The 115,126-nt window shown below is 50.1% G+C and overlaps 11 protein-coding genes and 2 long non-coding RNA genes across 39 annotated transcripts; 7 read left to right on the forward strand and 6 right to left on the reverse strand.

Annotated features, from left to right (window-relative positions):
• The first annotated feature begins 998 nt into the window (after nt 1-998).
• Nucleotides 999-9,574, forward strand: FOXR1 (forkhead box R1). The gene is made up of 6 exons (XM_032358659.1): nt 999-1,139; nt 6,612-6,686; nt 6,770-7,038; nt 7,296-7,519; nt 8,811-9,049; nt 9,501-9,574. Exons 1-6 carry the CDS (start codon nt 1,079-1,081, stop codon nt 9,527-9,529), a joined length of 897 nt encoding a protein of 298 aa, XP_032214550.1. The 5' UTR covers nt 999-1,078; the 3' UTR covers nt 9,530-9,574.
• Nucleotides 9,575-17,631: 8,057 nt separating this feature from the next.
• On the forward strand, nt 17,632-24,415 carry CCDC84 (coiled-coil domain containing 84). Of its 2 annotated transcripts, XM_032357136.1 has the most exons (11): nt 17,632-17,822; nt 17,964-18,127; nt 18,734-18,832; nt 20,813-20,879; nt 20,951-21,013; nt 21,339-21,403; nt 21,546-21,651; nt 22,667-22,697; nt 23,801-23,890; nt 23,970-24,102; nt 24,187-24,415. In XM_032357136.1, the coding sequence occupies exons 1-11, from the start codon at nt 17,703-17,705 to the stop codon at nt 24,284-24,286; spliced, it is 1,038 nt and encodes a 345-aa protein (XP_032213027.1). In that variant the 5' UTR covers nt 17,632-17,702; the 3' UTR covers nt 24,287-24,415. The 2 variants fall into 2 exon arrangements, with proteins under 2 accessions (XP_032213027.1, XP_032213026.1); XM_032357135.1 differs by having other exon boundaries at nt 23,970-24,415.
• On the reverse strand, nt 24,198-26,354 carry RPS25 (ribosomal protein S25). Its single transcript, XM_032357141.1, has 5 exons — nt 26,239-26,354; nt 25,930-26,025; nt 25,209-25,392; nt 24,463-24,562; nt 24,198-24,365 (listed from the first exon to the last, which is right to left on the reverse strand). The coding sequence occupies exons 1-4, from the start codon at nt 26,239-26,241 to the stop codon at nt 24,468-24,470; spliced, it is 378 nt and encodes a 125-aa protein (XP_032213032.1). The 5' UTR covers nt 26,242-26,354; the 3' UTR covers nt 24,198-24,365; nt 24,463-24,467.
• A 41-nt stretch (nt 26,355-26,395) lies between these two features.
• TRAPPC4 (trafficking protein particle complex 4) lies at nt 26,396-29,329 on the forward strand. 4 transcript variants are annotated; one of them, XM_032357138.1, is made up of 5 exons: nt 26,396-26,910; nt 27,077-27,251; nt 27,857-27,960; nt 28,575-28,701; nt 28,854-28,971. In XM_032357138.1, exons 1-5 carry the CDS (start codon nt 26,736-26,738, stop codon nt 28,930-28,932), a joined length of 660 nt encoding a protein of 219 aa, XP_032213029.1. In that variant the 5' UTR covers nt 26,396-26,735; the 3' UTR covers nt 28,933-28,971. The 4 variants fall into 4 exon arrangements, with proteins under 4 accessions (XP_032213029.1, XP_032213030.1, XP_032213028.1 ...); XM_032357139.1 differs by having other exon boundaries at nt 28,863-28,971; XM_032357137.1 differs by lacking the exon at nt 28,854-28,971 and adding an exon at nt 28,978-29,329 and having other exon boundaries at nt 26,402-26,910.
• Nucleotides 29,330-30,214: 885 nt separating this feature from the next.
• Nucleotides 30,215-36,672, reverse strand: SLC37A4 (solute carrier family 37 member 4). Of its 7 annotated transcripts, none has more exons than XM_032357127.1 (10): nt 36,575-36,672; nt 35,025-35,367; nt 33,977-34,209; nt 33,424-33,667; nt 32,754-32,912; nt 32,438-32,523; nt 31,814-31,990; nt 31,535-31,600; nt 31,060-31,198; nt 30,215-30,927 (listed from the first exon to the last, which is right to left on the reverse strand). In XM_032357127.1, exons 2-10 carry the CDS (start codon nt 35,170-35,172, stop codon nt 30,761-30,763), a joined length of 1,419 nt encoding a protein of 472 aa, XP_032213018.1. In that variant the 5' UTR covers nt 35,173-35,367; nt 36,575-36,672; the 3' UTR covers nt 30,215-30,760. The 7 variants fall into 7 exon arrangements, with proteins under 7 accessions (XP_032213018.1, XP_032213021.1, XP_032213020.1 ...); XM_032357130.1 differs by having other exon boundaries at nt 31,814-31,927; nt 36,575-36,671; XM_032357129.1 differs by lacking the exon at nt 36,575-36,672 and adding an exon at nt 35,839-36,567.
• Nucleotides 36,673-51,340: 14,668 nt separating this feature from the next.
• Nucleotides 51,341-62,985, reverse strand: HYOU1 (hypoxia up-regulated 1). Of its 9 annotated transcripts, none has more exons than XM_032358021.1 (26): nt 62,813-62,985; nt 61,848-61,945; nt 61,526-61,619; nt 61,270-61,348; nt 60,972-61,126; nt 60,777-60,853; nt 60,303-60,484; nt 59,966-60,081; nt 58,502-58,694; nt 58,189-58,323; nt 57,949-58,031; nt 57,694-57,826; nt 57,335-57,522; nt 56,997-57,135; nt 56,404-56,464; nt 56,167-56,246; nt 55,611-55,826; nt 55,292-55,464; nt 55,041-55,128; nt 54,804-54,926; nt 54,512-54,645; nt 54,295-54,379; nt 53,427-53,661; nt 53,289-53,336; nt 52,961-53,014; nt 51,341-52,832 (listed from the first exon to the last, which is right to left on the reverse strand). In XM_032358021.1, the coding sequence occupies exons 2-26, from the start codon at nt 61,936-61,938 to the stop codon at nt 52,768-52,770; spliced, it is 3,027 nt and encodes a 1,008-aa protein (XP_032213912.1). In that variant the 5' UTR covers nt 61,939-61,945; nt 62,813-62,985; the 3' UTR covers nt 51,341-52,767. The 9 variants fall into 9 exon arrangements, with proteins under 9 accessions (XP_032213912.1, XP_032213917.1, XP_032213916.1 ...); XM_032358026.1 differs by having other exon boundaries at nt 55,611-55,796; nt 62,764-62,985; XM_032358025.1 differs by having other exon boundaries at nt 51,341-52,829; nt 52,961-53,011; nt 62,764-62,985.
• Nucleotides 62,986-68,046: 5,061 nt separating this feature from the next.
• LOC116600138 lies at nt 68,047-71,577 on the reverse strand. 2 transcript variants are annotated; one of them, XR_004289515.1, is made up of 4 exons: nt 71,505-71,577; nt 69,948-70,259; nt 69,326-69,486; nt 68,047-68,276 (listed from the first exon to the last, which is right to left on the reverse strand). It is a non-coding gene; the product is annotated as an uncharacterized LOC116600138 (long non-coding RNA). The 2 variants fall into 2 exon arrangements; XR_004289514.1 differs by having other exon boundaries at nt 70,202-70,259; nt 71,505-71,574.
• Nucleotides 71,578-71,629: 52 nt separating this feature from the next.
• On the forward strand, nt 71,630-83,241 carry VPS11 (VPS11 core subunit of CORVET and HOPS complexes). Its single transcript, XM_032360241.1, has 16 exons — nt 71,630-71,841; nt 72,610-72,758; nt 72,850-72,985; nt 73,315-73,478; nt 74,426-74,673; nt 75,385-75,586; nt 75,983-76,134; nt 76,876-77,062; nt 77,701-77,847; nt 77,960-78,148; nt 78,259-78,420; nt 78,623-78,762; nt 78,847-79,049; nt 79,179-79,350; nt 81,338-81,560; nt 81,679-83,241. Exons 1-16 carry the CDS (start codon nt 71,655-71,657, stop codon nt 81,841-81,843), a joined length of 2,826 nt encoding a protein of 941 aa, XP_032216132.1. The 5' UTR covers nt 71,630-71,654; the 3' UTR covers nt 81,844-83,241.
• Nucleotides 83,242-83,807: 566 nt separating this feature from the next.
• On the forward strand, nt 83,808-91,600 carry HMBS (hydroxymethylbilane synthase). 4 transcript variants are annotated; one of them, XM_032360253.1, is made up of 14 exons: nt 83,808-84,003; nt 86,182-86,235; nt 86,585-86,657; nt 87,226-87,275; nt 87,803-87,858; nt 88,227-88,304; nt 88,517-88,594; nt 88,704-88,779; nt 89,872-89,985; nt 90,237-90,275; nt 90,520-90,639; nt 90,882-90,935; nt 91,073-91,159; nt 91,258-91,600. In XM_032360253.1, the coding sequence occupies exons 1-14, from the start codon at nt 83,971-83,973 to the stop codon at nt 91,429-91,431; spliced, it is 1,086 nt and encodes a 361-aa protein (XP_032216144.1). In that variant the 5' UTR covers nt 83,808-83,970; the 3' UTR covers nt 91,432-91,600. The 4 variants fall into 4 exon arrangements, with proteins under 4 accessions (XP_032216144.1, XP_032216145.1, XP_032216146.1 ...); XM_032360254.1 differs by having other exon boundaries at nt 91,261-91,600; XM_032360255.1 differs by lacking the exon at nt 83,808-84,003 and adding an exon at nt 85,886-86,015.
• A 411-nt stretch (nt 91,601-92,011) lies between these two features.
• LOC116600137 (histone H2AX) lies at nt 92,012-93,373 on the reverse strand. The gene has a single exon (XM_032360257.1). It carries the CDS (start codon nt 93,268-93,270, stop codon nt 92,839-92,841), a length of 432 nt encoding a protein of 143 aa, XP_032216148.1. The 5' UTR covers nt 93,271-93,373; the 3' UTR covers nt 92,012-92,838.
• Nucleotides 93,374-94,091: 718 nt separating this feature from the next.
• On the reverse strand, nt 94,092-99,004 carry DPAGT1 (dolichyl-phosphate N-acetylglucosaminephosphotransferase 1). 4 transcript variants are annotated; one of them, XM_032360249.1, is made up of 9 exons: nt 98,563-98,993; nt 98,108-98,228; nt 97,722-97,935; nt 97,326-97,472; nt 95,976-96,060; nt 95,435-95,623; nt 95,035-95,122; nt 94,720-94,875; nt 94,092-94,641 (listed from the first exon to the last, which is right to left on the reverse strand). In XM_032360249.1, the coding sequence occupies exons 1-9, from the start codon at nt 98,721-98,723 to the stop codon at nt 94,576-94,578; spliced, it is 1,227 nt and encodes a 408-aa protein (XP_032216140.1). In that variant the 5' UTR covers nt 98,724-98,993; the 3' UTR covers nt 94,092-94,575. The 4 variants fall into 4 exon arrangements, with proteins under 4 accessions (XP_032216140.1, XP_032216139.1, XP_032216142.1 ...); XM_032360248.1 differs by having other exon boundaries at nt 94,092-94,875; nt 98,563-99,004; XM_032360251.1 differs by lacking the exon at nt 98,108-98,228 and having other exon boundaries at nt 94,092-94,875; nt 97,722-97,919; nt 98,563-98,637.
• A 231-nt stretch (nt 99,005-99,235) lies between these two features.
• Nucleotides 99,236-101,405, forward strand: LOC116600139. Its single transcript, XR_004289516.1, has 3 exons — nt 99,236-99,427; nt 100,410-100,540; nt 101,269-101,405. It is a non-coding gene; the product is annotated as an uncharacterized LOC116600139 (long non-coding RNA).
• A 3,356-nt stretch (nt 101,406-104,761) lies between these two features.
• C2CD2L (C2CD2 like) lies at nt 104,762-114,859 on the forward strand. 2 transcript variants are annotated; one of them, XM_032360242.1, is made up of 14 exons: nt 104,762-105,540; nt 107,544-107,639; nt 108,011-108,130; nt 108,299-108,409; nt 108,497-108,613; nt 108,708-108,819; nt 108,962-109,070; nt 110,060-110,124; nt 110,214-110,341; nt 110,440-110,614; nt 111,306-111,407; nt 111,533-111,669; nt 111,757-112,042; nt 113,283-114,859. In XM_032360242.1, exons 1-14 carry the CDS (start codon nt 105,187-105,189, stop codon nt 113,492-113,494), a joined length of 2,124 nt encoding a protein of 707 aa, XP_032216133.1. In that variant the 5' UTR covers nt 104,762-105,186; the 3' UTR covers nt 113,495-114,859. The 2 variants fall into 2 exon arrangements, with proteins under 2 accessions (XP_032216133.1, XP_032216134.1); XM_032360243.1 differs by having other exon boundaries at nt 111,536-111,669.
• Nucleotides 114,860-115,126: the final 267 nt, after the last annotated feature.

The following is a 115,126-nucleotide window of genomic DNA, read 5'->3' on the forward strand; positions in this document are numbered from 1 at the left end:
TGGAGTCCTGCCTTGGGGGTCCCTGCTCTGCAGGGAGTCTGCTTCTCCCTCTGTCTCGGTCCCCACACCCTGTGCGCTGGCGCTCTCGCTCGCTCTCTCTTCTTCTCTCTCTCTCTCTCAAATAAATAAAATCTTTTAAAACCAACAAAACAAAACACCCACCTGGGACTCCTGGGTGGCTCAGGTCATGATCCCAGGCTCCTGGGATGGTGTCCGACATGGGGCTCCTTGCTCAGTGGGGAGCTTGCTTCTTCCTCTGCCTGCAGCTCCTCCTGCTTGTGCTCTCTTTCTCTCTGACAAATAAATAAAATCTTTATTTTTAAATTTATTTTTTAAAAGATCTTATTAATTTGAGAGAGAGAGAAAGAGAGAGCACGCGAGCACAGGGATGGAGTGGGGGAGGGAGGGGAGAAGTAGGGGGAGAAATAGACTCCCGGCTGGTCAGGGAGCCCGTGGTCCCAGGACCCTGGGATCATGACCCAAGCCAAAGGCACATCCTTAACCTCTAAGCCACCCAGGCGCCCCTAAATAAAATCTCAACCCCCTTCCCCCCCCCCAAAAAAACCCAAGAAAACCCCACCTTCCAATCCTATCTCCACCAAGTACTATGGGTGAGATCTTGGATAAGCCGCAGAATCTATCAGAACCTCTAAAAGTAACTATTGATGCGATGCCGGGATGGTTCATCAGGGGTGGTGGTAGGGAAACTTACCAAACACAGGAAGAGCTCCGTGCAAATGCAGAGCGGGAAGACGGCCCGGGATCCCTCCCTTCAGGACCCCCAAGCCCCCAAACGAAAGTGTAGGAGTTGAAGAGCGAGGTCGCAGAGAGCAGCCGGTGCAGGCCAGAGGCGATTAAAGGCGTCAAATTGAGGACTCTCCACACCTGAGCCGGCGCCAACTAACCGGATCCGAGCCCGGGCTTTGAGGAAGTGGGACGAGGCCTCAGCCTCAGTGTCTCCAGTATCCCACCCCCTGCCGGGCGACCTCTCCTCTCTCTGAAGGTGGACCTGAAACTCCAACACCACGACCTCTGGGCCAGCCTCCATGGCCAGGTCCCGGGCTTGCTGGACTGGGACATGGGCAATGAGTCCTTTCTGGCCTTCACCACCGCGCACCTGCCCCCGGCGGAGCAGAACCGTGAGTGCGCCGGGCCGTGGGGGAGGGGCGCGGCGGGCGGCCCGGGTGTCCTCGCGGGGCGCAGGGGCACTCGCCCCCGCCCCCCCCCCCGCCCCCAGACCCCCCCGCCCCCACCTCTTGTCCCGCGGGCCAACCTGGAGCCCGGTGCGGTTTTGCGGGCCCTCGCCCCTCCGCTGAGCCCGCGCCTCCTCCCCGCCCCTTCCCCGCCCCACCCCACCCCACCCCACCTCACCCCACCTCGGGCAAGGAGGCCTCCACGGAGAACCCCCTCTTCGGGCAGTGGGTCCCACCCGGGCATCCATTCGCCAGCCTGCCGCCTGCCACCTCCACCCAGTCCCAGAACCTTCTAGGCCTCACGGCGGCCCTTTTCCCATGGCGCCTACCGCCATTTGGCACACCACACATTTCCCTCGTTGTTCTGTTTTTTAAAAAGTTAACAGTTTTGTTCCAGGCTGTAGCCCCCCTTTTAGTACATTGGCTGACACCTAGAGGCGCTCAGTATTTGCTGAACGAATGGTTGACCTCAGGGTCTTTAAAAAGAGGACTTTTCTTGGGACCTCAGGGGCAGAGAGTGGAGGTATCACCTCCTAGTTTGTGGTACATTATTGCCATCTGTTCGGGCAAGGTGCTTGGATTAGTCCACTGTCCCCCTTCAGTGCACCCCCCACGCCCTCACCCCACCTTCCGTCACCTCCCACACTCCCCTGTATCTACCCTAATTGTTTTAATATCTTTAGATAGGTGTATCTTTGAGAACTATTTAACGTTATTTTCTGTGTAGAGATGACCTTAATTTACTAAATGCTTATTCTCTCTTTTTTTTTTTTCTTGGCCTACTCGCACTATTGTTATTATTTTTTTAAGATTTTATTTATTTGAGCGAGAGAGAGCACTAGAGGGAGGAGGGTCAGAGGGAGAAGCAGACTCTGTGCTGAGCAGGGTGCCTGAGGTGGGACTTGATACTGGGACTCCAGGATCATGACCTGAGCTGAAGGCAGTCGCTTAACCAACTGAGCCATCCAGGCGCCCCTGTTTACTCAAATGTTTTTGAGAGCTATTCTGGTTGCTGAATGAAGATGTGGTTCCTTATTTCTGATGGCTGGGTGGTATTCTACCATCTGTGTATGCTACCTTTTGCATTTTAGTTCTCCTTGCTAATGAAGACTTATATTGTCTCCAGCTCTCTGCCTCCTTAAGTAATGCTAATGAATTCCAAAGTTTTTGTTGAGTAAGAAATATTTAAAGATTTTTATTTATTTATTAGAGATCACAAGCAGGCAGAGAGGCAGGTGGGGGGGGGGGGGAAGCAGACTCCTTGCTGAGCAGAGAGCCCAATGTGGGGCACGATCCCAGGACCCTGGGATCATGACCTGAGCTGAAGGCAGAGGCTTTAACCCAGGGAGCCACCCAGGCGCCCCTGAGTAAGAAATATTTATTGAGCACCTCCAATTTGCCAGGCGATGTTCTAGACACTGGTAATACATAATGAGTGAAACAGACAAGTCTAAATGAAGCTTACATTCTACTGGGGGCAGACAGACAATCCACATAAAAAATATATAGTATGGTATAAAGTGACAACTAAGATGGGGAAAAAGGACACAGTAAGAGGGCTCGGAAATGGTGGTGGCTGTGGGTTGAGGTGGTGGCAGCCACAGTTTTAAGTAGGGTCATCAGGTTGGGCTTTCTTGAGAACATAATATTGGAGCAGAGGGTTGAAGAAGGTAAGACAGTGAGCCAAAAGGATATTTAGAAGAAAAGTTTCTCAGGCAGAAGAAATAGTCAGGACAAAAGTCCTAAGGAGGCAATATTCCTGGGGTGTTTGAGGCACAGGAAAGAGACCAGTGAAGCTGTATCAGAGTCATATACAGAGGGCAGTTCACAGGATGTGGAACAAAGATCTGGAAGAGCCCATGTGCCACTTTAAGGACTGTAGGGTTGACTTTGAATAAGTTGTAGCATGGTTGAAAGGTTCTGAGCAAAGGAGTGACAGTGATTCCCGAGGGTGTGACCCGTGTAGTTGCGTAGGTGGCTGGTACTTGGTTTGATGCTCTGCTTTCAGTGTCTTAAGATTTTTAATTTTTTTATTCTATTTTTTTTTAAAGATTTTATTTATTTATTTGACAGAGATCACAAGTAGGCAAGAAAGGCAGCAGAGAGAGAGAGAGGGAAGCAGGCTCCCCGCCGAGCAGAGAGCCCGATGTGGGGCTCGACCCCAGGACCACGACCTCAGCCGAAGGCAGAGGCCTTAACCCACTGAGCCACCCAGGCACCCCAGATTTTTAATTTTTGAACAAAGAACACTTCATTTTGCACTGGGCCCTGCAAATTATGTAACTGATCCTGCATGATCTATATCACTGTGGCTGATGTGTTGAATGTGGAGATAAGAAGCCAGTAGACTAGGCTACTACTGTAGTCCAGACAAGAGCTGGTAGTAGGCTGGAGGGTCAGGGTGGTGGCAGAGAAGGCATAGTATAAGAAAGAGAGATTAGAACATGATTCCTCCAAAGTTTTGGCTGGTTAAGTAAAAGGATGGAGTGGCCTCATACTGAGACAGAGGAAACTTCTGGTAGGACAGATTTTTTTTTTTTAAGATTTTATTTATTTGGGACGCCTGGGTGGCTCAGTTGGTTAGACGACTGCCTTCAGCTCAGGTCATGATCCCGGAGTCCCGGGATCGAGTCCCGCATCAGGCTCCCAGCTCCATGGGGAGTCTGCTTCTCCCTCTGACCTTCTCCTCGCTCATGCTCTCTCTCACTGTCTCTCTCTCTCTCAAATAAATAAATAAAATCTTTAAAAAAAAAAAAAAGAAGAAGAAGATTTTATTTATTTATTTGACAGACAGAGATCACAAGTAGGCAGAGAGGCAGGCAGAAAGGAGGAAGCAGGCTTTCCACCGAGCAGAGAGCCCAGGACCCTGGGATCATGACCCGAGCCGAAGGCAGAGGCTTTAACCCACTGAGCCATCCAGGTGCCCCCAAACTGAAGTTCCTTGAGATAGTCTGCAAGGCCCTAGCTCCTCATCAGTGTCGTCATTCCTCCCAGGCTCTCTCCTCATCTCCAACACACCACACTCGAGATCCCAGGCCTTCCCACAAGCCGTTATCTTTGCCAGAAACACTCTTTCCTCTTCCTCCTGCCCTAGTTAATGGCAGTTACCCATCATGTTTCTGGTTTTTTAAAAGATTTACTTATTTGAGAGAGGGGGAGTGTGAGTGAGTGGGGGAAGGGGCAGAGGGGGAAGGAAGAGAACCTCAAGCAGACCCCCCGCTGAGCACCGAGCCTGATGTGCGCCTCCTTCCCTTGACCCATGAGATCATGATCTGAGCCAAAATCACGAGGTTGGATGCTCCCCCGACTGAACCATCCAGGTGCCCCCATCCTGTTTCTGTTTAAACATCTTTGTAAAATAGGCCTTCTCTGACTGCCTGTCCAAACACTCATAACACACATTTTATCATAATTACTTTGCTTAAGGCCTATCTCCAGGTCTGTCTTGTTCACTGCCGGGCAAATGGGAGGAGCTCAGCTTAACTGGATGGATGAATACGTGGCAGGCTAGAAGCACATCAAGTGTGTATTAGAGCTATGGGCTCAGCACTATGCTGGCTCCTCGGGATTAGGGGGAACTATTTCCATCTCTCCCTGCCCCGCCCCAGGTCCAATGAGTGTCGTCATATGGCAGTTGAATCTAGGTTTTTATCTGGAAAATGAGGTTATACTTATTGGAGAACTCAATAATTAGAAAGGATTCCCATTACATTACTAATAATGTTCAACATAGTATTTGGAAAGAGGAAAAAGTACAGGTGTTTCTTTCTTTCTTTTTTTTTTTTTTAAGATTTTTATTCATTTGTGAGAGTGAGAAAGAGAGTGAGTGGGGCACCTTGGTGGCTCAGTGGGTTGAAACCTCTGCCTTCAGCTCGGGTCATGATTCCAGGGTCCTGGGATTGAGCCCCACGTTGGGCTCTCTGCTCAGCAGGGAGCCTGCTTCTCCCTTTCTATATGCCTGCCTCTGCACCTACTTGTAATCTCTCTCTCTGTCAAACAGATAAAATCTTTTAAAAAAAAAAATAGAGAGAGAGAAAGAGAGTGAGTTCAAGCAAGGGGAGCAACAGGCAGAGGGAGGAGCAGGTTCCCTACTGAGGAAGGAGCCCAATGCAGAACTCGATTCCAGGACCCTGGGTTCATGACCTGAGCCAAAGGCAGATGCTTAACCAACTGAGCCACCCAGGCATCCTGAAAAGAGGAAAAAGTAGAAAAAGAAAGAAAGAAAAAGATGAAACTACTATTATTTATAGAAAAAAAGAATGTTAAGATAGAAATATGCAAATTATTAGAACCAATAAGGGCCCAGCAAGTTTGCTGGTAATAAGAACAACATACTAATAAACACTGTTCCTCCATAGCAGCCTGAAGAAACTGGAAAATATAATAATAATAAATAATAAAAATTATATTATAATTAAAATTATATTATATCATAATATAACATATTATATTATATTGCAGTAACAATCAAAATTATAAAGTATCTAAGAGTTAACCCATCAAAGAATGAACTAGACCTTCATGGGAAAGATGCAATCACTATTTAAGGACATAAGAGTTCTGAATAAATGAAGACATGAGGGGCGCCTGGGTGGCTCAGTGGCTTAGGCCTCTGTCTTCGGCTCAGGTCATGATCCCAGGGTCCTGGGATCGAGCCCTGCATCAGGCTCTCTGCTCGGCAGGGAGCCTGTTCCCCCCACCCCCTGCCTCTCTGCCTACTTGTGATCTCTCTCTCTGTCAAATAAGAAAATAAAATCTTTAAAAAAAAAAAAAGGAACTTCAATTTGGCCCTCATGGAAAGCCATCAGAAACTTTTTAAGTAGAAGGGTGACAAGATTGGATTGATATTTTAGGAAGATGCTCCAGCTGCCGTGGGATTAAAGATAGAGCAGCAGAGAAACATAAACGCCATTCAGGTGCTCCTGGACTTGGGGATTGCCTGGGTGTGGCTAGACTGGAAAGAAGAGATCAGAAGTCAAGAACACTTGCACGTTTCTGGCCTGAAGGACTGGGTAGGTGGCAGTGCCACTTGCTGAGACAAGGTACACAGGAAGAAGAGCAGGAAGATGGAGTTTGGTTTTAGAAATGTTGAGTTCAAAGTGCCTATAGCTTGTTCCGATAAAGACCTCCCATAGGCAGTTCTGTTGATGGGCAAGCAGAGCCGTCTATTGGCTAGAGGTCAAGATTTGGAAGCCCTGAATTGAGAGATGGTGGCTGAAGTCATAGGCATCCATGAGCTCTCTCGGGGCACAGGGTGTGTGGAGTGAGGAGAATGAGAAGGTCAGAGAGGTCAAATTTGGTGTCCTCATGCCCTGGGGAGAGCCCACAGCTATCTCCCAGAGAAACTTCCAGGCCCAGGATCCTGGGGCCGCAGTGGAAATCCTAGGACGTTTCGACCCTCTTCTATCTTTCTGTCAGTTGCCAGATATAGACTCCGAATAGTTGAGCCACCAAAAGAACCCGTGAACAAAACAGCCAGCCCTGATGACGATGGTGAGTAGGGGGCAGTGAGTTCTGCTTGGGCCAGCTCCCAGAGCCAGCGAGCTGTGGCGCACAACCTCCTTCTCTCCACACAGGCCCAGCCCTTGAGCCCAACCTGTGGATGTGGGTAAACCCCAACATCGTGTTTCCCCCTGGAAAGCTGGAGGTCCCAGAACCTCGCCAGAGGGAGCATCTGCCAAGCACACTCCCCTCCCCTCAGCTGCCCCCCAAAGAGCAAGACTTCGCCAACGCCAGCTGCTCCTCGGAGGCCGCAGCCTTGGAGTCAGAGTCGCTGCCTTCTTCCAGCGAGCAGTCTCCCCCTCGGAAGCGGAAGCGGTTTGCCTCTTCCCCCAGCACCTGGGAGGTAGGAATTTCTGGGCCCGTGGGCAGGACTTGGGGCTATAGGCAGGGCGGCTTCGGGATGATACAGTGGAGAGGTGTTTGCTTAGGGATAACCAAGGGTTAATGGGTTCAGAAATCAGCCGTCCCCCCCTTGGGTTGGGGAGAAGCCCAGACAGGTGGCCCTAGACCACCCTGCTCCCTGCCACTGCACCCCACCCCCACTCCCCCCGGAGCAGAGGCCGTGGAGTTAGGACCAGTTCCTACTCTGTGCTCCTCTAGCTCACAGAAGAGGAGGCTGAGGACCAGGATGACCGCTCCTCTGTGGCTCTCCCGCCCCCTCACAAAAGGGCCCCCCTCCAGAGTCGGAGGCTCCGGCAAGCCAACAGCCAGGAGGGGAGGCTCTGGTCCCGGCCCCCCCTCAATTACTTCCACCTAATTGCACTGGCATTAAGAAACAGTTCCCCCTGTGGCCTCAACGTGCAACAGATCTACAGTTTCACTCGGTATGTGCCCCCGGGGGGGACCTATGAGGGGGGAGGGCAGGGACCCTGGCCTGATACTTTGCGATTTGCCCATGGTCCTGGGCTGCTGCCTTGGCTTCCCATGTGGGTCTGAAAGGATAAGTGTGTTCCCAGGCCACCTTTCCCAGGCATTGCTTCGGGTTGTCCCCAGATGTGTGTCCACGTAACCTGTGTGCGGGAAGATATCCACATCCACTCTCTTTCACATCTAAAAAATCCACCTGGTTTTTTTTTATTGTTTTTTTTGTTTTGTTTTTAAAGATTTTATTTATTTATTTGAGACAGGGATTACAAGGGGGGGGGGGGCGCGGGGGCGGGGAGAGCAGGTTCCCTGCCAAGCAGAGAACTTGATGTGCAGCTCCATCCCAGGACCATGGGATCATGACCCGAGCCAAAGGCAGAGGCTTTAATCCACTGAGCCACCCAGGCACCCCCAACTTTTTGTGTTTTTTTTTGTTTGTTTTTTGTTTTTTGTTTTGTTTTGTTTTAAGATTTTATTTATCTCTTTATTTGAGAGGGAGAGGGAGCACAAGCAGGGGAACAGCAGAGGGAAAGGGAGAAGCAGGGAGCCTGACATGGGGCTTGATCCCAGGACCCTGGGATCATGACCCGAGCCAGAGGCAGATGCTTACCTACTGAGCCACCCAGGTACCCCTATACCTTAGTTCTTTAAAAAATAATTTCACCTGGGTCAGAAGTTCTCCTATCCTTCCTGTCAGGAATTTTCCAGTAGAAAGTCTGTTTTCCCCAACAGCGTCTCGCAAGCTTTCCCTTTGGGCTGGCCTGCCGGCCATTGCCCCACACACCCCCAGGGGAGCCCAGTTGAATCACATTTAGCTTTGAGAGTCGTGTACACAGGAGTGTGAGGAGCTTCCCCGACCTTTTCCCTCTAGCGGGCGAGTCTTGGAATATTAATCCACCAGTGGTGTCCTTCCTTGACCTGGATTCCTCTCACAGGAGCTGATGGGCCTGATTCTCTTCTGTTCGCGTTGCAAGTCTCAGTCCTGAGCCCTCAGAGGGAAGGAGGAAAATGAGCCTGGGAATGCGAGCAATAAACTGGGTTTAAAAGATGAGGGTTTGGACAAGCAGCACACCAGGTCGGGTTTTGCCATGTGTTCCGTCAGCAAAGAGCTGGTCTTCGAGGCCGGCTTGCCATTCTCCCCCCGTGAGAGAGGGGCTGGGGCTCCTGGCCCCTGGGGGAGAACAGGAGTCTCAAGACAGGGCCTCTCCCCCAGGAACTGGGCCCTTCCTGACCATTCCTCCCTGTCCACAGACAACATTTCCCCTTTTTCCGGACGGCTCCGGAAGGCTGGAAGAATACCGTCCGTCACAACCTCTGTTTCCGAGACAGCTTTGAGAAAGTGCCGGTCAGCATGCAGGTCGGAGCCAGCACGCGGCCCCGCTCCTGCCTCTGGAAGCTGACCGAGGAGGGTCACCGCCGCTTTGCTGAGGAGGCCCGCGCCCTGGTCTCCACGCGCCTGGAGAGTATCCAGCAGTGCATGAGCCAGCCAGGTGAGAGGCCCTGTCACGCCAGGGACCCAGGGCAGGGGACCCGACCGTCCGGACGCAAAGCTGAGTGTGCAGGGAGGGAGCCTGGTTCACACTATTGGGGGGGGGCACCTCCTGTGGGAAGGGAAGAAGATGCCAGTGGCCTGAGACCCTGGGGTAGTGCCTGCCCGAGATGGGACCCCACCCCACACAGGCATGTCCTGGCAGTCCAGAGGGAGGACAGAGAAACAACTGAGGTGCAGTTGACCTCATAGCCCGTGGAAATGGTGACCACACAGTGAGAGAAGCGGGCTCTGAGCAGTTATGTGCAAAAGAGGCTTTTTCTTTTTCTGGAGACCTAGTGGCCTTTGGGCCTTGAGGAAGAAGTAGATTATCTGCCGTGACATGATCTGTGCTGAGGGAACAGCAGTTGCAAAGGGCGGATAGATTCTGTTGACTCTTTTTTTTCTTACAGATGTGATGCCCTTCCTCTTTGACCTTTAACTCCAAGAAGCAGGAGTCAGCCCATCCCGTATTAAAGTTACCTGCAACAGCCTGGTGTGTGTGTGTGTGTGTGTGTGTGTGTGTGTGTGTGTGTGTGTGTGTGTGTGTTGTCTCTGGGGCTGGGGACAGGGTGGAGGTGGAGGTCGGCTCTGAGGCTGGAAGTGGATACCATTGGCCTGGTGTCCCGCAGAGGGAGCCCACGTCCTGCTTTACCCAAAGGAAGAAAACACTCAACCCCCTTCAGGATCCTGGAGCTGTTCCCATTTTTCTGGATTATGAGGACAGTCTTGGGAGATGCCAGCTCAGAGCAGCCTACCACTCACAGGAGGGGTTGTAATCAACTGGGAACAGTGGAAAGAAGCCTAAGGAAAGACATCACTGTGGGGCAGTTGAAGGAAAGACAGACCCTCCTAGCAGGCCAAGAAGGAGCAGTGAGAAGGGCAAACCTTTCAAGATTTTACTTACTTATTTGACAGAGAGAGCACACAAGCAGGAGGTAGTGGCAGGCAGAGGGAGAAGCAGGCTCCCCGGACCCTGTGGAGCAGAGAGCCTGACATGAGGCTCCATCCCAGGCCTCTGGGATCACGCCTGGAACTGAAGGCAGATGCTTAGCCCACTGAGCCACCCAAGGGTCCATTTAACTGTTTTGAGCAAGGGGTGGGAACTTGGAGCCAAGATTCGGGCCCATCCCCCTTGCTGTTCCTCTCCACCACGCCCTGCAGAAGCCAGAGCACCCGTGGATTGAGTTCTCAGCGGCTTCAGATCCCAGCCAGGCTGCTGTGCTTTCCTGGTGGCAGGAGCTGGCGTCCAGGGTAGGGCCAGGTGCCAGCCTCAGGTCGGAGGGGAATACAGAGAAGCCTCGTGGGCTGAGTGAGAAAGGAAAAAGGGTATTTTGTCGTTGTTGTTTGTTTTGGTTTTGGGTTTTTTTAAAGATGTTATTTATTAGAGAGAGGAGAGTGAGAGAGAGCACACAAGCCAGGAGGAGGGAGGAGGAGAGAGAGAGAGAGGGAGAGGCGGACTCCCCACTGCGGAGGGAGCCTGACAAGGTGCTTGATCCCAGGACCTTGGGATCATGCCCTGAGCCAAGGCAGATTCTCCATGACTGAGCCACCCGGGCACCCCAGGAACAAAGTTTAAAGCTGTATCCCAAGCCCCAGACATTCAGACAGTGCTTGAAGACAATACTGAATTTGGATGACCTCGCTCATTCCTTCTCCTGCTCTCCCCTTGCCCCCCAGGGGTAGCCTTTGACCTTGAAGAACAGACCCTTATACCTGGGGCTATAGACAAGGAGTTCAGCCAGGAAACCAACTTGGTATTACAGCTAAGCAGAAAGTATTTGTTGCATCATTTTAAGATATACTGAACTTTTCAAGAATGCAACTATTCTGTAAAGTGAAGGATAATTGTGGGTTTTTTTTGTTCTTTGGAAGTTTACCAAGAGTTGTTTGCCATTTCAGAAAATCACTTCACTGACAGCAAAGCTGCTCTGATATTTAAGTTACCGATACCACACGCTTGTATGAGTCTGTGTTTATGTCTGCTGTTCTCACGGGGAGTCTACATGTATAAACAAATATTTAGTTATTATATAAAGGCAGCCAATACAAAGAAAAATTATTTTCAATACACATTTGAATATCCTTTCTTAAATCTAAACTCTTCTCACCATAGTTATGTGCAAATTTCCAACTATCTCATATTTTCAAATCTCGTTTATCTATTGAAATGTACTTTTTTTCATAAATTTCTCTACCTTTATTTTTGTTATATTACACCTTTTAAAAATTACATGTGTTAGTAAATTATTTTATCAGTAAGATTCAAGAGGTAAAAACAGGTTTTTTTTAAAGATTATTTATTTATTTGACAGACAGAGAGAGGGAACACAAGCAGGGGGAGAGGGAGAGGGAGAAGCAGACTTCCCACTGAGCAGGAAGCCTGATGTGGGGCTCGATCCCAGGACCCTGGGATTACGACCTGAGCTGAAGGTAGCTGCTTAACAACTGAGCCACCCAGGTGCCCAAAGCAGTCTTTTTTTTTTTTTTTTTTAAGATTTATGTATGTATTTGAGAGAGAGGGGTGTGGAGGGGAGGGGGAGAAGGAGAGGGAGAGAGAATCTCAAGCAGACTCCCTGCTGAGCACAGAGCCTGTCACGGGCTGAATCCCACACCCTGAGACCACGACCTGAGCCGAAACCAAGTCAGACGCTCAACCGACTACGTCACCCAAACACTCCAAGATGGTAAAAACAGTCTTACAAATCGTTTGCTCTATTCCTAGGGTGTTAAGGCTGGTGGGGTAGAGAACCACTGAACCAAGCAACAGGTAAAATATAGTTCCTGCCCAGATGTGCTCACACACAGTGACATCGGCAACCAGTGAGGACAACGCGTGTTTATGTCCAGCCCCCCAGAGCCTAGCGTAGGGTTTGTCAGGTAGTAGGATCACGCTGTTTGTTATGACTGGTCACTAGTAACTTCTCTAAGAGGCACATTCCATATTCTCTGGAAGCATGGAGAAGACAACAACCAGCTCTGTCTGGAGGAGTTAGGGAGGGCTTCTCGCAGGAAGAGTTAGCACTGGGTCTTCTTCCCAGGTCTAGAAAACAACAGCCCCTACTTGTCCAGAAGTGCCCAAAGCCAGCCGGGCTCTGTGGGGCACTGCTGATGCTCCTAGGAGGCAGGGGGCAGGCTGAGGAGGTGCAGAAGAGCAGCAACAGGATGGAAAGAAAAAATCACTGGTTCCAAGGAAAAGACAGGACAGACCCGGGCAGGTGCCTGGTTGGAGCAGTGGCCTTTCCCTAATGCACTTGGAAGTGCTTTGTGATTCTCTCCTCCGAGACCACCTGCGTGCTAGTCTCTGTGTGATAGCCACTGGGGAGTGGGTGGAAGGACCATGTCATTCATGTCCTTCACTCTGGACCCACCCAGCGCTGTGCAGCCAGAGCACCGCCCCCACAACACCAGGTGCTAAAGATACAGTGAAACCCAAAATGGTCCTTCTCTCAGAATTTTCAGCCTAGATAGAAAGATATTAAACAGGGTGTCTGGGTGGCTCAGTGGGTTAAAGCCTCTGCATTCAGCTCAGGTCATGGTCTTAGGGTCCTGGGATCGAGTCCCACATTGGGCTTTCTGCTCGTCAGGGAGCTTGCTCCCCGCCCCCCTGCCTGCCTCTCTGCCTACTTGTGATCTCTCTCTCTGTCCAATAAATAAATAAAACCTTAAAAAAAGAAAGATAGGGGCACCTGGGTGGCTCAGTGGGTTGAGCCTCTGCCTTTGGCTCAGGTCATGATCTCAGGGTCCTGGGATCGAGCCCTACATCGGGCTCTCTGCTCAGCGGGGAGCCTGCTTCCCCTCTCTCTCTGCCTGTCTCTCTGCCTACTTGTGTTCTCTGTCTGTCAAATAAATAAATAAAATCTTTGGAAAAAAAAAGATATTAAACAGTCCTATTAATGTGCAATGATAAGAAATAGTAATAAATATTAGGTGATTGTGAGAGGAAACGATACAGATACTTAGACTGAAGAGGAGGTAGAAAAGTCCATTTTTTTTAAAGATTTATTTATTTATTTTAGAGGGGGGAGAGTAGAAGGGGAGAGAGAATCTTGAGCAGACTCTTCACTGGGCAGGGAGCCTGACTGAGCCAGCCAGGTGCACCTTATTTTTAAAATTCTGCTTAGCCACTCATTGGCAGTGGCTGCTAGGGGGGCACACGTGGAAGCAACAGGACTTGTTAGGAGGCGATGCATTAGCCCAGGTGGACTGGGGCAGCGGCCCAAGAAATGGAGAGAAGCAGGATGATCCGAGACGCAGCTTGCAGGCGGCATCAGTGAGTCAACAGGACTGGCTGGATGTAGGAGGAAGTGAGGCTGAGATTTTTGGTTTGAGCAACTGGGGAGAACAGTGTGGTGGGGAAGCCTGTAGGCAGAGCAGGTTTGAGCCGTTCTTTTTTTTTTTTTTTAATATTTTATTTATTTGACAGATGGAGATCACAAGTAGGCAGAGAGGCAGGCAGAGAGAGAGGAGGAAGCAGGCTCCCTGCTGAGCAGAGAGCCTGATGCGGGGCTCCATCCCAGGACCCTGGGATCATGACCTGAGTGGAAGGCAGACACTTAACCCACTGAGCCACCCAGGCGCCCCAAGCAGTTCTGATTAGAATCTGAGAGATGCCTGAGTGGCTCAGTGGGTTAAGCGCCTGCGTTTGGCTCAGGTCCTGAGATTGAGTCCCACATCAGGTTCCTCGCTCAGTGGGGAGCCTGCTTCTCCCTCTGCCTGCCGCTCGCTCTGCTCGTGCTCTCTCATTCTCTCTCTGACAAATAAATAAATAAAATCTTTAGACTCTGTGAGACATCAGGGCAGTTTCATCATGTAGATGACTGCTGTTAAGTGTGGGGTTCGGAGGACAAGTCTGAGCTGAAGATGTAAATACATCTGAGAGTCATCAGGATATAGACGGTATTTAATATTATGTCTGTGTGCTAACACAGGTATCCACAACACATTCTGGGGAGAAAAAAACCCCAGCAAAATAATATGTTGGATATGACTACAAATGTGACAGAAATCATGTTCATATATATAAATGTGATGCCTAACAATAGAAAAACTTTTAGTTTAACGCTTTTTTTTTTTTTTAAGATTTTATTATTTTAGGGCTCCTGGGTGGCTCAGTAGGTTAAACATCTGCCTTCGGCTCAGGTCATGATACCAGAATCCTGGGATCAAGTCCCTCATTGGGATCCTTGCTTTTCAGGAGACTGCTTCTCCCTCTGCCTGCCATTCCCCCTGCTTGTGCATTCTCTCTCTCTGACAAATAAATAGATAAAGAAATAAGATCTTTATTTTTTAGAAGATTTTATGTATTTTGTCAAGGAGAGAGAACCTGAGTGAATGAGAGAGAGCATGAGCAGCAGAAAGGGTCAGTGGGAGAAGCAGACTCCCCACCTAGCAGGGAGGCTGATGTGGGGCTCGATCCCAGGGCCCCCGGACCATGATCTGAGCGAAAGGCAGATGCCTAGCCCACTGAGCCACCCAGGTGCTCTAAATAAGATCTCTTAAAAAAAAAAAAATCTTGCAGACAACTCTAGAAGGCTTCACAAAAGGGGTGACATTTCATTTATTCAATAATAACATTGATACAGGAGCCTGTGAATGATTGAGAGCTTACCATGTGCCAGACAAAGCCACCAGCCACATGGAAATTCCATTCTCGTTCATATTTCAGATCCTTTATCATAGAATTTATTAGGCAGGGCTGGAAAGAAGTAAATTTTAGGTAGAGGGAACCAAGGGCTGGAAGATGCTAAGTGCATAGTACTCCAGCATATTGCCTGGAGGAGGTGGTGGAGGAGGTCAGGGAAGTGATGGGAGATAAGACAAAAAGAATTTGGGAAACATGCTGTAAAAGGCTTTGAAAGTCATCCTGGGAAATTTAAAATTTTTCCTCATGCTAATTTAGAGGCATTAAATTAATCCAGAAAGTCACTTGGAGACTTTCCTAAATCCAGAGTCTGAAGGATCAATGGAGCTGACTTAGACCACACATTTGGAAACCCTTTAGAAAAATTGTACAGGGCGCCTGGGTGGCTCAGTGGGTTAAGCTGCTGCCTTCGGCTCAGGTCATGATCTCAGGATCCTGGGATCGAGTCCCGCATTGGGCTCTCTGCTCAGCAGGGAGCCTGCTTCCCTCTCTCTCTCTCTCTCTGCCTGCCTCTCCATCTACTTGTGATTTCTCTCTGTCAAATGAATAAATAAAATCTTTAAAAAAAAAAAGAAAAAGAAAAATTGTACAAATTGAAACAAGGTTTGCTCTAGGAGTATATCCAGTAATATATAATCCAGTAAGGCAAGTTGAACATGGTGGATATGGGGAGTGAGTGAAAGCCGGTATCAAAGATAACTCTCCCCAAAACTCCAGGATTTAGCTTGGTGGTGTTCCCTGGGAGGATGAAAATAGGGGATGTTCTCAGGTGGAAGATGTTGAATAGATGTTGAATTCCATTTCACACAGTCAAGTTCAGTTGCAACTGAATGAGCACTCCATGGTGCAGAACTTTAGGGAAACAGTTTCAAAAGCAAAACTGCAGAGGGGTAATAAGTTAGTGGAAGTCGAAGTAGTGTAGTCTACACTAGGCACCTAGGAACAAATGAGGAAAACAGATGTCTGGGTTGATCTGCTTTTGGGGTTTGACGAAATGAGAGGTCTGGGACGGTCAAGGAAAGTAATAGATTGCCATGAGAGTGTGGTGGGAACAGTCGTGGGATCCAGTGAGTAAAGTGAAGCCAAGAGGACCTAAAACCTAGACCACTAATTATCAAATTTGATTAAGCATTAGAATCCCCTGAAGGACTCATTAAACTATAGATGGCTGGTCCCCACTCTAGAGTTTCTGATTCAGTAGGTCTGTGGTGGGGCCCAAGAATTTGCACTTCTAACAAGCTTCCAGATGCTGATGCTGCTGACCTGGAGGCCACACTTTGAGAATTCAGAGCAAAGCAGCTGGTAGATGCTGAAAGTTTTCTGAGTGAATGAATAAGAGTACTCATCTTCAGGAATGGAGATCTTCCTGCAGTTAAAGGCAAGATGGAAACTAAGGCCACATGGGAGGATGGAAGATGGTGGTCAGAATACAACTTCAGAGTTTGAATTCAGAGGAGCATTTTTAAGGTCCAGGACTGAACTTTCCGAGGAAATGATGGGAGGTCAAGGCATTGTGGGGTCTTTAAAATGAGTCACATCTGACAGAGGCCTGAGTCTACTGGGAGGCTCCAAGAGGAGGTCAAGATCTGAAGGGGGGTCTGGCTACTTTCTGGGCCTGAATTAGGTAGGGTTGACTGTATATACACCCACAGACATTGTAGTCCATCCAGGTTAATGCACCAGTACTGGTAACAAATCCAAGTGAAGTTCGGACTCTGTTAGTTCTGTCTGGCACCTCCTATAAGTAAGGTATGGGCTGGGCCCCAGGCTTTTTTGGGGGTACTCTAGGGTAGAGATCACAGCCTGGAGATTTCAGCCCTGTAGGGAGCAATTTACTTTTTTTTTTTTTTTAAAGGTTTTTTTTTTTTTTTTTTTTTTTTTTTTAATTTGAAAGTTAGGAATCACAAGTAGATGGAGAGGCAGGTAGAGAGAGAGAGAGGGAAGCAGGCTCCCTGCTGAGCAGAGAGCCCGATGCGGGACTTGATCCCAGGACCCTGAGATCATGACCTGAGCCGAAGGCAGCGGCTTAACCCACTGAGCCACCCAGGCGCCCCAGGAGCAATTTACTTTAAGCCCTAAGGCTTAGGGGAGCAGGACAGATGGAAGGCTCTTCATTCTAGGAAAAGTAGCGTGTAAAGAATGAAAATTCCACTGAGTGAGCATGCTTACAGAATAAAAATGTCTGTTAACCCTCAGCAATGACTCTGCACCCTTTTCATAGCTTCCTTTTATAGTTTTATAGTAATAGCTGCTCAGAACACACACACACACACACACACACACACACACACACACCTTTTATAGTTTTATAGTAATAGCTGCTCAGAACACACACACACACACACACACCCTGGGGTATATGGCTGTGATTAGGTCTTAGATGAAGGCCACTTCCAGCATGCTTCCTTACCACCATCTGGTACAGCAGAGCATGAAAGGTGCTGCCTCTGATGCTTCGCACTTGTGCAACCTTCCACAGTTACTTTCTCGCCGTGCCTCAGTTTTCCCATCTGTAAAATGTCGGTAATAATAGTAAGCCACGTAGGGCTATGGTGAGGATTAAGTGCCTCGTGAATGTAAAGCTCTGGCCACACAGTGAGCACCCTGTAAAACTAGTTACAATGTGTTCCACTGTCTAATGCGGGTCCTTGTCAATGCCCCGACATGCATGCGGTCTGCGGTCCTGCAGTGGCACCTAACTGTCGCGCGCGCTCTTTCCCGGGCATCTGCACAGCGGTGCCGCCACTTTTTCTGGGCGGATAGCATCTGGGAATATTGATGTCGGCTGGGTGCACCCGACGGCAGAGAGCCAGGGGCGGGACTCGCGCAGCCGCAAATGGGTCTGCAGTGGCGCCAGCCTGCCGCTGGGGGTCGCGGGGGAAGCGCTGGGTTCGCCCCGCCCCCGAGGGGGTCAGGGGTTACCGGAGAGCGAAAGAGCTGCTGCGCGTCGCAGATACCGGCTCTTGGGCCCATGGCGCCAGCGCAGCGTTGCCCCCTGTGCCGCCAGACCTTCTTCTGTGGTCGCGGACATGTCTACAGTCGCAAGCACCAGCGGACGCTGAAGGCAGCTTTGGAGCGGCTCCTGCCCCAGGTGCGGACGGGAGGCGGGAAGTGGCCGCGGACGGCCTGGGTGGGGGATGCGGGCAGTACAGGGAGGGCGCGAGGGGTGGGACGTGGGGGTTCCACTGGGGTCCTGCTTGACCTCTCCCGTCCTCTCCCCTCTCCGCCGCAGGTAGAGGCCGCCCGCAAAGCCGTCCGCGCCGCCCAGGTGGAGCGCTACGTGCCCGAGCACGAGCGGCGCTGCTGGTGCCTTTGCTGCGGCTGTGAGGTGCGGAAGCACCTGAGCCACGGAAACCTGACCGTGCTGCACGGGGGGCTGCTAGAGCATCTGGCCAGGTGAGATCCGGCCTGGGAGCCGCCTCCAGCACATTCGCATCCTGGTGGGTTGGGGGGCGGGTGGTGGTGGTTTGGGATGCGTGAGAGGAGGAACGCTTTTGTGGTTGGATCCAGTCAGCTTATAGCCTCGCATCTTTGACGCGTGGAGGGCTTATGACTGCCTTGGTCTTAGTGGTAGAAGATTACCTCCCATCATCTCCTCCCAGATTCTCCTTCTTTCTTTCTTTCTTTCTTTTTTTTTTTTTTTTTTAAGATTATATTTATTTGAAAGAGAGAGACAGTGAGAAAGGGAACACAAGAAGGGGGAGTGGGAGAGGGAGAAGCAGGCTCCGTGCTGAGCAGGGAGCCGGATGTGGGGCTGGATCCCAGGACCCCAGGATCATGACCTGAGCGGAAGGCCGTCACCCAACCGGCTGAGTCACCCAGGTGCCCCTCTCCCATTTTTATTGGAAGAGGGGAGACTGGACATCTGGAAGATGTAACAGTATTCTGTCATCCTTGCCCAGAGGCAGAAACCCAGATATCAGTGTGCATTACTTAATATAATGCCTAGATGTCTGAGTAATATTCTATAATCTATCATTGAGATTATCCATTCATTCTTAGCCCAGAGCACAAGAAAGCAACCAACAGATTCTGGTGGGAGAACAAGGCTGAGTTCCAAATGAAAGAGAAGTTTCTGATCTCCCCCCAGGACTATGCTAGGTAAGTCACTGATCATAAAAGTTGAAATAACAGAATGGGACTTCTCTGGGTCTGTGTCAGGTACTGGAGCTTTCTCTGTTAATTGGAAAGTTCTACAGGGTCTTTTTAAGTATCTATTGTCTTCATAGCACTCATTATTCTAGTCACTATACTGGACACAAAAGAAGTATGATAGAGTCCTTGAAAAGTTTATATTCTAGTTGGGGGATGGGGTTTACAGTCCATTGAGCAAATAGAGAATAGTATATAATAAAAGTTCACTATAATCGATTATTTAAATGTGTGGTACAGAGAATATTAAGGTCCCTTAGGAGTAGAAGAGGCTTTTTAATAGTGTGTGCAAGCACTTGGTACTCATTCAGTGCCCACTTTGAATAGTTTTAGACTCTATTTTAACTGGCCCCTAAAGGACCCTGAGAAACTGGAGTGTAGTCAGCTGGCCCAGCGTAGAGCAGGTGTGAGTGCTGCTTCGGGAAAAGGACACAGACAGCCTCGCACTACTTTTATTAGGACAATATTGAGATTATAGGGAATGGAACCCAAGGGGATCCCAGAACCAAAGTTACAGAAAAACTCATGACCTCTATTATTGTTTCCTATTTAGTGTGAAGAATAATGAGGGAATGGTGAGAAATGCCTAAATCCTTCAAATCTGTGGTTCAAACTGGGCAGGAGATGGAGAACTGAGGCCAAAAAGCCTAACTCCTTACACCCTGGCCCAGCTCCAAACGGTGTTTGGTGGGAATAAAGAATAGTTGAGCAGAAAAAGTTATAATTGAGAGTTATGAGAATAGACTCCTTGATTTTTTTTTCAAGATTTTATTTATTTATTTGACAGAGAGATCACAAGTAGGCAAAGAGGCAGGCAGAGAAAGGGGGAAGCAGACTCCCCACTAAGCAGAGAGCCCGATGCGGGGCTCGATCCCAGAACCCTGAGATCATGACCTGAGCTGAATGCAGAGGCTTTAACCCACTGAGCCACCCAGGTGCCCCTAGACTCTTTGAATTTTTTATTAGTTTTCTTTTTTTCTTTTTTTTTTTTTTTTAAGATTCTGTTTATTTAGAGAAAGTATAAGAGCTAGCATGAGCAGGGGGAGTGGGAGAGGGAGAAGCAGACTCTCTGCTGAGCAAGGAGCCTGATACTGGGCTCACTGGGCTCATGACCTGAGCTGAAGGCAGATGCTTAGCCAGCTGAGCTACCCAGGCACCCCAGTTTTGACTTTTGAACCTTATACATTTAACGTGCACATGCACAAGGCAAAGCCAAGTCTGACTGCTTTGACTGGTAAAGATACCACAAGCCACTTTTAGATTTAGACAGGTTATCACTTAAATATCGAAGAAAATAAACCCGGAGTGCCAGCTTTCCAGATCCTTGCCCACCCACCAAGAAGTGCCACTCTGAAACAAAAAGGGCTAGGTAACTATAGTGTGAGCTGTGGGACACTATTTATAAAAATAAATTACAAAATAAAATCAGACCAGAAAGCAAATCCTAAAATTCATTGCAAATAATGACAGATTATCATAGCTATATATCAAATTGATAAGTTATAAAAGAGTAAGAATTCAAGTAACTTCAACTCAAAATTCTAACTGTATAGCCTTAGGATATTTACTAAGGACTGAAGAACAGGAGAAATCCTGAGCTTTGGTTAGTAGTTCTATTGTTGATAGTGATATTGGTAGTATTGGTACACCTTTCTGTGTGTATTGTAGGATAATAACAACTCTAAGTCTCATGATGTTCTAAAGCCCATTTTTGATTTTGCAAAAAGGAAATATGTGCTAGAAGAGAAGTGGAGCCAGTATGGCAAAATGTTTAAGTGAATCTGGGTGAAAGGTCCATGGGTGTTAAATGTTCTATTTTGTTTTTGTGATTCTGAAATTATCCAAAATTTGAAGAAAAAATGATCTACTGAGGATTTTTTATAACATGCATAGACAGGTTCTTGGCTGACTTGCCCTTTTTCTTTTCAGATTCAAGAAATCCATGGTGAAAGGTCTAGATAACTATGAGGAAAAGGAGGATGAGGTGATCAAAGAAGTGAGTTAAAAGGCCACTGAAGGACACAGCCCCATGGCCTTGTACCAAGCTAAGCAGCCTCTCCCCCACAGATGGCAGCTCAGATTCGTGAGGTGGAGCACAGCCGGCAGGAGCTGGTTCGGTCTGTCTTAGAGGTTGGTGTCCCTCGGAGGAGCCAGAGCAGTATCCAAATCCATCTGATCCCTGGTTCTCCCAGGTCCAGCATTTCACCTACCAGCTCTTCTAGAACTCATGGACTCCGTGCTTCATCTATTCGGCTTGAATTCCCTTACCTGTCTGCCAGGGGGCAGGCCTTGTCAGTGGCGATGTGGGCTGAGCTGGGAGGGGAAAAAAGGAAGTTTGCAAAATGGGTAGTACCATATGTCAGTATACTAATTTGTTTCCTACTGGAGGGTGGGAGCATGGCCTAGATAAACTCTTAAGCATCCAAGACATTTATTTTTCCTGAATCAAACTCAGCCTCAGCCAGTGCCAGACCCAGAAGGCGGCTCTTCAGCACTTGGAAGCTGGAAAGGGACCAACAGGTAAAATTGCTAAGGAATCTCGTTGAGTTTGGATTGTTAGAGCATTCTGTAACTTTCTGGTTGGAAAATGGCAAGAGTTCACCTCTATCCTCATGGCTCAAGGACCTCCTCTGCCAGCCTGGCTCCTGCTTATCTTTTTCAGTCTAGTGGCCTCCACCTCACAGCAGCCCTCCTACTTGGACCTGCCACCTGCCCCAGAGCTTGACTGGATGGAGACAGGACAACCTTTGACATTCATCGGCCATCAGGTACCATGGATAAGCGAGTCAGGAAGGGCCAGTGCTCCCTCAATTCCCAGGACATCCATCTCTCACATGTTTTGTACCTATTCTGGCCATCCAGATCTTGTCTCTTGGCTGCACCACTCCATAGTGTGTTGGGTTTTTTTAAAAAGATTTTATTTGACAGAGACATAATGTGTTCTTAGACCTCTTTCCCCAACGTCCAGTGATCTCATCCACACCTCTTGCCTCCACTGCCACTGAGGAGTGCCAACTCCTACAGTCATCCTCTGTAGAACCCCCCGTTTCTGCTCAATTTAGGACACTTGTAAACATTCCAGTCACCTGAAGCTAACCCCTACTGTCTCTAGATTACCAGAACTGTAGCCGAGTTATTTCCTCTTCTTTCATCTCCTACATCCTGTTGAGGAGTAGGCCTGTTTTACCTCCTGGCTAGATGTCCTGTGTTACACTTTTCTGCAAGTTTCTATGCCCCCTGTCATCCTTTTCTGAACACAGAAAGCCACTGCCTCACCTGATGTCTTGTACACTCCAACCATACTGTGCATCTTGTGGTTTTTGCACGTGTCACTGCCATTGCCTTAAAATGATAGGCCTAGCTTTCTTCAGCCTAGCTCAAAGGTCACCTTTTCATGGAAGGCTTCTGTGAACAGGTTGCCTGTTACAAATGTACATGGGACCATGTAAAAAGCTGTAAATGTCACCTGTATAATTTATGCTTAAATCTCTCCCCCCACAATATATACTGTCCTGTGAGGAAAGAGTTTTGCTAATGTAACACCTAGTAGGCACTCTATTTTTGGACATCTTCATTACTGAGACCATAAGTCTTTTGAGGAACAGGACTCTTTCAGTTATCTGTGCTTTTTAAAATTTAACACCAACCAGGGGACAGAAGTAGCACTGTGGTGCTTCCACCCCCAACCCCCAACCCGTGGCTTTGTCCTTTTTCTAGTTGGGAATATACTGTCATCAGTTTCTTATCTGGGATTCTCCCCCCCCCCCCCCCTTCCAACTACAGGAGACACCAGGAGTTGGTAACATCCACTCAGGTAAGGCCCAGAGCAGTGTTTCTCAGATGGTAAGAGGCAATTATTTTATTACTTTTTTAAAGTTAATTATCTTGGGGGCACCTGGGTGATGCAGTCAGTTCAGCATCCAACTCTTGGTTTCAGCTCAGGTCTGATCTTGGGGTCATGAGATTGAGCTACACCTCAGGCTTCAGGCTCAGCACCAAGTCTGCTTAAGATCCTCTCCCTCTTCTCCCCCCGACCCCCGTGCTTGCTCACTTATTGAAATCTTTTTTAAAGGTGGACACTGAACTGACTGTGCCCCCCAATCACCTTTTTAAAGAATAAGGTTGATTATGAAGTGCTATCTGATGAAGGACTTGAATCTCAAATATATGAAGAATTCTCAAAACTCAGTAAAATCATGTAGAAAGATGGTTGATCAGAGTGGCTAAAATTAAAGACTGTGTATGTGAAGAAACATTCATAAACTGCTGGTGGGAATGTAAAATGGCACAACCAATTGGAGAAACAGTTCAGGGATTTAAGAAGTTAAACATACACCCACCATTATGATCCAGACATTGCAGGAGAAAAGCAAACATGTCTGCACAAAGGCTTGCACACCAGATGGTCACAGCTTTAGTTGCAATACCCCAAAACTGAAGCTGAAAAGAATCCAAATGTGCCTCCATGAAGGAACAGAGCAGTGCTCAACAAAGAAGGTACTGTTAAGTGCAGCATAGATGAATCTCAATTATTAGAAGCCAGATTGAAAAAAGGTATATAACTAGTAACTGCAAATTAGATTAACAGAAGCATATTCATAGTTTCCTGGGGTTGGGAAAAGGTACAGAGAGGAGTGGGAAGTCCTTTAAAGGGGCAGAACAATATATAGTGGTGATATTTAATATCTTGACTGTGATGGTTTCACTCAAAGTTTTTCAAATTGTGTATTTTCCATTGGGCAGTTGTAGGTCTGTTATGCCTCAACAAAGCTGTTAAATACCAGCCCATGGTCAAAAATTCCCCAGCCCGTGGGGTTTTGCTTTTGAGCATTAGGTAAGAGTTTATAGCAAGGGCATGTTTCACACTACTCTGAAACTTAGGACTGCCTTCATTCCTGCTTAATGGGCCTTTTCCAGGTGCTACACCTCCTTGGATGGTCCAGGATGAAGAATACAGCTCTGTAAACCAACAAATAGGACCATCCTATGAAGAATTCCTTAAAGAAAGTAAGTTAACAAATTCAAGAACAGGCTATCTAAATTTTCCTACTCAAAGCAAAACCGTTTAAAAACTCTTTCTTTGTAGAGGAAAAACAGAAATTGAAGAAACTACCCCCAGACAGAGTTGGGGCCAACTTTGATCATAGCTCCAGCACCAGTATAGGCTGGCTGCCCTCTTTCGGCCGGGTCTGGAATAACGGACGCCGCTGGCAATCCAGGTGTGGATCCAGTGCCAGGACCCCAACCCACTATCCCTTTGGAGATTTCAGCCTTTATCCCGCTAACCTTTCATTTCCTTTCAGACATCAGTTCAAATCAGAAGCTGCAGCAAGGAACAAACAGTCACATAAAAAAAGCCAGTCGTTTCCGGATACTTTTTCAAGCCAACAAACCCATACCTAAATCCTTTTCTTAGGAAAGAGACATACCCACTTATTTGATTTAATAAAATTTTATTTTCCAAAATGTACAGTTGGAGGATCTGTAAAAAAGAAAAATAAAAGAATCAGAACTCTAGAGCCTAATACAAAAGTGGGATGTATATACTTTCTACACCACAAGCCCGCATCCGTTCTTACCTTGTTCATGCATCTTCACCAGCAGCTGGGGCATCTCCACCCTTGGTGTTTCTGGTGTAAATTACTTGAGCTCTGTGCTTTGAAACCAGTTTAATAAGTCCTACAGAGAAAAAAATAAGGGTAGGGTTTTTATGCAGTACTATGAAATATTTAACAGACACTAAAAATACTGAATTTGAGCATTCGAGTTTAATAACAAAGGCAAACATCCCTCATGTCTTGGTGATGATCTAATTTTATTTTTTCTTCCTAAATGAAGGGCCCATTACCTGCTATGGGGATGCTTACCCTCATAGCGCTTTAACGTAAAAATTACGGTTTCCACATTAAACACTACAGATGCTTAAAACATTTTCATTCATTTACATTAATATGAAATCATGGTAATTAAATCACCACTAAAATTTAAGAATACTTAAGTAAAAAATGCTTTCCTACCAAAGCCTTTACTGTTTTCACAACCATATTTCAATGTTGGGTTTCTTTTGTAACTCTTTAAATAAAATGAATTTATTTGAAAACAAGGGATCCTGAAGCTCCACTAATAGGACATAGGGGTCCACAGGACAAAAGTGGCCATGAACCCTGCTCTGGGGTCTACACAAGGGGGTAACATGTTAGAATATTATGGCTAGTGGTCAGCCTGTGCCTACTTTACGAAACTCCAGTATAAACATTTAAGATGGTTAATACAGGCAAGCCAATTTAACGTATAAAAGCACACCAGTACAACACACCCCTCTCACCTTTACTAAGGAGCTCCTGAAGGGCTGCCCTGGCCAGGGAACCTCGAATCTTCAGTCTCTCAGAGACAACAGCTGGAGTTATAAGCTTATAGTTGGGAACTTCTTTACAGAGTTTGTCATATGTCGCTTTGTCAAACAAGACCAAATTATTCAGCTTGTCCCGAACTTTGCCTTTGGACCACTTCTGCTCACAAAGAGACAAAATCAGTGCTTCTGAAGAAAACACCACCACCCCCCCAACAACCGGTGTCAGAGAACTCTTCCACTGCCGTCCTGCTATACTGCAAGGGTGGCTGTTTCTTGGCCTATACAAACCTACGAAATTCAGATTTTACTAAGTTCTACAAACAAAGACTCAAATAATCGAAGCCAGGATACAAAACAAAAGGAACTCTAGCTGCCACTAACAGCATCAAAGATACGTTAGGCTGGGGGAAAAAAATAAAAATGCGACTTTCGGATACAGGCTGAACCCCACCATACCAACTAAAAATATAATGGACTAAGCCTCAGAATACTTTACATATTGTTAACTTCTAAGTAGCGTGTACCACCCTATTCAAAACAACAGAACGGTGATGCAGAGTACAAGCTCTAATAATCGGACTCTAGACCGCACAACCTTAAAAGCCATTTGCCCTACACGCCACTTATTACCAAGACACATGGGTCCGACGTCCCCGGACCCTCACTCCTAGGTAGGGGGGGAGCTCACGCCTACCTTCTTTTTGGCCTTGCCCCCAGATTTGTTCACTGGGTCTTTGTCTTTTTTGGCCGATTTTCCGGCATCCTTCTTCTTCTTGTCATCCTTGGGCGGCTGTAGAGAAGAAAGGGGGAATGCAGGCAGGTCCCAAGGCAGCCCCGCACCGTCCTAACCCCACTACCGGAGCACATGGGTGAAGCAATCCCCCCGCCCACCTTGAAGAAGCGGCCCGGCGGGTCTGAGGCCCTCCGTCCGGTGTCGCCCCAACTGCGCCCCAGCACCGCCCGGCTCTCAGAACAGCCCGGCCCCCCATTCCCGAGAGCTCACCATAGCGAAGCTGGGAAAGGAGCGTCCACCCCTGCAGCCTCACTAAGATGTCGGACAAAAAGGAAGCGCCTCTCCCAAACCGGCCCAGAAACCTCCACCCGCAACGAGCGCTTCCGGGGCAAGGGGCGGAGCCCGCGGAGAAAGGCCGGAAATCCGGCCCCCTCGTGGAGCGGGGAGCGGGCCGCAGCGAGGGCACGGTCGTTGCTGAGGGTCGCATCCTGAGAGCTGCCCGCGGCTTACTGGGTTTTGCCGTTAGTTGTGAGGCAGCCACACTTTGCTTCCCCTGGCTCTGGAAACGAATAAAGAGAGACGGAAAACAATCTGCCGGGATCCGAAGGGACCCCCAGCGACCCCGCTAAGCGTGGTGCTTCAAGTGCGCAGGCGCCGGCGCGCGCCGGGCAAGGAGCAGGGGGCGGTGGCGGGTCCCGAGGCTGCGGTTCCGGGGCGGGGCCGTCAGGAACAAGCCGAATAGGCTTCTCGGAGCCGCTGCGGCCGTAATGGCGATTTTTAGCGTGTATGTGGTGAACAAAGCTGGCGGCCTGATCTACCAGTTGGACAGCTACGCGCCACGGGCCGAGGCTGAGAAAACTTTCAGTTACCCCCTTGATCTGCTGCTGAAGCTGCACGACGAGCGTGTGCTGGTTGCCTTTGGCCAGCGCGACGGCATCCGGGGTGGGCTAGGCTTGCGTCCGATGGGCGGGCCGGGTGCTGCGGAGTGGGCTGGTGTCTCTGCAGGGCGGGGGGAGGGCGAGGGGACAGTGGGTGAGGCTGGGTCGCCAGTCCCTTTGGCGGAATCCCCGCGCTGGGGCTTCGTTGACCCTTAGCCTCACCTCTGCAGTGGGCCACGCAGTGCTGGCCATCAATGGCGTGGACGTGAATGGCAAGTACACGGCCGATGGGAAAGAGGTGCTGGAGTACTTGGGCAACCCTGCCAATTACCCGGTGTCCATTCGATTCGGCCGACCGCGCCTCACCTCCAATGAGAAGCTCATGCTGGCCTCCATGTTCCACTCGTAAGTCCCCCAGCCCTTCCTAGGGCCTGTGGTCCTGCACTTGGCGTTTAGGCCGGCTGGATTAGTGTGGTTCTGCGGGAAGTCTCCTTAGCGGCCGTGCTTACCTTTCTAAGTCTCCTTTTAAATCGTCAGTTCTTGTGTTGTGAACGAAAAAGAACTAATGCAGGATGACTAGGTTTTAGGTAATACCGGCAGTGGTGTGACCTTGCACAAGTCCACTTCTCTTCCCTCAGATTTAGTTTCTGAAGTCAGGTAACTTAATTAAATGATCGTTAAGATCTTTTTCTCATTCTCAACGATAGTAGATGTGCCGGGTAATCATAGCCATGGGGTAAGTAACCATGACACATATGCCCAGTGGTAATTTTACCCTCAGTTTCCATTGTATAATGTTTTACACCAAAGTATGAGTGTAAAAAACGTGCAGAGCTCAAATGAATTTTAAAGAAAGTTTGGTGCTGCTGCTAGGCAGTTGACAGGGCCTCTTCTGACTTCTCCGTGTAATGTGAACTCAGCAGATAGGGTCACTTGGGGGGACAAGTTTGAGAAGCATCCCTCCCTTATACAGCCGGCTGCATTCCCAACCTTACCTCCTTTGCAAATAGGCTGTTTGCAATCGGTTCCCAGCTGTCTCCAGAACAGGGCAGCTCAGGCATTGAGATGTTGGAGACCGACACCTTCAAACTGCACTGCTTCCAGACACTGACAGGTAGGCGTCTCCAGGTAGGCCAGAGGGATGGGGGAAGGGACTGACCAAAGAAACTTTGGTAAGCAAGGGGGTGGTGGTTAACTTTTCCTGGGACAGTTGCACAGACACATACGTCTATTTGTTTTGTGAATCCAAAGCCAATATATAATCTGATGCCAATTTTGTCAACTCCGCCCAGAATGCTCAGCCGAGGTTATCCTGTGTGCAGATAAAACTCACCATAATGGTATCTCATGTTGCACACGTTTCGGAAGGTGTATTTCAAAATGAAACTTGAATGCCAAATGGAAATGACCTTTGGATCGTGTCATTGCCTCACACCCTTAATGGGGATAATTGAAAACTGCCTGAGTCTGTCCCCTGCCTGGCACTTGCTGCTGAGGGACCACAAGGAATTAAGTGACAGAGCTAGAGGTCAAAACGTGATCTCAGTCAATTGGGTGATGTGATAAAGTCACTTCCCTGTTCTGGTCTTACAGATTCACAGTCTTGCCTTTCCTGCTTTATGCAGCAATAAGGATAAAAATAAAAATGGGCTTATGAAAATGCCATCTGCACACAGGATATTCGCTGCATTCTCTACCCTTTCGTAACCATTATCGGTCCTTCTCCAGGGATCAAGTTTGTGGTACTGGCAGATCCTAGGCAAGCTGGAATAGATTCTCTTCTCCGAAAGATTTATGAGATCTACTCAGACTTTGCTCTCAAGAATCCATTCTACTCCCTGGAAATGCCCATCAGGTAGGTGGTCCCCCTCCCCGAGATACTGGTCGAAGAGTCCTTGCCCCTCCCTTTTGCTCTTCCCCAGGTCATTTTTCAAAGGGATAAGAAGAGTTACTTTTAAATAAAACAAAAACGGACTAGTTTTGTTTTTTTTTTTTCCATATTTTGAGAAACCAAAGACTTTTCTTGCCATTCATGTCCTTCTTCAAGCAAGAGTACTTGGGCATCCAAAGTGGGAGGAGAGTCTGAGACCTCACACTTTGTTGTCATTTGTGCCTCTTGGGTCTGGCCTAGGTGTGAGCTGTTTGACCAGAACCTGAAGTTAGCCCTGGAGGTGGCAGAGAAGGCTGGAACATTTGGACCTGGGTCATAGGCTGAGCCTGCAACAGATGCCCCAAATTTTGAGAGATCCTATAGCAGGGATCCTGCTGTATCCACTCCAATGGAGATTCCCACAGCCTCGTTAGTGCACTTGAAGACGGGAGGGTGCTGAGCCTGATGACATGTACTGATCCCTGAGCCTTAATGCCATGCTCTCTGCCATCCTGTATTTATCAGGAGCCTGATTCCCAACTCTGTACAGGGTTATTTATGGAGGGAGTAGGCCCATAAATGCTAAATAAACATTCCTTTGATCTGTTCGCTATTCTAATTGGTGGTTTGCGGGGGGGGGGGGGCCTCTGGTGGGGAGATGGGAATGATAAGGAAATTCTGGGAAGATAAGCTATTTTCTGGTAGAAAACAAGTAATTGTTCGCTTGGTTTGTTTTGTTTTTGTTTTATATTTTAGGCACAAGTGACAAATGTATTTCTTTTTATTGTTATTAAAGTTTTCCCCAATGTAGTTCAGTAAATGAAGCATTTAATTTTATTTTATTCCACTGTTGGTCATAGTTTGAGCCCTACACACTCTCTCCCCTTTCACCTCAACGGGGCCTCCTTTGTATGTAGCCACACACTCATCACTAGTAAAAGGTCAGGCTGGATCTGCTCCCAAATCTTCTTGGGATTCAGCTCCTTGTCAGGCTCTCCAGGAAAAGCATCAAAAACCAAGCACAGGATTTTGAGTCAGGAGCCTTGGATCTAGTTCCAGCATCGCTGACGTCTAGGGTGGCGGCAGCAGTGGTGGTCACAGTGGGGTTTACACCAGGCTTTACTGCTTTTACCCTAATCTCAGGGTGCATTCTATTACGGACAACAGATTTAGCAAGGTATAGATTCTCCGCCTCAGAGTCTCAAAGCTAGTTACTAAGCACCTGAGTTTGAACCCAGGCTTTCTGACTACACCATCTATGAGCCATTGTTAATATTGCCTTCCTCCATTCAGTGGTTTCACCTGCCTGAAACCCAGAAGCTTCATCTGTAAAATGATCGTTGAATTAGTGAAGCTGAAAGCAGAGGACCCATAAGCTTAAAGAAGTCCCTGTCAGGTTGCCCATTCGTGGAAAAAGCAGATACCAAGAGAATATTTCCCAAAGAAAGTGGTCTCTGGCTTGGAGTACCCCTTTGGAAAGAATGACTCAGTGATAATGTTTAGTATCAAATCTAGTTTTAATCTGTGTCAAGTTCCCCACCCTCCCAGCCCCATCTGCCATCTTCGCAGGGTACCCGTGAGCGTGATAGGCCTCCTCCTCCCCAGGAATCGGAGGTACTGGCAATAGCAGTCGCCCCGTGCTGAGAGGCCTTAGGGCAGAAATTACAGGCCACTGGTACCCTGCAGCTACAGGAGGAGCCTTACTTCTCCTGGGGACAGCGTGGGAGGGCCCAGGAGGGGAAGAAGGGTCTAGGGGACTCCCTGACAGCAGGGGTTTCCTGTTGGAAGGCAGAAAATAGGAGCTAATGGAGTCCGAGAAAAAAAGTTGCCTTTTAAATAGAACAGAGGATGGGGAGCTGGGACCTCATTAGCCACTGATAACTTCCAGTGCCACCTGGGCGAGGGAAAAGGCGCACAAGAGGAAATCAAAGGTTCAGTGCTAGTCGGAGCAGCCCCCCTTTCTCTCTCTGCCCCCCTCTGCCCCCCAGCCTCGTGCAGGGGAAGACCACAGGTGGGAGAGGACGCACTGGAGCCTGTGCACTCTTCATTCAGCCTTCTTGGGCACATGGCCCATCTTGGTGCGGATGTTTCGTAGGAGAAAGAAGGCAGCTGTGCTGGCTGCACAGATCACTTCAGCCACCCAGAAGGCTGTGCTCCAGCTGTAGTGCTTGGCAATGGTGCTGAAGGGCAGCCCAGCCAGAAAGCCGCCCACTGCAGAGGGGGTGGGGGAAGAGCCTGGGTCACTTGTGAGGCTAGAGTTGGTGGGGCTGGTCCCAGCGTCCAGCTAGCCTATGCGCAAGGCACAGCAGGGATCAGGTGGACGCTCTGGAGAGCACCACTTACCATTGGCCATGAGTCCCACAATGGCATGGGAGGTGCCGCACAAGTTGGGAGGGGCGCTCTCGTTGGCTATAACTCCGAACAGGGCAATGGGACCGTAAGAACAGAAACCAAACACAGCTCCCAGCACCAGGATCCAGAGCTGCAAGGACAATGCAGGGTGGCATTTAGAGTCTGAGAAACCCTAACTACCTACCCCTGCCAGGGGAGAGAAAGATGCTTGGCCCCAGGAACACATGATTGTAGTAAGGAGGTAGTAAGTGGCCTCCCTCTCCCCACTTCCTGAATCAACTTACAGGGCCAAGCTAGAGGCGTGGAGACATGCTGAGCCAACCTGAGGGCCCAAGTGGGTAGGTGAAGGGACGCAGAAGCCATCCCTCCCAGTTAGGTGCTGTCTCTTAGAACTGATGCTAGCGGCAAGGCAGACAGGGTAGGACAAGGGGGAGACAGACCAGGAGGAAAGCCACAGGTAAGGCACCTCATGCTCCGTAAAGCCTGTGAGCTCAGCAAGAGGGTGAAGAGCTGGAGTCCAGAAAGCAACATCCTAGAGGAGCACAGGGAAGAGAAGAAAACCAGGCCCCAAGTCCAGGAGGAGCGCCAGAGTACAGAGGGCACGAGGTAAACCAGAACTGGAAAGGGAAATCTGAGAGGCAGAGAAAGGCCTGGGCCAGGGTAGTCAGGGACAGGGAACCTGACAGTCAGTGGCCCTTGCTCTCTCATCTTTGTGCCAGTGGCAGGCCAGGCGCTCCCCATTTACCTTGGGGGAGTCACTGGTCACAGTTACCCGGAAGAGGTACATGGACACGGTCATGCCAGCCATCATGAACAGCAACAGGCCGTGGCGAGGGTTCCCGTAGATGGACAGCCCCGCCTGTGGATACAGGCCCAGCAGTGTCACGCCCCAGAAGCAGCAGGCAACATCTGCCCCTGGACTCTGACACGGCAGGGCTTCTGCTGACAGGTTTTTGGCAATCCCACCACAGTTCTTGGCCCGGGGCAGCTCTGGGAGGCCCTGGGACCTGCTCATTATATCCCGAGGCCAAACTCCACCACATCCCCTCCTCCACCTTGGGGACGCGTGCTAGCAAGCGGCACCTAGTGTCTCCTCAACCCCAGCTTCCCTCAGCCTGTAGAGAACCCCGCTGCCAAGCTGAGACAAATTCTGGCCCTCCTTGACATCCGTTAAAACCCTTTCCCCAAGAGCCTTACCTTGCCACCATATCCTCAGCAGGTAAGAGTTGCGTGGAATCATTCCAGCCTCCTCCCACCCATATGCCAGCCTGCCCATGCCCCAGGGCCCCCGCCTCTCTGGTGCCTGTCCCAGTCATGCTGGGAAGATTTAAAGGGACCCTCCTCCTCCCTGTCCCCTCTGCCCACTCACCTTTGCCATGGCCCGGTCGGACAGGTAGCCAGCTGCGATGCTGCCTACAAGGCCCCCAACCTCCAGGGCACTCATGTAGGAGCTACCTGGAGTAAGGAGTTGTGGTGGGAAGAGGGAAAGGAAGAGTGGAAGGGGGTTAAACACACTGGGGTTGTCCGACTGGCTGGAACCCAGAGAGGTACAGGTCCCCAAGGGTGACTGGCCGCAACTCTGGGTGGTGCCTGGCCTCAGATAAAGAGAAGCTGGGCCTGAGTTTCCCATCCCCTTCATTGATTCCTGCTCCCTAGGCCCACCCCTGCTCCAACACTCATCTTACCCACGAGGACTGACTGTCCTTTCTCCTGGATAAGGAAGAATTGGCCCCAGTCAGTGCAGCAGGTCTTTACTCCAAATACCACAAGGTAGCCAGTGGAGAGCACCCAGAGGTAGGGGGACAGCAGCAGGTCCTGTAAGGTGCTCTCCTCCTTCGAGGAGCCTGGGGGCAGGAGGAGGCCAGGCCTCAGGCTCTGTTCTTGCTGCTCTGCCCTGACCGAGCCCCCACCACTCATTAACTAGCCACAGGGCCAGAGTCCATCCCCACAGCCAGGCACCAGCAGGAGGGCACACCTTTGCCCACTGATCTGCCCTGTCCCCTCCACTGCAAGCCTCAGCAAATGAGAGAGAAACTGAGGACCAAGGCACATGGCGGAAGGCATCCGAGCCATTTAAGCTTGGGATGCTGTCCAGGACAGGGAAGTCTAACTCTGCTGTGAGGAAGGACCAGGATATAACGTGAGTCACAGCATTTATTGGCTCTGCCACTTGTCTGGTACTTAAGTGTCTCTTGGAACGAAGTTTTATTTACTCCCCACCAACTCGCCATCACCATCCCTCCCCCTGCTGCCATTGGCTAGCCCGGGGCCGGCATACAGCCAGTCCTCAGTGAAAGTCTGCCAAATGAATGATGAATGAAGGTGCCCCAATCACCGGCTTGGGTGGGTGCTCACCCTTCTTGCCCTTGGAGGGGGTGGGGTCCAAGTTTCGGAGTCCGACGTCAGCAGGTTCATTGTGGATGAGCAGGAGGCAGAGGAAGGAGACCACCACACAGAGGGCCCCCGACAGGGCCAGCGTGCTGCGCCAGCTATAGCTCTGGGCGAAGACGGTGGCCAAGATAGGGCCCAGCCCTCCAGCCAGGTTCATGCTGGCGGACAGGATGGCCCACCAAGTGCCAAACTGAGATGGTTCGAACCACTGTGGGACAGAGGGGATGGAGGAGGTGCCCACATTCAACACGCTGAAGGTGCAGGTCAGGTGGGGCAGACCTAGGAGCTCACATTACAGGGATGAGGAAGAAGGCGCTTCTACTTGGCAGGGCCAATTCCCTCATCTGCCACCCGATCCCACCATGTTTAGCTCCTAAAATATCTTGACAAGCAATAGGAGCTGGACTGGAACTCCCAGGGAACCTGCTGCCCCGGAATGGGGGTGCCGATGCTCCCACATGCTCCTTAGGCATCCTCTGTGCCAGTCTAAAGAAGCTCCCCGGAAGCAGGCACGCACCTTCCGCAGGATCTTCCCACATGGAGGCCAGCCCAGTCCCTGTGCCAGGCCGTTGAGGAACCACAGAGCAGCAAAGACAGGTACCACGGAGCTCCAGGAAAACGCTATATTGACCAAGCCCACCAGGAGCAGCCCCGAAGAGAAGAGCCAGCGAGCACTCATCTGGTCAGACAGGACCCCGCTCACAAACTTGCTGATGGCATAGGCTGCCGCCTGGCTGCTGGTGATGAGCCCTGCAGGGGGGAGAGCAGGATGCAGGACGCCTGGGGAGTTAGGGGCCGGGGCAGAGGCGGAGGAGGGCTGGAGGAAGGCATGGGGTCAGGTGTGGCGACGTGCCAGGCAGGGTGAGACAGGTCCCCTCCCAGACGGCTCGGAAGAACCTGTGCTGGGTTCCCGGGGCCCCGCTCCTCGCCACCAGCGCTAGCCCCAGGCTGACCCATGACTTTGCAGCCTCCTGTAGAGTTCCAGCTGCAGCTGTCAGGAGGCAAGAAGGGAAAAGCAGGCAGCCCCCCTCCCTGGGATTTACAAAGGCCTGATGACATTTCCCCCTCACACTGGCTCCAACCAAGGGCTTCTGGAAGTTCTGTTTCCCTATCTCAGGAGCTTAGAAGTGGAGTCAAGGACCTTCCTCCTCCTGAAATGTCACCTGGTGGGCCATGTGAAGTCATTTTGCCAACTCCCCAGTTTCCGTTGCTCACAACGTCAATGGCCAGCAGGCACCCCGCAGTCTTAGCATGCCCCCACGCAGTGTGGAAACTGCGCAGGGTGACCCTCAACACACTCAGAATAAGCCATGTCTCTGGGGGCACTCGTGGGCCACAGGCACACAAGGACACATCAGATGAGCAGCACTCCTCAGGCACGTGGAGAGCACATGCCTAGTTCCTCGCCCTTACCCAGGTACATGGTCAGAGTCCCCTCAGTCAGCACCTGCAGGCTGCCCCCCCGTCCTCTGCTGCACACGGACCCTCCACACAGCCACAAACACCCAATTTGTCCTACTAGTGCTGGGTCCCAGGGCCCACCCCCTTACCCCACCAGGGCTCACCCAAGTCATCCTTGTCCAGAGGGATCTCCTCCACCAATGATGGCATGACAAAGGAGAAGGTCTTGCGGTTGAAGTAGTACAGGCTGTAGCCTCCGAACATGGCTGAGAAGATCACAGTGCGATAATAGCCGTAGCCTTGGGCCGCCATGGTGGAAGGGAGCGCGCCCCACTACCCAGGACCCGGAGCCTCTGACCACAGCTCCTGCTGGTGGCTCTCTGGGTGCCCAGATCTGCTGAGTTAGGCTTTTTCTGCTCCCTCCTCCACCCAGCCTCCCAGGCTCCCTTTATAGCCACCTTCTGGACAATCATTAAGCCTGGGCCGGCTTGTAGGGAACCCAGTGTCCTGAGGGCGACAAGAAAACAGCAGATTACTGACTGGGGAAGAGGTGGGGGCTGGAGGGGGTCGCGGAGGGAGGCACTGCCAGTAAGCCAGCACCAGCCAGCATGCTGTGTCCCCAGAACTTCTGCGTTCCTCTGCTTTTCCTTGTCTGACCGCCTGTGAAACCAGCTGTGATTAAAAGTTCAACCTAATTACTTTTGTCTGCAGGAGCCCAGGGGAGGCAGGGGTGGGATAACCAGAGATGCCCTTGCTAGCCCTGCTCCCTCAGTCACCTACCTTCTCATTCATCCAACCAAGTTTAGGGAGGGCTTACTGGTTGCTTAGCACTGCATTAGGTGCCAGGGTAGTTTCCACACACACACTTAATGAGACACAAACCCCCAACAACCCGACTCCCTAGGACTGAATCAAGTGACTCCCAGGGCTCAGCGTACATTCATATTCGGGTGTAACTGTTTATGGATAGTTGCAGACCTGTAAGCAAGAGAAACTTCCCTTTGCAGGTCCTGTGTTGCACTGAAAGCTGCCCTGAAGGCTGGGGTCCTGGCGGGGCCACTCAGCGCTCTCTGGTCCCTTTACCCTGGAACGTCAGGATGGGGTGCCCTCCGGCCGGCTGGGGACTGCAGGGTTTGTGACAGCACGGCCCATGGGCGGGAAGGTGCACCCCGCGGACTTCAGGCGGCAGCCGCGAGCCAGCCCGCTTTGCAGGGCCCAGGCAACACGCCCCCGGCTTCTCCACTCGGTTGGGAAAGCAATAGGAGCAGAAGGCGTAGGCGCGAGCGAGGCAGGCGACCGCACGTAGTCTCCCGGAGGCTCCTCGCTTCGGGCTCCGAGTGGCTCAGCCCGGCAGGATGGGGCCAGGCGCAGGCTCTCGGCACCTGCCCAGCCCTGTGTCCTCAAGCTACCCGGGACACCCGACTCGGGCTGGAAGCCCACGGGCCTGGGTGCGGGAGCTGGAGAGGTGCGGAGACACCGGAATGGTGCGACGAAAAGAAGCAGGTGCGTGCTGGTCACGGGCAGCGCCCCCGGGAACCCCCAGACCCAGGAACTAACCCCCGCCCGGGAAAGGGCAGCTGCAGGAACAGCTCCGGTTCGTATCGGAAGTTAGGGCAACCTTTGCTGGGGCTCTAACAAAGGAGCCCAAAGACCCGAGACTCCCCCTCCAGCCCCGCCTTCTCGCGGCGCCCCTCCCCCGCATTCAGCCCGCTACCTGGACGCGGGCGGGAGCCGAAGTAGGATAGAGCGGGACGGCAGCGCCCGCGGGCGCATGCGCGTGCGCTGGGGGCGGGCCCTCTGCCGGCGCATTGCTGGCTGAGAGCCAAGTCCACCCTTCAGCGTTTAGTCCTACTCTTGCGGGAGGTATAGGTCCTTGGGCGAGGACAGCGCCCCTTAGGGACTGTATTCGTATGTTCCCTTCTTAACTGATGGCTTTCCACAAATCCGTTTTTAGTGAGTGCACTACCACTGCTCCCGCGTTGTTCACAGTCTGGGAAAGGTCTTGTAGAGAGCACAGTCTTTTCTGTAAGAAGTTAAGGCAGTCCTCAGTAAGCACAATCTGAACATTTAATTTGTAATCAGACTGTTGGGAACGGGGTTAAGATAAAATAGACGGAGTGTTTAAAAGTACCTGGCTGGAAATAAACCTTAAATTCTAATCCCAGACCCACTACATTTTAACAATGTGACCTTTGGTAATAATCTCTATGAGCCCCAGTTTTTTATAAACCTCATAGGTTTGTTGTGAGGACTCAGAAGAAGATTTTTTTTTTTAAGAAGATTTTTTAAAAACTGTAATTGTGGGGCGCCTGGATGGCTCAGTGGATTAAGCCGCTGCCTTCGGCTCAGGTCATGATCTCAGTGTCCTGGGGTCAAGGCCCGCATCAGGCTCTTTGCTCAGTGGGGAGCCTGCCTCTCTCTCTCTCTCTCTCTCTCTCTCGCTCTCTGCCTGACTCTCTGCTTACTTGTGATCTCTCTCTCTGTGTCAAATAAATAAATAAAATCTTAAAAAAAAAAAACTGTAATTGCTAAAGTAATCTCTGCACCCAACATGGGACTTGAACTTTCAACCCGGAGATCAAGAGTCTTAGGTGACACCGACTGAATCAGCCAGGTGCCCCTCAATAGAAGATTTAGATAAGAATTAAGAAAATTCAGATCATTGCTTTCATAGAGACCACTGGAGAATTGCTGAAAGAATTTTAAGTATTCCAAAGTTAACAGCAAAGAAGTTTTAAATTGGGAAGGTGGTCCAGGAAGGGAGGAGATGCCCACAATCTGCCACCAGCCCAAGCAGAAGGCCTCATGAAAGATTTTAAAATGAGGTTATAAAACACTGCAGTATGATAACTACATGCAATGTACAATCCTTGATTGGATTCTGATGAGAACCCTTAGTGTGATCAGCATTTCCCCTCCTTTCTGTCTGGGTCCCTGAAATGATGAATGGTCAGAGATTCCCATCCACACAGGTAAATCATTCAGCCTCCCAGATGGCTGTCTTGGATCTAGACAATTGGGAGGAGCCGACCTAGGAGAAAACAAGAAATTAATGAAGAATCAGAGTCTTGATACCAGCAAAGTATGGATAGTAAATTATCAGGAGGATATTGAGGACCTTGTAGACTTGGCTCTGGTGAGGTAGAAGATCATGATGGAGAAGGTGTTGTGGCTGGAGATGAGGTGATGGTGATTCACCTGATCCTGAAAGTCCAGATGAGTCAGAAAGTGATTCACAGAGAAAGAATCGGCTAAAGAACTCCAAGCTACTGAGCCCCCTGATGAAGTGTCCTCAACAAAACTAAAAGACAACCTACTACTGAATGGGATGATATTTGCAAGTGACATATCCAATAAAGCATTAGTACCCAAAATATATAAAGAACTTATACAGCTCAACACTGAAGAACAAATAATCAGACTTAAAAATGGGCAGATGAGGGGCACCTGACTGGCTCGGTCAGTAGAGCATGTGACTCTTCATCTCAGGGTTGTGAGTTCAAGCCTCATGTTGGGTACAGAGATTACTCAAAAATAAATAGGTAAACTTAAAAAATTTTAATTAAAAAATGGGTGGAAGACACAAACAGACATTTCTTCAAAGAAGGCATCCAGATGGCCAACAGACACATGAAAAGATGCTCCACAGCACTCATCATCAGGGAAATGCAAATCAAAACCACAATGAGATATCACTTCATACCTGTCAGAATGGCTAAAATCAAAAACACAAAAAACAAGTGTTGGCGAGGATGTGGAGAAAAAAGGAACCCCCATGCACTGTTGGTGGGAATGCAATCCGGTGCAGCCACTCTGGGAAACAGTACGGAGGTTCCTCAAAAAGTTAAAAATAGAGTTACCATATGATCCAGTAATTCCACTACTGGGTACTTACCCAAAGAATATGAAAACACAGGGCGCCTGGGTAGCTCAGTTGTTGGGCATCTGCCTTTGGCTCGGGTCATGATCCCAGGGTCCTGGGATCGAGCCCCACACCAGGCTTCCTGCTCTGCTCAGCCGGGAACCTTCTTCTCCCCCTCCTACATCCCCAACTTGTGTTCCCTCTCTTGCTGCATCTCTCTATGTCAAATAAATAAATGAAATCTTTTTAAAAAAATCTAAATTAATGTTGGCACAAGATTAGGTACTGGTCTTTGGACCAAAGCAACATGAAAGCAAATACTTTTGATATCTGTTGGGGTGGATTGTAACTATCATACATTTGGAGTGTTATGATTCCAAGAAATCTTTATACAATGTGAAACACTGTATATTATATTTTTTTATAAAATTTGGTCAAATTTTACAGAAGAAATCATTTCTCTGATCATGTGGTCCTATCTATTTAAAACTGGATTTTTCGGCATAATATGTGACCAAAGTTAACTTTCTTCCTAAGGCCTAAATAAAGAGAAAGAAGTTTCCCAGTAACAAAAAAAAAAAAAAAAGAAAGAAAGAAAAAGAAAAAGAAAAAAACTTTCATAACTTTAATATTTTTCAAGAGGGTAAAAAAATTTTTTAAATTAAATCATGAAAAAGAGTCTAGGTCAGTTTTTTGTGTTTTTTTTTTAAGATTTTATTTATTTATTTGACAGAGAGAGATCACAAGCAGGCAGAGAGGCAGGCAGAGAGAGAGGAGGAAGCAGGCTCCCCGCTGAGCACAGAGCCCGATGCGGGGCTCGATCCCAGGACCCTGGGATCATGACCTGAGCTGAAGGCAGCGACTTAACCCACTGAGCCACCCAGGCGCCCCTAGGTCAGTTGTTTTTGCAGAATGTCTCTCAATATAGATTTGTCCAACTGTTGCTGCAATAAGCGTCATGTTAAGCAGTTTTTGGTGGATGTTCTGAGTGGACGCTGATATACCACAACAGGAGGCTTGGAATAAGTTTGATCATTTAGTTAAAATGGTGCTCATCTGATTTCTATACTGTAAAGTGTATCTCTTTGTAATTAGTCATCTATGGGTTCTTACATTGATACCTTCATCTGTGGGCCTACTCTTTCTAGGCTTCAATTTCTTCCATTGTTACTGGATTCCTTTAACAGGTTTTTTTTTTTAAGATTTTATTTATTTATTTGACAGAGAGAGAGAGAGAGAGAGAGATCACAAGTAGGCAGAGAGGCAGGCAGAGAGAGAGGAGGAAGCAGGCTCCCTGCTGAGCAGAGAGCCTGATGTGGGGCTCGATTCCAGGACCCTGAGATCATGACCTGAGCTGAAGGCAGAGGCTTAACCCACTGAGTCACCCAGGTTCCCCAACCTTTCCAGATATTTGTAAATATTCTTTTTTGATACTACACAAAGCTAGACAAATGTTAGTTTCTTAAAGACTGGCTGCAATGTGGAATCTAAAACCAAGTCAATGAAGTTTTCATATTCTGATAAGTTAAAATCTATTGGTCTATCTTGTACTAAAAATGGGTATTTTACACATGCATAATTTTTTTTTTTTTTTAGAGTGTGTGTGTACATCCAGTGGGAGGAGGGACAGAGGGAGAGGGAGAGGGAGAGAATCTTAAGTGGGCTCCATGCCCAGCACAGAGCCCCAGGCAGGGCTTGATCTCCATGACCCTGAGATAATGACCTGAGCCAAAATCAAGAGTCATATGCTCAACTGACTGAGCCACCCAGGCGCCCCGCATGCATGATTTTTTTAACATCATGTATTCGTCATTTGGAAGTGGTTGGTTCACTGAATTTTGCAGATCTTCCCAATGTTAATTCATTTCATTACATAATACCAAAAAATATATATTTGGTAATACCACCACTGTTTTTTTTTAATTTTTTCAATTTATTTATTTTCAGAAAAACAGTATTCATTATTTTTTCACCACACCCAGTGCTCCATGCAATCCATGCCCTCTATAATACCCACCACCTGGTACCCCAACCTCCCACCCCCTACCACTTCAAACCCCTCAGATTGTTTTTCAGAGTCCATAGTCTCTCGTGATTCACCTCCCCTTCCAATTTACCCCAACTCCCTTCTCCTCTCTAACACCCCTTGTCCTCCATGATATTTGTTATGCTCCACAAATAAGTGAAACCATATGATAATTGACTCTCTCTGCTTGACTTATTTCACTCAGCATAATCTCTTCCAGTCCCGTCCATGTTGCTACAAAAGTTGGGTATTCATCCTTTCTGATGGAGGCATAATACTCCATAGTGTATATGGACCACATCTTCCTCATCCATTCGTCCGTTGAAGGGCATCTTGGTTCTTTCCTCAGTGTGGCGACCATGGCCATTGCTGCTATGAACATTGGGGTACAGATGGCCCTTCTTTTCACTACATCTGTATCCTTGGGGTAAATACCCAGGAGTGCAATGGCAGGGTCATAGGGAAGGTCTATTTTTAATTTCTTGAGGAATCTCCACACTGTTCTCCAAAGAGGACCACCACTGGTTTTATTGGAAAAGGGTTAAAAGAGTAGGAAGCCTTCAAGCTCAAATTTTATTTTTGGCAGCAAATACTGTCAGTTGTTTTCCATGAAGGGATGGGATCACTTGATACATTTTGTACAAAATGTCTGGCAAATAACCCAGTCCCAATAACCATGACTTGTTTCTCAGGTGTTCTTTCCAGTAAAACTGGTGTTCCATGAAAAAAGAGGCTAATTCAGCTCGCAGCTCAAACAACTACATGGATGTGTTTCCTCCAGGAAACCACTGTACTTCCAACAGAAGTAGTTTACTTTATAAGGGTGCCTGGGTGGCTCAGTCCTTAAGTGTCTGCCTTCAGCTCAGGTCAGTCAGACAGGTTTTTGGTTTTTTATTTTTAAGATTTTATTTATTTATTTGACAGACAGAGTTCACAAGTAGGCAGAGAGGCAGGCAGAGAGAGAGGGGGAGGCAGGTTCCCCGCCGAGCGGAGAGCCCGATGCGGGGCTCAATCCCAGGACCCTGGGATCATGACCCGAGCTGAAGGCAGAGGCTTAACCCACTGAGCCACCCAGGCGCCTCACCTATTTTTCTTTTATTGTTTTTTTATTTATTGCCTTCAGGGTCATATTTATACATATTATACAACAATTGCCAAATCCAAATCCAAATCCCCCTATGTTTTCCTCTAAGTTTTTATTAACTTTTAAATTTAGGTCTTTGATCTGTTTGGTATTTTTTGTAGGATATTTATTTATTTATTTATTTGACAGAGAGAGACAGCGAGAGAGGGAACACAAGCAGAGGGAGAGGGAGAGGGAGAAGCAGGCTTCCTGTGGAGCACGGAGCCCAATGCAGGGCTTGATCCCAGGACCCTGGGATCATGACCTGAGCCGAAGGCAGATGCTTAATGACTGAGCCACCCAGGCACCCCTGATTGTTATTTTATATATATATATATATATATATATATATATATATATTTTTTTTAAAGTAGAGCTTGAACTCACAACTCTGAGATCAACACCTGAGCTGAAGTCAAAAGTCAGACACTCAACCCACTGAGCCACCCAGGCGCCCCTGACCTGGTTTTTTTTTTTTTTTTAAATTTTATTTATTTATTTGACAGGCAGAGATCACAATTAGGCAAAGAGGTAGGCAGAGAGAGGAAGGGAAGCAGGCTCCCTGCTGAGCAGAGAGCCCGACGTGGGGCTCAATCCCAAGACCCTGGGATCATGACCTGAGCAGAAGGCAGAGGCTTTAACCCACTGAGCCACCCAGGTGCCCCATCCCCTGACCTGTTTTGAGTTAGTTTTTTTATATGGCATGAGGTAAGGTTCCAATTACATTTTTTTGCATGTGGAAATCTAGTTTCCCAGCACCATTGGCTGAACAGAGTGTTCTTTCCCTATTGCATTGTCTTGACACTCTTGTCAAAATTCAATTGAGTATATACGTAGGGGTTCATTTCTCGTCTCCCAGTTCTATTCCATTAGTCTGTATGTGTATCTATATGCCAGTACTACACTGTTTTGACTACCGTAGCTTTGGATTTTGAAACTGGAATTGTGGGTCCTAAACTTTGTCCTCCGTTTTCAAGATTGCTTTAGCTAGTTGGGGTCCCTTGAATTTCCAGATGAATTTTAGGATCAGATGATCTGTTTCTGCAAAGAAACTCACTGGAATTTTGATAGATACTGTCTTGAATCTCTAAATTAATCTGGGAAGGGGCATCTGGATGGTTCAGATGGGTAAGTGTCTGCTTTTAGTTCCAGTCGTGATCCCAGAGTTCTGGGATCAAGCCCCTCATTGGGCTCCCTGCTCAGCGGGGAGCCTGCTTCTCCCTCTGCCTGCTGCTCCTCCTGCTTGTGTTCTCTCTAACAAGTAAATACAATCTTAAAAAAAATACTAACAGATTTTCTGTGGTTTCCATAGAGTTTCTACATAGAAGATCAAGTCATCTGTGAACAGAGATGGTTTTACTTCTTCCTTTCCAAATTGGATGGCTTTGATCTCTTTTCTTACTTAATTGTTCTGTCTAGAACTTCTAGAACTATACTAAATATAAGTGGTGAACACAAACACCCTTGTCTTAGAGGGAAAGCTTCCGTCATTGAGTATGATGTTCACTATGGGTTTTTCCAAATATGGCCTTTATCATGTTAAGATAATCCCTTTCTACTCCTAGATATTTTAGTGTTTTTTTTTTTTTATCATGGAAGAGTGATGGATTTTGTCAGATGCTTTTTTTTGCAGCAGTTAAGATGATCATGTGTTTTTTCTCTTCATTCTGTTAAGGTGGTACATTATACTGATTGATTTTCACATATGAAACTACCCTTGTATGCCTGGGATAAGTCTCATTTGGTCATGCAATATGGTCCGATTAATATACTGCTTAATTTGTTTTGTCAGTATATGTATTTTTTAAGATTTTTGCCTCTTTATTCATAAGCATACTGATTATGGTTTTCATTTCTGTAGTGCCTTGTTCTGGCTTTGGTGTCAAGCTACTGTCTTCCTCATAGAATGAGTCAGGAAGTATTTGCTCCTGTTCGATTTCTGAATAGTTTGAGAAGGATTGGTGTTAATTTGTCTTTATTTTTTTAAGTTTTTAAATTTATTTATTTATTTATTTGAAAGAGAGAGAGCACAAGCAGGGGGAGCAGCAGGCAGAGGGAGAGGGAGAAGCAGGCTCCCTGCTGAGCAGAGAGCTCAATGTGGGACTCAATCCCCCAGGAGCCCAAAATCAGGCCATGAGCCGAAGGCAGACATTCAACTGACTGAGCCACCCAGGTGCCCTGTTAATTCATCTCTAAACATTTGGTAAAATTCACCAGTGAAAACATCTGGTCTTGGAGTTTTCTGTGTTGGAGATTTTTTTTTTAAGATTTTATTTATTTATTTGGCAGACAGAGATCACAAGTAGCAGAGAGGCAGGCAGAGAGAGAGAGAGAGGTGGAAGCAGACTCCCTGCTGAACAGATAGCCTGATGTGGGGCTCGACCCCAGGACCCTGGGATCATGACCTGAGCTGAAGGCAGAGGTTTTAACCCACTGAGTCACCCAGGTGCCCCAAGATGTTTATTCTTTTTATATGTAGGCATTGACTGCTATAAATTTCCCTCTGTGCATTGCTTTCTGTGAATCCCACAGGTTTGGGTATGTTGTGTGTATGTATGTGTGCATGCAAGTGTGTGTGTGTGTGTGTGTGTGTGTGTAGACTTTATTAATTAACCTGAATGGACATATCATTATCACCCAGAGTCTACAGTTTACATTAGGGCTCTCTTTTGGTGTAGTACATTTTTGGGGTTTGGACAAATAACAACATGCAGTCACCATTACAGTCTACAGGATACTTTCATTGCCCTGAAAAGCTTGTCCCCCATCTGTTCCTCTCTCCCTCCCCACCAGCCCTTAGAAACCACTGATCTTTTTACTGTCTCCCCTGTTACTGTCATTTGTCTGAAGGTATATTCTAATTTCCCTTGTGATTCCTTCTTTGACCCATTGGTTCTTTAAGATCGTACCACTTACTTTCTACATATCTGTGGGTTTTCCAGTTTTCCATCTGTTATTGATTTCTAGCTGCCCTTCATTGTGTCCATGAAGATAGTTTGTATGATTTCTGTCTTTTAGAATTTATTGAGACTTTTTTTGTGACCTAAAATATAGTCCATCCTGAAGAATATTCTATGTACAATAGAGAAGAAAGACTATTCTGCTGTTGTTGGGCAGAATGTTCTATTATTGGGTGAAGTCTTTTGGGTCTAATTGATTTATGGTGAGGTTAAAGTCCTCTGTTTTCTTACTGATCTTTCATCTAGAAGTTCTATCCATCAGTGCAAATAGGGTATCAAAATCTCAACTATTATTGTGGAATTGTCTATTTCTTCCTTCAGTTCTTTTTTTTTTTAAGTGATTGATTGATTGATTGATTGGAGGAGTGGGGTACAGACGGAGTGGGAGAGGGAGAAGCAGATTCCCTGCTGAGCAGAGAGCCTGATGCAGGGCTCAATCCCAGGACCCCAAGATTATGTCGTGAGCTGAAGGCAGACACGTAACCAACTGAGCCAGCCAGGTGCCCCTCTTCCTTTAATTTTTCACTGAATGTCTTTTCATGCTTTATATTTTGGGGGCCTCTTTTGTTTGGTATATACGTTTATAATTGTTATAGCTCCTTGATTAACTGACTCTCTTATTAACATACTGCGTTTGTCTCTTATAACAAGGAAAAAATATGTATGTAATAAAAGTATATGGAGAATGTCTTTTTTAAAAGATTTTATTTATTTATTTGACACACAAGAGATCACAAGTAGGCAGAGAGACAGGCAGAGAGAAAGAGAGAGAGAGAGGAGGAATCAGGCTCCCCGCTGAGCAGAGAGCCTGATGTGGGGCTCGATGCCAGGACCCTGAGATCATGACCTGAGCTGAAGGCAGAGGCTTTAACCCACTGAGCCACCCAGATGCCCCGAGAATGTCTTTCTTAAGTCTCTTTTGACTTATAGTCTATTTTGTCTGAATTGATAGAGCCACTCCAGCTCTTTTTTAGTTACATAAAATATGATTTTCCATTTTTTCACTTTCAACCTATTGGTGTCTTTGATCCAAAGTGAGTCTTTTGGAGATGCCTGGCTGGCTCAGTTGGTAGACCATGTCACTCTTGATCTCAGGGTCATGAGTTCAAGCCCCATGTTGAGTGTAGAGATTAAATAATATTTTAAAAGATTTTATTTATTTATTTGACAGAGAGAGAGAGCACAAGTGGGGAGGAGTGGGAGAGGGAGAAGCAGGCTCCCTGCTGACCAGGGAGCCTGATGAGAGGCTTGATCCCAGGACCCCAGGATCATTACCTGAGCCAAAGGCAGATGTGTAACCAACTGTGCCACCCAGGTGCCCCAATAAATAAATATTTTTTTAAAAATAAAGTGAGTTGGGGTACCTGGGTGGCTCAGGTGGTTAAGTGTTCAGCTCTTGTTTTGGCTCAGGTCATGATCTCAAGGTTGTGAGATCAAGCCCTGCATTGGACTCCACACTCAGTTGGGAGTCTTCTTGAGATTCTCTGCTTCTCTCCCTCCCAAAACAAATAAAAAAATTTTTTTAATAAAATAAAATAAAGCGAGCCTTCCAGAGGCAGCATATCCTTAATTATTAAGAACCACACTTACATTTACTTTTTTCTCTATTCCGTAAGGTTTCCAAAATTGATAATGTCCCCGGGACGCCTGGGTGGCTCAATTGGTTAAGAAGCTGCCTTTGGCTCCGGTCATGATCCCGGTGTCCTGGGATCGAGTCCCACATCGGGCTCCTTGCTTGGCAGGGAGCCTGCTTCTCCCTCAGACTCTGCCTGCCATTATGTCTGCCTGTGCTTGCTCGCTCTCCCTCTCTCTCTGATAAATAAATAAAATCTTTAAAAAAAAATTGATAATGTCCCCTTAACAAAGTAAACTCCTTAGTCTCAATTCCTCTACTTACTATCTCCAGTTTCCATCATTTATAATTTTTTTTCAGGATTCTTTTTTTTTTTAAAGATTTTATTTATTTATTTGAAAGACAGAGATCACAAGTAGGCAGAAATGCAGGTGCCCGTTTTTTCAGGATTCTTGAACTGGCTAATAACAATAGCAAACATTTAGACAGTGTTCATTAGGTCCTTGGCCCTGCTCTGAGAGCTTTTCTATATTATTAGATATATTAGATATATATTGTTAACTCTCCCAGCAACCTTATGAGGTAGGTCTAATTTTTATGGGAAAACTGAGGCAAGAGGCAAAGAAACACCCACATCACAGGGCTAATAAGCGGCAGTCAGGATTTAAGTCACGCATTCTTGCTGCCTCTCAGATAAGCCAATTCTGAAGCTGTTGGGAAAAAAATAAGGAAGATGCCCAAGACATTTTTTAAAGTATAATGAGGTTATTAAAAAGTATAAAACTCCAAGGCGCCTGGGTAGTTCAGTTGGTTAAGCGACTGCCTTTCACTCAAGTCATGATCCTGGAGCCCTAGGATTGAGTCCCACATTGGGCTCCCTGCTCCATGGGGAGTCTGCTTCTCCCTCTGACCTTCTCTCTTCTTATGCTCTCTCTCAAATAAATAAATAAAATCTTAAAAAGAGAATAAAACTATAATAATTAAAACCGTACATTATTTTTTAAGTTTATTTATATAAGTAATCTCTACTCCCAACATGGGGCTCGAACTCATCACCCCAAGATCAAGAGTTGTATGCTCTTCTGACTGAGCCAGTCAGGTGCCCCAAAGCTGTGCAGTACTAAAAAGTATCATTGAAACATAATTAAAAATTCTAATATAAGCTTAAATCCATCTGAGAACTTGTTAGATAATAAAGGTGGCTCTCTGAGGTGCCTGGGTGGCTCAGTGGGTTAAAGCCTCTGCCTTCGGCTCAGGTCATGATCCCAGGGTCCTGGGATCGAGCCCTGCATCAGGCTCTCTGCTCGGCAGGGAGCCTGCTTTTCCCTCTTTCTCTGCCTGCCTCTCTGCCTACTTGTCATCTCTGTCTGTGAAATAAATAAATAAAATCTTAAAAAAAAAAAAAAAAGGTGGCTCTCCCTAACAGCCTAGAAAAAAAAACCCAGATTTAAATTGTATTGGAATACTGGCTAATCAGATCACTGCTTCATACCTTACGGTAACATAAACTCTAGGTGGATCCAAAGTGTAGACACAAAAAACCATAAATACTAGACAAAAGCATGGAAACATTCTTATAATCTTGGAATGGCGATGAACACACCACAACAAATGCCTAAAAGCCATTCAAAAATAATGGTAAATTCTACCTAAAATAAAATTTACTCGGAAGACCATATACAGAGTCAAAACCTAAACTGGGTAAGATATATTTACAATTCATGGATTAAGGACTGATTTCCTTAATAGAGTGAGAATCCTGAAAGGTCATTAAGACCAATAGAACCTAACAGAAAAAAGGGGCAAGAGGTAAGGAGCGATAGCTCACAGAGAAAGAAAATACAAGCAGCACTTAAGATGTTCAACCTCAATTCTAAAATAAAATCGAAGCCACTTTTTAATTTATCAGGTTGGCAAAATTAAAGTACTAATGTTGTGTTGGTTTTAGAAACCATGTGAGGGGGGCACCTGGGTGGTTCAGTCGGTTAAGCCTCAGCCTTTGGCTCAGGTCATGGTCCCAGGGTCCTGGTATTGAGTCCCTCATTGGGCTCTTTGCTTAGTGGGGAGCTCTCTGCCTCTGCCCTCCACTCTGTCTGCTTGTTTTCTCTCTCTCTCTCCAAATAAATAAATAAATAAAATCTGGAAAAAAAGAAATAAAGAAAGAAACAATGTGAGGTTGGGTCTCATCTTCCTTCAAAAAGAAAAATCAAAGCCAAATGATTTGTCTCAGGAATAGGTTACTACCTAGTTCCTAATTTGTTGGACACCAAAACCCATGTCCTTAATCAATGAATGATGCTGCTTCCCATCCACAATGGCAAAGAATTAAAAGAAGGTGATACTTGAGGATTTAGATTAGGGTTTCTCCATATCAATGCTATTGACATTTTGGGCGAGGTAATTGTGGTGGGGAGGGCTGTCTTCCGTGCATGGTAGGATGCTTGGCAGCATTCTTGACATCTGTCCACTAGATACCAGTAATATCTCTCCTCCTCTCCCCCCCATTCTGACAGCCCAGAATGTCTCCAAGCATTGCCAAAGGTCTTCTGGAAAACTGCCCCAATTGAGAACCACTGCCTTAAATATTCCTACCTTCTAACCTAACCTAAGAGATCATGAAAACAACACTGAGCCCAAAGGTAGTCATTGTTACCTGCAATACTGAAAAGCAGAAACAGATGAAAGATTATCAGATGAAAGCAACAGATGAAAGATTAAGGAAACCATAGACTATCTATTCAATGTATTACAGAGTTGTTAATAATGCCCATCTGATGGTAGAAACTAGAGAACTCAAAATGTAAACTCAAAATGTAAAAATCAATCCTTCCAAAAGAATGGCTACTAAAAGCCCACTACTTTTATATTTAAATGGCATGCTTACGACATTAATTTAAAAATATATGCGGGGCGCCTGGGTGGCTGAGTGGGTTAAAGCCTCTGCCTTCGGCTCAGGTCATGATCCTAGTGTTCTGGGATCGAGCCCTGCATTGGGCTCTCTGCTCTGTGAGGAGCCTGCTTCCTCCTCTCTCTCTCTCTTCTGCCTGCCTCTCTGCCTACTTGTGATCTCTGTCAAATAAATAAATAAGATCTTTAAAAAAATAAAAATAAAAATATATGTAAAATTACATACCGCTACAAGTTGAAAAACATAAAACCTGGACAGAGAGATTTATAGCAGCTTTGTTCATGATGGGCAGAACCTGGAAAAGCAACCAAGATGTCTTTCATTAGGTGAATGGCTACACCATGGTGCATCCAGACAAGAGGGTATTATTCAGAGCTACAAAGAAATGAGCTGTTGAGCCATGAAGACATGGAGGAAATGCGTTTGCATGTTGCTAAGCAGAAGTAGCCAGTCTGAAAGGCTACAGGCTGTCTGACTCCAACTAGATGACATTCTGGAAAAGGCAAAACTATGGAGACAGCTAAAAGGTCTGTGGTTGCCAGGAGCTGGAGGAGGAAGGGAGGGAGACTGAGTATGGAAGATATTTTGGGCAGTGGAACTACTCTATATGACATGTAACGGTGGGTACATATATTTTACATTTGTCCAAAACCGAAGAATGTACAATGTCAAGACTGAACCCTAACGTAAACTATACTTTGAACGATGACAGAATCAATATAGGGTCATAGATTATTATGACTATACTACTCTGGTGGGGGATGGTGACAGTGGGGAGACTGTACTTGTCTGGAGCCAGAGGGCATATGGGAAGTCTCTGTACTTTCTGCTCAATTTTGGTGTGAACTTGAAACTGCTCAAAAAAATAGTCTATTGAAAAAAAAAAAAAAAAAGACTTCCAGGCTTAAAACTTGTCTGACCTGTCTAGCCTTTAGAGAAAAACATCTTAGATATGTAAGCGATTCATGACCGGAGTGATCTTCCTTTGGTAAAATACTGTTCCATCAAGACTGATGAACAACCCAAATTAGTTGTGCTGGTGAATTAATAGAGTGGTGAATGTCTAGCAACACCTTCTCCTATCAGAGCAGTTAACAGCGAGGGCGAACAGATCAGAATTAAGTTCAGACATAGCTGTGGGACTTAACACTTGATTGCTTGGGTCCGTAACTAAAACCTTTATGAACTGTCAACTGTCAACTTCTTACTTATTTAGTTAGCTAGCTAGTTAGTAAGTAGGCTTCACACCCAAGATGGAGCTTGAACTCACAACCCTGAGATGAAGAGTCACATTGCTCTATTGACTGAGCCAGCCAGGAGCCCCATGAACTGTCAGTTTCTTATTTGCAAAACGGAGTTGTCATCTTAAAAAGTGATTGTCACCTAAAAAAGTCTGGGACATAGAGGTCCAAAAAATGTCAGCGGAAAAATAAAACCAGTTTTGTTTTCATGAAAAAACAAAACAACTTAATACATATGAATCTCAACTAAGTCCAAAATGTTAATATTGTGGTGGTACCAGTGTATGTAATGTTGAGATTCAAACTCCTCTTAAAAATTTTCTCTAATAAACATGGGACTGTCTAAACTCAGGAAACAAACGTTTAAAAAAATCACAGCACAGGGGCACCTGGGTAGCTCAGTGGGTTAAGCCTCTGCCTTTGGCTCAGGTCATGATCTCAGGGTCCTGGGATCAAGCCCCGTATCGGGTACTCTGCTCAGCAGGGAGCCTGCTTCCCCCTCTCTCTCTGCTTGCCTCTCTGCCTGCTTGTGATCTCTGTCAAATAAATAAAATCTTAAAAAAAAAAAAAAATCACAGCACAAGGGATGCCTGGGCAGCCTAGTCGATGAAGCGTCTGCCTTCACCTCAAGTCATGACCCCAGGGTCCTGGGATGGAGCCCTGCATCAGCCTCCTTGCTCAGCAGGGAGCCTGCTTCTCCCTCTGCCTGCTGCCCCCCACCCCAATTTGTGCTCTCTCACTGTCTGACAAATAAAATTTAAAAACTTTAAAAAAATCACAGCACAAAAACTGTAGAAAAGAATATTTTATTGAAACAGTTTCTCAATTAACAATGGACCAAAGTACAATTTGACTCAAACCTGTCCAACCAGCCTCAACCGCTAGTGAAAGAACTCAAACATACAGAACGGGGTGGGACCCTGCGGTCTCATTTCTGCCAATGTGGCAAAAAAAAAAAAAAAAAAAAAAAAAAAAAAAAGGGAAAAAAAAAAAGGACAGAAGACAGACACAACCAGATTCCCCCTTACCCTGGGAGCTGGGTGGCAGCTGTGGCTCCTGCTCCATTCGGGATACGGAGGGTAGGCTCCCCAACATGGGCACGGTGGGTCAAGAGCCCCCATCTCAGCAGAGCAACTCAAGAAAGGCAGGCCAGCCCCTACCCCTTTCTGTCCCCGACAAGGCCTGTCGCGAAAAGGGCGAGGTGGCCTTTTTACATTCACACCACGGCTTCTCCTTTTCCCAGGGTCTTAGGATAGGGGCTCACAGTAGAAAGCACATTTTGGTCAGCCCAGGGGGCTAGGGGGCCAGGGAAAGGCTATGTCTGGGGGGGAAAAGGGGAGAGAGCAGGGGGCCAAGAGTCATAGGGACATGGAGGAACAGGCTATTGGGCCGATGCAGACTCCGACAGTGCTCACAGGAGGCCGGCATCCCACGCAGGCCATTCCGCACGCTCTCCTGGGCCTGAGAGCCCGCAAGTGGGAGCTCTGGGTTTTTCACACATCTCTCTCCTCCTTCGCTTTCTCCCTGCCTACTCTGGCCACCGGAGGGGGGAATGCTGGGGGGCGGTGCACAAGCAGGTGGGGATTAATCTAGCTTTGCTGCAGCCTGCCTGGATAGAAGGGCTTGGGCAGGAGGCAGCAGCTGCCTAACTTGCCACAGGAAGGCAAGGAAACCATGGGAAGAGGAGTCACTGGGGATGAGGCCTTTTAGGGAAAGACAAGACCGTGGAGAAGAAAAGAGCAGAGATAGGCACTCAGAAACCAGACCTGGTAACCAAGGCTCTGTAGACACTGGCCCCTGTAGGGCGGACTTCGTGGTGGAAGAGGGAGCAGGAAGGAGGACAGAGAAGACTGGAGACTCTAATATCCCAGGGCACCCCTCCCCCTGCCAGGTCCGTTGACCCCTCACGGTCAATCTCTCACCTACCCACAGGCAAAGAATTAAGACATAATAGTGATTTTTCCCAAATTAGGGCCTGGATGGGTAGGGAACCAGGGGTGGGATTAGGAAATCGAGCAATTTCAGTTTTTACCACAGAACCATTGCAGAAGGAACTGGTGAGCTGTCCCTTCCGTCCCCTTCTCCACACCTCTGATCAAGGTGAGAGAAAAGGAACTGAAGCCTGTGAGGGCAGGAGCAACCCCTCCCCCCACCCTTGATGTTTAATAAATAGAGGAGGTAGGAGAAGGGGGCAGGATGAATGGGAACTGGGGGTTATAGTTCATCATTCTTCAAAGTTGGCTTCTGTCCTGTTGGCTGTTCCTTCTGTTCCGGTTCTGCTGGGAGTGGGGAAGAGCAAAGGGATGCCAGCAGGTGAAGTCGAGGTGACCTGGCCCCATTCTGTGCAGATCCCCCGACCCCAGGACCTCCCACCAGGCTTCCCAGGTAGCCCCAGTTCCACGCTCACCTGCTCCAGGACCTCCCAGCTCCAGAGGCTCAGCATCAGCCGGTTCAGATCCTGCTTTGGGGAAGGAAGAGGTTAGCCTCTGCAGAAGGGAGGAAGGGGCTAATGGAGGGGTTAGGAAACTTTTTCTGTAAAAAGCCAGACAGTAAATGTTTTAGGAGCTGTGGGCCACAGCTCGTGTGTGTGTGTGTGTGTGTGTGTGTGTCTAATAACCTAAAAATGTAATGGTCTTTCACAGCTTGTGGACCTTCCAGAAACCAGCTGTGCCTGCCAGTGTGCCAACCCTTAGGTTAAGCAACAGCCATATTCCCAATCACTTTCCCCAACTCACGAGTCTCTTTCTCAGGTTCTGAAATGGGCTTTGCATCTTCAGTCTGGCCTGGAAGGAAACCAGGGGTAAAATGTAGTCCCAGGAAGGAGAGGCCTTCTTCCTGCCCAGTAGCACCCGCAGCAGGCACCCTGCCCTCACCTGGTGGAGGGATGACCTTTTCCGCTTGGTCACTGGCATTGAGGGGAGGCTCTGCCCGGGTCCCGTTCTTGTCCTTGGGTCGGGGCCGGGGCTTGGTAAACTTGGCCTTATTGAGCAGATACTGCACCTCACGGTCCAGGGCCATCATCTTGGCCTCAATGTCTTTTGAGAGCAATACGGGCTTCTCTGTGGCAGGAAGTTTGGCCTGCTCGGCCATGGTCGCATTCTTCCAGGCCTGTGGGTGAGGCCAGGACAAGCTGAGAGCTAGCCCCGGAGCCTTCAGACATCTGCCACAGACGAAATACACCCCAACCAGCCTCAGACTCTGCCCTCAGATCACAAACCAGTCCACTCCACCTGGCTGTCAGCCCCCACAAGGGGAGGCAGGCTCCTCAAAATAGCATCCGAGGCTTTCCACAAAGGAGTAGCAAACTACACGCTTGGGGCTTACTTGGAACTGACTAGCCGAACCTCTCGATTATTCCCTTGTCTCTGCGCTTCTAGAGCTCTGATTCAAAGACGTTCCCCACACATCCAAACCACACATCCAAAAGGGAAGTTTCTGCTTCCTGTGACCAGTCCTCCTCACCTCCCCGAACCCAGGCCCACTTGCTGAGTACAGCTCAAGCCCCAGCTCCTCGGAGCTCTAACGTCATGGGAATGGGCTCTGCTGCTACTCCAGTCTGACAACTCGGGCATGGCCATGACCCTTGTTTGGGGCTAATCCGTCATGGCCCCTTCGCAATCAGCTGCGAGGCCAGGAGGTGGCGGCTGCTGCTCAGTCCCCATCACTCGGCATCTCCCATGCTGCCTAGCTCAGACACCTTGCCAGGGCGAGGATCCCCGTGAGAATTTACACCCGGATTACCCAGGTCTCGTTGATGACTTTCTCTAATGTTGTCATCTCCACCTCAGTGAAGATCTGATCCATCTCTGGGATGAGCCGGGCACCCCTGTAAGCCAGAAAGGAGATGGTGAGCCCAAGAGGAAGAAGGGTCAGGGGTTTGCACGCGGGGCATGGGAAGCTGAAGGACAATGAGGCTCGGCAGGACTGAATTAGGAAGAAAAGCAAAGGGGCTGCTCACTTGAGGAACATGCTGGAATGGTTGAGGAGATTATCAAGGGCAGACAACCGTTCAGGCCACTTCTTGCGCTCTTCCACCCGAAAAAACAACCCATGGCATAGCTTCCTCAGTTCAGTCAGCTTCTCCTTCAGCATCTGAGGGAGTGGGCAGAGGCGTTGAAAGGAGAGGCCGGCCTGCAGCCAGCCCTGCATCCCAGTCACAGCTTCACACCCCAGCTCTCCTCACCTTCTCTGACCCTGGAGAGGAAAGCGAGGGCTCCCATCCCACCCACCGTGTCTGGGAGGCCGCTTACCACGGTGGTGGCCCCAAAGCCCTCGTCCTCCAGCCAGGTGGAGGCCGCGCTAAGCCTCCCAGAGATCTCCTCACGCTGCTCCTCAGTGGACACTTCCTGGTACTCAGGCTGGTACAGTTTGTCCTAGGGAGGAGCACACAGACCCAAGCATGCACCGAGCCCCTGGGGGCAAGGCTCACAGAGCCAGAACCCCCTCAGACACCGGGCCCAGGGCAGGCTGCCTCCCAGCCTACCAACCTGGGTCTCAAAGATAAAAGCTTCCAAGCTGTTGGCAGCTTTTTCCCGTTCCTGCTTCTCTAGGTCTCGGAGTGTCAAGTCTTGGAGTCTGTGGGACAAAAAAGAAGCATGAAGGAGAGAGCATGTTGAACTTGGAGCCTGGGTCAGACAGTTTTCCCTCCCATAGTAGGGATTCCATACCCAGCACACACATACCCTGCCCACCCTACACACACCCTACACACACACACACACACAGAATTTCTACTCACTTTTTCGCTGAGCGGGCCAGCTCTTCCTCAGGTAAGTCAGGCAGGTCCAGGACTACCAGCTCCACCCCGATCTCCTCTACCATTCTCTGCTTCCGGGCAGGCTTCTGCTTCTTTTCTTCCTCTGGGGCTGGAGGAACACCCTCAGACCCTGTTTCCTTTTTCTCACTTGGCTTCTAGTGGGGAAAGAGAGGAGCATATCAGGAAAAGCTTAGGCCCTTCTATTCTCCACAGGCAGGGCTCTGGGGACAAGCAACAAGGCAGGCATCTATTCCCTTAGCCCCTGGGGCCACCCTGGCCTTATTCGGCACCTGCAGCTCACCTGGGCCTCAGACTTTTCCTCATTTTCTTTTTCTGCAGCCTTTTCTTCCTCAGGGGCTGCATCCTCCTTGGGCTCAGCAGGTGGGGGCTGAGAAGTGTCCTCCGCGGGGGCCTCAGCCTCCTCCTTGAGCTCTGCCTGCTCCCCAGGCTCATCCTTGCTCCCCTCAGCAGGGCTTTCCTCCTCCTCCTGGGAAACAATCACAGACGCCCCCACCCCCCGTAGGAAACCGTCATTGTAGCAGAGCCTAAGGCCCAGCCAGGTCGCGTCCCCTAGGCTTGTGGCTGCCAGTACAGTGTGGGGGCAGACAGACGACTTGATGGCAACGATGGCCTAGTCGGACAAAGGACAAGGGCTTAGAGAGGAGGGGAATGTGCCCTGGATTCCGAGCACAGGGGCCGCCTGGAGTCCAGAGGATGGTATGGTTCACTGGGCAGGGGAAGGGGTAGTCTAGCCAGTCCCAAGCAGCTGGAAAGCCCACCCCAATCCCTGCCTCCGCTGCCACTCCTGGGGCACATACTCCCTCCCCCGAGCTCCCGTGGCTCCATGCTGGCCTCACCTGGACAGCGTCTGTACCGTTCTCTTTAGTGTCTGCCGTTGTGCCCCCTCCAAACAGGCTAGAGATGGTGTTGCCAAGTTCTGTGAGGAAGAAAGCCCCAAAACTCAAAAGAGCCACAGCAGTGACGCCACCTCACCCAAAAGCAAGGCCTGCCCGCCCCCAATGCATACAAGCACCGCCTCCCTCACACACACGCACGCGTACACACACACACACACACACACACACTCATCTTACTGGTCAGGGTGGATTCCTCCTCAGGGCTATCCTCCACCAGGGTCTCAAACACAGACTCCACCTGAAAACAGGGTGAAGAAACACACACGCTAAGCCATCTTTCCCCTGGAAATATCCCGTCACCGTGGGCATCTACTCACGTGCATCCGGGTGACTTACGGTGCTGGCCTAGTCCCTCACCAGCCTCTTTCTACTGGCTCCTGCGCCAAGTCACCTCTGCCCCCTTTGATTATGGGCCCTCTGAAGACAGACTCCTAGCTCCTTTCCCCTGAACCCTGCACTTCTCTACTCGAATACAGAATGAACCATTATTTCCCACAGTGTGTTTTAAAAGATATTAACCCCAGACCTACTTTTTGAGAATGACTTACTTAACCATCTACAGGACCTGAACTTTACAACACTCATAAGCATTTATAGACCCTGAAAACACCACAGCAGATCCTTGGTTAGCTGTGTTCAGAGGCAAGACTTTTCCATTTCCCAAACTCTTCTTGTTTCTTATGTTCTGATACCATGTGGAGGAACCACTCTGGGAAGGCTGGTGGGACCTGGGCCCTTGGCCTGTACCCAGGGCCTCCTTCTGCTCTCACCCTGATGAGGCTGAGCACGCCGCTCTCATCCAGGTTGAAGTGAGCCTTGATGCCCTTGGACTCGTGGTCGGGATACTTCTTGAAGCTCTCACCCACACCTTTTAGCTTCACCGTGGTCAAATTCTGGGAGCCGAAGACCCTGGTTGGGGGACGAGAGAGCCATTCCAGGGAGCTCACCCAGCCTGCCTCCTCCAGCTCTAGATTACGTAGCTTCCCGGCATGAAATATCTCTCCTTTCCTCCCAGAAGATGCTCACCCCAACCCTAACCGCACAGCCTGCTGCCTCTGTCAGCCCTGTGGCTCCAGATCCTCCCTCCCATCCCGACCACCTCCCTCACCGAAGATCCTCGGGCTCCAGGAAGCCCAGATCGCCATAGTTGATGTGGAAGTTGAAGTCGTGGTTGTAGCGGTTAAAGGTGATGACTTTGCGTTGAGGGTAGGGCCCCATTCGTGAGAATAGAACACGCTTATTGTGCTTCAGGCTGCGAACCCCAGGATCCTCCTCCACCTCCCTTGTAAACTCCACCTACACGGCAGGCAGAGAAGAGGCATGCTGGAGAGCGGGAGCACGTCGGGGGTAAGGGTACGCGGAAAATGTCAGTGGGCAGAGAAACAAGGGGACAGGCTAGAGCAGACAGAGGAAGTGTGCTCAGTGAGGTAAAGGGAGCTTGTCATCCGATCAGACGGGCCTACTCACCAGGATGGGGTAGAGGACCGCATCTCGGACTACAAATGGCTTCACCTTGAAGGCTTTGCTGAGCGCGGCTGCCTGGTACACGGCCCCCATGGCAGCTGCTTCGTCTGCATTGATGTTCTTCCCTAGTTCCTCCCTGTGGAAGTCCCGGGCTTCAGCGTGTCATCTCTGGAGCAGTCGCCCTGGCCGCCCTCTCCTCAGCCCTGCAGCCACCTAGCCCTGGAGCCCCAGCCCCACTGCCTCAACCCCCACACTCACTTGCCCACAGCCTTCAGCAGCACCTCCTGAACTTTAGGGACCCGAGTGGCCCCGCCAACCAGGATCACCTGCTCAATCTCATCCTGTGTAGAAAGAATGGGACACACAAGAGCTGGGTGTTAGCCCTCCTCCTCAGCGCTGACTTGTTCCTTAACACTCCTGCCCCCTCCAGCCCGCCAACCTGTCACCCTCTCTCCCACCCGCCTCTCCACCCCAGGCCCACGCCTGACTCCCCCTCACCAAATTCATCTCAGCACTCTGGAGAGCCTGCTGTACGGGCCCAGGTACCCGCTCAAATAAGTCTGCACAGAGCTCTTCAAACTCTACTCGGGTCACTTTCGCCTTGAAGTCCACATCGTCCATCAGGCCCTCGATCTGAGGGAGGATGAGGCATGTCAGAGTTCCCACCCAGGTCCTCCTCTGGCTGGGCAGGCCAGAAACCGAGGGACTGGGACTTTGAGGGGACGGCAGGAGGCTGAGGAAGAAGGGATGGGCCACACCACACGCCAGCGGCCTAGCTCATATTTTCCCTCAAGTAGCCACGTGCGGGCACCTGTGCCATGTGATCAGCGTTGGCACTCAGGACGGTTTTAAGTCGATTCGCTTCCCGCAGCAGCTTGGCCATCGCACGGGGGTTCTCCCGCACGTCCTTTGCTCTCTGGCCCTTGCGCTGTTCATTGAAAAGCTTAGCCAGGTGCTCACGCAGCCGGAGCTCCATCTCCAGGCCCCCCAGGGTACGGTCAAATCTATTCAGGAAAAAGTGAGAGAGAAAAGTGTGAGGAACACACAGGGTCCCTGACTCTTCTTCCACGTACGTGGTGACACCTCAGTGATAGTTCGCCTCCTCCTCCAGTCCACTGTATTTACTGGGTGTCAAGTATGTGCTGGTCTTAGGGCATGCGACTGAGAGAAAAAAGCCAGGGTCCCTGCGGCCAAGGAGTTTACAATCTAGCACTGAACAAACACACAAACGGGAAGCATGTACCACCTCGTGAGTTATGAGGAACAGACAAGCAACAGTGTCAGAAGATGGAAAAGGGGGGCGCCTGGGTGGCTCAGTGGGTTGAAGCCTCTGCCTTCGGCTCAGGTCATGATCCCAGGGTCCTGGGATCAAGCCCTGCATAGGGAATCTCTGCTCAGCGGGGAGCCTGCTTCCCTCCTCTCCTGCCTGCCTGCCTGCCTACTTGTGGTCTCTGTCAAATAAATAAACAAAATCTAAAAAAAAAAAAAAATTAAAAAAAAAAAAAAAAAAAAGAAGATGGAAAAGGGAAGTGTCGCCTACTTGCTGATATCAGGGAAGGTTCTGTGGAGATGTGATAATTGAGCTGCAATCTGAAGGATGAGTGGAGGTAACGAGGCGAAGAAAAGGGAAAAGAACTGGAGAGATGGGGAACAGTACCCAAAAGGACACGCAGTGGGAGCCAGCCCAGTACGTTCCCAAGGAGGGCAGGCGCAGCTGGTGCTCAAAGAGCAAGGGGCTCTGGGTAGAAACAAGTGGGAGGAGCCAGGGCTCCCACAGGCTAATGTAAAAGGTATGAGAGTTTTTTTTTTTTTTTAAAGAAACAGATTATAATCAGGTCAGCATTTTGAAAAGAACTCTCTGGCTGCAATGTGGAGAAAAAACTGGAAGAAGGCCGCACTGGAGGCAAGGAGACCTTTCCTAACCCTGCAAGTCAGAAATGATGGTAGCCTGGACTCAAGCACTGGCCGGAGAGCTGGCCAGAAAGGAATGGGTTTGAAAGAGAAGACAACGTTGTCAACAAGTACGCCAGAAAAGACAAGAACAGCGAAATGACTGCATGTGGTCTACGGGTTTCCTTAGAAGCCGCTCAGGAAGGTCCCTGTCTTTCAAAATTCCCAAACAGTCCTCCTCCCTCCCCGTCTTCCCCTGGCTCTTCCAAGAGGTACCCCGTGATGAACGATACTTCAGGAGAGAATTCGTGCAGGAAAATGTGGCGGCTGCCACTCCAAGAAGCCCCGACCCAAGGGTGTCTCAGCGAGTCCAGCACCGACTTACCCCACACCCCGGACCTGCAGCTGCGGCTGCATCCCCGCCTCCTTGGTCTTCACTGTCTGGTAGGTCACGATGGTGCACACAGTGCTGCCAGAGCCCATGTCGTAGAACATGATGTTCTGCACAGACACCAAGACAACGGTCACGGGAACCTCATCTAACTCCAGCTGCTACACCCACTCTCTGCTTGAGGCTGAAAAGCTCTCATAGCGGCCGAGAGGGCCATTCTCTTGCTGCATCCTGGCAAGGGCCAGCCATGCACACAAGATGCCAAACACGCCAAGTGGCCTCCATCCTCAGAACCAGCCACCCTCTGGCCGGAAGTTCCTCCCTGGCTCACCTGGGCGGTGGTGTTGATATCTTTCCGGCGGAAGACCCCATAGCTGAGGGCCGTGGCGGTGTTGTCGTTGATGAGCTGGAGCACTTTGAGGCCGGCCATGCGTGCGGCCTGCAGCACGGCCCGGCGCTCAGCCTGATTGAAGAAGGCCGGCACCGTGATCACCGCGTCTTTGATGGGCTGCTCTACAGAGGACAACAGAACGGGGCTCCCACCAGCTCCATGCCTTGGACGACACTTCCTAGTGTTGGTGCTATTGGCATTTTGGGCCAAATAACTCTCTGCTGTGTGGGGCTGTCCTGCGCATTGTAGGACGTTTGGCAGCGTCCCCGGCCCAGTAGATGCCAGGAGCAGCTCCCCAGATAACCAAAGCAAAGATATTTTCTAACACTGACGAAGGTTCCCTGGGAGGCAAAGCTGCCCAGCTAGGAGACCCTAGGGAACCTGGCCACCACCAACCCCACCTTAGCTACTCACCAGCAAAATCCTCAGCCAGGGAACGGGAGTAGTTGAGAACCATGCCAAGCACCTCTTCAGGTGAGAACTGTAGCTGCCTGGGGGAAAGTGGGTAGTTAGAGGCAAGGACAGCCAGACATTAAGGCCAGGACAACTGTGAGCACTAGAGGAGCCTATCGGCCTTGCTGAGCCCGCCGTCCCCAACAGAGCACTCACGGGCTGATCTGGAAGTGCACGGTTTGCCTCTGTGGGTTGAAGCCTAGCTCATGCTCTGGAAAACGAGCTCTGTAAAGGGCCACGTGGGGGTTTCCCTCCTGCTTCCCCAGGAGGTGCTGGAAGTAACGCAGTGTCGCCTTTGGATTCTTGATGGCCTGAGAGGAGGTAAAAAAAGGAATAGAGTATGAGGCTTCCAAGCCCACCATCACCTACCTCTCACATCAGAGGTCGATAAGGGCTCAGGCTCTGGTGTCTATCATCTCCTCCCCTCTGGGAAGGGGTGGGCTGCTAAGCTCACCATGCTTGCTGCACTGTCTCCAAAGAATCTTTCATTTTCTTTCAGGGTCACAGTCACTGGGGTTTTCCTCCTGGATTCCCTAAAAAGAGGAGACGCAGGGCCCAGGTGCCTATAGCAGGGTGTGGACTCAGGAGCCCCAACACCTCAAATACAACCACTCAGACACCAGACTGTTGGGGGCCCTAGGAAGCATACACACTGGCTTGGAGCACAGACTCCCCTCTTTCCCCACCCCGGATACTGGGATAGCCCTCACTTGTTCAAGACAATTTCCATGGGCACTCCGGGTTTGACGATGGCCACCTTCATCGACTCGCTGCCCAGATCTACAGACATCACAGCCAGTGTGTCTGCAAAGGAAACAGATTTGTCAATTCATCCCTCTTCCCCCACATTCTTGAGTCCCCTCTAACCAAAGGACACCTCTCTCCACAGAAAAGGTAAAAAAGTGAAAAGATAAAGGACTGGATTCAGCAACTCCAGTGCAGAGGCTTCCAACCAGAAGCTCCCCTCCCACCATGGATCATTCATCATTCACTCATTTATTCTTCTTCTGAGCCTGCTCCTGGGGTACACACCACTCAGTGCCAACAGGTCGGCCAAGAGCACAGCCATCACAGCCCAACAGGCTAGCCTCCCCGGCCTCTGCCTCCTGATGGTGGCTGCCATTGTGCCTCTGAGGGAGAAGAAAAACAACACTTGTAACCGGATGCCCTGTGTGAAGAAGACAGAACCTCATCCCAGAACAGAGAAGCTTTAAGATTCATACTCCATGGTCTCCCCGGGGCTGAGTAGCCTACATCCCCCTCCTCTCCCTTCTGATAATGACCCGGGACTCTAACCACACAAAGGGTCCTGGGCTCCATCCAGTACATCCCTAAACAAGGAAGGTACCAGGACGGAAGAAAGGAGACCAGAACCTTCCGTCCACTGCATAGGCTATAACCCGTGCACCCTAGCCCTGCCCCTGCTGTCAGACACCTGGGGGGGAGACCAGGGATCTCCGCCCAGGGCTCAACTACCTCCCTACACCTGGAGCTCCCCCGCTGGCTGGGGAAAGCCAGGCCGGACTTGGACGGGAACTGAGAGGTGGTGACGTTGGAGGAGGCTCGGATGTTAGAAGGGCCTGTCTCCTTCTCGGTATCCCTTTGGGGTGTCCCACCCCGCCCCCCGTTCTCCATCCCAACCCCCGGCCCCACTGCCTACACAGACGCCGTGCCAGGAGCGCTAAGATTCTTCGCCGGGCGGGCACCGAGTCCCCCGAGTTTACCTAAGCCTCACCTGGCGAAGGCGGCAGCTCCCACTCCCGGAAACGCGGCCCGGCCCACCTCTAAGACGTGGGTGCGCCCCAGGGACCGAGCTTCGGGGCCAAGTGCACCGGCGTCCGTGCGGCCCTCGCTCCCGCTACCGACCCGCCCCCGGAGCTAGCACGTTGCCTCCTCCCGGAGGGGTGGCCCGCTCCCATCGTCATCTCCCCCCCGCCCCAACGCTTGCCTGCGCTCCTGCGGCCCCAGCTCTGGGACAAACGCGGCGGCGGACGTACCCACGAGGCCGGCAGCGCGCCCCCAAACCCGCGCCCTTCACAACTCCCCTCGGTTTGCAAACTGTTACATTAGCCACCAATCTCTCGGCGGCGTCTCGCGCACCAGCCGGCCCCGGACGCGGCGCGCGCTCATTGGAGCCTCCGCCGCCCGGCCCTGCGCCGCGCGCCCGGCCCCGCCCCCGCCGCCCCGGCGCGCGCTCCCATTGGGCCACGTCCTACGCCCGCCCCCTCCTCCGTCGCCGGCTCGGGCCTCGGAGGCCGCCGAGGGGCCCGTCCGCCAGTTGGGGGAAAACCGCCGGCGCCGGCTGGGGATTGGACCACGTCACGGGGCCCGGCGCCCGCCCCCGTGCGCTCCCGGACCTTTCCGGCCTCGGCTCTGGGTGCCGGACTACCGGGGTCGGGAATGACCCGAGGCCGGTGCGTGTGGGCCCACGGACAGTCCCGCAGTCGGCCCCCTTCTTCCGGTCACCTGGGGAGCCCCGGCCGAGGAGTGGGAGTGACCCGCATCCCCTCTGTAGCCGCGCGGAAGAGGCGCTCGCTTGCTGGTTGGTATTGAACTGCTCTAGGCTTTGGATAGAAATCAGAATGGCTGCGCTACAGGCTTAGTTCACCCCGCCCCGTTTCACCGATGACCCTAAAGCCACCAGAAGAGACGATGTTCGCTAGCGGGACGGAGATGACGCTTGTTATCGGTGGCAGACTTTGGCCTGGGCTCCTTACTCTAAGATCCATTTTTATGAAACGGAATATTCCAGAATGCAAAGCGCTGAGGCTGTAATTGGGCGTAAAGGCACCACCTCATGTTTTCATTCCATTAAATCTTATGTGGCTTCCCTTCTCTTTTCCTGCTTCTGTCCGAATTACAGTACCTCAGACAGGTATTTGGCGCTTCTCCCTCCCTCCTTTGTATTTTTACAGCCCCATGGAAGTGTGTACAGCCCTTGGAAAGCGCCCCGCCCCCCGTTTTATTGACATGAGCTCAAATTTCTTAAATGTGGAAGATGGATCTCCTGTTTCCTGCCTCTCCCGAAATCGACTCCAGGGCTCCCTTCACAGAAGTCTCCTTAAAGGCCCTGGCCGTAACTGCCATGGCTTGTTTAAGGAACTCTTACCTGTTCTTTCCCTACATTTTTCATGATGTTTAGGGGGACAGAGGAGTCAGGTTTCTATGCTTAGAAGATAAACCAACTGGCAGTACAAGGGAGAAGTCGATTTTTCTTCAATTTGTGGGTTGTTCAGTCTTCATCTGGAGACCTTGGTAGAAACAAGGAGGAATAAATCCCTTTTATGCCATCCTCAACCTCATCTCTGGAGCTATCTGCTGTTATCAGTGTGGTGTGTAACCTTCCAGGCCTCTTCTGTGCATTTACTTCCATAGGTATCTTGAAAGATGTGGCTTTTGTGTTTTTGTAAATGATAGAACGTTATAGAATTAGATTGTTTGCAACCTGCTTTTTTCTTCTTTTTTGGTAACTGAGAACAAATCGTGAGGATTTTCCATAGCTGTGTATAAAGATTCACCTCATGGTTTACTGCTGTAGAACATTACACAGCATGGGGGTTGGTTAGCCACAGTGATGGACACATAACGTTGTCATTTCAGTCCCACTAAGAAAGATTCTGTATCTGTATGACTGACTGACTCTACTTTTGGGTAGCTATGTAGGACGGTAGATTCTTTCCATCCATTTCTTCGTTTTTTAAATTTTTATTTATTTATTTTAAAAGATTTTATTTGCTTATTTGAGAGCGAGAGAGAGCACAAGCAGGATGAAGAGCAGAGGGAGCAGAGCCCGATGTGGGACTCAATACTGGGACTCCAGGATCATGACCTGAGCTGAAGGCAGACGCTTAACGAGCTGAGCCACCCAGGTGCCCTTCTTTCCTTCTGTTTTAAACAGATTTTGCATTTTTAAGATTTATTGGGCCTTTGTCGCATATAAGCACAGTACCAGGTATGGGATTCCACAGATGGGAATGACTGTGTCCTTGCTTTTGGAAAAGTCACAGTCTGTTGGGAAACAAGTAGGCTTATGGTTTCAATGCACTTACTAAAAACCTACTGATTGGCTGCAAATTGTGAAAGCAGAAAGATGAGTGTGCCCTGCTCCTGAGCTCCCATCCCCAGAATATCCTTGGTGACAGCACAGGTTTGCTGCAGTGATGGTTTTCGACCTGGGAATTTGCCCCTTGGGAGATGTAGCAGGTGCAAGTCCTCTGAACAGGGAGAAGTGTTTCATAAGGACATGTCGTAAAACAATGGGAACGTTTAAAAGTAAAACACCTGATTTAGATTGACCAGAGCAGCTGAATTCACTAGACTTGTTAATAACATTTGAGGACTACATCCTTTCCCCCACACTGAGCAGGAACCCACAAGTTGCCACCTTGCAGAACATACACCAAACTGACAGAAGACAGGAGCCCCCAATTTCACTTTAGATATAAAGTTTAAAACCAGGCAAAACTAAGCTATGGTGATAGAAATGGAGATGGCTCTAATTTTGTGGGGTGGTAGTGTTTAGAAGAGGGCCTAACAGGTTTCTTGGGGTCCTGGCAGTGCTGTTTGCAATGCTTGTTGCAATGGCTTTGTGAAAATTTAATGGGCTGCTTTATGTACGCTTTTCCATGTATATGTTGACTTCAATAAAAATTTTAAAAACAGGGTGCCTGGGTGGCTCAGTGGGTTAAGCCTCTGCCTTCAGCTCAGGTCATGATCTCAGGGTCCTGGGATTGATCCCTGCATCGGGTCTTTGCTCAGCAGGAAGCCTGCTTCCCCCTCTCTCTCTGTGCCTGTCTCTCTGCCTGCTTGTGATCTGTCAAATAAATAAAATCTTTTAAAAAAATTAAAAATATTTTATATGTGTTGCACAAAAGACTAGAAGACTTGGGGCGCCTGGGTGGCATCGTCGGTCAAGTGTCCAACTCTTAATTTCAGTTCAGATCATGATCTCAGAGTCGTAAGATCAAGCCCTGCATCAGGCTCCACGTTGAGCATGGAGCCTGTTTAAGATTCTCTCCCTCTGCGCCACTCTCTTACCCCTCCCCTCTCCCTCCCTCCCCAACACTGCTGCTCTCTCTTTCTCGGTCTCTCTCTCAAGAAAGAAAACAAAACTAGAGGGTTTGATTTTTGCTGGAAACCTTAAGCAGGGGAAAACTTTTATCAGGAGATGCTGCACCAGATGAGTTTTTTCCTACTTCTTCACCAGTGGTTTTAGAATTACAAAAATACGGTTACTGAAAAGAACTGGAAGAACATGAAAAAGAAAAAATAAAAACCACCCACAATTGAATTTTCTAAATTAAATACTTTTAGCATTATGTTGTGTATCCACACACACACTTTAAACTTTAATGGAAATAATACTTTGTGACTGTTTTTTTATTTAATTTACTGAGAACATTTTCCTATGTCATTTTTTCTCTACAGAATTTTCAGTGGCTATCTATAGAATTGCAGCATGAAGAACTATAATGTATTTATCAAGATTTTATTTGACAGTTAGGTGGTTTCTTTTTTTCTGCTGTTATAAAATTGCAATAGACACTTAATTGACAAATCTTTATTCAGATCTACCCCTTATAATCTGCTTAGGATAAATTCCTAGAAGTGGTTATGCAGGCCTAAATTCCTGTTTAGGCATTTGATATATTCTGCCAAGTTGCGCTCCAGAAAGATTTATTATCTCTGCTCCCCACAGCAGTGAATGACAGTGCCTGTATAGACACTAGTAAGAATACTGACGTGTTTCTTTGGTCCTGGTATTACGAATTTGAATAGGATGGGAGGTGTGGAAGAGAAGGCAAAAGATTGGGAACATTTCACAGTTTGCATTGAGATGGGGATGATTATGTGTCAAGAGAAGGCAAGACTTCCAGTTTTCTTGAATTCTGTCATTTCACGACCGCATAGAGAATTGCTCAGAATTATGAACAAATTTATGAAATTGGCTTTAAAAAATAAATAAATAAATCGAGCACCCAGAATATGGGGCTTTAGAGTCGGGCAGACCTGGATTTGCCTGTAAACACCACTTTCTACCTGTGTGACTCCAGGCAAGTTGTTCAGCTTTCCTGAGCCTCAGTTTCTACAGCATTAAAAGCGACCTGCTGGTACATGCCTGACAGGGCTGATGTAGAGGGAGGTAAGGTACTTCGCACAATGCTTGGGACGCCCTAAGCACCAAATAAACATTAGTTAACTACTTGTTCCTGTTCTTAGTGGGGAGAAATACAACTTAAAAATGGGCATTACTGCAGTGTTAAAAGCTTGGTTAAGTGTTCTGCCAAGTTCATGGGGAATTTCCTTTCTCTTTAGGGGGCCAGATTTTCACAATCAATAATCAGCTAATTGCTTCCTCCTGTTTCACCATAGCTTTGGAAGTTGGGCTCTCCTGTATGTGGAGACCTCTGAGTATATTTTAAGATTCTATTTATTTGTTAGAGAGGGAGAGGGAAAGAGCACAAGCAGGGGGAGTGGCAGGCAGAGAGAGAAGCAGGCTCCTCAGTGAGCAGAAACCCCCATGTGGGACTCGATCTCACGACCCTGGGATCATGACCCGAGCCGAAGGCAAACGCCCAACCAGCTGAGCCATGCAGGCGTCCTTCTGAGTTTATTTTAGATTGACCTTCCTGTTGCTAAAGTGGAAACTTCTGCTAGCCCTCATACGGACTAAGAGGAAAAAAAAAAAAAAAACCAGACCTTTCAGTATTCTGGAAAATGGTTTCTACCCCGAGAGCCAGATGAGAAAAAACAAAACAAACTGATAGAAAATAAAAGCTCGCAGCCAGAACAAGAAGTGTTCCTGTTTTGCTCCAGTGGATATGACTGTTCTGTACGTCACGGACAGCAGTTTGCTGAAGAGGAAAAGAGGCCATGGCTAGGCACTCCTTGATTTTGAATTGTGATCTCTTTAATTTCAAGCTGAAGACTTGAATTGCTTCTTTATCTTCAGTCCATTCAGACCTCAAGGTCTCCATATGCAGAACTATAACTGAATTAGTACATCATTTTCTGTGCAGTTTGCCTGCTTATCTTCCTTACTATACTGAAGTTCCTGGACTTAGACAAGTATCACAAAAAGATAGATCCTTGTTTATGTTCTTTTTTAAAAATTATTTATTTATTGATTTATTTGACAGAGAGATGGCGAGAGAGGGAACACAAGGAGGGGGAGTGGCAGAGGGAGGGGGAGAAGCAGGCTCCCTGCTTAGCAGGGAGCCTGATACAGGGCTCAATCCCAGGACCCCAGGATCACAACCAGAGCCAAAGGCAGACACCTAATGACAGAGCCACCCAGGTGCTCCTCTGGTGTCTGTTCTGACAAGTATAGCCCAGCTTCACGCTTCAGAAAAGTGTCTAATTGAAGGTTAGGGACCGGAAGAACTTTGATGTGCTCACCCACTTGAACCTCTTGGAGACTCCGTTTCCCACCAGAGATAATGATACTTCTGCAAATGGTTGCTATGAAAAGTCCATAAAAAGAGAAAGCACCCTGTTAGGTATAATTCGTTATATAAAATTAAGGACTGGTTACTGTCAGATCTTTTAAAAAAAAATTTTTAATTTATTTGACAGCGTGTGCATGAGAGAGCACAAGCAGAGGGAGCAGCGGGAAGAGGGAGAGGGAGAAGCAGGCTCACTGCCAAGCAAGGGAACCTGACTTGACTCAGGGCTCGATCCCAGCACCGTAGGATCACAACCTGAGCCAAAGGCAGACGCTTAACCAACTGAACCACCCAGGCATCCCTGTCAGTCCTTTCTGTGTCTGTCCCTTGTGGTGGTTGAGCTCCCTAAAGGGCAAGAATCATGTCTTGTTCATATTTACGTTCTGGGAAGTTAGTACAATTGCAGGAATAGTGAGTACTTGATACATGTTTGTCAAAAGGAGGAAAGGAGGGCGCCTGGGTGGCTCAGATGGTAGGGCGTCTGCCTTCGGCTCATGATCCTGGGGGCTTGGGATCCAGTCCCTCATCTGGCTCCCTGCTCAGTGGGGAGCCTGCTTTTCCCTCTGCTCCTCTCTCTCTCTATCTCTCATGAATAAATAAAGCCTTTAAAAAAAAAAGGGAGAAAGGAAGGAAGGCAGTAAGTCTGAAAAGGTGCAATGGATTGTGAATCCCTGCCTTCGTACCCTTGTACCCTCATAAATAGGACCAAATGGACACAGGCTTTACCAGGTTCAGGTATCATAGGAAGACTCTGGGCCAATGCCATTGGACAGTAGGGGGAGCACCCAAGTCAAGGACAAAGATGCCCCTCCGCTGTTCACATCTCTGCGTTCACGTTACTTCTTTATTTTATTGAAAAGTGATATACAACATTGTGTTAGTTTCAAGTATACACCCTATCAATTTGATATTTAAATACGTTACAAAATGGTCACCATGTAAATCTAGTTAACCATCTGTTGCTATATAAAGTTTTTATAATATTATTGACTATATTCCCTATGTTGTACATTACATCCTTATATATGTATTGTGTATTGTATAAATACATTTTAACCCCTTTACCTGAGGCACTTGGGTGGTTCAGTCTGTTGAATGTCTGGCTCTTACTTTTGGCTCAGGTCACGATCTCGGTATGGTGTTCCACGTGGGGTACAGTGCTCGGGCCAGAGTCTTCTTGGGACTCTCCCTCTCCCTCTGCTCCTCCCCGTGTTTGCGTGCTCTCTCTCTAAACAAAAATAAAATCTTGGGGCACCTGGGTGGCTTAGCTCAGGTCATGATCCCAGGGTACTGGGATCGAGCCCCACATCAGGCTTTCTGCTCAGCAGGGAGCCTGCTTCCCCCTCTCTCTCTGCCTGCCTCTCTGCCTACTTGTGACCTCTGTCAAATAAACAAAATTTAAAAAAATCTTTTTTTAAAAGAGAGAGGAGAGGAGGAAGCCACCCAGGTGCCCCCCAAAATAAAATCTTTAAAAAAAGGACAAGGGGCACCTGGGTGGCTCAGTGGGTTAAAGCCTCTGCTTTCGGCTCAGGTCATGATCCCAGGGTCCTGGAATCGAGCCCCACATCGGGCTCTCTGCTCGGCATGGAGCCTGCTTCCTCCTCTCTCTCTGCCTGCCTCTCTGCCTACTTGTGATCTCTGTCTGTCAAATAAAATCTTAAAAAAAAAAAAAGACAATCCCCTTTACCTCTTTCACCATCCTTCTCACCCCCTCTCCTCACATCCTCACATTGCTCCTTTTTTTTTTTTTTAAATGTAAGCTCTGTGTCCAATGTCAGGCTTGAACTGATGACCCCAAGATCAAGAGCCGCATGCTCTACCAACTGAGCCAGCCAGGCACTCCCCACGTTGCTTCTTTTAACATCTATTATTCATAGGCTTAACAAATGAAATACACACAATATCCAAAAAAATTAAGGAATGGTACAAAATATACTCAACAGATGAAAGAGAGTCGACTCCCCATTTGTGCTTCTGCCCATGGTTTCAGATCCTGAAACTGTGACAGAGGAAAGAAATCTGAGCTGGACGTCAGAAATCTATGTGAACTAGACAGTTTCTTTCTCTCACTTATCCCTTCAGCAAATGGGGCACTACCTTTTTTCTCAACCAGATTGAGGAGAGGAAGGGGTATGGGGAAGATCCACATTCATTTCTTCAACCAAACGTGGAATATCTACCAGCTCTGTTAAGCCTGGTTCCTGGTAAATAAAACACAGCCCCCACTCTCTGGGAACTCCTGGTGGGAACAAAGAGTAAAATAATCTGGAAATAAAAAGCTGTGGGGGAGAGGGGTGCAAAACAAACTCCACAAATACTAACCACATGGTCACTTTTTCACACGTCCATATCTCAAAATGACACTCCTGTACATAGCTCCTTGTGACACCAAACTGTACACCTACAGTTTTCCATGCGAACCGTTGGTTTAGCCAGAGATGGAAATGGTGGGTGGCCATGGAATATCTTGGACACTTGCCACTTGTTAAATCACTTGGCTCTCAGAGCTAACCCTTCCAGGCATTTTCCCTGTGTTGGGCTTATGTTCCATACCCTCCCACTATAGAAAGGGAAAGAAAGCCTACGTTCTTGAGAGTTCCTGCACCATGAGTATTTCCTAGCTTCGTTAAGAAACATTCTATGCATCTACTTCATGCCACACACTCTAACAGAGGGACACAAAAACGAACGTTAAGACTCTGTGGTTCGCAATCTGTATCTGGTGGCAGATGCAAACTTCTAATTTTAGTTCTCCGCTCCTACAGCTGAAAAGCCAGTTTCATATACCTTCATTCATTTATGCCTCAAAACAGCCCTGGAGATCGGGACATAATGCACTTAAGCACAGTGGGTTACAATTCACAAGGCGCCTGACATTCCTCACCTTTTTTCCGTCAAGACTTTATTTGAGAGGAAGAGAGCATGCAGGGTGAGGGGCAGAAGAGAGAGAGAGAATCTCAAGCAGACTGCGCAGAGCCCAGAGCCCCAGGCGGGGGTCGATTCCACGACCTTGATATCAAGACCTGGGCGGAAATCAATAGTCGATGCTTAACCGACTGAGCCACCCAGGCGCCCTCATATGCCTCATCTTGATCCTTCATTATCCATGCATTTAATAAGGGAGGAACCTGATGCTCAAAGAGGTGAAGGGTCTAGCACTTCAGAAGCATTTTACCCAGTGCACATACAGAGTCAATAAATTAGCAACCGGAGGAGCGAGTGAGTGACCAGCTAGGAGTCCTACCTCACGCGGGCCGCACCCACCGGCCTGGGGTAGCTGTCACTCGGACTTCAGGGCGCATGTGCAGTCTGGCTCCAGGAAGCGGTCCTATCACGTGATCCCTGCGCACCTCTCACATGACCTCTTTCCCAGAGGCGGGGACCTTGGGCCAAGATGGCGGCTTACCTGCAGTGGCGGCGCTTCGTTTTCTTCGACAAGGAGCTGGTGAAGGAGCCGATAGGAAATGATGGGACTGCTCCTGCGGCTGCACCTGCCTCAGGACCCGCTGCTTCCAAGTTCCTCTGCCTCCCTCCTGGCATCACTGTCTGCGACTCCGGCCGAGGGAGCCTAGTCTTTGGAGATATCCTTCCTCTGGAGCTGTCTGTTCCCTTCCCAGATCCCTGAAGAGATCCTGCTGGGATGGAATCTGTCGGGCACAGGGGTTCGTGTTGCGTGCCACTTTTCTTTAGATGGGTGCCCAGTGCTGCTTCTGCGGCTTGAGGGAAGAAAGAAGGAAGTCCATTCTCTTATTACCAACTGAGCAATCCTGGGCAAGTCACTTAACCTCCCTGGGCTTCAATTTACTTATCTGTGAAAAGGGTATGAAATATCAACTTAGAAAGGTCGTTTTAAAAAAAGATTTTATTTATCCACTTCAGAGAGAGAGAGAGAGAGAGAGATCATGAAAAGGGAGGTCAGAGGGAGAGGCAGACTCGCGGTGGAGCTGGGAGCGTGATGCGTACTGGATCCCGGGACTCCGGGATCATGCCTGAGCCCAGGGCAGTGGCCTAACTGAGCCAGCCAGGCCACAACAAGGTTATTTTTAAGATCAGTCAGAAAGATGAATGCAAGTAGGCTTTACAAGATGAAGGTGTTAGATGTCATTACTTCCCCTGCCTAGATCGTGGGCAAGGAGATAGATGAAAGCGAGAGTTTGTTGCTTTGTTCTTGACAGTGTTGGTACTAAACTCTGGCCCCCTTTTTCACTCTTTTAAAGGTAGGGACTTTCCAGAGATGATATGTGGGAAAAGCCTGGAAAATTTTAAGGAGTTGGATGAATGTTAGTAGTTATCTGGGTTCTGGTCTAAATATATCTCCTTGAAAAGGAGGCTCCTTGACTATTTTGCACATATGGAAGGCCAAATCTGGTTCTTACCTCGCTCCCTACAGCTGACAGGCTTCCAAGCCTACAAACTGCGGGTGACACACCTGTACCAACTGAAGCAGCACAATATTTTGGCATCTGTTGGTGAAGATGAAGAAGGTATCAACCCCCTGGTGAGTCCTAGAAGGGAAGTGGGAAAGGACCAGAAGACTAGAACGACTGTTGGAGGGGACTAGCATTCACACATCCGAGATGTGTTCACAGGTAAAGATCTGGAACCTGGAGAAGAGAGATGGTGGCAATCCACTCTGCACCCGAATCTTCCCTGCCATCCCAGGAACAGAGCCGACAGTTGTGTCTTGTTTGACTGTCCATGAAAATCTCAACTTTATGGCCATCGGTAAGCAGAAGGCAAACGTAACGCTCCGTGATTCTTTACAGATTTTCTTCAGAGTTGCTTCTGCACCTTGTCTTCGCTGTTTTAATGAGATCATTTTGTACTGAACTCAGGCCTTTGAGATATTAAAGTTTGGAGTGGGAAAGCATTCATTCAGTTTTGTTCTTTGAAAAAGAGTCCGTGAGTACCGATTTTTATGTTAACCACCGGGAAAGCTGGGTATGAGAAGAAAGTTTGTCACTTCCAACAAGTGCCTCAAATGGTCTTTTTCCCTTTCTGTTCTTCCTGATCTTTTCAGTCTCATTGAAGTGCTGTTTCCTGTTCTCCTACAGGTTTCACAGATGGCAGTGTTACACTGAACAAAGGAGACATCACCCGGGACCGGCATAGCAAGACCCAGATTCTGCACAAGGGCAACTATCCTGTAACTGGGCTGGCCTTTCGCCAAGCGGGAAAAACCACTCATTTGTTTGTTGTGACAACTGAGAATGTTCAGGTATGAGTTAGGGGCAGGCAGGGGAGGGTTCTCCATTGCTCAGGGGCCTAGAGTAAGGAAGTGACAAGAGAGGTAGAATTCTTAAATTTTTCATCGTGTAGCCTTGAGTCATTTGCCCTGCTTAATATTTTATTTCTTCATTTAAGAGAGGAGGAAGAGTCAGAATTAGGAAAAGAGCTAGAGCTTATAGTTAAAGACCTGAATTTTCTTCCTGACTTGTTAAGTGACATTCGACAGGTTGCTTTACTTTGCTGGTTCCTGGTGCTCTTCTTATTTCTAACAGCCTACTCTCTAGAAATAATCTTTTGGTAAAACAGTACAAGATTACTGTATTTCTAATGGTGGCAGGATTCCATTTGTAGGTAGTGATAGTATACACATAGGAAGGCAGTGTGGTCCTTGCTTTCCTATATATATGTATTTAAGGATATATCTATATATCCTTATATCGATTAGATTTTATATATATATAGATCTTATATATACATCTATAGATAGGATATATCTACCTATATATATAGATATCTATCTATATATAGATTTTTTTTTCTTGAAACCTTAGATTTAGAGATTTAGAGGATTAGAGAGAGTGCGCACATACACAAGCATGGAGCATGAGTGGGCTGGAAGGAGCAGAGGGAGAGGGAGAAGCAGGCACCCCACAGAGCAGGGAGCAACATGGGGCTCGATCCCAGGACCCTGGGATCATGACCTAAGCTGAAGGCAGATGCTCAGCTGACTGAACCATCCAGGCACCGCACACCTACCCCCCAACCAGCTTATATATATACTAGATGGGTGATGATTAATGGACAAAGCAAACAGCCAGAGAAAGTCTTAGGGTGCTGTGAGTTAGAGAGAGAGCCAGTGTGGAGTTGGGAATACCTTTGGGAAGGCTTAGATGCCTGCTCCTGAAAGGGAGCCTGTTAACTCCTTTCTTCTCACAGTCCTATATAGTTTCTGGAAAGGATTACCCTCGTGTGGAGTTGGACACCCATGGTTGTGGCCTGCGCTGCTCAGCCCTAAGTGACCCTTCACAGGACCTGCAATTCATAGTGGCCGGAGATGAATGTGTCTATTTGTACCAGCCTGATGAACGTGGGCCCTGCTTTGCCTTTGAGGGCCATAAACTCATCGCTCACTGGTTTAGAGGCTACCTTGTCATTGTTTCCCGTGACCGGAAGGTTTCTCCCAAGTAAGGACTCCAGGGAGAAGGAAGAGGGTATAGGGCTATTCTCGGTCTCCCAAATTCACATGATTTTTAAAATCCTAATGCCTGCATCCTGTCAATCTCCTACTTTTGTTTATGTAAATTATGCTTATACCTAGATTCACTTGTAATGTTTTTACTGAAAAAAGTATTTTTGCTACAGATGTTTGCCAAGCAGCCCTGGTGCACTAGAACGCTCCAGAGGATTTGGGACTGCCTTTTTTTTTTTTTTTTTTTTTTTTAATTCTTCCATCAATATAAATTGGGAGGAGGAACAAGGAAACAAGTAGTACAGAAGTTGGAAAGGGCTGGGTGTGCAGGACATGGTATTTTTATCCTGAGCAACCTGAAAGTGGCGGTAGGGTCTTCTGCATGAGGGAAGTGATCCCTGTCAGTGTTTGTTTTCACTCAGCACAAAGTGCAGCATCTCGTATTTACCAGGTGCTACTTATGTTAAACAAATGAGTGTTTGGATGTTCTTAGTTTTTTAATCTATTGCTTATGTTAGTCATAGGATCCTGAAGGGTAAGATCTCTTCCTACAGCTGCCAGTGCAATGCTGCAATTACAAAATGTCTGCTAGAGGGGCCGAAGGGCAGTTTGTCAGGGGTGGAATGGGCAGCACTAAAGTTGTGATGTAAGGGGTTGCTGAGACAGAGCCGTTAGAAATACCTGGTGCTTTTTCTTTTCCACACAGGTCGGAGTTTACCAGTAGGGACTCCCAGAGCTCCGACAAGCAGATTCTCAACATTTATGACCTGTGCAACAAGTTCATAGCCTATAGCGCCGTCTTTGAGGATGTAGTGGATGTGCTTGCTGAGTGGGGCTCCCTGTACGTGCTGACGCGGGATGGGCGGGTCCACGCACTGCAGGAGAAGGACACACAGACCAAACTGGAGGCAAGGCCACCAGGTTCCCAGAGCTGGCCACAGGCACCCAGACACAGCTGTAGGAACAGGCTCCCCAAGTCACCTTGGCCAGGGTGTTTCCCTCCCTTTGGGGCACAGCCTTACCCAGGTCCCTTAGGGCAGAATTACAAGGTAAATGACCTGGGATGAGATCTTAGAGGAAGATAATGGCTAGGAGCCCGAGTCCATTCTCAGGGTCCACTCCTTCTGCCGAGACTTGCGCGGTAAGGCAGTGTTGGTCTTGGGGGTATCAGAGAGGTCTTGCCCTATCTGGGATCTAGGCCGACCAGAAGTCCGGGACTGCCTGACTTGTGTATTGTAGGTGCATTGTGGGAAGGTGTCTTCTCTGGATGGCTTCTACCAATTTTTTAATCTCTCCCCTTCCAGATGCTGTTTAAGAAGAACCTATTTGAGATGGCCATTAACCTGGCCAAGAGCCAACACCTGGACAGTGATGGCTTGGCCCAGATCTTCATGCAGTATGGGGACCATCTCTACAGCAAGGGCAACCACGATGGGGCTGTTCAGCAGTATATCCGGTCAGTCCTGGGGTGCTTTAGGCTATAGCTCTGCATGCAGCCAGACAGGCTGACGCCTGGGCTTCAGTGAGGGGAGCACACTCACCAGTAACCACCTTTTCCTGCAGGAACTGGGATGGCCTTGGTGAGAAGACAGTACACTTAATTGCAAAGGGTTAAATATTACATGACCAAGATACAGTTGAGCCGATGAGTTTTAAAGTTGAACCTCTTGTTTTATATTTCAGCCTGGCCTTTGTTAATATCATTTTGGGAGCGGCCAGGGGTTCAGTTGGTAGAGCATTCAGTTCTTGATCTCAGGGTCATGAGTTCAAGCCCCACGTTGGTCATATAGCTTAGTTTAAAAAAAAAAAAAATTGTGTTTTGATCTGATTTTTTTAAGAGAAAAGGATATTCATCTCTTGGCTTCCACAGTTTTTTCTCTTGGTACTAATTCTTGGAATTTTCTGCCCTAATAAGGGGTTTGAGGACCCTGTCTAGCTCCTTTCCCTACCTTTCTAGAATTCCTGTTTTCAGCCAAGTTTAAGAATCGGTGCTCTGGAGCCTTGCTTTCTCACATGGTCCATAATCCAGGAGCATTGGTATCATCTGAGTCTTTGTTAGAAAGAGAGACTAAGGCCTTACCCCAGACCTCTTGAAACAGAATCTGCATTTTAAGAAGACCTGCAAGCGATTCCTATGCACGTGAAAGGTTGAAAAGTACACTGATGCAGATACTGTGTGATGCACGTGTCTCTCCAGAACCATTGGGAAGTTGGAGCCATCCTATGTGATCCGCAAGTTTCTGGACGCCCAGCGCATCCACAACCTGACCGCCTACCTGCAGACCCTGCACCGGCAGTCCTTGGCCAATGCCGACCACACCACCCTGTTGCTCAACTGCTATACCAAGCTCAAGGACAGCTCGAAGCTAGAGGAGTTCATCAAGGTGTGGGGGGTGTTAGTGGGAGAGTCCCTAAGGGTCCCACTGAGCATGAGGTGGCACTACCATGGCTTGCCCCTCAGCAGATGCTGGGAGAGGAAGGAGCTGACCTTATGTGGGGAACAGGATCCTCTGGTCTATAAAATGGGAAGAGGAACAGCCTTTGCTAGTTCTGTCCCAGCTCCCCTCTTGTTTTTTGATGCTTGGACTTGCCATAGTATCTAAGCTGGAATTAACATTGGGAGGCCCCTCGGTCCCCACAGGAGTCCCTGAAATAGTAGGGGCAGAGGAAGACTTTGGTTCTTAGAGACTTTGTGAGAAGAGGACATAATGTTTTAAAACAATGGGCTTTATTTATTTGCTTTACTATTATTATTATTATTGGTCTCCCACCGACCTGGCCTTGACTGACTTTATTGTTATCTGAAGAATCTGGGAGCACCTGCCTAGCTCAGTCAGTAGAGCCATGTGACTCTCGATCCTCTGGGTTGTGAGTTCAAGCCCCACATTAGGTCTAGAGGTTACTTTAAAAAAGAAGAAGAAGAAGAAGAAGAAGAAGAATCTGGTCTTAGAATCAGATGCAGGTTTCCTCTCCGTTCCCCAACCCCATTTCTGTGAATGACTGTTTCATGTCTCCCTGGCAGACAAAGAGTGAGAGTGAAGTCCATTTCGATGTGGAAACAGCCATCAAGGTCCTCCGTCAGGCTAGCTACTACTCCCACGCCCTCTACTTAGCTGAGAACCATGCCCATCACGAGTGGTACTTAAAGATACAGTTAGAAGACATCAAGGTAAGTGAGACAGAGACCTGTTCTTTTGCTAGGACATTCTTGGAAAGATGAGCGTGCTTCCTGGTGGGTGAGGCAGGAGTACGTGCTTCCTCTGCCCGTTACCTCTCTCCAGAATTATCAGGAAGCCCTCCGGTATATCGGCAAGCTGCCTTTCGAGCAGGCTGAGAGCAATATGAAACGCTATGGCAAGATTCTCATGCACCATATACCAGAGCAGACGACCCAGTTGCTGAAGGGGCTATGTACAGACTATCAGCCTAGCCTTGAAGGTCGAGGAGATCGGGAGGCCCCAGGCTGCAGGGTGAGACCTCAGGGAGAATGGCTTTTGGACATCAGGGATCACCTCGGGGGGCCTCAAGGAGACCATGCCCATTCACTCGGCCTCCTCCCTCCCCCTCTTCCCCACCCCAGGCCAACTCTGAGGAGTTCATCCCCATCTTTGCCAATAACCCTCGAGAGCTGAAAGCTTTCCTGGAACACATGAGTGAGGTCCAGCCCGACTCACCGCAGGGCATCTACGACACACTTCTGGAGCTGCGACTGCAAAACTGGGCCCATGAGAAGGATCCCCAGGTGAGGCCTGGCAGATCTATGGTGCTCCTCTTCCACCTTCTGTGTTGGCCTTTTGCCGCCTTATTAAGACCAATAACACCTCACCCCCCGGGGGGCTGAGTGGTCCCTTGTGAAGAGACGGTTGAAGAGGTGGTTGATTGGGCTTGTCGCGGAGACCCTGTGATTCTGCCCTCTGGCCAGCAGCACGCTTCTCCTTCCCTAGGTCAAAGAGAAGCTTCATGCGGAGGCCATCTCCCTGCTGAAGAGCGGCCGCTTTTGCGATGTCTTTGACAAGGCCCTGGTCCTCTGCCAGATGCACGACTTCCAGGATGGGGTCCTTTACCTCTACGAGCAGGGGAAGCTGTAAGATATGGGCCAAGTTCGAGGAAGGGGGAAGGGTCCCAGTGTCCGGTGATGGCCGCTGAGTGTGCTCTGCCCTGGCCCCAGGTTCCAGCAGATCATGCATTACCACATGCAGCACGAGCAGTACCGGCAGGTGGTGGCCGTGTGCGAGCGCCACGGGGAGCAGGAGCCCTCCCTGTGGGAGCAGGCGCTCAGCTACTTCGCCCGGAAGGAGGAGGACTGCAAGGAGTACGTGGCCGCTGTGCTCAAGCACATTGAGAACAAGAACCTCATGCCGCCCCTACTAGGTGCTTGAAAGGAGGGGGTAGTGCCCAGGGGGGTGAGGGCCGCCAACAGCTCCCGGCAGGGGCTCTTCCATTCCATCCAGAGGGTGCTTCGTGCTTCATTGTCTCCTTTCCTTCCTGACCCAATCTCAGTGGTGCAGACGCTGGCCCACAACTCCACAGCCACCCTGTCTGTCATCCGGGATTACCTGGTCCAAAAACTGCAGAAACAGAGCCAGCAGATTGCACAGGATGAACTCCGGGTGCGGCGGTACCGAGAGGAGACCACCCGCATCCGCCAGGAGATCCAGGAGCTCAAGGCGAGGTACTTGGCAACTGGATACGTGTAGAGGCCCAGGGGACGGCCTCGTTCTTCACTAGGTGTCACTAAATACTTTCCGTAGAGGGCTAGATGGAGCGTGTTCAGACATTTCATTCTTAAAGATCTGTCTTAATGGAGGAATTCCAAAGAATGGTTTATCCCATAGATCATTATTTATTGGACTTTGGAGAATGTTACTTGTGGCAGGTACTCTTCTTTCTATAGGAGTCTGTGTTTTGTTTTGAAGATTTTATTTATTTATTTGAGGGAAAGAGAGAGAGAATGAGAGCAGAGAAGGTAAGAAGGAGAAGCAGACTTCCCATGGAGTTGGGAGCCAGATGCGGGACTCAATCCCAGGACTCTGGGGTCATGACCTGAGCTGAAGGCAGTTGGTTAACCAACTGAGCCACCCAGGTACCCCAGGAGTCTGTGTTTTACTTTTCCTAACAACACACCTAAGTTGTGGTTGGAAGCCATCAGAAGTAAAAAAAAAAAAACTTGGCTTTAGAAGATAGAGGAAGTGGATAATTAGAAGTATTTGTACTGTATGTTAATCTCCTACTTTTAAGTTTTAATTTGCCCTTAACATTATAAAATATTGGGATGCCTGGGTGGCTCAGTTGGTTAAGAGGCTGCCTTTGGCTCAGGTCATGATCCTGGCGTCCTGGGATCGAGGTCCGCATCGGGCTCCTTGCTTGGCAGGGAGCCTGCTTCTCCCTCCGTCTCTGCCTGCCACTCTGTCTGCCTGTGCTCGCTCTCGCTTCTCTATGACAAATAAATAAATAAAATCTTCTAAAAAAATTATATTTACTAGAGAAGAAGAGTTTTTTCATCCCACAAATATTTACTGAGCCCCTGTAACGTCTCAAGCACTGTTCTTTTTTTTTTTTTTTAAAGGTTTTATTTATTTATTTGACAGAGATCTCAAGTAGGCAGAGAAGCAGGCAGAGAGAGAGGAGGAAGCAGGCTCCCTGCCGAGCAGAGAGCCCGATGCAGGGCTCGATCCCAGGACCCTAGGATCATGACCTGAGCCGAAGGCAGAGGCTTTAACCCACTGAGCCACCCAGGCGCTCCTCAAGTACTGTTCTTAACAACACAGACAAAAAGCCCTGCTGTATGGCGCTTACAACGTAGAAATTGAAACAGACACTGAGTAAGCAAAATGTTATGTGAGATGATGATAGGGTCTAAGGAAGAATTGAGTTCAGGAAGGGGAGGAGGGTACAGAACGTTCTCCTGTAGGAGATGGCCAGGAAAGGCCTCACCGGAAAGGTCACATCTGAGTAGAGACCTGAAAGACCAGTATAAGCGCCCAATTATGGAATGACTAAATCTCAGGGATGAAAGGTACAGCATAGGGGAATAGGACCAGTGGTGTGCTAATAGTGCTGTGTGATAACAGACAGTAGCTACTGGGGCACCTGGGTGGCTCAGTGGGTTAAAGCCTCTGCCTTTGGCTTAGGTCATGATCTCAGGGTTCTGGGATTGAGCCCCACATTGGGCTCTCTGCTCTGTAGGGAGCCTGCTTCCTCCTCTCTCTCTGCCTGCCTCTCTGCCTACTTGTAATCTCTGTCTGTCAAATAAATAAATAAATAAATAAATCTTTAAAAAAACAAAACAAAACACATGGTAGCTATCCTCGTGGTGGGCGCAGCAGGACATAGATTCATCAGTCATGGTGTTGTACACCTGAAATTAACATGACCTATGTCAGCCATGCTGCAGTTTAAAAAAACAAAGATATGCAGGACAGTTTAGTGGTAGTTGTGAAAACTGAAAGGATTAGCTGGCCTTGCGGGGAGCGTGCTGAGACTGCAGGACCAAGGCAGGGTGTCCTCATTTGATTCCCTGTTGGTGACAAGGGCAGGGCCTTGCAGTCCCTTCCAGGGACCTCTCTCTCCTCCTTGATTCCAGCTGCCTTCTCTCTGCTCCTGGCTCTCAGCTCTGCTCTCACTCTTTGCCACTCCCTTCTGGTCTCCCTTGCCTGCAGTCCGAAGATCTTCCAGAAGACCAAGTGCAGCATCTGTAACAGTGCCTTGGAGTTGCCCTCTGTGCACTTTCTCTGCGGTCACTCCTTCCACCAACACTGCTTTGAGAGTTACTCAGAAAGTGATGCCGACTGTCCCACCTGCCTCCCTGAAAACCGGAAGGTCATGGATATGATCCGGGCCCAGGAACAGAAACGCGATCTGCACGATCAGTTCCAGCACCAGGTGGGCGTGAGTGTGTGGTTAGCTGCCCCACTCCCCGAGCCTCACCAGAGCATCGGTTTCCTTCTCTCACTGAGGACTGGGAGACCTACAGTTCTGATTCTTCTCTCTTTCCCTGCAGCTCAAGTGCTCCAACGATAGCTTCTCTGTGATCGCAGACTACTTTGGCCGAGGTGTTTTCAACAAACTGACTCTGCTGACCGACCCTCCCGCGGCCCGGCTGACTGCAAGCCTGGAGGCTGGACTGCAGCGGGACCTGCTTATGCACTCCAGGAGGGGCACTTAAGCAGCTTGGGGGGCGAGGTGTGAGAATAGGGGTGCAGCAGTGGAGACTCGGGGGACAGAGGCAGGGCTGTTGCACAGGAATCAGGCACACATGACCAGGACTACACCCCGATCCAATGCCATGGCCCTCAGGAGTAAAGGGGACTTTTTCTCCTTCCTTCTTTGGCCAGCCCGCCATTCCTCCTGTTGACTTTTTGAGCAGTGTGGATCATTCCAGACCAGCGGGGGAGGGTACCTCAGCAACCTCTGAGTATGAACAATAGCTGCTTTATTCTCTCTCCAAGAGCACCAGGCTGTGCTTGGGTTCTTGCTCCCAGAGTCTATAAATAAAAGAATATAATAGTTTGGGGGTTGAAGGGTTTATTCTGGGGACTTCATGGTGATTCGTAGCTGTGCAAACTGTACCTCTCCTCTGCTCTGGAGGACCCCCGCTTCCTTTCCTGCACAGTTCCTTGAAGACCGTGTTGGACAAAACCTCATTCCAGTAGTGGGTGGAGCCTGTGGCACCTGGTAGACTTTGATTTAGGAACCTCTGCAAAACGCCTGATACCTTTCTGCTCCAAGAGCAGCCTGGACCAAGGTACCCAAAACAGCACCTGCTCTGTAGCCTGGCTGGTCTCTGTGGCTCTCGTGTCAATCACATCTTTAAGCAGGAGACATTCTGGTGGGGATCCTGGAGTCGAGGCCTGCCTTCCCAGCGGTAGGTTAGTGCCTTGCTGGATTTAGTACCAGATGATAAGCAGGATAAAGAGCCCTTTGCCCTTGACTAAAACACTTATTTCCAACCTCTTCAAATTTGCCAGCTGAAGTTTGTGTTGCTAGGTGTCTGCCTATAATTTGCGTTACACTGCCTGTCAGAAAATTGCTCTGGGGCACCTGAGTGGCTCAGTTGGTTAAGCATCCAACTCTTGGTTTTGGCTCAGATCTTGATTTCAGGGTTGTGAGTTCATGCCCTGCATTGTGCTCCAAGCTCAGCATGGAGCCTACTTAAAACATTTTTTTAAAAGGAAAACTGCTCCTATGGGGCTGTTTAGCCCAAGAAAGTAACCTTGGACGTTGTGCTTTAGGTAGTATTCAGAAGAGGTAGAGTACACTATATTTATCATGGCTAAAAATAGAGACTTTGGGTCAGCTGACCCAAGTTTGAATCCTAGTTTGATTTAGGGCATCTCTTACCTCCTCTGAGCCTCAGTTTCTTCATCTGTACATCAGGAATAAGAACACCTTCCTCGTACAGCTGTTACGAAGGCCAAAGGAGCAATCGGGTGTCCAGTTCTTTTGATAGTGTTTAGCCCATGGGTGCTCAGTACGTGGTTATTAATACTGTTAGTGGATAAAGCACTTTTCCTAACACGCCCTTTCCCACTAACATTAATAAAGTGTTGGCACTCCCTCTTCAGTTATTTGTCTTTGATCTCTGAACCAGTTTCCTCAATTAAAAAGTAGGAATGTTAGCCTACTTCGGGGTTGTAGCGGAGCTAAGTTTTAACGGAACCAGAGGAGCACCACATGAGCTGCACTCATTGGTTGTGCCACAGCTAGGAGAGAAAGCGGTAGCATTCCGGGGCGCCAATTTTCTGGAGCACCCTCTTGTTTGGAGGTGTCCAATCCAGCCGAAGGGACGTGGACGGGGCTCAAGGACGCGTTACTTTCAAGCAGCATTTTAGGGTTAATACTCTCCCTTCGGGCAGGGCTCACTTTGGCTTGACTATCCCTTTGGGTGGTGGTCGGGGGGGCTGCACAGTTTGCTCTGTGGGTGAATCTGGGGAGCAAATCTTAGTCACTGACCATTCTTGATTCAAAATGAGGTGTATGTAAAAGAAATGAACAGTGAGGCCTGGGTCTCAAGGTAGGACGAGAATCCACCGTTCCCACCAGCCTGACGGAGCAGAGACGGTAACAGGTAGGTGGGTAAGGTCGTCTCTGTCGCAACCGTTCTAATTCCCGCCCCGAGGGTGGTCCTCCCGGCTGAGGGCGGGCGCCGGAAGTGACGCAAGCCCTGAGTCTGAGGCTGCAGGAGGAGCTCGGTCCCGCGTGCACCCGCTGCCCGCTGGCCGGGCCCTGCGGCTCCCCCGGCTCCCGGGGGACCTCGGCGGCACGCCCACGGACCTACCTCCCGAGCACAGCCATGTCTGGCAACGGCAACGGGGCCGCGACAGCGGTGAGTACTGAGCGGGGGACTCTCGCAACTTCGGCGTTCCGGACTGGCGGCCCAACGATTGGCTCCAGGTTGCCACCCTCCGCCGTCTATTGGTCGGAGCGACTATCCGTCATTTTTTTTTTTTTCCCCGAAACAGTTTTTAAAGGGCCAGTAGCTGGGTTACCCTTAGGAAGGACAGGGGAACTGGGTGAGCGGTGGGGGCGGGGTTAAGAGTGGAAGGATCGTCTGGAACAAAACCCGCTTCCCTGCGGGCGTCTGGGTGGGGTTCCGCCGTGCCTGGCATCCACGGCCCTAGATTTAATGACCCAGCCCAGGAAAGTTCTTCTCCCCCAGACGAGGTGCTATTCCCGGGACCCTTTCACAACGAGACAGGGCCGAGGCGGGATTTGGCCACTTTGGGAATCTGTTCCAGTTTGGATCCCGAGAGGAGAGCGTACCCGCAAGTCCCCCACCTGCACACAAACTTCTTGAAGTGCGCTTCTCCCTTTTTTCTCTTTTAGCGGTCACCCAGCCCCAGCCTACTCTCAAGGTCCCCAGCTGAGACACACCTTTGGGTTACTGTGGTGGGTGGGGCGGCGCCCTGGAGTCTTCTCCCTAGCTCGCAGCAGGATCTCTGGGCTTGCATAGATGCAACTAAAGCGGGTGGAGGCCACTGCCAGTCTGAGATAAGAAAGAGATGGGGCAGCTGCTTATCTCCCGACGTGCAGCCTGCTGGGGAGGAGACGGATTTTTTGCCACTACGGACTTTCTTGAGCACTGGACGAGGAGTAGGAAAATCTGGATTCTGGCTCCAGCTTTTTTCCCATTATTAGCTGCGTGACTCTGGGCAAGTCATTTCACTTCTCAGTTGCTCCTGTAACATGGTCCCCGAGATACCTGCCCTGTCTACTTGATAAGAGTTTTCATGAAGATTAAAAGTAATTGTTCCAGCATATACAGGTTTAATATTTTTTAATGGAATAAAATATGCCATGCAGAATCGATGCAGTTAAGGGATTATTTCAACCTAGCAGTTTCTGGAACCTTAGATTACTTTCTGTGGGCTCCCAGTGGCCCAGAATTTTAGGGGCCATGTTTAGCATTTCAGGCCTAACCTGACTGGCTCAGGGTCCATAGGGTTTATTTATGGGAGAACTGATAGCAATGCTGTAGACTAGGGTCCAGGAGCAGCCAGCTGTCACATCCTCCAACAACAGAGGGCCCAGAGGCTTGCCTGCAAAGCACCTCCATGGGATGAAGATCTCAGAATAGGGAAAGTTGACATTATGTACAGTGCCTACTCTCTGATCTAGAAAGAGATAGGACCTCAGACTGAGGCACGCAGTTCTACCTGCATGGCACTGAACACCTTTGTCACAGGTGCCTTGGCAGGAAGAAGAGGTGTGTCCCTTTGAGTTCCTAGCTTGGTCAGCAACGTTCCAGTATTTCTGGTTGGTGCGACCAGAGGTCGCACTCGAGGTGAATGGACGTTAGGCAGCTTAGCCTTTTAAGTCTTGTAGAACATCTGAGGCAGAAAATACTAGGGTCCAAACCTCTTCATTTTATAGATAAACAGATACTAAGGAGAGGATGTGCTCAGGGTCAGCCTGCCAAGAGGCTGAGCAAGACTCTCCCTAAGATCTGTTGACCCCAATCCTTTCTGTTGTGTTCCAACCGGATTATGGGATCCGTGGTGTGGCAGTTGTGGGGTAGCTGTTCCCATCAAGGTGGCAGCACACCTGCGCCTGCTGTGCTGTGGATACCGAACTTGTCGTCAGTGACTCAGCGCAGTCTCGGCAGCCCTAGCTGCCCTGCCCCGTCTGCTGCGGGAGCCTCCCTCCCTGTGGCCAGGCTGATGGGCCTTATCTCTTTACCCACCTGTCTGTGTGCAGCACTCCCACAGGCTTAGCCAGGATGGGCCTCGGGGCTCAGTGTCCGGTTATTAACGCAACAGCAACCCTGGGTCCTGCTGGCGCTTCCCTCAGGTCTCTGTTTCTTTCGATCCGTGAAGAGGGCAGAAGGTTCTGAGGAAGGTAAACGGATCAGGGTCAGAGTATTTCCCCACACCAAGGCTCAGCAGGCCGCAGGCCAGGGGCTGAGGTCCTTTGCTTCCAGGCCCGTGATTCTGGTTCTTGGACAAGGTGTTGAAGAATACAAGGAACAGAGGGGATTGTGACTTGGGGATTTTTTTTTCTGCAGGAAGAAAACGGCCCAAAGATGAGAGTGATTCGTGTGGGTACCCGAAAGAGCCAGGTTAGTACAGTTACCAGGCGGAGGAAGTTGGTGGGAAGAGTTCTGTGCTGGCGGTATCACAAGCTGGGGGGCCCAGAGGGTTAATTCCCAGGATCTCAGAAATGGAAGATAAATGGGGTGACGGGGTTTTAAATCCCATGGAGAATGGCATATTGCATTCTGTGGAGAGAGGGTCTGGGCAAGCTGTCGGGGTATAGAGAGGTCCCAGACCAGACCCCTCTCCTTCCCAGGTAGGCATTCAAACCCCTCTCTCAATTCCGGCTCCTTCAGTATGTCCCTCACCCAGTGAGGGTGTGAGCTCTGCGTAGTGGCAGGGAAGGATAGGACTAATCGGAATGTTTGCCCCCAGCTGGCTCGCATACAGACAGACAGTGTGGTGGCAATGCTGAAAGCCTTCTACCCAGGTCTGCAGTTCGAAATCGGTGAGTTTTCTGGACAGGAGTGGAAGCTAAAGGGAAGGAAGCCCTTCTGCCCCCAGAGAGGCAAACACAGCATTTCTGGCTTTCCCTAGGCTCAAAGCTTCATCCCATTGCCTCTGAGAATTTTTTTTTTTTTTTTAAGATTTCATTTATTTATTTGACAGAGAGACAGAGAGCACAAGCAGAGGGAGCAGCAGGCAGAGGGAGAGGGAGAAGCAGGCCCCGGAGCAAGGAGCCTGATGTGGGGCTCCATCCTAGGACCCCCAGATCATGACCCGAGCTGAAGGCAGACACTTAACCCATTGAGCCACACAGGCGCCCCACCTCCGAGAATTCTTGGCTGTCCCCAGTTGGAGGGCTATTTCCTCCTCTGAACACTTCCAACTCTGACTTGCTGGGCCAGCCTGGCGTTTAACACCTCTGCTTTGGGTCTTTCTATTGGGGTGTTTAGTCCTCTTCCTAGCTCATTACATTCCTAGAGGGCAGGGGTTGCGGTATATGTGCCTCTGCATCCACACTGCTGGGCTCAGGAAATACTGATCAGTGAGCTTCTGGTTGGTTCTCTCCTCAGTTGCTATGTCCACCACAGGGGACAAGATTCTTGATACTGCGCTCTCTAAGGTAACATATTCCCCCCAGTCCTTTTCCCTCCCTCCTCTTTCCTTCCCCCAAGAGATTCACTCTGGGGCTCTTTCTTTTTTCTTTTTTTTTTTTTCTATTTTTTAATTATTGTTTGTAAATATTTTATTTATTTATTTGAGAGAGTACGAGAGTAAGAGAGCGTGTGCACAAGGGAAGGACAGAGGGAGAGGGAGAAGCAGGGAGCCCAAGGCAGCACTTAGTCCCAGAACTCCAAAATCATGATCCAAGTGGAAGACAGAGGCTTAACTGACTGAGCTTACTCAGGCGCCCTTTATTTTTTATTTTTAAAGATTTGTTTATTTAATTGAAAGAAAGAAGTCTGGGAGGGAGGGAGCACAGTGGGTGGAAGGGGCAGAGGGAGGGGGAGAAGCTGACTCCCTCCCTGAGCAGAGAGCCGAACATGGGGCTTGATCCCAGGACCCTGGGATCATGACCTGAGCTGAAGGCAGCCACTTAACCGACTGAGCCACCTAGATGCCCCTCTCAGGCTCTTTTTTGACTGGCAGATTGGAGAGAAGAGTCTGTTTACCAAGGAGCTGGAACATGCGCTGGAGAAGAATGAGTAAGTGAAAGACCGTTCTTACACAGTCTCTTGCTAGGACCCCTGTGCACATCACACCTGGATATCAGCTAGACTATGGGGCTTCCACCTTTGGATAGGCTAGATGGAGGCCCATATGTGGGTTTCTCAGGCCTCAGAAAAGGGGAGTGTCCTGGTTCTGAGCGATCTGGCTGCCTGGAAGGCAGGACTGGCTGGGGAAGGGGGACAGAAGGGAGGGTGAAGGGCTCAGGGTCCTGAGGTCTTGGGCAGGCCCGCTTCCTGATCTGCTCTAAGCACACCTCTAAAGTAGAGGTGGGCATAGATGGAGGAGGGGTGGGAGCCTGCTGCTGGGAATCTCTTCTCCTTGCCTCCCTCTTCCATCTCTCTAGAGTGGACCTGGTCGTTCACTCCCTGAAGGACCTGCCCACCGTGCTTCCTCCTGGCTTTACCATCGGGGCCATCTGCAAGTAAGAACCATGAAGTCGGGCGTGGGGTGGGGGGAGGCATCATGTTAAGCTCTGCTTTTCCCTTTGGGACTCTGCCCTGTGCCTCTAGGACCAAGGAGTGTCAGGCATGGCAGGAAATTGAGAACATGCCAGCTAGTTGGTTATGGAGAGAGCCTGGAAATGACCTGCGCTGAGATCTCGTCCTCATTCTTTGACTTTCCCTCTGTCTCCAGGCGGGAGAACCCTTATGATGCTGTTGTCTTTCACCCAAAATTTGTTGGGAAAACCCTAGAAACCTTGCCAGAGAAGAGGTGAGTGGGGCCTGGATAAGCATCCTGGTGGGACATGCACACATGGTGGAGGGCTGGGAGCAAGAGGAGGAAATCTCGGGTTAAATCTCATTTTAAACCCTCTGAGCAGTGTGGTGGGAACCAGCTCCCTGCGGAGAGCAGCCCAACTGCAGAGAAAGTTCCCACACCTGGAGTTCAAGAGCATTGTATCCTTTCCAAGGAGGGAGGGGCCCGTTGTCAAGGAGGAAGGCTGGGTCCAGAGGACCCAGGGAGTCATGAGAGCAAAAGGAGCTTCCAGAGGAAGTGGGCATGGGCCAGTGGAGTGTCCATTCTCCAGTGTCTGCCCTGTCATTCCATCTACTCATCCATCCATCCATCCATTCATAATCCTTTCATGTTTTCTTAGCCCCAGGCCAGTGCCTGGCACTGGGGACAATGGTGAGCAAGACCAACGTTGTCCTTGCTTATAGAGTTTTACATTTTTGTTCTGACGACAAATGAGCATTGATAATACAGAGTGGTACTGAACAGTGATTACTTGGGAAGTGGGGGGAGGAGGAGGGTGCTTCCCTTTTATTTCATATTCTACTGTATTTTGATATTCTAAGCATATTGAGTGTTTTATAAAGCTAATTTTCAAAATAGTATGTGTTAAGCACTCCCATGCACAAAGTAGGGAATTCTCTGGAAGCTTCTAGCTGGAACATCTGTAACAGACTTGGGGGTCAGGGAATGCTTCTCAGAGGTCTTATAACCTTGTCAAGTTAGTTAACTTCTCTGTATCACTTTCCTCATCTGTAAAATGGAAGTAATTAGAATACCTACCTCACTGGGTTGTGGAAATTAAATAGGAGTAGGTAATGCACTTTTGTTTATTTATTTTATTTAATTTTATTTTATAATATTTATTTATTTTATGTATATTTATTTTTATTTTATTTATTTGCCAGAAAGAAAGAGAGCGAGCGAGCACACACACAAGCAGGGGGAGCAGCAGAGAGAGGCAGAAACAGGCTCCCTGCTGAGCAAGGAGCCCATTTCAGGACTCAATCCCAGAACCCTGGGATTATGACCTGAGCCGACAGCAGACGCTTAATGAACTGAGCCACCCAGTGAGTCCCTGTAAAGGACTTTATCAGCGTCTGGTGTGTAGCTCAAGTGTAATGAAGTAAATGTTAGCTGTAATCGGTAAGCAGAAGACCAAAGGAGAGATGTTAGATATAGAGAGACTCAGGCAGGGGGAGCAGTGTGAGGCTTGGGACTGCCCAGTGCTTGTGGTCCTTAGCATCTCCCCACAGCGGGGAAACCTCAACACGCGGCTACGGAAGCTGGATGAGCTGCAGGAGTTCAGTGCCATCATCCTGGCCGCCGCTGGCCTACAGCGCATGGGCTGGCAGCACCGCGTGGGGCAGGTAGGGGTTGTCCCTGTTCCAACCCCAGTTAATCTTCTTTCTTTTCCTGCCTGTATTCTCTTTCTGAACACCCTGTCTCTAACAGTATAAGCAGGACATGGGTCCCAGGCTGTGAAGATTGGGGATCAAATGTCAGAGTCCTGCATTTGCCTATTTAGGCTTTCTGTGTGTTAGGGAAACCCCTTCTCACTATTGTCTGCTTTTAGCCACCCCCATCTCCACCCTTCTGACTGCCTGTTCTGCCCCTGCAGATCCTACACCCAGAGGAATGCATGTATGCTGTAGGTCAGGTATGTTTGACCAGAGAAGCCATGGGTTGATGTGCCCTTTCTTCTGCTGTCAACCAAAAAGCTGGTCTCAGAACCTTCTGCATCTGCATCTCCCAGCATGAACTTTTCTAGGGAGGGGCAGGCCTTGGGAGGCTTCTGGGCTGAAAGGGACCGTGGGGAGCAGTTAGAGGTGGGCTGGTTCCTGTCCTCACCTCCATTGGTTGGGGAAAGATTAGGCCTGATATCTTGGGAGTTTCTCCATCAGGGAGCCCTGGGCGTGGAAGTCCGAGCCAAGGACCAGGACATGCTGGATCTGGTGGGTGTGTTGCATGACCCAGAGACTCTGCTTCGCTGCATTGCCGAGCGAGCCTTCCTGAGGCATCTGGTAGGGTCCATGTTCCATCGGTGGAGGGGTGGGGACTTGAGGAGTTGGGAATAGTCGAGGAGGAGATTTCTCATATTAATGCTCTTTATTGAGTGGTAACTCATTCTTGAATGTATGGATAGGACCCAAGTCTGGGCCCCTGCCTCTGTCTCAGTTACGTCTTCTGAGGTCTCTATCTCTGATGGCTCTGGCCGAGTGGTGCTGTTGAGTCCCTAGCTCACACGGAGAACTTCTCATTGCAGGAAGGAGGTTGCAGTGTGCCAGTGGCGGTGCATACGGCTATGAAGGATGGGCAAGTACGCAGGGGAAGGTGGGAGGGAAGGCTGGTAAGGGAGCACCGTGACACGTTCTGTGTATCTCGAGTTGCCCGCGAGAGCCCGGGTTTCTAATAGTTCTCTCAGAATATGCTGAGGTAACCTGTTTTCTTTGCCAGCTGTACCTGACTGGAGGAGTCTGGAGTCTAGACGGCTCAGATAGCATGCAAGAGACCATGCAGGCCACCATCCGGGTCACTGCCCAGGTGCCAAAGCTGGAGGGTGAGGGAGAGGGGGAGAAAACAGACCTGCCTGGTATCTCCTCTTTCCTGCTGACCAGATCCCACCTCCTTCCCTCACCTAGCAGGAAGATGGCCCCGAGGATGATCCGCAGCTGGTGGGGATCACTGCCCGGAACATTCCACGAGAAGCCCAGCTGGCTGCTGAGAACCTGGGCATCAGCCTGGCCAGTTTGTTGCTGAACAAAGGAGCCAAGAACATACTGGATGTTGCACGGCAGCTTAATGATGCCCACTAACTGGTCTGTGGGGCACAGGTGCCTGGGTCGCTATTGTTCAGTGCCTACCTCCCAGCCCTCAGTGCCCCATCCTCACTGCTTCCTGGGGAGTGATTACCCCAGGGGATTGAACTGCAAGGTCAGAGACTTGCCTCACCTTGGGGCTGTGGGGAGTGCCTTGCCTCCACAGTAGGTGGGGGTTTCATCTCTTTAGAGAAAAAGTTCAAGCCACAGCCTTCGAATGTAACCAACTCAACTAATAAACCAGCTCTCAAGGTGACTTTGTTTTTGGTGGGGTTGTAGCAAAGATAAGGACAGACACAAAGCCTGTACTCTTCAGAGGCTGGGACCTCTGTGCAAAGTTCTCCTGGAATGTTCTTTGTTCCTGCCACAGTTCTCATTTCAAACAACAAATGGTCTCCCATTAAAGTGGTGAACGGAGAAACGTAGGACTTGCCCCTCTCCAGCTAGCCCATATGGACATCCGATAGGTGGGCCGTGTATCAAGGAGTCCCCAACCCCCGCGCACCCCCCCCTCAGAATAGGAGTCTACAAAGTCGCCAGTGCTAAAACTCTTAAAGAATGACAATAGACACTGCTTAAAAAAAAAAAAATCCTTTAATAAACAAAATTAGTCCATCTGAAACTCCCCTTTACAGTAGGGTCCTAGTCTTGGGTGGGTTGTAGCTGCGAGATTCCAGTTCCGAAGCAATCGGAGGCTCAGTGCAGACGCGGGCGAACCGGCCGGTGCTGGTACGGAGGTGCGTGGCCCGCGGAGTGGTGGCCCGGAGGGAAGTGGGGCGAGCGGCGGAGCCGGAGGGCCCAGCTGCGGTCACCGCGGGCGCGCGCACACCTCCTGCGGTCCCCACTGCCCGCGGGGCGCAAACCAGGGCCCCCGCCCCTCCCCCGCCGAGACCCAGGCGGCGGTCCCCGAAGCGTCCGGCCTGCGGGTGCAGACGGCGGGGGGCGCCAGGGCCAACAGTGTACAGTTCTTCCCGGCCGCGTCTGGAGAGTCCCGGCCTCGGCGCGCACCTCGGCCCTGCGTCAGAGCGGCGAGCAGCTCTTCCAGGAGGCGCCGCGGCCTCCCTGCGGCCCATCGGCGGTTCCGGAGCCCGGGCGGCTGAGTCACGGGCGCCGCGGCGGGCAGCTGCGCACCCCGGCCCTCTCCCGGCGGCGACGCTAGGGCCTCTGCGCCAGGCAAGTCGGGCCGCCCCCCGGCCTGGCGGCAGCGGGCGCGAGAACCGGCGGGCCCGCGCGGGGGAGGGGCGGGCCGGGCGGTGGCGGCGGCGGCGACGCGGGAGGGGGAGCCGAGCGCCGCGGCCACCCGCCCCAGGCCCGACGTGGCTCAGCTCTTTCCGTGAGGGCGGTGGTGGCCCTTAAAAGGGCCTTTGTGGTGGCATGGGGGGCCGGCTGCGGCGCGGGCGCCCCTCAGTACTCCTGAGAGGCCTGGGTGGCCTTCTTGCCCCCCGCGGGCGCCTTCGGCCCCACGGTGGCGCTGGTCTTCTTGGGCAGCAGCACGGCCTGGATGTTAGGCAGGACGCCTCCCTGGGCGATCGTCACGCCGCCCAGCAGCTTGTTGAGCTCCTCGTCGTTGCGGATGGCCAGCTGCAGGTGGCGGGGGATGATCCGCGTCTTCTTGTTGTCGCGGGCCGCGTTGCCCGCCAGCTCCAGGATCTCCGCGGTGAGGTACTCGAGCACCGCCGCCAGGTACACCGGCGCGCCGGCGCCGACCCGCTCGGCGTAGTGGCCCTTCCGCAGCAGCCGGTGCACGCGGCCCACTGGGAACTGGAGGCCGGCGCGCGACGAGCGCGACTTGGCCTTGGCGCGGGCCTTGCCGCCGGTCTTGCCGCGGCCCGACATGCTGCGCGAGGTAGAAGAGCGGTGAAAAGGGACGCCTCGAACCGAACCAACGAACTGCCGCCCGCCGCAGTCCAACTGCTGCCGCGCGCGCCCAGGGGCCGCCCTTATAAGCCCCCAGGGCACACCTCCGCGCCCTCCTGATTGGCTCTTTTCTCGAATACCCGCCTCCGGTTGGCTGCAGTTAACCCTTCCGTGACGCGCCACGGCTGAGGGAGCGCGCCCGCCGATTGGCCCAATTTGAAAACCTTTTGCCCGGGGAAAAAGGCGAGGAGGAGTGGTAGCACGCAGCCAGCCAACCCCTCCCTGAGCGAGCCAATCCACTTGAAGGGCGCCAGATTTAAACGCTACAGCTGGAGCCCAGAACCGGAAGACAGAGAGGGTGGAGTCTGAGCCACCCCAAGAGCCTCTGGGAAATCTGTGAGGGCCTAGGATTTTTAAAGGAACGGGGTCTGCGCCACTGCCTTCCCTTCCAGGTCTAGTCACTCTCCTTCTTTCTCCCTCCTCCCACCCTGCAAAGGGAAAGTGAAAGAGAGAGGAAATGGGATCCCTTCCCTCTGTGCCCCTCAAAAAGTTCTGTCCCACACCAAGACAAAGGTAACTTTAACCTTATGGCTCTCCCCGCCACTTGAAGTGTGAGGATTTCAATATTTATTCAACATGTTCCATCTGATCTCAGTTCTTTCTGTTCACTTCTTGTTACAAGGAGCCTGCTATGCTGAAAGGAAAAGGACTGGGCAGAGGGATGGACATCCTTTTGGCTCCACCAACCCTCCCAACCTACCCTCAAATGCCCATATAGGAAATATACCTACAGGAACAACAACAAGAAAAAGACAACACTTTATTGTCACCACTGGGAGCACCTGGCTCCCGCCCACCCCCGCAGTCTGCCCTTACTAATCAGAATACTTAATTTATAGTCAAATATCAAGTAATTTTAAAGCCTGTGTCCCTATCCCCCAGCCAGGGTTCTATCCCCAGGCCCAACATATTCCTTGAGAGTCCGAGTCGTGGGTAACTGCATAAAAGTGGCAGTATCCCACCTCAGGAGGCTGTAAAGACGGGATGGAAAGGGAGAGTGGCAGCTGAAGGAAGCCACAGGCAAAGTCCAACAGTCAGTAGAGGGCAAGTCATGCCCAAGATGTCAATAATCACAGCGAAACGGAATCACTAAGTATAAAATCTCGGGGAGAAGAAGAGGTGGTGGGTAGAGGCCTGGGCCAGGAGGCATTCCTGGTCAGGAAAGAGGTTGGCCTGAGTCAGGAACCCTGCAGACTGTCCAGTAAAGGGCAAGCATCGGGGGACTCAGACATCGTAGAAGAGCCGGACAAGCTGGTACCGAATGGAGAAGGTGACGGCACTGCCAAGGATCTGTGAGGAGAAACACACTAGAGTCAGAACCATGGAGAAAGGGAAACAAGGAGCTATAAAGCCCTTCCCTGACCACACCTGTAGCAGCAGCAGGAGCAAGGTCAGGTTTCTCTCATGCATGGGCCCGATGACCTTAAGGAGCAAGTTGATGAGGGTCATGTTGTTACACTCCGTGAAGCCACCATCCTCATGCTCGCTCTGGCGCACTGTCACTAGCTGGAGGCTCTCTGCTACCTGGAGGGGCCAGAGGTGGAGAAAACTTCAACTCTGCTTCAGCAATGGAGATCTGCTTCGTACTTCCAAACTCCCCTTGGATCTGATGCAGGCCTAGGATCCCCAGTCCCTGAATTCCGAATGACGGCCTAGAGCCTTACCTCCTTGTTACCCTGTTACCTTTAGAATAAAGGTGCCCAAGAAAGAGAGGTTCTTGGTCTTGAACTTGGAATAGCTCATCTCCAGTTTGCCTGTCTTGGTATTGAGTCTGCAGGGGGAAGAGAGCTTTATGTGACTGGGCCACTACTCCAAGAACTCTCCTCACTGTGGTCAATTAATAGGAAGAGCACCAAACATGGCATCAAATGATCTAAGATCTATTTCTGGCTCTGCTTACTACTGTGTGATCAGAGCTAATTAAATTATGTAGGTGAATGTGCTCTGTAATTTAGAAGGGCTAACCATGTAGAAAGAGCCCTTCTTTGGGCCCACTCCCTTTGCACAGCAGATGTATAAGGCTGGCTTTACGCATCCCAAGTGAAAAAGCTACGATGTCCCTTTCAAGCCCCAAAGTGGCTACCTGGGAATACGGTGGCGAGGGCAGGGTATGATATGCAGGAGCTGAGGCAGTGAGTAGAGGAAGTTGAACACCTGGGGCATGAAGAAGAGTAGCATGGTCTTGCTGAAGTGTCCCAAGATGCCCACCACGGCAAAGGTCATGCCAGCAAAGTAACAGAAGGTATCTCCCACAAACACCCGTGATGGGTACCTGTGTGGGGGAGAGGATCTGAGCCAGTGGTGGAGGCACTATCCATCTATTCTCTCCCACCCCCTGGGCCCTGGGCTAGCCCTGACTCTAGTTCTGGCCCAGAGGAGACTCTAGCTCTTCCAGCAACTGTCCAGGACCCAAGGCCCTGCATTCATCTCTTCCGGGGGCTCCACACCACTTCTTTCTAACTGCGACTGGGCAGGGAGCAATTGAAGAATATTTCCAACGAGAGATCCAGAAAACACTCAACATAGGTGTGCGCAGGTTTAGCCTCTCCAGGAGCTGGGTCATGACCAGGACCATACTCATTCTACAATCACATAGCTATCCCCCTAGCCACAGGCCCACTTACCAGTTATGGTAGAGCAATCCCAAGGTGGTGAAAAAAAAGGGTATCATGAAGTAGAGGGAAAAGACATGATCATCTCGACAATCACCTTTGGAAGCAGGAGAAAATGAAAGGAGAAGTTGATAGTACTTCCCTGCATATCTGGGTCCTATTTTTGTCTCTAAGTTCTGTCACAAGGGGTACTCTCCATGTCTCCCAAGTCACATTCAAGAACTCACTACGCCTTTTTTGTCACCCAGGCAATTCCTAATATTCCACTCTAGTTCATGAACCCTTCCTAAATGGGTTACTGTCTTCAGTTTAGTTTAGATCAGTCAGACCTAGGTTTGAATACCAGTTTTACTTCCTGTGTGACCTCGATCATGACATATTTAAATTCTCTTGCCCCCAGTTTCCTCCACTATAAAATATGGTTCACAAGAACCCCTGCCACATGTTACAAAATTTAAATGAGATAATGCTTTAAAAGTGGTTGTTTTTTTTTGTTTGTTTTTAAGATTTTATTTATTTGCCAGAGAGAGAAAAATAGCGCACAAGCAGAGAGAGCGGCAGGGAGAGGCAGAGAGAGAAGCAGGCTCCCCGCTAGCAAGGAGACCAGTGTGGGACTCGATCCCAGGACCCTAGGAGCATGACCGGAGCCAAAGGCAGCAACTTAACCCACTGAGCCACCCAGGCGTCCCTAAAAGTGGTTAGTTTTAATAAGCATTGATATCCATCAGCCAAAGACCACCAGAAACACACCTGCACTCAAAGCTGGGTTTACTGACTTGTAACAAGGGAAACATTGGAGACCACACACCACAGGCAACCATGGGATGCCTCAGTAAGGAGGTATTAGGAGGATTTGTTTTTAGTGATTCTGGGGAGAAAGCAAGGGGGTGGAGTTTTGCCCTAGACTGGGTGCTGTCAATCGAAGTAATTGTGTAAGTGAGCATTTCAGTTTTGTCTAAAAAACATGAGGAACTGGTATCAGAAGGAAGCAGCAATTGCTCCTGTTAGCCAGAAGAGGGAGACCTTAGTCATCTTTGAAGGATGCACAAAATGTGGTTCTGTCTATACTTGGACAAGTTTAGGAAGGGACCTGGGTTTACTCTGTATTACTCTGTATCATGGTCATAGACTGACGCTGTCTGACTTAGAAGTTCTGTGAAATGGTTTACATTCAACAAAAGACTATGGCCTACCTATTAGTGCCAATCCAACTAAAAATGACAGGGCTGCTATTTTTCTTTCTTAACATTTAATATATCTTCATATATTGCTTTTTTCCCCCGGAACTCCTCAAAGCCAGGTATCAGGCAACTTCCTTAGCACTCAGACTTCTCTTCTCTCCCTACTCCCAATCCCACCTACCTTCCAGCTCCACCAGATTGAAGATGATGATGGAAGCAGCAATGACTAGTGACTGGCCAGCCTCTAGGCCATTAATTCCTGCTAGGATATTGATGGCATTGGTACAGAACACTGCCAGCAGCCCCATGTAGACATAGTACAGGATCCCTGGGGGAAGAAGACAGAAGTGTGCCACCCATAGAAATGAGGACTTAAGGACATTCTACTGAAAAAAAGTGGTGGGGACAGAGGATTGGACGAAGGACCAACAGAAAGGATCTTAGAAGACACAGGGACAAGTCAGGGACACTTGGAAGAGAATCTGGAGTACCAGGAATGATGCTCTGCTAGGTATCTCCCAGGGTGAGGGTGTCCTGAAGTAGGGGCCACAGGGTCAGCAGTGGCAGGGCTACTCACCCAAGTCCAGGTGCAGGCCAAGAATGGGCCGGAAAGGCTTGGGCACCACAATGGTCGTGTTGCCAAAGTTGGTGAAATAGACCATGAGAAGAGGTAGTGAGGCAGCTGTAGGCAGCAGCAGCTTATGACGCCAGCGCAGATTCAGTACATCATCCGCAAAGCCCAGGAAAATCATGCAGCAGATGGCAAGGAGCGCACCTATCAGGGCCACAAACTGGGGGAGGCTCGGGCAGGTCACAGCTCAAACCTGCGCCCGCTTCACCTTTCAAAACTACCTGTCTTTTTGCTCGTTCCTCAGCCCCTCCACCCAAACCCAAACAACCCCAGCTCTCTTAGGTAGCTTCCAGACCCCGGCCACAAGCAACCGCCCCCACTCACCCACTTACTTCATGGTGCGGGAAGGCTTTACACCGCTCCTCCATAAAGCAGTTCAGGAAAGGGAAAGGGATGAAGCAGAAGAGGATGATAAGGAAAACAGCACCGCTGATCACTCCCTGGGACTCTGGGCTGTGGCCCAGCAGCAAAGGGAGGGGGCGGAGGGAGAGGAAAGGGGGCGTGGTCACTCACTAGTGCGGGCACACCAGTGCGGGCCCATCTAAGGAGGAAAGGGGGTGGGGAAGGCCACCAGTGCTGGAATCCCTGATACACCCGAGGGTCCCCTCAACCACAACATCCCTTCCCAGTGTTAGCCAGTGCTGCCCTTCGTCTCCCAGAATCCCGAGCTGTCGGCAGAGTTAGGGCTCCGTCTCCGCAGGGTCAGGCACCCCAGTTCCCGCCCGTGCCCTGCGGGCCCCTTCCTCTGCCCTTGCCTCCCGCCCGGTACCCGGGTGCCACCGCTCACATTTGCTGCCGGCCGATTTTGTTGAGGTCCTGGCCACAGAGGTGCGCGGCGATGAAGTGGCCACGGAAGGCGGGGATGAGGGTGACTGTGGCCACAAATCCCAGCAGCGAGCCGATCAAATTCACCAGTAGCGGCATTGGCAACTCCGGGAAGGCCCACATGACGACCAGGCAGGGGCCCCGCTCCGCCACCTCCTCAGCTAACGGACAAGCCGGGCGGAAGCCTTGAGCCTCCGGCAGAGAGGAGTGGCCGCTCCCCACAGGCTGGGTCTTCCCACAGCAGCCTGAACGAAACCTAACAACTCTGACTTGAGGCGCGCTCAGGACTCCCGCGAGCCTCTACAGCGCAACCTCGGCTGTGCCCCCACTGCACTTGCATACCCAGTGTTTCCTCCCGGATCTTGTTCGCAGAGCAACCAGCGTCCTGGAAGGCGGCGGCGGCCATTTTTAATATGGGCACGTAAAGAAGGGGAACCCAAATTGTTCTTTAAACTCTATCTTTATTTGAGAGTGTTCACCACGAGGGTACTGGGAAAACAACTAAATACAGACGAACAAAAGCGGATACTCTCCTAACGCCATATTTAAAATGTATAGCCCGAACCGGACAAACTCTGCCCGGTTCCAAGATGAACACCTCCTGTCCCACGTGTCTGACACCGCTTACTCCTGGTTACACGTCAGTTTTAGGTCCGCCGGCCGCAGCCGGTCACGTTTAAAGGGCCAGTACCCCGCGTTTCCTCTGGGCTACCCCTGGAGCGGGGAAGATGGCTCTTGGAAGCAACGGGGAAGGCAGGAGGGACGAGGGTGAGGAGCCTCTCCTGCTCGCGGTAGAAAACCTGTTGCCAACGTAGTCGGAAGTCAAGGTAAACGCAGCTTAATTCCCGGGAACGCAGCTACACTTCAGAAGCTGCTGCAAATTCTAAAGCCGAGACACTTGATAAGTCCCTCCCACTCCTCCCACTCCTCCCACTGCTCCCACTGCTCCCACTGCTCCCACTGCTCCCACTGCTCCCACTCCTCCCACTCCTCCCACTCCTCCCACTCCTCCTACTCCATGTTTTCCTTGTCCTCGAGTCAGGTACTTTGCCTTCATCATCCCACCTACTTCTGCCCCCGCAGCAGCAGTAGTTGCCCAGCAACCCAGCGGGGCACTTCACCACTGAAGGGACTGGCAGTGCCCTCCGGTCTTGAATTTAACCCGGGACTTGGCTTTTCCTTGGTCCTCCATTGTGCCAAGCTCCCAAATCGAGGAGGGGAGGCTGTGTCTAAGGAAGCAAGAGACTCAGCCCCACACGTGCCTTCCTGCGGGCCCTCTTCCTCCAGGTTACCGTGCCTTCTGCTTGGCACCTGTGTCCTTGCAAATAACAGTTCACCAGCTTCATTCCCTTTCATTCACCAGTGGGGTCTCAGTGGAAAATGATTTATGTTCCATAGAGAGATAACCACCATCTGGGACTACGGAGACAACTTAAGTATCCCCTCACTTTGTCCGCTCTCAGAAATCCAGAAGTCAGGTTGACTCTTTTTAGGCCGAAGATGGTCTCTCCTGCCTCTCAAAAAAAAAAAAAAAAAAAAACTACGTGTTAAATGTCCCTCCTACTTGAAGGCAGCTCTAATTAGCAACAAAAACTGCATATGTATGAAATATACTTAATATACATATAGTAATCCCAGTAACATACTTGATAGTATTCCACCAGATTTTCAGTACCTCTTATCCCACAGGTAGTGTGTGTGTGTGTGTGTGTGTGTGTGTGCATACACACACGCACGTGCGCATGCATACATGCATTTGTGTCTTTTAGACTGGAAACTCCCTAGAGGCAAGTGTTTTCTGTTCCACAGAGTATACCCCATGGGGCTAAGGACACAGAGATATATGTATACAAGGCATCCACACAATGAGTCTGTGCCTTAAAGAAGGACAAATGGCAATTGGAGCACATGGAAAGAGCAATTAGTTGTGACCAGGGAAGGTAAGTAGTCTCTCCAAAGATTTCGGTAGGTGGTAAGAGTGGAAGGGCCTCCCAAGTAGGGGAAGTGAGACTCCAGGAGCAGGTGGAAAGGAGGAGCTTGTGGGAGCCTCAGAGGAGGCAGCATTCAGTTATCTTGTTGATCAGGAGCAGGCTGAGACTCCCTGGAGGTTGGAGGGACAGCGTATCTATTTCCTTCCTTATTAGGAGTTCAGTCATAATAGATCTTCCTTCCAATCTGGCATCAGGAACCTCTGACTTTTCTCCAGAGATCATTAGCCACTCCCAACCCACGTACAACCCCCACTGGAACAGGGTTGGGAGGGGACTTGTTCAAAGACAAATCACTAGAAATTCCTCATCCAGTATACATGTTACTATCAGAACATGGTTACTGGGCTACTGGCATTACAGTATTTTTGTTCCCATGATGGAATATGCCCAGTTGATTATCAGCCTAATTAGGAGAAACAAACATAGGACTTGGCCACACTTGAAATTTTGTGCCTTTCCTGGTAAAAATTCAAACATTTGCCTGAATGTTAAAGCTGGTCCTAGAATTCACAGATCAGGTGAGTTGTCGGTGGCTTCTGCTGGTTTCTTGGGCTGAGTAAACAACATCTGAGATGCCTGTCTCCTACTTGGAGGCCCTGAGTGCCTCCCACTGAGCAAGGCCAATCTGTTGTTAAGTCGGATTGCCTGTCAAAGTCTGTCCCAAATATGTCTTACAGTGCCTAAAAAGTCCATGAGACAGCTTTGGATAGTCTGGGGCAATGACACTTGCAGGACCCTATCTGTGGCTCTTTCCAAGCAGGTGAGTCACTTTTTCCTTTTCTTCCTGCTTCTCCCCTGACAGTGTATCAGAAATTGTTAGGAGTGCCTGTGTGGCTCAGTCGTTAAGTCTCTGCCTTTGGCTCTGGTCATGGTCCTGGGGTCCTGGGATCTGGCTCCCTGCTCAGTGAGGGGCCTGCTTCTCTCTCTCCCACTCCCCCTGCTTGTGTTTCCTCTCTCTGTTTCTCTCCGTCTGTCAAATAAATAAATAAAATCTTTAAAAAAAAAAAAAAAAGTTGTTAGCTGAAAAGCAAGCCCCAAGATCTCCCATTCCATTGAGATAACATGAGCTTTCAAAAGATGCAAACAATATAGAAATTCTTAGTGTTGGCATGTATAAGGGAATGTCTTGTTAGACTTAAAATTACAAAGGATTTACTAATCCCTACTATATTTGTGGGAAACTTTTACGTACTGCAGGGACACAAAATGATATAAATACACTCCCCTTCCCCCCAGCAGAGTCTGCTTTAGCATATTAAAGCATCTTGGTTGAATATGAGAAAAGACAGATGACTGTGACAGGGGCCCCACTCTTTTATTTTTTTTTAAGATTTTATTTATTTGTTTTATTTTATTGGGTTGGGACAGAGGGAGAGGGAGAGAATCCCAAGCAGACTCCACGCTGAGCATAGAACCTGATATGGGGTTCAGTTCCACAACCCCGTGATCACGATCTGAGCCAAAACCAAGACTTGAACTGAGCCACCAAGGTGCCCTTATAGGGTCCCCGCTCTTTTTTTTTTCCTTAAGATTTTACATATATATTTAAAGATTTTATTTATTTATTTATTTTGACAGAGAGAGTGAGTCAGTACAAGCAGGGGGAGCAGGAGAGGGAGAAGTGCAAGGCTCGATCCCAGGACCCTGAGATCATGACCTGAGCGGAAGGCAGACGCTTAACCAACTGAGCTACCCAGGCTCCCCAAGATCTTATATATATTTTTAAAATATTTTATTTATTTCCTTATTTAAGAGAGAGAGAGAGCATGCCAGCACAAGCAAGTGGAGCAGCAGGCAGAAGGAGAGAAAGAAGCAGGCTCCCCACTGAGCAGGTTCCATCCCAGAAGATCCCCGGGACCACAACCTGAGCCAAAGACAGACACCCAATGATGAGCCACCCAGGGACCCAAAGATGTTTTTATATTTGAGAGAGAGAATGAGAGAGAGAGAGAGCATGAGCAAGGGGAGGGGAAGGAGGAGGGGGGCCAGGGAGAGAGACAAGGGGAACAGGGAGGGAGCCCGCTGAGTAGGGTGTCCAACATGGGGCTCAATCCTAGGACACCAAGGTCATGACCTGAGTAGAAGTCAGACGTTTAACTGACCGAGCCACCCAAGTGGCCTAACAGGGTTACCACTTTATTTTTTATATTTTATTTATTTTTTTTAAGATTTTATTTATTTATTTGACAAAGAGAGATCACAGATAGGTAGAGAGGCTGGCAGAGAGAGAGAGAGAGAGAGAGGGAAGCAGGCTCCCCGCCGAGCAGAGAGCCCAATGTGGGACTCGATCCCAGGACCCTGAGATCATGACCTGAGCCGAAGGCAGTGGCTTAACCCACTGAGCCACCCAGGGGCCCCCAGGGTTACCACTTTAAAGCAGCTTCCTCGTGAGTGGGAAAAGCAGACATAAACAATCAGCTAGACTTTAAGACAGAATAAGTGCTAGAGATCTAAGTAACAAGTGGAAGGAAGAGTAGTGGGGCTAACATGGGAGACTCACGTGAGACTGAACCATGAAGCAGTATGTGGCCACCCAGAGCCCAGCGCTTAGTGGAGGAGTTCAGGAAATAAATCCAAGAACTCAGAGAACTGAGATCCCTAGGAGGTTGGAGGGTTCCTGAAGAAGGATTCCTGGGGAGGAGTGTCTGCATGTGCACCTAGGCAACTTCTTATATAACCTGCTTCCCTAGCTCTAGCCATTTTGCCCAATAACAGCTTACTCTTGGGGTCTGGCCCTGAGTTCTCTCCTCCCTTCATTGCATGTCTTTTTCTCCCTTTATGACTAGAAACTTCATTCTCGGGGCACCTGGCTGGCTCAGTTGGAGAAGCATGAGATTCTTGATCTCAGGATCCTGGGTTTGAGCCCCATGTTGGGTGTAGAGATTAATTTTTTAAAAATTAATAAACTTTTAAAAAATGCTAGGAATCTTCCATGATTTTTGGTGTCCAGTGATGATGCACGGGCAGGGCTATAGCAAGGCTTGTCCATCACCAGCCATCTCCCCATCGTTCCTTACAGTGAATTCCTAGCATCCCAGGCTACCCCACCGCTTCCTCTGGTTCAGGAACCCTGTTGCTGACCTGCCAGATCCTGCCTAGCTCTGCAGCCCCACACTTCAGAAGGCATTGTATTCCCAGATACTCATTCCTTGGACTTACTGACTGTATTGAGGAAAGAGATTAATACCTTCCCTGTTACCTATCTGGGAGCTGAACCCTTGGCCATATGTAGCTGGAGAAGAAGGGTCTTTTGGGGAATGGGGGTTCCTTTGAATCCTGTTGCAAGAGTTCCCTCCCCCTCCCTTCAGAGGGAAATGACAAGCCCCTGTCCTATACAGATGGAATCGACTCCCCCAAATCTAGGAGAAAGGATGGATCCTTAGGCCAGAGTGTACCTGTAGCATCATTTTGTGTGTGTTTGTTGGGATATCACATATTTGGATGGCATCACATTTTCTGGCTGAGTCTATTGATAGTCCACTGCTACACTGCCAGCTCCCTTCTCATTACCACCTCTTCTACACGTGCTCCATAGGCAGGAGCTGTTACTATGGAAATATATTATTTTTAAAAACAGCAACAGCCCCAGGCTTGGGAAGTATCTCCAGAACAAACCCACACTAGCAAGGAGGTTAATAGGGTGTTCCTGAATCCCAGCTCCTAGTGGGAGGGAGGTGGTGGTGGTGGAGGGGGCTTAATATTCCATGTTCTATTCTCAGAGTCTACCAGGTTCAGGTTCTTTCCGGTCAGTATCTCCTGGACTACTGCCAGGCACTTCTATCTGGGAGGGATGCTCTGCACTTATTTATCCAGGGCCTTGTTTAGACCAAGAAATGGGAAGGTGCTGAGCCTGACGGTGTTGAGAGAAGGGGGCGACGCTATCCACGGGGTTCAGGTCCTTCTTAACCCCCACAACGCGTCTAAACTAGAAATCTAAGCTGCGCAGAGGAAATCAGAGGCGGTATCTCAAGTGAGTGAAGTTACTCCTGCTGTGAGCTCAGGGGAAGGAGAGTACCCCGATTTCAGTATGGGGCGGGGTGGTCAAAGATCCCGCCTATTTTCAACCCCGGAACCTCCTCCACTCTGTGTGGTCCTCCCGCCCTCCTCCAAGCCCTGGAGCCCCGGGCTCGCCAAGCCCCGCCCAGCGCGGGTGCGGCTCCTTTAAGGGCGGGGGGGGCGGGGCGCCGGCCGTGTTGTCAGTGTCAGCTTTGCGCACGCAGCCCTTCCGGAGCCGGTGCCGGTCCTCGATCCCCCACGTCTCTGCAGACGAGTCCCCGCCCGGGTCCGGGAGGGCCCGCGCCGTGGGAGGAGTCGGGCGCTGGCCGGAGACTAACCCAGGTCGGACTGCCGGACCAACCAAGGAGGGAACCGGCCGGCGCAAAGAGGGACCCCGACGTCGCGACCCCCCAGGACTCCTCTCATCGATCTGTGTGTGGCACCCGCTAGTTCCGGACACCCAGCTCCGCAGAGCCCCCGAGCCCGCGCGCGCCCAGCCCCGGGGGAGCCCGCCCCCGCCCCGCGGCCCGCCCGGGCCATGCTCCCCCGGGGCAGCGGCTGAGCCCGAGCCGGGGCCCGGATCGGAGCCCGCGCGGAGCATGGATCCGGGCTGGTGGCAGCAGGACGTGGGCTGGGCGGCTCTACTGATCCTTTTCGCCGCCTCGCTGCTCACGGTGTTTGGCTGGCTGCTACAGTATGCCCGGGGCTTGTGGCTGGCGCGGGCCCGTGGGGGCCGGGGCCCGGGACCCGCCTTAGCTGCGGAGCCCGCGGGCTCCCTGCGGGAGCTGGGCGTATGGCGCTCGCTGCTGCGGCTGCGGCCGACTCGGGCCGGCGCCCCCGAGGAGCCGGGCGTCCGGGGCCTCCTGGCGTCGCTCTTCGCCTTCAAGTCTTTCCGAGAGAACTGGCAACGGGCTTGGGTGCGAGCGCTGAACGAGCAGGCCTGCAGGGACGGGGTGAGTTGGAAAGGAGCACCTGAGTGTTCCCCTCACTCAGCCTTTCCTTCCAAGGGAGGGAGGGAGGTCTGCTTGTGCCTGGAGGGCCAGATGGGGGTGGGGATCAGCTGGAGAACCCTATGGCTTCTCTTCCCCTCTGGGATTAGAGAAAAGGGTGCAGGTGAGGCTGGAGGTTGTGGAAATCTAACCATGTCCCATATTCTGTATTCTGTGGTGGAGGTACTCTCTGGCTCCAAACCCCAGCACAAGTTGCTGTTCTCATAGCAACGCTAATCCCTGGGCCTGAAGGCACTTCCGTGTAGCCTGGGTGCTGGCTGTGTTGGAGGAACAGGGATAGCAGGGAAACAAGTGCACCTGCGGAAGGAATTTGCCTGGTCCTCATGCCACCACACCCAGTTAACATTTCATGCCCCTAATCCCTGGTTTGACCAGGCAGATAGATCCCCAAGGAGCCTGAATTACCAACCCCGCCAAGCCTTTAGTAATTTTACTGATACAGACTAGCACATCCTCCTTTTTGCTGACCTGCAGTATATATATTGAGGAAAAGGTGTTAAGGTGGAGAGCAGATCTCTGCCCCTCTCAGTGGATGAGCCTGGAGCTGCCCCTTGAGGGTCAGTCACAAACCAGCCCAACCTACTTCCTCCCATTGCACCATGGGCATCTGGTCTCCCAGGAAGTAGGGCAGGAAGCGTGGTCATAAGACTGAGGTAGGGTGGGAGGTAGAGGCCTCCCTGTCATGGGGCCCTCTCCCATCCTGGCGCAATGATCTCTCTTCGCCCTCACTGTCTATCAGCCTCCTGCCCAGAGGGTTCTCTAGCTCCAGCTCCCACTAGGGCTTTGCTAGCTCCCCAGATGCCTGGAAGCAAACGTGGCCACACAAGAAGTTGCCCAGTCTCCTCTGTCCAGCTAGCCAGCAGAAAGCCAGACGGCTTCTGTTAGTCCACATCTTGAACTCATCCCTCCACCCAGTTTTTCCTGTACCTTGTCCCTAGGTCAGGAGTGGCTCCTCGGGACAGCTGACTCAGCTGGACATTGGCCTCCCTTGCAGGGGGTGGGGAGATTGGGGTTCCAAGCATCCATCTCCCCATCTCCCTGGGCCTGGCCTTCAAACAAGCCAGCAACAGGAACAGAGAAGTTGGTATTCTCTGATTTGCCAGGCTCATGAGTCCCGTGAATTTGTTTCCTCCCATCCCAAGACCCAAGGAAGGGCAGCCAGCTCAATTTGTGCCCCCTCCTCAATTCTTCTTCCCATCTTCTCTCTGGATGGTGCTTCAGTAGGCTGTTTCCATTGCTGTGTAAGAATTAGGAAGCTCTTTCAAGACCTAAGCTAAGCAGCTTTCTGCTGCCTAATACCACCCTGCTGTTTGCCTTGAGGAATTAGCTCGGTCCCGGACCCTTGAGCCCTCTGAGCTTGCTTTTCTTCCCAGTCCCTCTGGGAAAGTTCCCCAAGGCCATGCTGAGCTAGTCTTCAACCTCAACAATATGGATAGGGTCATACCCTTGAATGTCCGCATCCTACTTATCTGGAAGAAGCCTTAGCCTCGTTTCTTCAACTCTTATCTTGATTTAAGTGGCCTTGCTTCCTTTACCCTTAGCTCAGCCGTGTCCCTCTCTCCCCAGTTATATGGATGTACCAACCAAAACCTTTATTACTATTTTTTTCTATGCACACCTTTCTTTGGGGGTAGGTTGGGGGATGAAGAAGAAGGTGAGGGGAGAAGAGGGAGGCTCCTGATAATTCTAGGAGAAATCTAGGGTCTTCTGCTCAAGGTGATTTGATCTTTGAGGTGGTCTAGCTCCACGGCTCTCCCTAGTAACTGCAGGCCCCAGAGGGGTGTGGTTCTAGGGGAACACTTCCTGTCCTAAAGCCCTGAGCCAAGGAGGGGCCAGCAGCCAGCCTGCAGCCTCCGCAGTGCCAGGGCCCAGCCAATAACTGAGCAGGCCAGCCCTGTGGGGGGCAGCTCCAGAGACCTGAGCCTCTGTCCACATTACTCCCTCAGAGTTCCATCCAAATCGCCTTTGAGGAGGTGCCCCAGGTCCCACCCAGAGCCAGCATTAGTCATGTGACCTGCGTAGACCAATCGGACCGCACCATGGTAAGGGTTTGTGGGGCACTGCCTTCCACAGGGCCTGAGGGGGGGCTGATCCCAAGAGTTCTTTTTAGTCTGAGGGCTCTTCACTTGGAGTCTCTAAATGCCTTTGGCATCCAAGGACTGGGTTCGGGAGGTCTGAGAGCCGCATTCAAATTACATGCGTAATGGGGCACATGTGTATGTATATGCATTTTTCTGGACAGGGAGTCTTTGGGTTTTATTTAATTCTTTTATGGGCTTGTGACCCCAAAGAAGTGAAGTCCCAAGGAAAAGCAGGTGGGGTGGGCTCTTTATAGGGCAGAGCGAAGCAGGGTTGAGCCCCCGTCCTCTCATCACACCTGACCCTCGTTGCCTCCGTGCCTTGCTGGTCTCAGGTGCTGCATTGCCAGCTCTCTGCTGAGGAGGTGATGTTCCCAGTCTCTGTGACCCAGCAGTCCCCCGCTGCCGTCTCCATGGAGACCTACCACGTCACTCTGACACTGCCACCAACACAGGTGGAGGGGGATGTGGGAAACCGAGTTGGGCAGGGGGTGGTTCAAGGCCTCAGCCTTGCATTTGGGTTCCTCTCTGGGACAGAATCAGGGAAGGGAGGGTCCTGGGGAGTAGGGAGTCAGTTGGAGGCATGAGGCAAGTCAACCCACCCCTTTGTCCATCCCCCGCAGTTGGAAGTCAGCCTGGAGGAAATCCCTGACGAGGGGCTGCTCGTGTCCTGGGCCTTTACTGATCGCCCAGACCTCAGCCTGACGGTGCTTCCCAAGCTGCAGGCCAGGGAGGTAAGGGGGCAGGCTGGGGCGGAAGAGGCAGAGCAGGGAGGCTATGCAGAGCTGGGGGCCCCATCTCTTTGTTTCTTCACCATGCAGAGAGGCGAGGAGCAGGTGGAGCTCTCCACGATTGAAGAATTGATTGAGGACGCCATCGTCAGCACCCAGCCGGCCATGATGGTCAACCTCAGGGCTTGCTCTGTGCCTGGAGGCCCGGTAAGTAAGTCCTCAAAGCAAATCGTTTGTAAGCGGAATGTCCCCAGTGTGCTCTGTTGGGATTCCTGTTCTTTTTACCTCCTTCTGCTCTTAGGTGCCCAGTGAGAAGCCACCCATGGTGCCCCAGGCACAGCCTGCCATCTCCAGACCTACACGGTTATTCCTACGGCAGCTTCGAGCATCTCACCTGGGAAGTGAGTTGGAAGGTAAGAGCCAGAAGCAGCTGGGGGACTGCCAAGGCTATGGGTGCAGGTGTTCCCTGCCCTTCTGCCAAGGGTGTGGCTTCATTATTCCTCAGTGGCTTCCTGTCTTTGATCTGAGCATCATCTAATTTCTGGTTCCTCCCAGGCACTGGGGAACTGTGCTGTGTAGCTGAGCTCGACAACCCAGTGCAACAGAAGTGGACCAAGCCCGTGAGCGCTGGTCCCGAGGTGGAGTGGACCGAGGACCTGGCCCTGTAAGGAGTGACTCCTCCACCCCCACCCCTGCTCTCATGGGCAGACTGAGGATCAAACCCTTCCAGCATAGCTCTGGCATGAATCAGCTCTGCTGTCAGTATACTCTTTTGTGAGCCCCAATTGTATGCCAGGCCCTGGCCTAGGTCCTGGGGATACGAACATGACCAAGTTGATTGCCGGCTCCAGGCAGAGACAGATGTACTTAAAGAAGATGGGATAAGAGCTCCAGTCAAGATTTGCCCTGGGCATGCTTAAATGGGGGAGATTAATTCCCACAGGGGGCTAATAAAGATCAGAGTAGGCTTCGTGGAGGAGGTGGCATTTAAACCACACCTTACAGCAAGAATAGGATTTCAGGGGCACCTGGGTGGCTCAATGGGTTAAAGCCTCTGCCTTCGGCTCAGGTCATGATCCCAGGGTCCTAGGATTGAGCCCCGCATCCGGCTCTTTTCCTCCTCTCTCTCTCAGCCTACCTGCGATCTCTCTCTGTCAAATAAATAAATAAAATCTTTAAAAAAAAGAATAGGATTTCAACAGAATGTGACAGAAAAGTGTTTTTGGCAGAGGAAACAGCCTGAGCAAAGGGAAGGTGGTGGTTTGACATAGAGAGAGAGAGACAGGGAGGGCAAGACCAGGGAGGATCCATGCCCAGTGTACTGCGCAGAACCCTGTCCTATTCCCTTGGTAAGAGAGGGTGTTTGTTTTTTCCATTTTTAAAAAAATTTCATTGATTTAAGTGATCTCTCCACCCAATGTGGGGCTCCATCTCATGACCCTGACATCAGGAGTCACGTGCTCTTCCACAACTCAGCTGGCCAGGTGCCCCTGGAAGAGAGAATATTTTTGGAGAGCAGGAGTTAATCCAATTGGAGCCCTTGTTCCTGCTTGTTTATGTACATCCCTCTTTGCCTCTGGCTTGTGATCAGTTCGAGGGTGGGTTTGGTTTGCTAATTGTCACCCTCCCTGCCTCACTTCCCCTTGGCCACAGGGATCTGGGCCCCCAGAGCCGGGAGCTGAGCCTCAAAGTGCTGAAGAGCAGCAGCTGCGGAGACTGTGAGTAAGGGGCAGGGAGGAGCCCCTCTGCTGGGTGCTGAGTGGGGCCTGGTCATGGGCCCAGCTCACAATGCTGTCCCTTTCCCCAGCTGAAATCTTGGGCCAGATCACACTGTCTGTGGGCCCCCCTTCCAGACCTCTGTCCCGAAGACAGGTCTGCCCACTCACCCCTGGGCCGGGAAAAGCCCTGGGACCTGCGGCCACCATGGCAGTAGAGGTAAGAAGCTGAGCCCAGGGGGGTTGACCGGAGGACACCGGGGACTGGGGAAGGGCAGTCTTTGAGTTCCGCCTCTTTGCTCTTCTCCTTCTGGGCAGCTTCAGTATGAGGAGGGTTCCCCCCGGAACCTGGGCACTCCAACTCCCTCCACTCCACGCCCCAGCATCACACCCACCAAGAAGATCGAGCTAGACCGGACCATCATGCCTGATGGCACCATTGTGACCACAGTCACCACCGTCCAGTCCCGGCCCCGTGTAGAAGGGAAACTAGGTAAAGAGAAGGGAGCCCAGTTCGAGCCAGGATCCCCTGGCTGCAGACCCGTGTGGGGCAGGGAAGGGCAAGGGAAGCCCTAATTCCAGCTCCTCCTGTTTTCCAGCCACAACTTCCTTCCACAATCTTTGTCTCTCAGACCTCCCCTTACATCCTTCCTTTTCCCCACTGTTCCTCTCCCGCCAACCATCCTGGGATCCTGGGTCTGCCGGGCCCTCCTGCAGGACCCTTGCCCTTCTGTCTCCCCCGTTCCCTGCTGTCTTTTCACAGGTCTCCTGCCAGCCCTTTCCCCAGACCCAGGCACCTAGTTGTCCCTCCCTCTACCCTCAACCTTCTAGCACCTTTGGGATCTGCCAGCTAACCCAGTGACCTCTGTGATACTTGTCTCACTCCTGGGGGCCCTCCATGACATTCTTCCCATCTCTGGGGTCCCAAGGGGCTCCCTCTGCCCCCAGGCATCTTCATGGCATCTCCCCACGCCCTGGGTGGGCCCCACGACCCTTCCCCGCACTCCCATTGGTTCCCGTGGTGTCTTTTTGCCCCCCTGGCATCTTATTAATCACCCGTGTGATTAACTGTCCCTTAGGCACCCCTGCCCTCTGAGTCAGCCAAAGCCTGCATCTCAATACAGTAGGGGGTGGGGGCCACTTTAAGGCACCTCCCAGCTCACTGACCCTCCCCCACCCACCAGACTCCCCCTCCCGCTCCCCGTCCAAGGTGGAGGTGACTGAGAAGACGACAACTGTGCTGAGTGAGAGCAGCGGCCCCAGCAGTACCTCCCACAGCAGCAGCCGTGAGTGGGGGATCGGGAGGTGTGAGTGTCGGAGGGCACGGGGGCCCCAGAGTCAAGAAGCCATTTTGTGTGGGACCCAGGAGCCAGGGAGCAGTCAGGTTATCCAGCCTCTGTACCCCCCCCAGCAGGGGAGAGCCACCTTTCCAACGGCTTGGACCCTGTCGCAGAGACAGCGATTCGTCAGCTCACTGAGCCCAGCGGGCGGGCAGCCAAAAAGACACCCACCAAGCGTAGCACTCTTATCATCTCTGGCGTTTCCAAGGTAACATGGCTCTGAGGAGAGGAGCTGGGATAGGGAGAAAGCCCTGATGGGTCACTCCTGCCCATTAAAACATGTCGCTCCTGCCAGGTGCCCATTGCTCAGGACGAGTTGGCACTATCTCTGGGCTATGCGGCATCCCTGGACGCCTCCATGCAGGAGGACGCAGGAACCAGTGGGGGTCCCTCCTCCCCGCCCTCAGACCCACCAGCCACGTCCCCAGGACCCCTCGATGCCCTCTCCAGCCCCACCAGCGTCCAGGAAGCAGATGAGACAACACGTTCGGACATTTCTGAGAGGCCATCTGTGGATGACGTTGAGTCGGAAACAGGGTCTACCGGTGCGCTGGAGACCCGCAGCCTCAAGGATCACAAAGGTGGGGAGACATTGGCAGCACCCCCTCCCTTTCTTTTATGCCCAGTATCAGGACCTGGGTCCTACTGGACACTTAGGGGAATGGGATTCTCAACCCAGTTTTGCCTTCTCCTTCCTCTGCTAAGGGATCCCCAGAGTTCCCAGCCTGTTTCAGCCAAGCCAGAGTAGAGAAGGAAAACTTACTGCCTAGGCTCCTGGCCTGGGTCTGACAGGCCGCCAGTGACAGCAAGGGAGGCCGGAGTCGTTCTCTTTACCTACACTTTTCTTCTTGGGTCTAAGCACATATGTTCTCTCCTATGGTTTTCTTTTCTTTTCTTTTCTTTTCTTTTTTAAGATTTTATTTATTTATTTGACAGAGAGAGATCACACGTAGGCAGAGAGGCAGGCAGAGAGAGGAAGGGAAATAGGCCTCCCGCTGAGCAGAGAGCCTGATGTGGGACTCGATCCCAAGACCCTGAGATCATGACCTGAGCCGAAGGCAGCGGCTTAACCCACTGAGCCACCCAGGCGCCCCTCCTATGGTTTTCTTTTTTTCCTCCCCGCCGCCTTCCATTCTGTACTCTCTTCCTTATGAGTATAAGGAATCCTACCCCGGGATCAACTCTAGAAATGTCCTTCTAGCAACCACATAGCTGGCCCAGGGATTGGCGTGGTGCTTTTCTCACTTCTAAGGATGAGGGGCTTGCCCCCCACATTTTTATCCCTCTGCCAATGAGTCTGTCAACCACAAATGTATTTAACTGTGACTTAAGCCTTCATCACTTCTTGGGATAATGAGATTCCTAAGTCCAAAGCCCGCTGTGTAAGCACTTTTCTCATTATGTTGGTTCTGAATTTACCTCCCTGAGGTTTTCCAGCTGCCCCGCTTCCTGCTTACATCCTGGAATTTGGTTGACGAGTCAGTGCCTACCTTGTCCTTCTATGACTTTATGGGCTTTTAGGAGTACCCTCTGCTCAGCCTTTGTCTTCCCATAGTAGAAGCCCAGTTGTCAGTCTGGTGCTCAGCGGCAGTAGCCAGCAGTGCACACATGAATCCCATAAGCACCTCCATTTTTCTCCTTAGGAAAGATAGAAGGCATATTTTGTCTCTACTTTCTTTTGTAAGGAAGCCTGGCTTTTAGACGGAGGAACTGCTTCTGTATCTTCAACCCCTGCGCGCTTGGTCCTTTCTCTGCTCCCCATCTCACCCCAAGCGAGCTGTGCCCCCTCTTTCTGCCTCAGCCTCCCCTCTTCCCCCACAGTGAGTTTCCTGCGCAGTGGCACGAAGCTTATCTTCCGCCGGAGGCCTCGCCAGAAGGAAGCTGGTCTGAGCCAATCACACGACGACCTCTCCAACACCACGGCCACACCCAGTGTCCGAAAGAAGGCCGGCAGCTTTTCTCGCCGCCTTATCAAGCGCTTTTCCTTCAAATCCAAACCCAAGGCCAATGGCAATCCCAGCCCCCAGCTCTGAGGGCCCTTCTCACCTCCTGAGCTAGGAGAGGGCAGGAGTCCTCTCAGCCCACCCCCCACATCCTCTTCCATTCCCCTTCCTGGATTCCCAACAGCCTGGGCCAGGGAAGCCCTCTGGGTTCCAGGAAGCCCTGTGCACCCTGGGCTGTGGGGCCAGTTGGAAGGGTACTTGCAACGGGAAGCATGAGACAGGCGGGCACCCGTTGCTGAGGACGCCGAAGAGGGAGTGGATGGCTGGGAGTGAGAGGAGGGCTCCGTCCCTGCACATGTGGGCATTCCTCAGAACTGGTTGCCTGCTGTTGACATTGGCCCCTCAGAGGAGCCCCAGGGTGCTCAGCTCCTCAGCTGGTCCTTCCTCCCCTATTTATTCTCTTTTCTATTTATATGTGTGGTCCAGGACCCTCAGCGAACAGATCAGAGAGGGCATTTCTCCCAGGTGACCCTTCTTTTCCTGTCCCAGGAGGGTAGGCAGTTAATTCCCTTTGGGACAGGACTCCCATGTCTCCCTCAGGTCCCCACTCTGACCAGCACCAGTGTCTGCCTCTGGGGACATTGGCAGCTCACAGAAAGCCGGGCCGGTGCCCCGGAAGGGGGGCAGGTACTCCCCACCTCCCTGCCTCCCCTTCTGCTCCTCATCCTTCCCTCCCCTTTATTACTGTTTTTGTACTTGATGCCTTCTCCGTGAGCAGTGGCTCTGTTGGAAGGAGGGAGCCAGGAGATGGGTGGAAGCCTTCCCCAGAGAAATGGCTTCAGGGGCTTCATTAAAGACTGTGATGATAATGGCACAAGAGCAGGGCTACACCTCTGTGTGTTGGGAGATGATGATGTCCATTGCTGTGTGATGGCTTGGAATTTAATTTATTAAATTAAAGTCAAATTGGAGTTTGTAAAGTGGTTATCCTTTGAAAGGTCAGTGAGCAGCAAGGCTGTGGTGTTGGTAGGGTGGGAAGATCAGGGACGGGGGGCCCAGATAGTGTGGTGGGATAGATAACACACATGTTGGGTCTGTTAAGAAGTTCATGCAGGGAAGAAGGGATACATGGAGAGACGATGGGAGAACAAGTCTTTGAGGGGTGAAGTCATAGCAAAAAACATCAATCAGAGAAAAAAGTAAAAAAACTCGTACAGGCATCTTCATTCCCCTTTCTTGAATAGGTTGCTCCTTCCAGGATATGATAGGATCCTAAGCATGGATTCTGGATCTAGATGGCCTAGATTTGAGTCTCAGCTCTTCTAATTACCTGTGTGACCTCGGGCAAGTTACGTTACCACAGAGTGCCTCAGTTTTTTCATCTGTAAAATGGGAACTGTGATAGTAGCTATGACTTGGTTGTGGCTGAGAAGTAAATGCGTGAAGTGCTTACTAGTCTGCTGGCATATGGTCAATGCTGAATAAGTGCTAACTGTTGCCTCACAAGAGACAGATTGGGAGGGGGAAGTCTCATAAAGGTTTCATCATACTGAAAAGTCTTTCATTCCTAAATATGGCCAAGCTTCAGGGAGTTCTGGCTGCTAGCAAATTCTACACTCCTGGTTCCCGTTCTTTGGGACCTTACCCAGGATTTGAATCAGGTAAGCTGCTGCAAGATGTCAGACAGAGCCCTGGACGGGGGAAAGAAAGCCTGAATGTACC

Source organism: Mustela erminea, chromosome 9 (assembly GCF_009829155.1).
Source record: "Mustela erminea isolate mMusErm1 chromosome 9, mMusErm1.Pri, whole genome shotgun sequence".
In the NCBI taxonomy this organism is placed as follows: domain Eukaryota; kingdom Metazoa; phylum Chordata; class Mammalia; order Carnivora; family Mustelidae; genus Mustela; species Mustela erminea.

Bases quoted from the DNA above. Each gene is read 5' to 3' on its own strand.
- FOXR1 (XM_032358659.1), top strand. From the start codon at position 1,079: ATGGGCAATGAGTCCTTTCTGGCCTTCACCACCGCGCACCTGCCCCCG. The intron at 7,039-7,295 runs GTAGGAATTTCT...GTGCTCCTCTAG, and splicing joins CTTCCCCCAGCACCTGGGAG to CTCACAGAAGAGGAGGCTGA. The intron at 7,520-8,810 runs GTATGTGCCCCC...CCCTGTCCACAG, and splicing joins CAGATCTACAGTTTCACTCG to ACAACATTTCCCCTTTTTCC.
- CCDC84 (XM_032357135.1), top strand. From the start codon at position 17,703: ATGGCGCCAGCGCAGCGTTGCCCCCTGTGCCGCCAGACCTTCTTCTGT. The intron at 21,404-21,545 runs GTAAAATTGCTA...TATCTTTTTCAG, and splicing joins AGCTGGAAAGGGACCAACAG to TCTAGTGGCCTCCACCTCAC. The intron at 23,891-23,969 runs GTAAGTTAACAA...CTTTCTTTGTAG, and splicing joins TGAAGAATTCCTTAAAGAAA to AGGAAAAACAGAAATTGAAG.
- RPS25 (XM_032357141.1), bottom strand. The intron at 25,393-25,929 runs GTAGGCGTGAGC...CTTTGTGAGCAG, and splicing joins GGGGCAAGGCCAAAAAGAAG to AAGTGGTCCAAAGGCAAAGT. The intron at 24,563-25,208 runs GTGAGAGGGGTG...TTTTCTCTGTAG, and splicing joins TCAGGAGCTCCTTAGTAAAG to GACTTATTAAACTGGTTTCA.
- TRAPPC4 (XM_032357138.1), top strand. From the start codon at position 26,736: ATGGCGATTTTTAGCGTGTATGTGGTGAACAAAGCTGGCGGCCTGATC. The intron at 27,252-27,856 runs GTAAGTCCCCCA...CTTTGCAAATAG, and splicing joins CTGGCCTCCATGTTCCACTC to GCTGTTTGCAATCGGTTCCC. The intron at 27,961-28,574 runs GTAGGCGTCTCC...GTCCTTCTCCAG, and splicing joins CTGCTTCCAGACACTGACAG to GGATCAAGTTTGTGGTACTG.
- SLC37A4 (XM_032357127.1), bottom strand. From the start codon at position 35,172: ATGGCGGCCCAAGGCTACGGCTATTATCGCACTGTGATCTTCTCAGCC. The intron at 31,991-32,437 runs GTGAGTGGGCAG...CTGCCGTGTCAG, and splicing joins CCGACCGGGCCATGGCAAAG to AGTCCAGGGGCAGATGTTGC. The intron at 31,199-31,534 runs GTGCCTTACCTG...TTGTCCTTGCAG, and splicing joins CAGGCTTTACGGAGCATGAG to CTCTGGATCCTGGTGCTGGG.
- HYOU1 (XM_032358021.1), bottom strand. From the start codon at position 61,938: ATGGCAGCCACCATCAGGAGGCAGAGGCCGGGGAGGCTAGCCTGTTGG. The intron at 57,827-57,948 runs GTGAGTGTGGGG...GGACTTCCACAG, and splicing joins CTGCTGAAGGCTGTGGGCAA to GGAGGAACTAGGGAAGAACA. The intron at 57,523-57,693 runs GTGAGTAGGCCC...CCTGCCGTGTAG, and splicing joins CGGTCCTCTACCCCATCCTG to GTGGAGTTTACAAGGGAGGT.
- VPS11 (XM_032360241.1), top strand. From the start codon at position 71,655: ATGGCGGCTTACCTGCAGTGGCGGCGCTTCGTTTTCTTCGACAAGGAG. The intron at 71,842-72,609 runs ATATCCTTCCTC...ACTATTTTGCAC, and splicing joins AGGGAGCCTAGTCTTTGGAG to ATATGGAAGGCCAAATCTGG. The intron at 72,759-72,849 runs GTGAGTCCTAGA...ATGTGTTCACAG, and splicing joins AAGAAGGTATCAACCCCCTG to GTAAAGATCTGGAACCTGGA.
- HMBS (XM_032360253.1), top strand. From the start codon at position 83,971: ATGTCTGGCAACGGCAACGGGGCCGCGACAGCG. The intron at 90,276-90,519 runs GTATGTTTGACC...TTTCTCCATCAG, and splicing joins GCATGTATGCTGTAGGTCAG to GGAGCCCTGGGCGTGGAAGT. The intron at 91,160-91,257 runs GTGCCAAAGCTG...TCCCTCACCTAG, and splicing joins CCATCCGGGTCACTGCCCAG to CAGGAAGATGGCCCCGAGGA.
- LOC116600137 (XM_032360257.1), bottom strand. From the start codon at position 93,270: ATGTCGGGCCGCGGCAAGACCGGCGGCAAGGCCCGCGCCAAGGCCAAG.
- DPAGT1 (XM_032360248.1), bottom strand. From the start codon at position 98,723: ATGTGGGCCTTCCCGGAGTTGCCAATGCCGCTACTGGTGAATTTGATC. The intron at 98,229-98,562 runs GTGAGCGGTGGC...GCTGGGCCACAG, and splicing joins AAAATCGGCCGGCAGCAAAT to CCCAGAGTCCCAGGGAGTGA. The intron at 97,473-97,721 runs GTGAGTAGCCCT...TTCTTCCCCCAG, and splicing joins TGGCCTGCACCTGGACTTGG to GGATCCTGTACTATGTCTAC.
- C2CD2L (XM_032360242.1), top strand. From the start codon at position 105,187: ATGGATCCGGGCTGGTGGCAGCAGGACGTGGGCTGGGCGGCTCTACTG. The intron at 105,541-107,543 runs GTGAGTTGGAAA...TTACTCCCTCAG, and splicing joins AGCAGGCCTGCAGGGACGGG to AGTTCCATCCAAATCGCCTT. The intron at 108,614-108,707 runs GTAAGTAAGTCC...TTCTGCTCTTAG, and splicing joins GCTCTGTGCCTGGAGGCCCG to GTGCCCAGTGAGAAGCCACC.